We start from the raw sequence: 128,637 nt of genomic DNA on the forward strand, positions 1-128,637 counted from the left end.
GGGACATTATAGGCTCCCTGCCCTGCACCTGGGCGATCGCCAACTGCACCCCTGGGATGCCCATCTCTTTGAGTCCTAAGAGTGCCCTTGAAGCCCCAGGACACCCTAACCCCATCTGAGAACCCTCTCTTAATCTGGGTCCCCAGGGACTCCTATCACCTGGGGTCCTAAGAGTCACCCCTGTCCCCATGGGCTACCCCCAACTAGCCCAGCAGTTCCCAAAAGCCCCCTGGGACATCCTAAGCCCTCCAGAAACATCTAGCCCCTCTCCAAGGGACCTGTCCCATGACTCATTAGTCCTTTGTGTTCCTCCCTCCTGACCTCCAATTCCACCCTCTGTGCCCCTGTCCCAGAGGGGTTCTATGTCCAGCAAGGGTGACTTGACACAGAGGTCTCTGCCCTTACCTGTGGCATCTGTTGGTCCTCCCCAGAAGCCCAGGCTTCCCATGCTGCCCATTCCACCTTCTGTTCTCTCCAGTGGGAGTTCCCATGCTCCCATCCTGCATACAGCTGCCAGACCTCCTGGAGGTGTCAGGCATGATTAGGCTCAGCTTTTGAGGGGCTTCCTTCAGGTCTGATCCATTTGGCACATACCTGCAGTGCTCTCTGGCAGTTCTCAGAAGCCAGGAGTGTGATGTCAGGCCTGGCTGAAGGAGCTAACTCCTGCCCACCTGCCTCCCTCATCCTCGGAGAGCTGGCTGGGCATGGGGTGAGCACACTGCAGAAATACCAGCAGTCATCAGCATGAGTGTGGGGCAGATAGGAAACCTCTTTCCCTCAGGGCCAAAACTCCACAGGTGTTCAGGAGAAGTCAGGAGCTAGGGCTGTTCCCATGGACCTTCCCGACTTGCTACACAGTCCAAGTGTCTGAGGGGGATTTCACCCAGGGTGCAAGGATCCCTCCAAACCGTTCCCACAAGAGTTTCACCTGGCAGGTGGCTTTGACCTTGGCTCTTGCTGCCTTGTGCTTGGCATGAGGGAAGACTTTCCAGGATGCTCTTGTTCCTCTGAGAAAGGAGGAAGCTCTTGTGAGCAGTCTGTGAGGTTGTGTGGTCACAGCTGTGATCACCTCATGTGGGACAGAGCAGCAGGAACCCATTCCATACCTGTTCTGACACTGTGTTTCTCTGCAGCCTTTGTATGTTGGGTGGGAAAAGCATCAGACACAACGAGCTGAAACCTGGAATCACAGAATTACAATATCCTGAATTGGAAGGGAACCACAAGAATAAGTGAGCCAACTCCAGAAGCAAATGATGCCACAGGCTTGAGGAATGGCAGATGCCCCACTCTGCAGGCAATGAAGGAACCAGAAAATCAACAAGGAAATGCACTCACCTGGGGAACATGTGGGCCTGTGCAGCCTGCACACCCTGAGCAGTGGTCACTCCATTGTTGACACCTGAACCTGGCATACTTAGCCTCTGCAGAGTGACAGGGAGCTGTCAGGAGATTTCCATGGAGAAAGCAGACCGGTCTCCTGCTCCTATAGGAGCCACTTCTCCAAACTCCTCTTCCCAAATCTCATTCGTGAACATCATGGAATCAAAGAACCAATCAGAAGAACCCTTGGAGGGCAACAACCCAACAGTGGTCACATCCACATGTCTCTTAAATCCCTCCAGGGCTGATGAGTCCACCATTGCCCTGAGCAGGCTGTGTCAGGGGTGGACAGCCTCTTACATGAAGAAATTTTCCCCAAAATCCCACCTAAACCTCTCCTGGTACAATTTGTCTTCTGTTATCTGGGAGAACAGGCTGACCCCACCTGGCTTCACCCTCCTTTCATGCAGATGCAGAGAGCAGAAATGGTCCCCTCTGAGCCTCCTTTTCTTCAGGCTCAGCCCCCAGAGCTGCTCCTCATGAGACCTGTGCTTCAGACCTTTTCCCAGCCTCTCTGCCCTTCTCTGGGCACTCTCCAGCACTTCAATGCCCCCAGATTCCGGCTCACCGTGAGCAGCAGAGCTACCCAGGTGTCCCGACTCTCCAGTCCTGCAATGCAGCTGCAGTGGAATTGCATGCACAGGACATTGTCCTGGCAGGACAGGATGCCAATATTCTCAAAGCTGAATGCAGGGCGCTGTCTCTCCCTCAGCTGGAAGGAGTACAAGAGAATGGTCTCCTCCACGCAGCCCCTCACCACGTCAGGCGGGAGGGAGTTGGTCTGGGACAGCCACCAGTAATCCAGTGGCATGATCACAACGTCACCTGCAAAGAGGAGGGTATTGTCACTACCAAGCTGAGCAAATTTTCACATGAGATTAATGGCAAAATGTCAGAAAGACAGGTTTGGTCTGGGGGCAACTCAAGCTGTCCTCCAACTTTGGAGGCAATTCCTCCCTCCCCCAAAGAGCAGAGTGCACACAGTGTCCCCATATGTGGAGCTAGATCCCTTCTCACCAGGGATCATCACTGTTGGGAACACCAGCTCCTGTAGACAGGACATGTCCATGTCCAGCTGGAACACGGGTCTCCGAACCACAAACACCTCTTCTGTGCTGTGGATTTGCTCAGGGACCACAGCAAAGGTCCCAAGACCTGGGACAAGAACACCCTGCCCAGGAAGAAAACAAAACAGTTGAGATAGCTGTCACATCCCAGACCTTTGAATCCAGGGGTTAAACTCAAGGTTCCTTTACTCTAGCTGGTGCAAAGGAGAAATCCCCACCAGCTATTCTCAAGAGGTGAAAAATCACACAAAAGGCAAAAATGTAGAAAACTAAGGAAATTTTGGCAAAGGAATAAAAAACCTAACAAATTCAACATAAACCCACTTATCAATGATCCCATTACTTAGCATTTACCCAAAAAGGTTCCATGAAAAGAGGATTAGAAGGAGAGACAGAAAAGGTACAGCAAAACACACATATAGCTACCAGCTTCTGGGTTCCCCCAGAGTCCCAGACAAGGCACAGTCCACATGCTGGCTACCTTGTGGTCAGCCTGTTTTAAGTCCTTGGGCCTTTGTGGGCCTGTGCCCCAGGTGGGACTGCTGATAGGTGCTATGATTGACAGCCCAGCTGGGGGCTGAGGGTCGGGACAGAGCTCTGCCTCACTTTGCAAAGTCTGGCCTGCCCCTCCCATCAGACACAGACACTGGCATTACAAGCGCAAGACGTCTCGAGATGTTGTTCTAATCCAGACTCTGACAAAAGGAAATGTGAAAACTGTGGGAAAAACTGATGTTCACCATTTTTTTTACTTTCCCTCTTCAAAATATTCACAAAAATTCCTCAGCTAAAGAAGAACCCAAGCCATTCCAACCCAGGGAAAGATTCCCAGGGATGATCTTTGGCATAGACCCAGCAGGATCCTCTTGTATCTCCCTGCTAGGTCTCTCCACCCCTGGCCGATCAGGGCACACTGAGTTCTCCAGGGTGGTGCCATGATGATTGAGGAGGGGAACCACAGGGGTCCAAGACACCAGCCAACCTTGTCCAGCTTCATCTGTCCTAGGATGTAGGCAGACACAACATCCCAGATGGCCACCACCTCTGGAAAATACCAGAAAGAGGCATCAGGTTGCACTCGTGGCATTTTGAGGAGCTCTGTGGAGTGATAGATGGGGCTGACAAAGAGCCTGGACTGGACTGTGCCCCTGGCTCTACTCCCCAAGGGAGTTGGGTTCTCTCTACTCCCCAAGCAAGGCTGGGGCAGAAATGGGGGAATTGGGGGTGTGAAAAGGCCTCAGAACCAGGGCTGTGGTCATCTAACCCCCAAAAGGAGATGGCAACCCAAGATCCAGCTGGCTCCTGAGAGCTGTCAGACCTCCAATAACAGCCAGAACCTCAAGAGGTCAGAGCTCCCACAGCTCAGAAGCTGGCCCTGGTAGGGGAACGTGCTGTGCCCGTGAGACGCTCAGAGCAGCCCCAGCCCTGTCCAACCCTCCTTCTGGCCCCCAGGGGCTCCCAAAACCCTTACCTTTGGTGGAGAGACGCAGGAGTGTGGGGAACAAGTATCTCTGCTTCTTCCTGATGGTGATGGTGCAGCACCCCTCCATCGTGCTCCCCAAATTCCTCTCTGACAAGCCCCTGCCCTGCCTGTCCCTGAGGGCCCTCCCATTAAAGCTCCCACACCCACCAGAACAACCCCCCAACCCTGCCTGAGGCTACAGGCAGTTCCCAGCAGCCCCCAGTGGTCACCATGGGGGTGCCACCTTGTGATGTCATTGTTAGACTGGGGAGGTGCATTGTGATGTCAGCAGAAAGATGGCACCTTGGAGATGGGGGAAGGGGGTTGTGGAAGGAAGGGCCTGTCCTGGTGCACCTCAGGTGTCACCAGGTGTCAAGAGGTGTCACTGCTGCTGAGCTGGACTGCCTTCCTAGAGAAAATCATAGCTAATAACCAAAATAAACATATAAAAATAGGAATTAATCAATAATATCTATTAAAAAATTATGAGGAATCTGTTTTATGGGCTTTTTTTTTTTTTTTTGCTATGAAATATGACAGATTAAGGGGTTTTATCCTGGTTCACACATTTCCAGGGGTCCTCTAGGAAGTGGCACCTCTGGTTTGCTGAGGGTGTTTCTGTCACTATTGAGTTAGGGACGGCTGATAGAAAGCAACATTTGACTCTATGCTCAAGAAGACGGAAGAGCAAACCTTATTAGAACTTTGTGGTAGTCACATTCTCTGAACAGAGAGAGACGTAATTCTCTCTCCAAGGATTTTCCCTGGGGAAGGCAGTGAGAAGCTCAGAGAAGAGAAATCAATTTTTATCTCTATTCGCTGTTCCTGTTGTTTGGCACATGTGGAATGTGTTATGGAGATTGTTTACCAAAGGTGATGGTTGATTGGATTGATTGGCCAGGGCGGTCAAAGCTGTGTCGTGGCCGTCTCCAGACAGTCACGGGGTTTACTTGAGTAACTCTTTAGTATAGTTATAGTATAGTATCAGTGTAATATAGAATAGCTTAATAAAGCATTTCTTTCAGCCTTCTGAAATCATGGAGTCAGAGCACATTATTCCCGTGTCGGGGGCTGCCCTGCATCAATAGAACTTCACATTTTTATAGGCAAAATCGTTCACCCAGAACTGAGTTTTACATCACCTGAGAGATGCAATGTGTTGCCATACACCATTAGATCCTGGATCCAAGATAGGGATACAGCAGCTAATAAATTTATTTTTAGGGCAATCTAGGAAGATATCAGGAGAAAACGTCAGAAGCTCCAGGGATCAGAGGGAAGGAATTTGGAGGCCTTGCTAGATGACGCATGGAGGGTTTTCAGCAATCAAGAAGGATATAAGCAAGGGATGAGAAAGTTAATGGCAGTAGTAAAAGAGGAAGGCAAAGGAAGGCAGAGACAAGGACCACCCAGGCAAGGACCACCCCAGCTGGGCAAAGATCAGTGTGCAAATTGCAGAAAATTAGGACACTGGAAAAACAAGTGCCCTGAACAAAAAAGAAATGGAAAAGGAAACCAGGGAAAGGAGGTGGTGGTTGCTTGTATAAAAAACGACTGCAAGGGACTGGGGGACCTTACCCCAGGGGATCCACTGGTTACAACAATGAAACTGGGGAAGGAGGGAAAAGAGGTGGAACTTATAGTGGACACAGGGGCAACATTTTCAGTTTTAAATAAAACTTTGGTGCCAGTGGGGAATGAATATGTTAGGGTAAGGGGAGCAACTGGCCAATCTGAAATAGCATTTTTTGCAAATACAAATATGGAAAACAGTGGGGCATCCATAAATTCTTATACATGCCCAATTCCCCAGATTCGCTCCTAGGAAGAGATTTATTTGAGAAGTTGGAGGCAACTATTTCATTTAAAAATTGAGAGGTTACTCTGGAAGTGAATGAGCAAAAATATGTAGAAGTGCTGAGTTTAATATTGACAGCCATTAAAGCTAAAGAGGAAATTAGTGAGGAGATCCTGAATAAAGTGTTTCTGGGAGTATGAGCCTCCAATGTACCAGGGAAGGTGAAAAATGCACCACCAATATAAATTAAGCTTAAGGGAGGAAAACAACCAGTTAGAATGAAACAGTATCCTTTGAGGAAGGAAGATAGAGAAGGAATTAGCCCGATAATTGAAATTTTTTTCAGCTGGGGTTATTGAAGGAGTGCCAATCTGACTTCAACTTCTATACTGTCCACAAACGTATGTGTCATACTCGGGCGTGCAGGAGTTATGGGCTGTTAACAAGATAACTGAGGATCTCTACCCTGTGGTAGCTAACCTGTACACCTTGTTAATATGTTTAACACCTGAGCTAACTTGGTTTACTGCTTTAGACTTGAAGGATGCCTTCTTTTGCCTCCCTCTCCATGAAGCCAGCCAGAAAATTTTTTCATTTGAGTGGCAAAATTTCAAAAGTGGACGAAAAACTCAGCTCACATGGACAGTCTTACCCCAAGGACACAAGAACTCACCCACCCTGCTTGGATAGCAACTTGGGAAGGATTTGGAATCCTGGGAAGCTCCACCAGGAGAAGGGAAAATATTGCAGTATGTAGATGACATCCTAATAGCTACCCCTACAGAGGAAGGGTGCATGGCCGGGACAATAAGCCTTCTAAACGTTTTGGGGCTTCAGGGGTATAGAGTATCAAAGAAAAAGGCTCTGGTAGTAAAACAAAAGGTGATCTACCTGGGTTATGAGGTCAGTGCTGGACAACGGACTTTGGGGAAAGCATGCATAGAATTATTATGCCAAATCCCGAAACCTCAAACAATAAAAGAGCTGAGAACCTTCCTGGGAATGACAGGATGGTGCAGAGTATGGATTTACAACTACAGAGTACTCATGAAAACTCTGTATTCGCTCATTGCAAATGGAAGAAGAGGTCTCCAGTGGACAAAGAAAGCCACACAGGCCTTTGGTCAACTGAAAAAGGCCCTCACGTCAGCTCCAGCTTTAGGACTTTCAGACGTGAATAAACCATTCTTTCTCTTCTCTCATGAGAAATAGGGAATTGCCCTGGGAATACTGGCAGAGGACCTGGGCCCATACAGGAGGGAAGTTGCTTATCTTTCTAAACAGCTGGATGCAGCAGCCAAAGGATGGCCAGGTTGCCTCAGAGCAGAGGCTGCAGTTGTACTGAACATTCAGGAAGTCTGTAAGTTCACCCTGGGCCAGAAAATGACTGTGCTAATGTCTCATACAGTATCCTCAGTACTGGAAACAAAGGGTGGCCACTGCCTCTCCCCACAGTGGCTTGTGAAATATCAAGCTATCATGGTAGAACAGGATGATGTAGAGATAGTGGTAACTAACATTGTCAACACAGCCTCTTTTCTTAGTGGGAACCAAGGAGAGCCAATTCATCATGACTGCCTGGAGACTATTGAAGCCACTTATTCGAGTTGCTCAGACCTGGAAGATACTCCTTTGGATGATGCAGAAACCTGGTTCACAGATGGAAGCAGCTATGTTAGCATTAGAAAACGACATGCTGGGTATGCAGTTACCACATCACGAGACCTAATCAAATTAGGACCATTATCAGCAGGTACTTCTGCACAGAAGGCAGAAACAATTGCCCTGGCCTGTGCATTAGAGTTATCAAAAGGAAAGGAAATAACCATTTATACAGATCCAAGATATACTGTGGGAATCCATAAAATCAGAGAGTTTTAGGAAGGTGGTAAAAAGACAGGCCTCAGATACAGCAGAATTGTGAAGTGCTAAAACAGCAGAAAAAATATCTAAGCAGCGGCAAAGACATGGGAGATAGAACAATAGAGCTGTGTAGTTTGGCTTTCTAAGTTGCAAAGAGTTTAAGTAAATATTTAGAAGGTTAAGTATGAATAGTGCTCTGTGCTTTGTCTCTTATAAACGGGCCATTGTCTGCAAGAATAGGCCACCATTGTTTTAACCAAAGCTACATGTGCTTAAGGTGATTGGATAGAACTACTGTCACTATACTTTTGCTCTATGTAATTGGCTAAGACGGCTTTATGATATGTTGTAATATTAAGTTTCTTTGGCCTGCTGCCTGAACAGCGAGCTGTTAGCATCTCTCCATTGTCATAATCATGTAATGAGACTGATGCTGAAAAATAAATAGCTCAAGACGCTTGTCACGGTAGCCCCATCCCGTTCGTGTCTGTATATAAACTGCCGGCGATAATATACATTTGGAGTAGTGGATGCCCATGGGGCTATCTAGAAAGAAAGGGATCTGTTAAATTTGCAAGAGAAGAAGATTAAACATGCACAAGAAATAATACAACTATTGGAAGCAGTCCAAATGCCTGAGAAGGTGACAATCATGCACATTAAGGCACATCAGAAAGTGAGCTCAGATTTGCAATAGGGAAACGAGCTGGTAGACAGAGAGGCAAAAGAGGAGGCAAAAGGTGAGGTAACAGTAGAAGAAGCCTTAATTCCCAATGGCCAAATCTCCCTAGAAGGTAAGCCAATGTATAATTAGAAGGATAGAAAGCTAATTGAGGATCAAAAGGGAACATATAACCAGGAAGGATGGGCTGTTACAGAAGAAAGGAAACTAATTATACCCTCCCATTTACTATGGCCATTAGTAAGAGAGGAACAGTGGAACATTGAGGAGAGGAACACTGGAGAATTGATGCTTTGTATAATTATTTGATCAAAAGCATCACTGCCAGAAACTTATATGCCACTGTTACTCAAGTTGGACAGTGTAGCCACAGCTCTCTTCATACAGAGCAGGCAGGCACAACTTCCCAAGAATATTTCCTGGGAATCGCAGCAAGGATCCTCAGAGAAAGAGAAAACAATTCTTATCTCTATTCTCTGCTCCTGCTGTTTTGCACATGTGGAATGTGTTGGGAAGATTGTTTACCTGAAGGGATTTGGTAATTGGATTCTGGTGATGGTTGTCTATATTAATTAACCAATCACTCGAAGCTGTGTCCTGGCTGTGGCAGACAGTCACAGGTTTTTCCTTAGTGTTCTTTAGTGTCTCTTTGTAGTATAGTATCTCTTTAATAAAGTATAGTATAATGTAATATAGTATAGTTTAATAAAGCAATTGTTCAGCATTCTGAATCAATGGAGTCAGATGCCAATTATTCCCTGCGACAGGGGCACCCTACATTCAACAGCCCAGCAATGTGAACTTTGCCTCCAAACTAACCCAAGAATACTCCTAAACCAAACCTGGGTCAAATTATAAAGGGCCATGGACCTGGTCAACAGTGGCAAATTGATTTTTCAGAATTACCAAGAAAAGGGGAGTTATCAATATTTATTGGTACTAACAGATACCTTTTCAGAATGGCCAGAGGCTTTCCCTACCAGGACTGCCAAAGCCCTGGAGGTAAACCAAGGTGCTGTTGAAAGAAATAATACCATGCTTTAGAGTTCCAGCCACAATATCCTCAGATAGGGGACCACATTTTATTTCAAAAATAGTACAGCAGGTCAGTCAACTTCTGGGCATAGGCTGGGAATTTCACATGCCAAACCATACCGAGTCAAGCGGCCAAGTTGAGAAAATGAGTTGCTTGATCAAACAACAAATTGTGAGATTAGGACAGGAGGTTAATTTGCCTTAGCCACAGTCCCTACCACTAGCATTGCTGTGACTCCTGACTAAGCCCAGAACTAAAGAAAAGCTGAGCCCCTCCGGAATACTTTACAGGAGAACATATGGTGGGCAGAAAGGGATATCCACCCAAATGGGGAAGAAAGACTGACTGCTTATATGGTAGCCCCAGAGAAGCAACTCAGAGAAATTGAAAAATCTGGCTGGAACTCAAAGCAAAGGGCTAGATGGACCAGTGCATGACATACAGCGTGGGGATTATGTGTATGTCAAGTGTCTTACAGAAAAGAGTTTGGAACCGCAGTGGGAAGGACCATTCCAAGTGCTTCTCACCACTTTTACTGCAATTAAGACCCAAGAGCAGAATGCCTGGGTTCATCACTCTTGCGTAAAGAAGACTCCTGAGGCTCCTTGGAGAGTAACACCGGGTGATGAACTAAGATTCACTCAAACAAAATTAGTATATTGCAGTTGAAAATGTTTAGCAATCTAGATTGCAGGAATTTAATCAAGAAAATTGTTTTGTTAGTGTCCTACGGTGACATTATGATGCTTGTATCCCCAGTCGGGTGTTCTGTTTATGCTGGATGTTATATTCTGTGCCTTCAAGGCTGGCTCTCACAGTGCAGGCAGGGAGAAGAAGAAGCATGGAGTTTATCAGCTGCACTCTCCCCCACAGTCTGCTGGAACACAGAACTCCTCTGTTGTTGTTTGGGCACAGACAGGGCAGAACACAGCACTCCTTTTGCTTTTTTAGTTAGTTTAGCTAGCTGAGGCAGTCTGAGTTTTCTCTGGACTGTTTTTCTTTCCCTTTTCTTGGAACTGTTCAAACCTGCTCCGCACTGGGACCTGGGGAGCACTGAGAGCTTGCACTTTGCGACCTACTGGAGTCTAGTCTGGGCAGCACCAGAGGGACTGATAACAGAGGGACCACTCCCAGGAGAGACTTTTCTGAATTCGTCATCTCTTCAAAGTAGCGAATGAATTTTGTCATCTGGTATTGTTCATTTCTTGTGCTGGGGAGTGCTTTGCCTGTTTAATAAACAGGTTTTTTCCGCTTCTCTCCGAGGAAATTCTTGCCTAACTGGCTGGGGGGAGGGACCATGTGAGCTTGCTTTCTGGGGGGGCCCTTTTGGAGGCTTTCTCCCAAATTTGCCTTAAACCAGTTAGTAACCATAATTACAATCCTAGAACTAGAAAATACCGCTAGCCAGGATAATGCTGAGCAGCCTTGGTCCCAGGCTTTTACTGGATACACTGGATTCATGGGACAATATTCTGATATAAAAAATCTAAACCTCTCAACTGTAGTCATGCACAAAAACCAAGTATATGGAAGGCAAGAGTGGCAAAGACAAAGGTTATGGTCACTTCAAGGGACTATAGGAGAGGAAATCAGGATAGGATGTCAAATGATGATTGGAACAGATCATAGGAGAGCAATACAAATTAGTGTTTCAAGCTCTCCCACAGGCAAACTGCCGTCTGTAGTCATTCAAGAGAATTAGACTGTTGGTGTAACTTTACGTTAGTACAGACCCTTGAGGTGGTTTGTCTCTGGGCCCATGATATTATTGGGCTCACCTTGAAATTTAAAATAAATGCCACAGCTGAGCCCATTACCCCAGCCCAAACCCAAATCGCGCACCTAGGCCTGAACCCAAAATTTATAAAATCGGCCAATATATAATAAGGAAGACAGGCCAACAGCAGTTGTTGTTTAATCCAGAATCATCTCTTAAGCATGCTGAATTACTAATGCAAACTAACATCCCTGAAATTCAACCAGCCTGCTCTTCTTTCCTAAAGACATCCTTTGAGGGTTGCCCAACATGGTTGCAAAAGCAGGCATATACTAGAGGCAGAATGTGAAAGAGATCTGACTGGAATATTAGGGACAGGACTGGGAATTCTAAATGGAATTGCTTCAGAAATATTAGTGAATAAATTGGCCACTGCAACAAGTGATCTAACAAAATTAAAACAACCCGTACAGTCGTCTTTGTTAGCATTGGGAACCAGTTAGTGGAAGGTTTCGAAAATATTACCAAGTTTGAAAAAAGCAGAAGACCAAGACCATGGATTAATTAAAGATGCACTTGCTATGGTTCAAGATGATGTGTCTCTGGCTTTTAGTTGTATACAGGCACAATTATGGTTGCAATCAACAGCTTCAATTATAAGAGAAAGAAATTTAGGAGCTTTTCCGATTGAGATTTGAAAAGCCGTTTGGGACAATGCTTTGGATTTTGAAAAGAAATTTCAGTCTTGGTGGACTTTACTAAACTTCACCTATGACTCAAGTGATAACATAGCTAATGCTTTTGTGCTCACCGTACACAACGCCACAGTTTATGTTATTCATCCCATTATAGCATTAAGAGTAAATCAGTGCTCTACCCTTCAGAACACAGGACATGGGCACGAAGAGTAAATGAAAAATGGCAAACTGTGAATCTAGAATCTTGCATTACCTGGGAACAACAGGGGTTCATTTGTGAGAGTAACACAATCAATGCTCAAGTTATATGTCTTGATACTGAACAGGGTGTTTGTCTTTTTGAAATTCATCTGAATACTAGTCAAAGGACTGTGCTTGTATATACTGGTCAAGGATGTGTGTGTTTGAGAACTGCATGCACTTTTGTATAAATAGACAAGAACAATGAACTTTGCTTAGTGAGAGTCGTTTAAACCTTTGTAACTTTGTTAAAATTTTAGGGTGTGACTTTCTGTATTTGGCACCAGTTGTATCTCATCAGCTAATTAAGTCAAACAATAAGATGTATCACAGGTTGTCACCCACACCTATTGGAACGAAACCTCTCTCTAATTAGAAAATTAATTAAGCATCAGGACCTTGTCAAAACTCTATAGGATATTCAGAAAACTGGAGAGAAAACTTTAATTACTGTCCATTGTGATGCAAAGGAAATAAACAAGGTTCTGCAAAGAGTTAAACAAGATGCAAGTCACAATTAGTGGGATTCATTTTTCGGATGGTCGCCCACTGCAACTGGGATCCTAAATACATTATGTCACCCCATCATTGTTTTACTAATTGGTAAAGTTTCACTAATTGGTATAAGTTTAACACTGTCTTTTGTAATACTTATTTGGAATTGGAGACTCTTAAATAGCAGTATTAACCTCTTTATCCCAAGTACATGGTAAAGCATTAGAAGACACATACCATAAGGACTGGAATTTATACTAAGTAAAAGAATTTACTACTTTATTAAAAAGGGGGGGACTGAAGCATGGGGTCAGAAACTAGAGCATATATATTAATCACAGAAATTAGAAGGTATTGATTAAGAATAGGCACATAGATGATGGACATTGCTTAATATTTGCTGCACCCTTAGTTGTGTGAGAAAGAAAAGGAATACAGGAAAGGAATATGTGCAAAACAGCAAGAAAGAATGCAAGGATGCCTGATAAGGAGAAGGATGTTTATCAAGAACAGGATACAGTATGCAAGGATACTGAGATAACAAAGCTCCTTGGGCCCCTGAAACCAGATGAATCTGGACTCCTGGCTTGGACAGTGGCCAAAAAATCAGTAAGCATGTGCAAGGCAGCAGGGTCAAAAAGTCAGTCCTGAGGAAGACAACTTTACTTCATCCCCTACAACCCCTGAGACCCCCCCCAAGATGACCACCAGAGACAACTGTGCACCTGCAAAAGACTGATAAGATGATTAGCGTATGAAGCAGAGAGGGAGGGGAGCCAGGAAATGATCTATTGTGAAACTTGATGCACATGTAACATTCTAGGGGATAAAAGAAAACCATGTCTACAAGGGGTAAGCATGTATTTGTAGAGATATCCCCATGCATCTGGCCAAATAAAAACATACCTACTTTAAAACTCATTTTGTCTTTGAGTTTTAGAGTCCCTTTCCACATGTCAATTGAAGCCCGCTCTTTAGAGCAAAACAGTAATTTTAGAGTATTTTTCTCCCAGAATTTGTGTCCAAACTGAGACCGGTACTCACAGGAGCTGCTCCGTGTGATGGCAATTGCTCATGTCTTTAATGGGGAAGTGTTTGGGTTTAGTATTTTTTCCTTTTGTTTCTTTCTCTCATGGAATTTTGTCCTATCTGTCCCTAAGAAAATATGATTGGTACTTAATAGAGACAAAAGAAGTTGCCAAGCTCAGGGGGGGAGAGCACCTGGCTGCACTTCTCTTATCCTCTACTCCGAGAGGGTTTCTCTCAGAGGGCCAGAGATAATTGGGAAAGAGGCTGCAGTTGCTGTGGGAAGAATTTGCGACCACCACAGGGTTCAGTCTCCTGCTCCCTCCTACCATGAGTGGAGCTCTGCTCATAAGAGTGGCTGTTGCACTGGGACCTTATTAGCACCCTTCCTCAGCAAACACAAGACCCTTCACCATCTGCTGAGGTGCCTCAGGGGAACCCCAGGATCCCTGAGCCCCTTCCTCTTCCAAGGGAGCCTCTCCCAGCCCAGTTTGGAAGCCAGTCTGCTGCTGCTCAGCACCTGCTGTGCCTCCACTACTGCTCCAGGGTTTTGTTGCAAGACTGTCACACACACCCCCCCCGCCGGCCAGGACACACAGCAGCTCCTGCTACAGCTTGCTATCCCAGGTGAGCTTGTGTCACCGACATGTTTCATGAAAAATCCTTTCCTTAGGATTTTCCATAAAACATGTCGGTGACACAAGCTCACCTGGGATCCTTTCCTTAGGATTTTTCCTCTTGAGAAGCTGAGAGGCCTCAGGAACAGTATGTAAACAATTATTATCTGCTGCTGTGGAATGCAACAGGTGGATCTGTGATTGGTCTCATGTGGTTGTTTCTAATTAATGGCCAATCACAGTCCACCTGTCTCGGACTGTTTTGGTCAGTCTGAACCTTTGTTATTCATTCCTTTTCTATTCTTAGCTGAGCCTTCTGATGAAATCCTTCCTTCTATTCTTTTAGTATAGTTTTTCATATATCATAAAATAATAAACCAAGCCTTCTGAAACATGGAGTCAGATGCATCATTCTCTCTCCCGTTCATCAGAGTCATCGTTGATTTACAATGAGCTTGTTCCGGCCATTTCAGCGTGCCACTTCCATGGTTCCTGCTGGAACACTGGGACCAGCTGCCCCTGGAGGTTTGTGGAGCAAGCCCTTTTTCCATCCCTTCGCCGGCATGTCTGCCATTACCATGGGAGAGAGATGACCGAGCCCACGCCACAGCGCCCCCTGCAGGCGGGGCGGAGCCATCGCCCCACCCGGCCCGGAGCCAGCAGCGCCCCTGCCGGCCGTGCCCGGAACTGCACCAAGGGGGAAATGGCTGCGGCGGGCGAGGCTGGCGCTGAGTCTCTGCTCCGGTTGTTGTTCATGGCACAGCTGTTGTCTGTTTGCCTTGGTGTGCATGCTGGTAAAGAGCTGCTGTTCCTTCCCCCAAATCTTTGCCCGAGAGCCCCTTAATTTCAAAGTTAAAGTAATTCCGAGGGAAGGGGGCAATAGTCTCCATTCCAAGGCATTCCAAGGGGTGTTCCTGCCTTCCTTGGCAGACACCAAGGCAGACACCTTGGCAGACACTTGTCTTTCAAACCAAGACAAGGTGAAAACTCTGGTTGAGACACAAAAAGTGTTTCAAGAAGTGCTCCAAAAGGACAGGAACCAGACAGTCCTCCTCATTTCCTTGGTAAGAAGCAACTCTGGGCACTGAGGAACTCTTAGGGACAATGAACACCTCCAAAACTGCATGCACGAAACCCCTCAGCATTCTCCATCTAAAAAAGATCAGTGTTACTTTACACCTCTGCAGAGCTGTGCATGCAGGACATCCTCTCAATTTCCACAGCATTTTAGTCCACAGCAACTATCAAGAATTGGCAAATTTCCCAGACTCACTTCGTTTCTCTCACAAGTGACCCTTGTCTTTACTTTCCTGCAGGCAAGATCAGTCATCTGCTGTACCTGCTGCTCTCAGAAGCAGATGCAAAGGGAATGTGGCAGAGAACTTGAAGGAAAAATGCAGCCTCCCCAGAAGAAGTGAGCTGGCATGAAGTATCCAGCTGACAGCTCTGGGAGAAATTTCAACTATGGAATGTATAAAGAAGAGATTAAGCTGGCCAGACAGAGGGGGAGGGGAATGTTGTGCAAAATGAAACTCATGTCCTTAGTTATTTCTGCTGTAAGAAAAGGCTGGAACTGAAGAGGAAGACTTAGGGGAAAACATCTGAGGCATCAATAGGCTTAAATGCAGGACATAGGTGTCATGACAGGGTTACAGGCAGAGGGCAGGTTTTTGATGGCAGGTGGAACGTCCTTCAAGATGTGATAGGGACATCCCTGAGTGTGATACCAGGGAAGAACACCCATGGGAGTGGTGTGTGGTGCAGAGCTGTGGGGCAGTCTCCACCCCTGATCTCCACCCCTGATTTTAAGAGCTCAACAGGAAATGCCCTGAACCACTTTATAAAGCTTTGGAGTATACCCCACTTGGAGCCAGGAGTTTGGATCCCCTCTGGAGGCATTCTGAGCCTATGGGTTTTAGAGGTGTTACTAAAACCTGTTACACACAGACTTGCTTAACAAATTTACAGAACCAAAACCAAAAAAAAAGAAAAAAGCAGCTGCAGAGCATTGTCCAAAAAGGTTTGAGAATGAAAAACATATTTTACTGGCACTTAAGAGTTCTTGGCATTCTCTTCCTAGCAAAAAATCTTGGTAGAAGATAAAAAAATTTAAATGGATTAAAAAACAAGAGTTAAAATTGGAAATGAGAAGTTCCACAGAACAGAGGGGAAAAAACCAAACCTCTAAACAATTGCACTTTCCTAACATGGGAGAAGTAGGAAATCAAACTGTGCCAGGAAGCTCAAGAACTATGTAAGAACAGTTAGCCCCATACTGCTGCCCTCTGGGTGTCAGAAATTAAAAGCCTGTGTGCAGCAGTAGCTATGAACTGCAATACAACAAAATCCCCTTCTTTAGAATGTCTGCTGTCTCCTGGGAAGGACAAAGACTTCTTTCACCTTACTAAAAAATGCATCTTCTCCAGATTATTTTCATCAGAAACTGCAGTGTATCATCACAACTAATAAACCTCCAGTATGTGTGAGGAAATGGAGACTGGTGGAGCCTGTTCCTTTGCTTAAGGAACGCTGCCCCTTTGTGCAAGAAGGTGTATGAGGAGAGGGGAATACTCCTTACCTTAATTTCTTGTGGGATGTCAGGCCCAGATTCTGGATGGAAGCAGTCTCACCATGTGCTGTGACAAGCACCTGGAATTCAGGTAATAAGCAAAAGCCTTCCCCCTCTTCTGTGTCATGTAGAAACTTGGGAGTTCTTCAGAATTATAAACAATTAGTGCCAAAGATTTTTGGTGCAACACATATTTAATTTGGAAGGGTTTGCTGCAGGACATCTATTACACATTCAGGTGTCAATCCCCAGGGTCCATTCCACCTGACTTCCCTGGTAGTGGGTACCTCTTGCTTTGCACCATATTTACAACCATCTGGCTGCAGGGGACTCCAGTTTCTGAACATGAGTACACAGACACTTTGTCCTAGCAGACATGAGAAGCTGCTGGCCGGGTGACAAACTCTGGTTGAGTCCCCTTGGCCACAAGTGGCCTACCAGGAGTTGGCTGCAGCTGAAGGATAAGGGACAGGTGTTTTCCTTGCTGCAGGCACAGGGCCAGATGCCAGTCAGCGGTGTAAGGCTCTGAAGACTCCAAAGAGCCTCTCTCTAATAATTAGAAATCTCTAATAATAAAATTACCTGGTAGAGCAAATTGATCAAAGCAACACAAAACTGAGGGGGTGAAAATAGAACAGGGGTCACTTTATTGTCAGGTGGACGAGGAGTTCTTCTGATGCTGTAATTATGTCTCAAAGAAACAGCAGCAGAAGCGAGTGATAAAGTGACTGCAAGCAGAGAACCCAAACACCAGCATTCTTTCTCTGATGCTCACAGCCCACTGTGAGCAGTCCAGGAGGTGATCCTCTTCTAGAGGACCTCAGCCTCTTAGCTATTACCACAGCGGCAGTTTCACCCACTTGCAGAAACCTCCTGTTCAGGAAGCTCGCTGCAGGTGCCAGTGCCAAGTTCCACCAACGTTCCATCCCCTCTGCCACACTCATATAAGGACATCTCCTTTCTATAGCTCCAATTCATGGCTTGCCTTTCTCTACCTCAAGTTCAGTATCTTCCACAAAAAAAGCCTGACCCCCTCTGCCACAACTCAAGGCTTATTTTTTAATTGCTGCCAGGTTCTTGCTGGAGCTAAGCAGGGTGCTCTGAGCTCCCAGGTTAAGCATATGAATATACTTGAGTTGCAAAAGGGGTACTCACACCTCTACATCACTAAAACACCCATTGTACCAGGCACAGTTTCCATTTCTTTTAAAATAAATATTTATAAACAAAAGGAAGAGATCAGAGAACTACAAAGTTAAAAATTTTCCTGCCAACAGCACAAATGTTTCTCATGTACAGTCACAGGAACAAGTTGTACACCAACATGAGCACTGTCTAAAAATCTCTCTCCTCATCAGCTGCCTCAGTCCACCCGCACAGAGATCCACATCTCCCTTGGCAGCAGCCAGCTCTTCTGCACTTCTCCACGACTTGTACCGGAGATGCTCAGTCTCCTTTCATGATCAAGTCCTCAATATATGCATCCAGTTCATCATCTGTATTAATATCAATGTCCTGAAACCAAAGCAACAAGGAATACCAGTGAGAAGTGAATACTGAGGAACAGCACAAGAAAGGAGGAGCCAGAGCAGCTTAGCACTCTCTGTTACATCTGCCCTGCTCAACCTCTATGCCCCAACCTCCAGCACCTCCAGCTGCTGACAGCTTGCAGTGACAGCACCCCTAGATTTCCCTGTCAGCATCTGAAACACAACACAGGAAACCTATCAGCACCTGACGCTCCAACAACACACTCAAGTGATGGATTTACTGTACTGATTTTGGTCAAGGCACATTTGTTGGGGTTCTGTTAATATGTTTTCCTAACAGGGTGAAACTGCTTCCAGATGCTTTCGGTAGCCTTTCCAGGTTGATCCTGATTTTATTAAAGTAGTTTTTTGGTTTAGAGTTAGTTTATTTATTTAAATGTTTTAATGATATATTTTCTGTTTTAATTTAATAGTATAACTAATATATCAATTTCACCACAATACTTTTTTATGTTGTTTGTTTAAAGGTTTGTATTTCTATATGTGGAGTTCAGAATCTGCCCAAGAATGTGGCAAAAATTCCCTGATGAGCACTGCCTATGCCTGGGGAAATTCTCAAGCAGCCTCATGGCAGAGAACAAACAGAACCTGTGCATTACATACACACTGTGAGAAATCATTCTGTGAGAATTAACACACATCAGACTCTCAGGGCCTGGATCCCAAGTGTGGGCAGTGACAGCCAAGCTGTTCCCAACTGAGGAAGTAGGAGCCCAGTGAGACACTGGAGTGAATCACTTGTAATGCCTGGAGAGGATGAGCCAGGGGGCTACTCTGAGACAGCTCAGGGTTTGCTGCTACTCCTCACCCACCTCCTGCACTTTCTGCAGAAGGGCCATGATATTAGTCCTCAACTTCTGCAGTTTCTCCTCTGTTTCTCTCAGCTTCCTTTCTAAGTTCCGGAGGTTTTCCTCACAGGCTTTGGCCCGGGCATCGGCACGTGTCTGATATGAATTGCACAGGTTCTGCAGACCCACCTCATACTGCTTAAAATATTCTTTCTGTAGTAGACAAAACACAACAGATATCATGTTAAGAGAAAGCATCAAGCATCACAAAAACATGAGCACTCACAGGCTGTAGAAGATCCAAACTCCTGGCCCCCATGATCAAATCCTCCCTGCAGTGTGCCCCTGCACACTCTGCCCACGCTCGTATTTACATCTGATTTGCCTACACAAGCCAGCACAGAATGTAGACAGTTTTTCACATTGTTCCAATACCAGAACTGCCCCCAAAGCTGCCTGTATTTGGATTAAGGGTGCAGTGTACTTTAAAAAGCATGAACCCACAGGTATGCTGCAGGCCTGATATCTCCGGTAAACTGTCATTATCCTTTGTACAGATCACCCAGACATCACAGCCTCTCACTGCAAGGTAGGGACAGCTACACTAACCAAAAGCCCCTGACACAACTGAGGTGTCCTATGGAAGAAGCAGGAATAGTAACTCCAGCAAATGCCAGCAGATGCCTGAGTTAACAGAAGGGTAAGAGACGAGACTGCCAATACACACACTGCAAGTCTGGGAGTGCAAAACAGAACTGGCTTTGGTCATCTGCAGGGGGCTTTTTACATGTGCCTCCTTGGAAAGGTCTCTCTTGGTGGTATGTTGGAGAAGGAAAAATAAGAGAGGCCAGTTCCCTTGCCCTGCATTCCAGCCAGCACTGGTACCAGGTAACATTCCTCCCAGTACCAGGCTGCTGGTGGAAGCTCAGTCCCACCTGTCCTGTGCTCAGATAAAACAGAGGTAAAAAGTCTTATGGTGTGCAGTTGACTTACTGCCAGTCAACCTGCTCTCCCGGGGAAGTGGGAAGGGGTTTACTTCCATGTTCTGTCACACTAAAGTAAATGGCCTATAAAGGGATTGAATCCACACTAACGTTGTGGGCTCAAACCCTGTATGGGCCATTTACCTAAGAGCTGGACTCAGTGATCCTTGTGGCTTCCTTCCAACTCAGAATATTCTGTGAATCTGGGGATAATTATTTGTTATTATTTATAATTTTTAAGATTGTCTCCAGAAAGTTATAAGGCTGGGAGCAAAACAAGCAGATATGTCTACCTCTTGCTTCTACAAACCTGTAACCTGGTCTCTCTTTTTTAGAAGTTTAATAACAATGGTTAAGAATTTAAGATAGTAGCAGCCAACAGCATTCCCACACACATGCATGGCAATTGGAAAAATCCTCAGACAACTCTTACAAGACTCAGTGCATCTCTCAGAGCTCTCATTCTTTTCCTCAGCCATGTTAGTCTGTCAAGGATCCAAATTATTTTTTCAAGAGTGCGCTACTGCATTAGCAAGACGCACATTTGCCATAGGAATGGAATATGTGTGGGGAAAACACATAAACTTACTTTTCTAGAAGTACTGAACTCACCAAGGGAAATGCCAACAATCCTTCTGAGCTCATAGAACTCAGCTCATTCTTGGAGATTGGAAAACTTGGAGGCAAGAAGTATCGCAAACAATTCCTGTGCAGGAAAACAAAATGCAAAGCCGGAGCTGAGAGTTTAACAGACTGAAGCAATCAGACTGCAGAGTTCACAAGATCTGCAGTGAACCTACCGAAGCATCTGGACTAATAAGTCAACTGTTTCTTGGCTGCTGCTGGGACCAGTGGTGTCAGGCTCGATTCTGATGCAATCCGAGGTAGAAGGTTCAGCCATGACCACCTCCTCTTCCTGCTGTGTGTCTGGAGCCTGGTACTCAGGAGAGGGAGGCTTCATAAGCCTTACATCCTCACTGCCCTTCTCTACCCTGAGAAAAAGTATTAAGGGAATGTCAGGAATCTTTTTTTACATTGGACATACCTGAAACACAGTTAACAGTTTCATCAGAACCTGCACCCAAGTGTCACACAGTACCTCTAGAAAGACAACAGCTGCCTCCAGGGCAGGCATCAGAGTGACAGACTGAAGGAGTCTGTCATACCCATTCCTTATGAAGCCCTGGACAGTCTTGACCTCACATGTTTCCTGACATGACAGCAGCATATTTGTCTTCAGGATCTATGGCAATAAAACAGGCCCTTCTTGCCCTCACAAAAAAAACCAAGCCTCCAAAATTCAGTAGCTCAAGATAGTTACCAGCGATCCCTTGGTGTGGTGTCTGTAGGGACATAATCAAACTTCACCTTCCACCGGATTGCATGCCTGACCCTTTCCACAGCTGTGACACGGCCTGTGAACCACTCTTTGTTCACACGCACTTCCACATGCAGCCCCTTATCTGTAAGAGGGAAGCAAACGTGTTTGTAAACATTCAGCTGCTGGAAAGCACACTCTACAGGAGCTCTAGAGATTAAGGCACCTCAGCAGGGAGCACACCTGAACCTGTGACAATGCCCTCAAACAGTACGGACACCATCAAAACACAACGGGCACACAGGTCAGTTCCTGCTAAGAAACATGAAGATGCAAGGAAATAAGCTGGCAATTCCAGATGGAAGGTTTCTCCTGTACTCCAAGCTGTTTGACATTGGCTTTATAGTCTCATGATGTGCTCTAGGACAATTTGCCACATATCCCTAGTGGGCCACTTTCCAGACAGCTCCCTGGAAGCATGCTGAAAAGATGCCCTGCTCTGGCAGATGGTGCAGTACCACCCCAGCTATTACCTTTCCTGGGATCTCCCTGTCACTCTTCTCTCACAGCAGTGCAGATCTGGATACAGTCCTGAGCATTTTCCAGCTGGCATGGCCACATAATCCACTCAGGATGGGTGAACATGCCATCAGCTACACCCTGCAGCCCAGCCCCACCCTTGACAACATGACACAACCATCGATCACAGACCTTGCCATGCCACAATTGCCACTGGTCTAATCAAAGGGTTCTCAGCCAAAATTTTTCATGCAAGTTAGAGTAATCTTGGGGTTTGGAATTGAAATCTACACTATTTTTTATTTTAAAATCTCATTAATGAAAGCACACGTTTAACTGGTATGACAGCTCTTTTCTACATCAGATACTGGCAGCCCAAGGGCTAATTTCTCACCTTTCTGTGCTTTCTTCAGTTCCAACAACTCTTCCTCTCCAGCACTGTCTGTGAGCTGGGAGAAGAGAGAGCTCAAATTGGTCACCTCCCATCAAGATTATAAACACCTGACAAATACCTTCTGCTGGGGAAATCAGCACTCTTACCTCCACCACCACCTCATTGGAATCCTTCTCTTCTTTCACTGCCAAAAATTTTCCTCGTTTTGTCCTTTCCTTTTTGGGCTCACCCTCCTCCTCAGACCCATCCTCTGGGATGTTCAAGGCCCTCTTTCGAGTGCTAGAGGCCTGAAGGAAGCAAACAGGCTCTAGCTATTAATTTCAGCCTGCTTCCAACCAAACCCCCCCCCCAAAAAAAACCCCAAAAAAAACCCCAAACCAACATCCAGTATTTAATTTGGTAATTAATGAGCTTTTCTTGAAGGTTTTAGAGGTGCTACATCATCATGCAAACACTCACCCCACCACTCCATGCACTTTTTTTTCCCTGGGGAAACAATCTGGTCTAACAGGAAAAAGATGAGACCAGTCTTCCCAAGGGGTGTAAATGGCACCCAAACCCAAGAGTAAAGTAGAAGTTCTCTTGTTGTCCTGTGCAGTGCCCACAGTGCACATATCACAATACAGAACAGACAGGCTTACAGGACAGTGGGTGAGGAGCTGAGGGGTTTCATCCCATTGATTCTTACCTGTGAACATCTGCCAGAGGCAGATTTCCTTACTGCTGGCACCTTGGCTGCTTTTGGATTGGGTGTCTCACGTGAGCTTTTTGGGCTCTGTTGGCCAGAGAGTGACTTCATGCTTGTACCCGGTTTGGCAAGAGTTTTTAAAGTGCTGTTAGACTTCCCAGCTGTCACAGTGTGCTGGTGTGTCCTGGAAGTGCTGGCCTCCTCCTCGAAGAGCATGCTGGCTAGCTTGGGGGAGCTGGTATTTAGACGATCTGAAGAGCTCTTTTTCAGCTGAGTGCAGGACTTGTGAGGAGGTGAAGATCCTGGTGGCCTGCTTGGAGCATTCTTGATTACATCAGGCAGAGGAGGAGATCGTGGGCGCTGAGTTCGGGTGTGCTGAAACAAAGGAGGGTAGAGAGAGAGGAAGGGTAGAAGAGTGGGGAACTGCTGTTCAGAACAGCTAAGGAAGCACAAAAGAGTAAAAAGCCTACAGCAGGATCCCATTTACCTCCCTTGAAGGCCGTGTAGTCACTTCCAGAGGCAGTTTCTTTAAGTCAGCCTGAGATAGAATTGGAGTGGTTTTCTACAAAAAAATAAATAAAAAAGAACAAAAACCCAAACACAAAACCAAACAAAACCAAAAATCCAAAAACAAACAAAACAACAACAACAACAACAAAAAAATCATAAAGTTCATGTTTACAAGCTGCCAGGGGCTGCCTGAACCCATCCCAAGCAGTTTTCCAGGCTAAATCCAACAATTATATGGTGTGTTTTGTGTTCTTCAAGAGACATCCCTTCAGCTGTCATTTCCATTTTCCCAACAGAAAATTAAATGCAAGTTGAGATGGTCAATTTCTGTTATTACAACATCCCCAGCCCTATGAAGGAGCATAGATGGTTTCAGATTCAGCAGCAGCTCTTTGCACAGGGAAGTCCACCACACCTGCTCTGCTTAGCTGGAGACCTCCAGACTCACCTGCAGAGATTCCAGCTTTTTCTGCTGCTGGCGGATTTTCTCTGTCAGTTGTTTCTGCTTTTCCTCATTTGATTTCAAGTCTTTTTTTAGAGTTCCCAGTGGTACCTTCTGCTTCTGCTCTGCAGCCTCACATCTAGAATGGAGGGAATGCAAGACGACCTCAGCAAGGACAGCAGAACCTGTATCATCTCACGCAGGATTATCCCAACGTCCCATTCCAAATGCAGCAGGAAAGCCACTTGCCTTTCTGCAGTAGTCACAATCTCAAAGGCAGTGGTTTTCATCTTGGAAAAGAGATATGAATTAAGGATCAAAAGGATAGTTGCTAATAAAAAGGCATTTATGCTGGAAATCACCAATTCAGAGCCCAGGAACTGTGACAATTGTGACAGCCTCTGTACTGCATCTGTACTCCAGACTTTTTCAGCAATTTTCCTTCCTATCAGCTTATTTCTTCATATCAGCTCTTCTTTCTACAGGCTTCCTTCCCTTCATAAAGGAAAGCACAGTACCAGAAACCCATGACTAAGATGTTACCACAAGCCTTTCAGTCTCAGATACCTTCTGCCTTGCCATTCAAGGCCAGGCAGTGTCCTTTGCAATATCCTGTAGCTATTTGCTTTGTACTTTGCTTTCCTGTAGCTTTTCAGCCCATGGCCTACAACAGTGGTGAGTATCCTACTCTTCCAGGTCCTCTCAGGTGCAGAATCCTGGAAGAGTCCTTGAGAGAGAAGGAAAACAGAGGTAGGAAGTACTCTCTCAAATGGACTGGCATCACCTGGCATCACCTTTGAAGTGATGGATGAGCAGCTGGCCCTCAGGAGCACTGCCAGAGGTAGAAGAGGGGACTGAGCTCAGGCTCATCCCCTATCACCAGAGTCAGACGAGGATCAGTACTGCTGGGGTAAAGTCATGGAAGAATTATTTGAACCAGGAAAGCAGCAGACAGCCCTTTTACAACACCAGAGATCCAGCAGATCTCACTGGGCACTGGAACCAAGATGATAACCTGCAGATGTAAGTCTTACTAGTAAAGGGAGAACCCTGCTCTCACTGTAGAACACTCAAAGCTCCAAGAAGCTGGGGAGAGATTATTCTATCAAGATCTCTGCCTACCAGATACACTCTGATCAGCTTTGTGAGTGAGAAGGAGCACAAGCAGCAGTTCCTCCATCAGCCTCTTCCCTGTTGAAGCACTTTCCAGAGCGGTTACTTCCCTGGCTAAGGCAGTCTATGTCATCACTGCAAAATGACTGCCTATGACACGAAACCTGTAGTTCCCAAAGATAAAGTTGAACAAGTGGCACCATAAACAGGTTTCCCAGCATAGAAATGCATCTTTCAGCTCATGGCAAGGCTGGAAGCATTGCCAAGCTGTGTCTTACAGCACAGTAAAGAACAAAAGCACCTTGAGTTCTGTGACAAGAAAAATTCAGACTACTCATGGCATCCAAACCCAGAGAATGCATCACTGGAGGCAGCAAATCAGAACAAACATATTATCTTGGTAGTCAGGATGGACTAAAACCAAGACTCTGACAGTGCTCAAGGAGCTTTGAGACACACAATCATCTACAGCTGGTGCTTCAGCCACCCATCCAAACGACATTTGGGATCCAATTGGATGTCAGACAGGAGAACAGAGGCAAGCAAGCCTAACATTATTTCACAGTGTGAAACAGGGACACTGCCTTCTCTGTAACAAAGTGAGCGAGAGTGGCACCTGGTGCTGACCTCAACAGAGACAGTGGCACTGGAGGGAGTGACTGCTTCTCATGACACAGACTGAGAAGGGCATTCAGCTCCCATGATTGGAACACTGTGCCACGAGCAGCCACTGAAGTGTAGGTGGACAAAGCAGAAGGGCAGGGAACAGCTCAGCGCCAACAGACACTGTGCTGAGGTACCCAAAACTACCACATGACCTCAGATGCCAGAAGAGTCTCAACACCTGACATTGCTCTGACATTGCTTCATTTCCAATTTGGCTGGATGAGACCCTGCACAGAGCCTCACAGTACACAAGCTCGAGGATGCCACCCATGTGCTTCTGAAACCCTGTCATCCATCAGACACTACAAATACCTGTAATGGTCAGGACACAGATATGAAGGTTTCCAAACTCTGCACAAGGACTCAACAATGCAGCACCTGGAATGTGCCCCAGCCAAACGCCAGGAGTGCTGGAGAAACTTCTACTTCATGTAAAGGACTGGAAAGCACATGTAAGCCTACTTAATCAAGAAATGTACTGGAGTTATTTATTCTCCCAGAGTAAGACTCCTGAGATCCCTTTCGAAGCTAAAATGACCAGAAGTTCGGCTCACCAGTGCCAAGTGCCCCACCTGCCCTTTCCCAGCTTCCTACATGGGGGATGTAGGATGACACAGCATGTGCACTGCAGAGGTACTCGGACTCACTCCAAACACCTCAATGTGAAAAGCAGCCACCCACACCCAATTTTCAAGGTATTGCAAATAAAAAATCTGAATTCTTTCATCAGTAAATCAAGTTCCTGGTAGATGATACAATAAAGACCCCTACTTCTGCAGACAGAAGTGCACAAATATAATGGCAAGTGAGGGGACCTGAATAACACTCTTCCATGGCTACCCTCAGGCCATCCCAGAAACTGCCATCCCAGAAGCTACCAGCCCACCTAGGGTCCATTTCCACAAGCCCAGAGGCTCAAAGGCAGCTCAGGGGATGTGAACTGGGCTTGCTGAGAATTGTGGAATGCAAATACGATCAGAGAAACAGAAACCCCTTTTGGGGTCCTGCCAAGACTGTCCTACGACTGCCTCAGCTCCGGTGTCTGTCAATGGGGGCAGCCCTCTGAAACATCTTTTGGACCAACACAAGGAACCAAAAGCAAGTAAAGGAAAGGACTGAGATTATTTGGGAAGAACAAATATGGGAAAAATACACTATAACAAGGGCCAGTTGTACATAAATCTTTGGCTGCTCAGTACACCTCTGTGTACTAACCTCCACATCTCCCCCTTTCCTAGGCAAGGGCCTCTGTTCTGCATGTGTACCTGTGTACTGGGGTGCAAGTGTCAGCAGCTAGAGAGGGACCACTGGTCCCAGTGACTCATATGCCACTAGCTGCTGTGACTACAGGCAAGTGAATGAACATGAGCCACAGGAACGTCAGGCCAGAGGAGCCAACCAGAAGGCTACCTGGGAGCGGGGGAGGGGATGTCAAAGGGTGACCCACAGGAGCTGATCACTGGAGACATGGGTGAGTCTCCCAGCTGATGGAGATGGGTATAGGGGTGTAGGCAGAACTGTGGGTGTCTCCAGGCAGAAAGCACATGGGGAAGAGCAAGGATCCCAATCCAGTCAAGACAGAGAGATCCTCAGTGTGAGAGGCTGGGAGGTCTGGAGTGTGTGTGTGCTATGTGTAACCACAGGAGGAGGTCTGTACACCTCCCCCCTGGGACTGCAGGCCTCAGGGCCTATCTATCCCAGTGGAAGTAACCAGAGGCACGGGATCTGAAGACCAGGTACAGACATGAGTATTTCCACTAGTGCTCCTTCATCCTGACGAGCCAAGAGGGAAAAGGATTAAGCTGCTGGTGCGGTCTGTGGGAGCACTGCACATGCCCACTTGTGCTATCTGTGGGGCTGGATGTGTGTACATACATGGTCTGTCTTGTGTTTGTGTGTGTCTACAAGCAACATCTTCCGAACCTCGCTACTCCTTCCACCTGAAGGGCTGGGGATGTGCCAGCCCCTTAGGTTCAGGCTCAACCCTGCCCCAGCATTTTGTCCAGGAACATCCTCAGCACTCCCACACTCCTCAGAGCTCTAGAGCAGGAGCTCTACATACACATGGAGCAAACAGAGTAGTCAGCACAGGCATTCTTCCACTGGGAGGTACCAAAAGGAAAAACCCAGAGAGTCAATACTTCAAAATAGCATCAATATTCTGTAAAATTTTTGGCCATAGATGTTAATTTTTTTACTCCAATCAAAAGTTACTCCCTGGATTCATCCCCTTTGTCTTTAAGCCCTGAGCCAAGGGACCTGAGTTACAGAGGAGCAGCTTCCCTTCCTTACACAATACAGACAAGAACTGGCTTCCAGCAGTGCTGCTTTCCACAGAGAAGCAACCTAGAGCAATCATTTTCCTCACTCAAATAAATTACTACATTCCACCTACATTTTGTGACTGTAACACACATCACTGGAAAGTGAACCATTGTGCTGCTTCCTCAAGCATGCAAAATGTCCCCCCTGGGTTCATCCCAACCAAGTGGAATTGCTGTAGCTTGGTGTCTGATGGGTGGGAGCACTAGGAGCAATAAAGACAATTGCAAAGCCCCCCTGAACTCACCTAACTCCCAGCCTGCACCATGACAGTTCTCCAACTGCCATCTATCCTGCCCATGGCAAAATTAATATAATCTAAACCTCTAATAGTATTTCCGCTGCCAGTGCAGAAAAACAACCAATGATCCAAATTTCACCATATCACTTGATTGCTAGGCTAGAGGCAGCTGTGGGGTCTATCTGGTTCCCCCCTGCTCAGGCAGGCCCACCCAGGACCAGGAGCCCAGGACCACATCCTGGAATGTCTCCAAGGATGGAGACCACATAATCTCCCTGAGACACCTGGGCCAGGATTTGGTCACCCTCACAGGGAAAAGTGTTTCTGGTGCGCAGAGGGACCCTCCACCATTCCAGTTTGTGCTCCCGGTGTCTGGTCCTGCCACTGGGCACCACTGGGAAGAGCCAGGCTCTGTCCTCTTTGCAGCTTGCCTTTTTATGTTTCTATACATTGATGAGAATGCCCTGAGCCTGATCAGCTCCAGGATGGACAGCACACACCAGTGGTGGGGCTGTCCTCCCCAAGGACAGGACTTTGCATTTTCCTAGTTGAATGTCAGGATAGGTTTCTGCTGGCCCATTTCTGCAACCTGCGGGTCCCTCTGGAGGGATCTGTGACTGCCTGGTTTGTCAGCTGCTCCTCCCAGTTTAGTGTCACTTGCTGAGGATGTCCTCTGCAATCTGCACATTGCAAATGCCCACCCAGCACTCAGCTCCCTATACAATTGCCATTGCTGCCTTTTCACAGACTGTGAGCACAACTTCAAGGTACAGAATCCCTCCAACTGTTTTCAAAGAACAGACAACAGAGGAAAGTTCCAAATGTGCAGATAAAGCACCTTGCAGAAAAGCCTTAATATTAACTGATTCTTACCTGTCTTGTTCAGGATCAGGGTTCATGGAGCACACCCAGCTGTCAGGGTAGTTCTTCTCCACTGAGTTCAGCTGGAACGGGAGAGTCCGCCACTTCAGACAGACATCTGTCAGACAGATGCTTTGCAAGTCAGAAATACACAACCTGAGACACATCATTTTTTCCCATAGCCCATTTAATGTCCAAGGACCACACCAAAGTGTATCCAACAACAGTAAGACTAGTGGCCAAAAAAAAAAAGTGAGACAGTCATAGACTATATTGAGTCAATTATTTCTTTGTGCTCACAAAACGCTTGAATGAAACCCTCAAAGACAATCCTAACAAGAATGCAATGAAGCCTGGCACCAACCAACACCAGAGGACCTCACACTCCTGCTGCAACTATGACATATACAAACTGAATTGAACAGCCACTCAGCCCAGCAGTCAGGCTGTCTCTCAATGATACCAAAGTAACACAAATCACAGACATATCCTCTTAAAACACTTTAAAAAAATTCTACTAAATTTTTGATGAACCAGGAACACAAATTTGTCTTCCAGAGTATTGCTAGCCTACCAGGAAGCCAATAGCTTCACAAAATCAAGTTCTGCCAAGAATATCCAAATGTCCTTAAATCAGGCTCTGGAAGGATATCAACAAAGGAAGACCAGAAGAAGGAGAGCAAAGCCCCTCCTCCTTCGGAAGAACCTTGAAAAGGGAGAAGGGCCTACCAAATAATTCCACAAGAATGGCTTCACATTCCTTCCTACAACCACATCCTCAAGTCCTGGGAAGAAAAAAAGGGAGTTTGATGTCCCTCGACCAAGTGACAAAGTGATGGTGTGGAGCTTCCCATTACTCTAGCAATGGCTTAGCCAGAGCTGTTTAGAGGTGCACAGAAGAGAACTTGCATTAAATTCCAAGGTAACTGTAAAAGGTTCCCTCTGTGCTGACACAGTGCAGGCCAGTGCATCAGGGTACAAATTACCTGGCCACCTCCCATTGCCTGTGAGGATGTTTCAGATCTTATATTGGTGCTGGGATGCATGCCTTTGGTAAGTTCCAGTTCATATGACATTTCTAAGCCTGCTCTCAACACTGCTACTGGCCATACATGCCCTGCTCTGTCAGAAGATCAGTTGCGAAGATCACTTAGTGAACTGTGCAGGAAAGGAACTTTATGCCTGGATGTCACAGAATACCACTGAGTGCAGACAAAGGCAAACTGCAGAGGAGACGGGCCCTAGGAAGGGATGACAGTCCATCCCAAATCTCCTATGCATTTAACTGTCCCCATCTGCAGCCAGGAGTGTCCCCCCTCTTCCCCAGAGAAAAGCAGCTGGATCAGACGCACCGCACTGAATTGTGGTGGGGATCTCCATGGCTCTCCTGCGCTTGTAGCGCAGCTCACTAGACGGAGGCTGGTTCCAGTTTGCTGATAAATAACCAAATTCATCCCAGAACTTGATGATACCTCTCTGGGCTGGAAAACAAACCACATCCTGCTCAATATGGAGCCATTATCACAAAATCACCATCTGCACTTTTGGCTGACCTCCAGCCACCCAAATTTCTCCTTCCAGACTCTGATAATTGTGAAGCTTCATTACCTATTGCAACATCCTTCCAATACTGAGCCAAATGCTCTCCCATGGCCTTCAGCAAGTGTCGATACTCCTTGGCATCAGCAAAGTCTTGTTTATTATGGGTTGGCTCCAGAACCAAATAGGGCACATCCACCACGCCTACCACTCCTCCACATGCCCTGGAAGAGGGACACAGAGTGACACAAAGGGGCACAGATTACACTGACAGGCTGGCAACCTGAACTGTCATGCAAAATGTAAGATGGGCTCAAATACTTGTACTTGCAATCAAGACCTATTTTGTCTGTCTCTGGAATGAGGCACTAGTACTACCAGCACTCATCAGCACCAAATGCCAAGCACCTCATACTGCTGCAGGGATGACTGAAATTTGTGTAAAGAACTCTCTATCAAGAAACCAGGGAAATATGAGGCAGTATTAAATATAATTTATTTGTCAGAATGCAAATTGAAGGCTGACAAAATGAGCAGGTCTCAGGCTCATGAAGAATGATTGGTTATTGCACAGCCTAAGTCAGATATAGAAATGCACCAAGCTTAAGCAAAGATTGCAGAAAATTCTGCAGGACTCACATGCCACCCTCCAGCTGTGGGCCCACCTTCTCATACATCTTGATCAGCCGACTGCAGTTATAAATGAACATGCCATCCAGCTCGCGCTGCTCAATGTTCACCCCAAAGATAAAATTCAGCTCCTTGGGTTCCTTCAGCGCCCTGTAGGAGACAAAACAGAGCCTCTAGGGGTGCTGGAAATAAAGCATACTATTTGCTGGTGTCAGAGAGAGGGCATGGAAATCCAGCACCCTTGAGCATTAAACTGCTACTTCTGAAAAATACAAATAATTTGCTGAAAGAGCATTACAACCGAATATGAACAAAATACAAAAACTTTGCAATACAAATACTAATTTAGGCTGGACAGATAATTTTTCATTTTAACACATTTCCTCCTTCAGATCAGATTCTGTTTTTTACTTCAGATGTGGTTTTTTTCAATGAATTAGTTTTATGAGAGCACTGTTGCATCCAGACTCGTCCTTCCCAAGATATTTTGGTTAGTATTTTCCAGCTATATATCTCTTTCTAGTTAAAGCATGGAAATTCAGATTTCAATACAAAACTACAGCCCTGATGTTCTGATTCTAGAAAGTTATCCTAATTCCAAATTTCACAAGGCTGCTCCTTAAGTTCAAAAGCTGGAGGATACAACATACAGCCCAAGCAGAGCTTTTTTTCTGGAATGTCAGGATATCAATTTGCATGATTTCTCCCTTATCTATGCAGCAGATTACTCCAAAGGAAGTTGGCCTTGAGTATGTTTGTGAGCACATAGGGATTTATCAATCTCAGTCTTTGGTTACCAGGAATCCTATCTCCATTAAGGCCAAAAGCCTTGAGATTTTGATCTCTTTGTGCTATAAATCAAACAAAATCCCTGTGTCTCACAAACAAGTCCTACTCTTCATCATACTAAATTAATCAGGTTCCACAGCTTCCCTGATACCCATACTGAGGATTTTTCATAAGAAGGATCCTCAGCCTCAGGATGAAAGTATCCTCAAATATGAGGTCCAAACCAGTAACTACTGCAAGGCAGAGCCTATACCATGGTCCTGCCCACCCCTCTCAATTTTGACCTGATGCACCCATCAAGTCCTTTGCAGTTAGGTACCTTATCTTAATGAGGAATTTGACTTCTGCTTAAATGGTTAGCTGAAGATAGTGGAATTCTTTAAAATGTTCTGTTGACTGTCTACTAATATCAACTATTAGGAAGACCTGAACCATGCACGCATGAACGCTACACAATGATCACCTGCAGATATGAGATCTGAGCCTGTCTTAACGGTGAAACTTTTCAAAATAAATACAAAAAATAAATAAAATTCATATTCATTTTTTGTTTAAGGCCATCATCCCTCGCACAGATGCAATGGTAGCCTGTGACACCACTTCATTTAAAACAGGTGACTGTAGTACATTCCTAGGAGAACACCTGAAATAGCAGCTTTCAGTAATTTCAAATCTAAACCTTTGCCAAGAGGAGTTTTGAACACTGCCAACTGCTGGGCTGGAATGTGACCCTTTGGTCTCAGCTCACTGAGGTAGAAAACTATGATTTAAGAGCATGAGCAAGTGTGGCAAAACACCCATCTCAGAGATTAATTTTCTTTTTCTAACTTCTGGAAAAGAATGTAGAGCCTTATGCTTCAAGAAATAGCATGTACTCACCTACAAAACAAAAAGGACATCTCATTTTTATCAGAGAGGACAGGAAGTAAAATTATCATCCAAACCATGGAGAATGAAGTGGTGGGTCAAAAGCCAGGGATTTAATTACTAGAAATTTAGTACCCGTTCTACTGTCTGGATTCAGAGCCAACCTGATCTTACACAGCCTTTGGAAACCAGAAAGCACTTCTTTAATTGATGCACCCAGCATCAGGGAAACAGCACAAAGCTGTCCTAGGACATCCTCTGTAACTCAAGAATTTTCCAAAAGACAAAAGAGATTGGTTAGTACAGAAGCTATCCTATTATACACATCTTTCAGGATTTTTTTTTTTTTGGTTTTCTGAATGAAGTACAATGCTGTGGAAAAATATAATCCTCTGAACTGCTTCTGATCACCAGTGATGAATGCAGGGACATAGGGAAAGCCATGCACCTGCCCAGAGTGGCTTTTTGCTGGTCAGCTTAGTAACAGGAAGAAGTATTTTGCCCATGGGCAGGAAGGGCAGAAGACTACTCACAAAATTTTTCATTGCACACTAATGTCACCAAACCCAAGAATTATAGAACAAAGGTGTAGATGGAAAATATGTGGAAGTGAAGGAAACAGGCTCTCTCACAAGCTTTCTGTATCATTCAGATCCTAGCTCTAGCACTTTTCAATTAAAGCTGTATTTATTTATTTATTTTCAGCATCTTACGATGAATTAGATCTATCTCTGACAACAAGTCTGGGATAGTTCTGACCTAGGCAGCCATGTAAATGGGCATGCATACACACAGGTAGGAATGTAGACGTTCTGAATCCAAATCTCCAACTTCCTCAAACTCAGCATTTGTTTTAAGAGCATGCGCTTCTGGTTTTAACTTAATTTGAGAAATGCAAAACAAACATATATGAAGAGTGAAATATTCCTGTGAGTACATAAAAAACCAAAGTTAATTGCCACCAGAGCTAAGCTAGAAGAATGCCTTGGGATTTCACAGCACTGACTACACCAAAACGCAGCCTTTTTTAGAAAGCATCCCTAAAATTCCCAAAGCTGTTTCATTGTAACTTGCAAACATTTATTCATCAGCTTGAATCTTATCTGCAAGTGAAAAAGCAAGAGTGAAAAAATCTGAAGTGAAAACCAGGTAAATATTTACAGCAAACAACCCAATTCAGAGACCCACACGTCTTTCAGCAGGTAAGAGGGGAATACCAGAGGTAACCAGAATAGTGGCCCAGCTGCTCAGTTTAATAGCCCAGGCATATAAGATGTCCATGGATACTCAAGCTTTGAGATGAACTGAAAATACATGCAAAACAGGAGAGCTATATGAGCACCTGAAGCAAACAGCCTAGGTACTCCAGAGTTTGGAAGCCCCTGCACTCACCGCTGCTTTGCATCCTTAATCCTTTTCTTGACATCAGCCTCCCGCCGCATGGTAATGGCCGAGTTCTGGACCTGACGCAACGTCACCTGAAAACAGGCATTGCATAGTCAAGCTGGGAAATTCATAAAATTCACTCCATTTATGATTTTCTGCTCTTTGAGGAAGAGCTCCAAAATGTTTTAAATGTAAAGAAGTCACAACTGACTGTAGACACTGACAACGAGTGTAACTCCACATGTAGAGCAAACTTATGCTATGTTGTCTAAGCAGCTACACAGTTGCTTGGAGGAAAATGTATCCGTGTAAAAAAAGGATTAAGGAAATTGAAAACAGTGGCAATGGAGCACAAGGAAGCATCCAGGGCACTTGGATACTATTGCTTCCATGACATACCAATAGGAAGCTCAGTGATTTTCAACTGGTGTTACTTGCTAATCTTCCTGGTGTCCCTGCCAGCCCTCCTCCCAACTAACTCCTGGCACCAGGGCTCAGCCTTGCCCCTCAAAGCCACAGTCCCAATGGAAGGAAGCAAAGAGGCCCTCTCCAAAAGCCCCTGCCCAAATGCTGCAGACAGCTGCACAGGCAGCAGGGAACAGCCAAAAAGCCCATAGCCCTGGTTCTGTTCCCCGGGCCACTTAAACAGAGGCTGTCAGCAAACAGCACCTGGAGTCTGGAGGTCACCTTCCCATGCAGGATATATTGGGTGTGTAGGCAGGGGAATGCCAGCAGACTTCTCACTTGGGCTGCAGACCATGTGAAGATGTGAAACACATCCAGTGGTGATGAAACCATGGAGATGCCTAAATGTTGCTGGAAGTTCACTGCTGACTGAAGCCACCACCTGCTTAACCAGCACACCGAATGCTGCCATGGGGTGCTGCCCAGTCAGCATCACTCCACCACCAGTGCTCCGAAGATCCATTGGTGCTCAAAACACGACATGCTGCCAAAAGCACAAGGCTCACCCTGGACTCCCGCGTGAGATCCCCTCCAAGGCGTAGCTCGAGGGCACGGGCTTTGCTCTCCGCCTCACGAGCCTTCTCTTCCGCTGAAACATACAGGGACAAGGATGCTGTCAGCCTTTGGTAGAGACAGACATCATCAGGCATTCACCCAAAGAGAGCAATTCCAGAGAGCCTTTGCTGCACTGATGTGTACAAAGGTACAAAGGAAACACAAAAACGTACAAAAAATCAAACCTTACATGAAAGGGTCCCACTGACACGTTTAGAGGTCACAGTCAACACTGGCACAATAGCAGGGATAAACTGTGCAAAAGCACATTTGAAGGAAGAATCTGTGAGGAAGACAACAAGGAACTGGAAAGTCTAAGGATGCCTGTGGCCCTGCCTGCTCTGCTTGGTAATGTGATTCAGAAAAAGGTTCTCACAAAACCAAGACTAAGTTCAGGCTTGAAAAGGAGTTCCAAAGAGGTAATTTCCTTGCAAAAATTATGGAAAAGGACTACTCTCAGAAACACTTTTATCTCTAATAACTGCTAAATTTTGCCTGGAAAAAAGAAAAATCTCTGCTACACATTACATAGGACCCAGCATTCAGAAAACCTACCCTGCACGTGATCCTGGGATGCAAGAAACTTACCACGTAAAAGGAACTCCCCTTTTTGCCTCTTTCCTAGACAAACAGGAATGCTGACAATAGGCACATACCACCTTTGTATTACTTAAGAATAATTTAATAAACCTCATTTTCTGCAAGGAGAATGGATTGAGAGCAGTCCTGAGTAAGAAGGAATTGGGGGTGCTGGTAGATGAGAGCTGGACCTGTCCCAACTGTTTGCTCTGGCCCCTAGAAACTTTCCATGCCCTGGGCTGATGCCACAGCATGTGCAGCAAGGGAGGGGGAGATTCTGTCCTGTGCCCCATCCAGGTGAGACCCCACTTGCAGAGCTGCCTCTAGCCCTGGGGCTCAGCACAGGAAGGACCCGGAGCTGCTAGAGAGCGTCTAGAGGAGGCCATGGAGATGCTCCAAGGGTTGCAGCACCTCTGCTCTGGAGACAGGCTGGGAAAGCTGGGAGTGTTCAGCCTGGAGAAGGCTTCAGGGAAACTTTAGACAAAATGAGCTTTAAGATCCCTTCCAATACAAGTGATCCTGTAATTTGGCAATACAAAGGGTGCATGCTGAGGCATGGCATAGCTCACGCCGAGTAAACAATGCCTGCATCCCCACACGTTCGGGTGCAGCAGCCTGGTTACAGCACACCCAAAAGCCATCTCCTTCCCTGCTCTCCTCACAGGGAGATAAACTGTGAGACAGTCAAAACAAGGAAACACACCAGTGGAGGAACAACCTTGCCTAAGATTTACATAGGATGAGGTAAGCAAGAAGATGACAGGCTAGCAATTGGCTCCTAGGGATTACCAGTATCTCTCCAAGAAGCAGCACTTGGTTGCCAGCCATAAGGAAACTGGAGTCTGTAGCCAGTCAGTTCACTTAGACAAATCCCTTTTCCTTTCTATGCATTGTCCCATTGGAGTTTTTCCGCCTCATTCCCACAGCAGCATGCTCTGGGGTTCACAGCTGCTTACCAAAGACTGTGCTGTGTGACTAGCCATCATCAAGAGACAGTCTGGTTAAACCAAGCCAACAGGAGGCTGGAGGCTGCTTAAAGCACTTGGTCCACTTCTATCAGAGCTTGTAGGGAAGTTGCTGGTGGGCTAAACATATTTGTGGCTAGTGGAAAGAACACAGTGGTAACTCAGAAGGGCACAGGTCAAACCTGCTCCACTAATGCAGTGACAAGTGAGACAGCTGACAGGGACCAATACAGTTACAGGGCTGAGGCCCCAAGGCATAAAGATGGGTGTCCTATGCAAGACAGTGAGCATATAGCAGCTGAAACCCATATACACATCTTCCCAGGGGACAACAGGCATGGTGTACCCATGGCCCTACCAAGCACGTCACTGAACACATCAAAATAATCTGAAATAATACCCAGAGCAGCACAGAGCTGTTAGCTTCCAGTACTTGACACCTCCATGACTCCTCACCTCTTCCAGTTGTTTGCCTTCCCAACTTTGGAAGGGGATTTCCAGCAGCGAGGCAATAGCAATGCCAAGGTGCCTCAGTGCAGTACTCAGACTCAGTTCAAAAGAAAACAGAAAGCAGGTGATGGTTTTTCACAGTCACCTTGCCCAGGAATGGTAGTTTCCTCCTAGGTCTACCCACTCAGGAATCTGGATACTACAGCTTTTTGCGTGAGTCAGGAAGTTAGTTCCTGGGGAATGAAAAGTGGCTTTTCCTCATCCGAAATATATGTATGTCCTCACTCCTGACCCATAGCTCTTTTTAGATATGCCAAAGCCATGCTGCTCATACATCTTGCCCATCCAGCTATTTTTTGGTTATCCTGTTTTGATTCCACAAGCTCATAAGCTACTTCCAGAGACTCAGCAGTCTCTCAGTCTGACTGATTCCAACACATTCCTTGTAGGCAAGTATCTCTGGCATTCTGGAACTGCTGTTTGCTCAGCTGAGACCCACCATTTGTCACAAAGTACTCTTGGGTTTAAAAGAGCAAACTGCAAATAATTCCTGGGTAATGATCCCTCTGGAGCACTGGAGACCATGAGAAATTAATCATTTCTACCAGCAGGAGAACAAAAAAGCTTCGTGATACAGATTAAATCTATTTTCCTGCAAGTAAAGCAAAGTAAAGACATAGGCCCCATAAGATAATAACCCGAGCATGTTTTAGTCCTGGAGGCTCCATGTGAGGCTCCGTGTGTGCTCCAATCTTGCAGTAACAGTCTGAGGTCAGGTGGGAGTTTTCACCAGTGCCCTAAGCCCTTTGCTCAGCACCCTCTTTTTCCCAGAGGCACCAGGCCCATTCAGTGATCCCTGCACTCCCTGAAGCACTGGGCTGGTTTGGTGATCCCTGCACACCAAAAGCACTGGGCCAGTTCACAGAATCACAGAATCAATTAGGCTGGAAAAGACCTCTGAGATCATGGAGTCCAACCTGCGACCAACACCACCATGCCAACTGGACCACAGCACTAAGTGCTACATCCAGTCCTTCCTTAAACACCTCCAGGGATGGTGACTCCACCACCTTTCTGGGCAGTCCATTCCAATATCCTATGACCCCTTCTGTGAAGAAATTAATCCTAATGTCCAACTTAAACCTCTCCTGGGGCACCTTCAGACTATGTCTTCTCATCCTGTGACTACTTGCCTGGGAGTAGAGACTTACCCCCACCTGGCTACAGCATCCTTTCAGGTAGTTTTACTTGAGCCTCCTTCTCTCTAAGCTAAACCACCCCTGCTCTCCTCATAGGACATGCACTCCAGAGCCTTCACCAGCTCTGTTGCCCTTCTCTGGACTCACTCTTAACACATCAACGTCCTTCTTGAAATGAGGGGCCCAGAACTGGACACAGTACTTGAGGTGTTACTGCCTCACCAGTGCTGAGTACCAGGCCGGGGGAAAGAATCACTTCCCTGGTCCTACTGGCCACACTATTTCTAGCAGAAGCCAGGATGTCACTGGCCTTCTTGGCCCCCTGGGCACACTGCAGGTTCAGTGATCACCACACACCCAAAGGCACCAAGCTGGTTCAGTGATGGAAATGTGTGACATTTTGGGGCCAATGGGACCTGTTCTCAGCACTGGGACAACAATTTTTCATTTTCATCAACAAAAATGTCATTTTTCAGTGACATACACTGAACTCTACTTTTAAGTGTCATTAAAGTCTCATAGACTGCTTCAGGGAAGAAGCTTCTCCAAATCCTGCTCTTTGCATCTTCTTGAAAAGCAGTGGGAGACCTGCCCTGGCTATAGCACGCAATGTAAAAATAAATTCACTGAGGCACACCTTAAAATCTGTTTAAGCTTCATCTTACCAAGTCTATCTTGCCAGGCTGTACTTCCTAAAGGAGGAACAGGGAACATGGCAATTCACACCATTTCACAGCACTCTGCTGCTTTTCTTTGGGGAAGGGTCACAATCACACTGCCCTCTGTGATGCTGTACAGGCTGAATGCAGCACCATCCCTTGTGTATATGACCTGCAGCCACATGCAGACATGCCTAAAGCACCTCTGACACAGGGACAGGGGACACATGTCTCCAAGTGATTTATGTAGCTGATTTATGAAACCTACCAGAAGATACAGGTCACATATAAATCCCTAACAATTTCCAAGATTCTTCCTTCATTACAGTATTTTTGCATCAAGGGTTAGGGAGGGACACTGCTTTTTGTGTTAAATTTCTGGAGATTTAATGCAGTTATAATACAGCTTAATGCTGCATTTATATGCTTGTGTGATTTCTATATGCTGAATATCCAATTATGACATATTAAGTTTTCCCTGAGGATTACATGACTTAACAGGAAAGGAGGATTAGATGGGCAAAAGGTATGCCTGAAAGGGTTAAAACCAAACAAACCAGGGTTCCCTTGTACACCCAGACCAAACCCCACATTAACTACTTTTTTAACTGCCTTAACAGGAAAGGTGCAGAATGAAAACACAACCAAAACCTCATAATATCTTAAAAGTGAGAGAAAAACTGTAGGATGACCAGGCTCAGCCAGGCTTCTGCTGGAGTTGGGGCAAACTGCTGGGACTCCAAGGGTTATCCTGTAGTTTGTACGGGGAATACAGTATGGGTAAATGAAGGCAGTATAAAAGGTAATCTTATCCCCCAGTGAGTTGCAGCTGGACCAATTACTAAAGATTAGAAGCAGGCCTGATTTTAACAGGCCACACCTGTAGCCAGTAAGAACAAGTGGTATAAAAGAGTGTATTGGAGGGATCTGGAGTAAGAGGAGTCAGGTGACTGCTACAAGGATGAGGAACAGTAAGTGGATAGAGGAGCTGCTTGTGAGAAACATCAAGGAGGTGTGAAGCTCTGGCGATACAAAATCCTTGCACTATAATGATGTTAGAACTCATGATTTCTAAGATGACATTACTTCTGCTACTCAGATGATGAAACATCTGGGAACAATGTACGTTCCTTCCATTGCATGAATGTAAGTCTGTGAAATCTGTAGTTGTTGCAATAATTCCATTCCTGAGCAATTCCAGGCAGCCAAACCCAGGTCACATCAATCGAGGGTTTAGTCCTCCCCTTAGCAATAGATGAATGCATACCCTGGTGACTCACCTATCCTTGCCATGTGCTCTGCTTTCTTCACCTCTTGCTCTGCACGGGTCTTGAAACGGTTTGAAGTGTATTTGTACATCCTGTGATGATCAAAATTTATTAATCAGCAAACTCAGCAGTAAGGTCAAACCAAAATTTCATCACTGCACGAGAGAACATGCTACTCTACTCCTCCCAACAGATTCAATAAATGGAGGAGGTTTACATTATCATGAACTGGACATTTTTGGATGAAGCGAAGCAAAATCTTTCTAAGTCAGAGATATTTTAGTAGTAGCTCCAACCACAATATATCCTCTCTTCTTCTGCATTAACCAGTGGGGGTGAAATATATCCATATTCTTGTAGCAAATCTCTAGACGTGAAGAAATAATTTCTTCAGAAGTGAAAAGGAGGAGTGAATATATATGGAAAGCTTCTCAAAACCCTCCCACCACAGCTAAATAACCTTTCCTGTGAACAGCTGTCCACAGGTGCAGTCTGGCAAGTCTATCTCACACAGATATCTCAAAGTAGAACAAAAATTTGATAAGAACTTCAAGTTTCAGGACACTTCTGTGTGTTTTGTATCTGACTCACAACCCTATAAATTGGGCTGGAGATGAAGCAGCTTGTTTCACTTTCCCAATGCTATGGTATGCTAACATGCCAAATACAGACCCAAATTCACAGACTGCTGCAGAGTGAGAGATTGGTGTTCGTGAGGCAGAAGCTCATGAATGTGTATCACCTCCAAGCACGTCACTAGGAAAGATGACACCTAGGACAAGCAGAGCCTGCAGATCGCCTTAAGACGTGAGGGTTTGGATATACCAAGAGGAAAATCCCATCTCAAATGGATGGGATTAACTTTTCCAGTATTTAGCTAAAGCAAAAGCCAATAGAAATGCTGTCTTTACAGAGAGGCAAAAAAACACATGGGGATGTAACACTTGACTGACCAACTGACTGGAGTCACACTTAGATCCTAATGAGAGACAAAATTCCCCCCAAAGGGCAGATAAACTGTCAGGATTCATGAGAAACAACCTTGTACTTATGAAAAGTTTTTTTTAGGTTTGTTTCTGTGGGTGAGCACATGTGGTACTGACATCAGACATAATCTCACCAACAGGAATCCCTTGCTCCCAAATCTAGGTAATTAATACCACAAGCACAGTTCCCGGAAATACATTTTGCTAAAATCATCTTCTGCTATTTTTAAGGATTTCCTCCCTGGGGAAAAAGCAGGCAGGGGCTAAGACTTCCAGAAATCCCAGTTGGTGATTTCATCACGTCAGGAGCTAAAGAGTCGGGATTTTGGTGGCGTCATCTCTAACCTATGAAAGGTTGATGAAAGTTATCTGGGGCCAGGAGACAGCACACTCTGAAAGTCAGGTGGCTTTCAACATGTTGGCATAACTACATTACTTCACCCACGCTTGTCTGACTTCTAAGGGGAAAATAAAAAGACAAAGAAGCAGAGTGAAGCTGATTCATCCCCCCATGCCCAGCTCAGCAGGCAGGGCAGCACTTGGGGGGACCGTAGGGACAGCACTCCTTTGCTGTAGAGAACACTGTAAGCAACTGTCGGATGTCCTAGATGATGGCACCATGAACCATAATGACCTTCAAGACACTCATTCCAACTGCCTTGGAGTGGAGGCACAGGCCTTGCATGTGGCCTTGTTATTTCTACCTGCACAGCCCATAATTGCTATAAAAGCTCCAACAGGTACCAGGAAGAGATGGAAGCAATCCTTCAGGAGACACAGGCCACTCCCAGGGAAGCTGGGAATGTGGCAACACAACCGCAAAGGCTGGCAAAGGATCTGCACAAAACCAGCCAGCCCCTGCCACCCGGATGTTATCAGATCCAGAAAAGTGAGGAGAAGCCTCTCCCAAAGAAACATGGGTGGTAATGAACAGAAAATAAGTGTCCTGCTCAAGAGATGCACTGTTACTCCCGAAAAACAGTGCACGGGCTGCAAAACCTTTTTTCAGTAAAGGTACTTACATACCCTAAATCCACAGTGGACTTCCATTCATTGTCCACTAACACCAACACCAGAACCTGCAGACATGCTGCTGTGCAGGCTTTTCTTTCAGATAAAGGCAACCTGACAGACAGCAGGAAGGAGCCCCCTCTGAAAGAAAAGAGCCCTTCAGATGTCCCAGACAAGCACATCAGCTACTCAGGCTGTAAGGCAGCAGCACCTCCACAGTCTGTTCCCCATCCCTTTGCTTGACCAGGAAGGTTCAGGATTTACCTGGCCCAGGCTACTGAGCCAGAAACACAGCCATGCTAAAGAGCTGAGCATCACAGCTACATCAGCTGACCCCAAAGGAGCACCATAATGGAGGTCTCTTCCTCCTTGCACTCACACACAAAACAGTGCCAGCACAAATGAAAGGGATTAACCCAGTATTACCCTGCAGAGCACTCAAAGCCTAGTAGATAAATGGAGATGCTGAGCTCTGGCTTCAGCTCTAAAGGGAAAGTAAGGGCATAAGTGACCCTTTTCAGCAGGTTCAGGGAGAAAAATGTAAAAAACCACACACCTATGGCAGTAAAAGCAAGGTAATCACTTTTAGAATGGACTGATTTACTGGTTTTCATTTTAGAGCCACCCAAGGCAGACTTGAGCTCTCCTGAGGAAAAAGACAGCATCCCCAACATGCCCAGGGCACAGCATGGCATCTACCCCAAGAGCAGTGCTGGCCCTCAGAACCCACAGTAAAGGCTTTCATAGCTTGTCCCGATGGCCATGCAGCTTCTAGAGCTCAAACCCGGCATTGGGAAGTCCAGCCAGAAGGGAGCAGTCTGGACACTCTCCAGAGAGGCCCAGTAAAGCCACTATGACGGCCACAAGACTGAGAAGATTTAAACTGTGCTCTGCAGGAAAGCCTTGCAGTCTTTACTGCTCTGTTGCAGGAATGGGGATTTTAAATGTAAACGTCTTTACCATGCTCAGGAATTTGTACTGGCCTATCCCTATAAGCAGATCTACAGGAGTCTGCTCAGATGTGGCACAAGCAGATCTGTGACATACACCTGCCACCAGCACACATCAGCTTGGGGCTCCTTAGAATAGACTACTGACCACTTGAAGAAGAAGACACTGGGGTAGATGAATATCCGGGGTGACCTGGGACACCTAATATTGTCATGATACTGGCAGCATCACCCACAATGATAGCATCCTATCTATGAGTCTCACAAGAAGCTTGTCTCTGACGAGATAAAAATCTGTGTCCTCCCCTGGTTTCTCTCCCTAGTACTTTTGATGGACTACAGCACAAGCAGAAGCAGCACAAAGCCCTCACATGTAGATAAAACACAGTCAAAGATACAGAAATCCAGAGATTCTCTATCCAACAAATCAGGATTTACAGTGGCAAGTTCCCTGCCTTCCACAGAGAAACAACTGGCCTGGCCAGCATGAGGAGCAGCGGGTGTGTAACATTCTTTTATTTTGGTCAGCTTTCTGATACCGTTTCACACCATCTTATGTAAAGAGCTGAGAAAGCCTAAGTTAAAAACTAGCCAGGCTCTTCAGGCACTGTCAGTGGCATGACACTGACCTATGGCTACTAACAGTGCCTAGCAGGCTGAGAGTGATCCCAAAATGCTATACTAAAAAATTCACAAATACTCTACAAAATTACTACTATTTGATTCAAATAAATTATGCCAGGGTATCTAGAATGCGGACTGTGTGCTTCCAGAGAGAGTCTGCCTCAAGCAGACTGAAATACAGGTTTCCCTTTCCCCTCCCATCCCAGTAACCCTTTTCAGTCTCTCTGACTGACCGCCAACTGACAGCACACCCCAGCTCACGGTCACATATTTTGTTTAAGGAAATCTAAAAGGAATATAGGGAAAGCTTTTTCTCAATCTCTATTCAAACCTGGATTAGTTACATATAAAAGCAACTGTTTCAAAGTACTCTGTCTAGTTTCTTTTTGGAAATAATCCTAACACCCACCATATATGTTTCCTTCTTCTGCTCAACAACAACCACATAGTTACCCAACAGTTTTGTATGAATATGGTATTTCATACAAACAGGATCTTAATTTCTTTGTTTGCTCTGAAAGGGAGCCAAATTGCACCAATGACTCATGCAATTTTCAAAGGCATTTGATTTTCTACTACGTATCTCTCTTGCCATGATGTCAGCAGCACATGCCATTCTCTTGATTCTGCGGCGTTAGGGTTAGGAATGGAATTATGCAAGATACACCTGGAGAGCAAAACACTACACCTCTTCTCTAACTCCAAATGGTCCCACACACCCACAGATCTTGGATCCAACATTTACCTTGGCTTGTAGAGGCAGCATGAGAGTCGTTTGGTTCGTACTTTGTGTCCATTGATGAAGATCCTCATCCTGGGATCAATATAAAGTACAGCAGCATAGGCACGGAAGGAGCGGCGCTCTGGCTTGCTGCAAGAGAGCCACCTACTTCAGAATATGCCCAAGAGATATCCTTAGCAAAACACACAGGTGAAAAAAGAGATCTTTCTGTTTTAATTACCATGAAGCTACATAAAGTAAAGCTTTTCTTTAACTTTTTTCCCCTATGTCTTCTCCAGACTCTTTGTTGAGCTGCACATCATAACTACTGCTACAAGACACTGATACTCATATTACTGCAACCTGAAGAGGCAGTTTGCATACATCTGGAAAATAATGGCCAAAGCTAGAAATTGGCCTCTTTAACACTAAAAGTGTGCCCACCTACCAGAGCGTTTCCACCCTTCAGTGAGTCAGTGGTACACTGCCTCAGAACCTGCACTACTCACTGACACACATGGTACCACAATATCAGAAAGAAGAGGCAGTGATCAGTGGTAATCACACCTGCCTTACAAACAGGCATTAAAGATGCTGAGATCCTTGGAGGGCCCGAAGGAATTTGCTCAGTAACATCACTCTAATACATTGACAATATAGAGATGCTTTACAGGGTCTGAAACTGCCCATGGAAAATTAAAGCACTACAGAGAAGAAGCATGTAATCTCATCAAAAAAGGTAAAGCTTGCTAGGTGTGCCCATGGAGCTCTGGGACTTAACCAATCATTTGGTTCATTTCAGCTCAGTTTTTTTTTTTTTCAGGCCTACAGGTAATCAACTCAGCAAACACTCAGCTCTCTCTAAACAGGGGCCTGTGCTCTTCCAGTTGTCCTCTGAGCACATCCTTCTTGCCCCTCTGCAGGAAGAAGTGCCCCCTGCTCCCTGACAGACGTGATGATACACCCCACCTGTCTTCCATACTATCCACCCCCAGAGGCTGACCTGTGAAGCACCTCATGTTTTGCCCCAAAACTGAACAGCAATTTGGGAGCAGCACTGACTCACAACCAGCTCTCATTCTGATGAAAACATCTTTGATAGGTGTAAAACATTAAACATAAAGCTTAGGGCTCCGTTTTTTATGGTGCCTAAAGGACACTGAGTCTTCTGCTTTGGCTATGCTGAGATCAGCCATTGCAGGCATTCACCCCAAACACAGCCACAACACCCGTGGATTGGCATACACATGAACGCCAAACAGCTTAAGAACAAACTACAGATCTTCTAAATTCTCTAATTCACTACAAAAAGACAATCTTAAAAAAACCCCATGCACACAGTATATAGCCAAACCCTACACCAAATTTGACCAGGGCCTGCTACACCAGTCACACTCACGTTCCCTCTGGGGGTGTTTCTGCCATCTGAATATCCTGAGGGTCAGAAGTCACATCCAGCTCTGGCTCTCCATTATCCATTAGTTTGAGGTTAAAGATGATCACCAGAGTGCCTGAGAAAGTAACAAGTCACCAAGGTGAATCCCAACCAAACCCCAAATACCTCACTTGTGACCTGCACCATCCACATGTACCTTTCTCACCACGTATCTTATTGAACTGGTCCATCACTTCCCATTCTGATTTGAAAGGGGAATATTTGTAAATGAGCTCCGTCTCGATAGCAAATTTCTCCATGTTGTCCGTCATGGGTTCACGGCTCCGTGCGTTCCAGGTGGGTAGGGGAACGATGACCTGCAAATCCCATTGTATTGAGAGTGACTCAGGCTCTCCCACTCCAGTCAGCCCCTCCTGTAGGTCATGGTCCAGTGACTTACCCCTCCTGACAGCCCCCTAAGTCACCGTGAGAGCCCTCTCCAGCTCTTCAGTAGTTTGCATGTCTGTCAAATGCTCAGACCCTCTGCCAGCCTGTGAGTTGCCTTCTTAACATACCAGTAACAAAGTGAACCATTCCCAATCACATGCATGGTACTGGCTACTCACACGCTCAATGGCTTTTTTCCCCTTGTCATGTAGCAACGTTCATAATACTAAAAAAACCACTCTGGCTTAATTCCTCTCTTGAACTCAGATATCCTTCACTCATATTTATTCTGATCTCAGTCTTTGATTTTTTAAAGGATGCTAGCAAGGTGATTTCTGCCATTTAGAGTAAAAATATAGATAGAATTATAAACTGCAGCTGCACATCAAGGACACAAATCCCATTCCAGAATTGTGGTCAAGCCAAAAAAGTAGACAGAACTGCTATGGGAATTAGACTTACTTTACTCTTCCCAACCTGCTTCAGTCATGGGCTGGCTACCAGCATGCACTGCCCCTCCCCAGCTTCTCTGCACAGGTCCCTTCAATCCCTCCCTCATAATAGAAGATGCTTTCTGAGATACCACCCCAGTGCAAATTTAAATTATCGACCTTGCCTGAAACAACAATGCCTGAGTTATCTATTAAAATATACAAGTTCTTCATAGGAAGAACTACACGGACTTTTTATTAAAAATCAAAAATATCTGTAAGAAGACACACCTGCAGTTAATGACCTATGGGTAGCAACTTCAAATACCTTTAATTCTCTACATAAAACCAAATCAGCACAGTAAAATTAAATACATCTCAAACTCAAATTTTGTGGGAAAAGGAAAATGCAAGGTGTCTGGGCATGTCCTGAACCTAGCATAAGAACACCTTTAAGTGACTGAAATAAGCCCTTCAAACTTGCTCTACTCTAGAGAGACTTCTGAATTAGAATTAAAACCAAAAGGAAAAAAAAATTCTTGACTTTGCAGAAGCCCTACAGCATAATGCCAAAAGAAAACCATACACTGATCCCACCACAGTCACAAACAGCACTGACACAGACTCTTCTGTGAGAGCTGGGCAAGTTCAGATGAGGCAGCATTCACTATATTAGTTCATTACAAGAAGCATGTGCAAACCTCATCGATGCCTTCTTCCTCATGGAACGTCCGTGATAAGAGGAGGCAAGTCATGGTGTTATCTTTCTTTGTAAACAGGATAAAATCCTTCCCAATCCGCATGGAACCCCTGTAGGCAGAGGTCAAACTGTGTGTTACACCTGATGCGCCATACTGTTCAGAATGCAGGCCACATTACTGAGCTTTCTTCCATTATGTTCAGTTATGAGATGCCAAAACCAGGTTAGGCAGGAGGGCTGAAACAGCAATCATTATTTCTCTCTAAACATCTCATTCCTTTCAGAAGGCATATCAATCTGGCATTTTCACCATGTTTCAAAACATTTAACATCAGTCACAATTAAAAGGTCCACAGCATTGCAGACTCATACTATGTAGAAAGTTTAAACAAAAAATTAAAAAAAAATTAAAAGGCAACTGAAGTGAGATGTGACAATAACCTTCAAATCTCTGAGCAGAAATGTCAGTGAGAAAGCAAGCACATTCCTCATTTCACTGCACCCAGAATCAAGTGCAACAGTCTGGAGACAGAAAATTCATTTCCTAAGCTAATAAAAGCCTTACTGACACTTCAGCTAAGGCAGCTTAGTAGCTTGTTGTCACAAAAAGGGACAGTCCTTTCTTTTTCCACACTCTCCTAAGTTATCCTGTTACCAAGTTGATCCAAAACACCTTAAAAGGGAACAATTAACATTGCATCAAAAGAAGCATTGGTGTTATGTCAACACATTTCTCTTCAGACTGCCTTAAGTCCATACCACAGCAATTCCACAACCTACCTTTATGCTGGGGCTTCAGGCAGCATTTCTTTGATGTAATAAAGTACACTTCTTGCTCAAGGTTAAGAAAGGACAGAGATCTGCCCTGGAAGCATACAGTCAGGATCTGGGATCTGTCCTGCACTGCAGCTGAACCAACAGTGTCTCAAGATCCCTTAATTTTTCCCCCCAAAAAAGTCCCACTGATTTCCCAGTAGGATGCATATAATCAATCCACATGGGTGAGCACAAAGCAGAACAGCTGGAGTAAGTCACAAAGCCCTGTAACTTTTCCAAAGACACAGCAAACTTCTCCCTCTTTCCTAGCAAATCCACTCCAACCGGTAGGATTCCTTTCCCATATGTGCTCCTCTGCACTTAATCCTACCCCTCCTCTCATTGCTTCCATCATTTGCCTTCTCCCTGCATTTGTTTGGTTTAAGAACAAAAAGAAACGGTTTAAGTCCATCTGCCTTGCACCAGATAACTTTCCTGTTGGGAGACTGAAGTACTATTTTGCTCAAATTTTACTGCCTGACTCTAACTGGGAGAGGACCATTTTATTTCTAGCTCTTCTATTATTTTCCCTGAGCTCTTCCATTATTTCCCCCAAGCTCTTACCTGTACCATCTGCCTTATGTAAACATAGTCCCAAATCACTGATGTCAGCTGTACAGAGCCTTCTTGGCCACTGGAAAACTACAGCAGATGTTGAGAGAGCTCCTGTCTACCAAACCAGGGGATCTTAGAGTTCATCTACTTTTTTTTTTTTTTTTCTGGGAAAAAAGCTATACACCTCTGAGCAAAAAGTACATCGATCACCTGGACTATGACCTCCCCAACCTCAGGAGGCTGGCTCTTGTTGTACCTACGATTTCAAGCCGTTCCCATACTGCCCGATTTGAGTGGACTCAGGTGATCGCTTGGCTGATTTACCAAACTGGATAACACTGGCAGCTTCATCTGCAACAAGAGACAGGGAACAGAAAAGACTCATTTCAGTGTACAGACACACATAGACACATCTTTTAGATAAAGAAGGAAGGTAACTCCTTCACCACTGGAAACAGGCCAGAAAAGAAGCCAGAAGCCCAAGCTGAAGCTGCATTCTGAAACTGTACCACAGAGTCCTGTAAGATACATGCTACTTGAGGGCACTGATGTTACCAGAAGATCTGTACAGGTACCATGATGCTGACAGAAAGAGTTTTAGGTTTCAGTCTAGTTCACTGTCCCATCTGAACTGCATGAATACCTTTCTTTTTGAAAAAATAAATCCACAAAAATTATCTATTGTGTCCATCACAGTTGTCAATTCTTATAAACTAAGACCCTAGGATTCAGTGGGTCTATTGTATCCCATGTCCCACTCATACCACACACATGAGAGCACTGGCACTAGAGCATAAGTCAGTACTATTAAAAAGGTCAGGAATCTAGAATAAACACTGCTATTTCTTCACAGTAATGAATTGAACACTCTGGTTAATTAAAGCACTAGTAGGACACAAGCTAACTTTGACAGCAGATTGCTGGACTGCTGGCAGCAGGACAGCTGGGCAGAAAGTCAACACAAGCAGGTCCTACAGCAATTAGCAGAGGATTTCATTAGCATAGCAGAAAATGAAAGGACACAATGGCTTTACAGCTGAGAGGGTCTGTCATTTTTAGTTCCAGCCTTTCTATTGTTCAAGGGATAAGACTTTTAACATTATCCCTAGGACAGAATGATTCCTTTCCCTTCCCCCAAGAGAGAGTAATTATTTCACCAGAATTTACTGGGAGAAATAAAGTTTCATTCCAGAGACAAGGAACATAAAGTGCCTTACTGTGAGGGTTAAAAACAAATACACACACAAGCTATAAGGGAGCACAAGACATCACTCACCCCACCAGGCAACTATGGGGAGGCTGAGACCATGGACAAGCTAGATTTCAGCATGCAGGAGATACACAGGCCTATCAGTGTTGACCAGTTCTACAGTAAATATTCAGTACTAACACCATTGGTCTGACATGACGTCACTGAGCTGGTGTCAGAACACCATTTTCAGTTGAAACTATATTCAGATTTAAAGACACAAATACGCAAGAACAACTGTGCAAACACCTTGCTGCCTCAAATGCAGTTGTTCTCAATGGAACTCCACAGCCATTCCAGAAACAGCTTTGGACTGGATAAGGGAACCTCTGCCTTCCCTTCAGCCTACTGTAATATTTTCTAGCCAAAGAAAGAAAACACTGGAATGTCTTGTATTTGAGATCTGGGTAAGGATGTTGGTGATGATGATGATGATCATCATCCAATTATTATTACTCTAACTACTATTACTGTGTTATTTTTAAAGCCTGGTAAGGAAAGCAGGTACAGGATAATAAAAAGAGGAGGACAATTGGAACCTTTTTGCTCCACAAACATTTTTCAGTAACTATTTTTAAGAAACTTTTAGAAAGCCTAAAAAGGGTAAAGAGTAATTATCCAAAGCACTTCCCCTCTCAGGAAAGGTGACCAGATGGTTTATCACTCAATGTTGAATGTCTGAAACCACCCTGTTATGACTCCTCTTTCAGGCCAGAGGGATGAAGGTGATGCTGAGCAGAGGGGAATGTGAGGTAGCACCTCTCTCCAGGCTGGCTTTAGGAGAGATTTAATATTTATATCCTCCCAAGAATCAAGACACAACTTTTTTTTTTTCTAGCTCTTTACAGGCTCTGGTGTTTCCACTTAAGGCTATTTTAGTCACACTATTTTTGTTTTGTTGTGCCTCAGAGTTACTAGATTTAAAAGAGCCAAACTCCCCAGCAAGAACAATAGAGAAGGGAGATCTATGCAAAACAAAGACGAGAAAAAACAAGCTGAAAAAATTCACTCAAGATGGTCAAGATGGCAGGATTTAATTCGTTACCTGGAGAAATTAGCCTAAAGCCAAGTTGAACTTTCCTGAGGATAGGGGAACAAGGGAAAAGCTGTGAGGCCCTTTATCACTGTAACAAACACAGGACACCAACCCCACATGGGGCAATGACTGGAAACAGACAGAGACTGACAAACCACTTTGATATATGTTCCAGTAATTTGTTTCAAAAATCTGTTAACTTTAGAGGAAACATCAATGTTTAGGTTAAAGATTTAACCTTAAACAATGTTAAAGAGACATTTTCTCCTAAGAATTGTGTAGACTGCTCCCCTGAAAGTGGAGCAGTCTACACAACAGTCACTGTCCACACACACAAGTGTGTACACACTCTAAAGTAGGAGTTGGAGTTCCAGTTAAACATTGTTCCTCACCATTGTGAGCCTTGGATAAACACTGTTTTTTAAATACAAATAAAGCAACTACTAAAATACTAATAAAGCAACCAACATACTACTACTTAATTAACTGCTTCCATTAAAACAAAAGCTGTTTTGAGCTTGCAAACTTCAAAAATACAGTTGAAAAAAAAAAAAAGACCTGATGTATTTGCTTCAATCTCTCAAAAAGCAATGGAACAAGACCTCTTAAAAAGTATTAGAAGCCAGACAAGGCAGGTAACTGGGCTAAGTCTGCAGAGATTTACAAAGGCAAGTCACACCTGACTGACTGGGTCACCTTCTACAAGGCAGCACTTTCTGTTCTTATAGAGAGAGCAGTGGGTGTTGTTTGGCTGCACTTCAACGAAGTGTTTTACACAGTTTAACACAGCCTGCTCCTGGACAAACTGGGGAGACACAGACCAGGCAAGTGGTATACTAAACAAGTAGGGAACTGGCTCATGGGTCATGCTCAGAAGTGATCATCAATGGTTTTCACTCCAGCTGGCAGGCTGTCCCAAGCAGAGACCCCAGGGACTGGCGCTGTGCCTCACGTTGCTCAACATCTCCATACAGGATCTGGACAGTGGGGTGCTTTTGAATCCTCACCAACTTCGTTGATGGGGGTAAATTGGAATGCTTTCTAGACATCTGGGCTGGCTGAAATAGTGGGCAAGCAAGATTGTGTCTGAAGTTCGAGGGAACTGTAGTCCTGCACCCGGGATTAAATAACCCAAGAGCCCAGCATAGACTGGAATCTGCAGGTTGGGAGGAACAGTCTTGCTGGAAGCATCCTGGTGGACAACAAGTTGAGTATGATCCAGCAGTGTCCCATAATAGCAACTGAGGCAAACAGGATCCTGGACTGTATCCACAGGGACATTGCCAAAGAGATGGAAATGTGATTAGCCCACTCAACTTTGTGTTTGTCAGGCCTCACCTGCTGTACTGTGTCCAGTTCTGTCTCCTCAATTCAGGAAAGATGCAGACACACTGAACAGGGTGCAAAGGAGATGAAGAGAGGGCTGCAGAAACTGCCCTATGAGAAAAACTAGGTCTCCTTCCTTGAGAAGAGAGGGCCCAGGTATCACTTGACTATCTCATCATAGTATTACAGTACTTGAAGGGTAGCTACAAAGCCTACCTACCCTTCCCGAGGAGCCACGTGAAAAAGAGGCAATAGATACAAGTTGCACTGGGAGAGGTTTCTTCTTAAAATAAGTAAGAAATTTTTTAGAGACCAATCAGTCATTTAATCAATCACTAAAACAACCTCCCCAGGTGTATGATGGAGTCCCCCATCACTGAAGAGACAGGGTGCTAAATCATCTATTCCCTTTCCCATGAAAGGCTGGAACAAATGACCCTCGAGGTACTTTCCAACCTGAGCATTTCTGTGATGAAAATGCCAGGTAGAGATTTATTTTCTTCAATTGCTTAAGAATAAAACTACAGTCACTTCCTAAACGAGTTGTTATACTTTCTCAGCCTACAAGTTGATTCATTGAATCATTCAACCTGTATTTTGATTCCTTAAATTCACGCAGCACTTCCAGAGCCAGGCATTAGGTAAAATTTCAAGCCTGACTAGTGATTTCACTGATAGTATGAGAAATGTGATGTGCTGCATGAGATCTATTGTTTGGTTTTCTATCGACTCCTATGTAGTTCCTTACAAAACAGCCAAAGTTTTGGACCAGTACTATTATTCTGTGTTAGGGGCAGAGGGTATTTACTGGATAATAATATATTTATTAATATTGGAAATTAGAAAAACGTTCTTCACCAAAAGGGTGGTCAGGCACTGGAACAGACTTCTCAAGGCAGTGGTCATGGTCTCAAGCCTGACAGAGCCCCAGGAGCATTTGGACAACTCTCTCAGGCACAGGACACACCAAAATCCCATCCTTCCAACTCTATAATTCTGATACCTCTCTGCAAGACATGATTGTTCCTTTGAAAAGAGCTGTCCTGTAACACCACTGAATCCTTGGACCTTATGATAACTCATGACTACAATGTGAGATGTTTCCAGCTTGAGCACAAATGTATTTTGATCTTGAGACCACAAAACGCAGTGATCACTAAGAGAGCCAATACAGCGAGTACTGAATGCAACTGCAGCAGTAATCACTTGACAAACACCCCTAATTTTTAGAAATGAGGAGTTTTCATTTGGCTTGCTAATCAGAAGCCATCAGATAGAGCACTCAAATCTGACCAACTGCCTCACTATACCCTTCCATTTTCAGAGCCTGCCAGAAAAATCTAGAATTGCCCAAGACAGAACAAGACCAAAGAGAACAGCAACAAGACAGAGTAACACAAACTGTTACTGGAACAGTTAACTTGAGCCCTTCAGCTCTTCCCTCCATTTAGAAATGCCCAGACACAACTGGGTTTATTCATTCATCATTCCCAGATGGTACCCCATCCAGCCTTCCAAGCCATCAGTTGACTTGGGAAGATCCCATGCGAGCATGGGCTACAACAGCACTACTGCAAGTCATGGAGGTATTCTTTTTAACATGTCAGCTTTATGTACAATAAAAACAATTTTTAATTGAAGTTATCATGAACAAAAATAAAACACTCCCAAGATCCAAGATTTCTGTTGAAGCAAAGCCTGTATTGAGGGAGAAAAGTCCAATAAAAAGTTTTCTGCTGGCATCTCTTAAAGTCAGATAGGAGATCTTCAGGATATCTTTAGAACTGGTAGACCCTGCATTATGAGAAATTAAAGTTCATATCCCTACAGCCAGGGATGAAAACAGAGAGCCCCATGCAGCGAGTGTGAATGAAGACTCTCCTTAGCTGCTTCTGTCCATGCTGACAGGCAAATGGTGCAGCACACAGAGCTTCCACCTGGCTGCCCTTGGTCAAGCATCAGGACAGTCAAAGGACCTGAATTACATGGCATTTTCTACATTCAATGCATAGCGCTGTGAAACACCCCTGCAATGCACAGCACCTGCCAATCTTCTTTACTGAACATTTCAGGCTATCAGGATAAAATTCTTCAACATTTAGCTGAAAGATTAGTCAAAAGAAGCCACTTAATAGCTGTCCTAGACAACCCAAATATTATTGTATTTCATATCCATCTGTGCTCAAAATTGAAAGTCTCTTTAAAACCCAGCAGTGCAACCAGAATCAGAACCACAGGATTGGGGATAGGTGCAGGAGAGTGTCAAGCTCTTTAAAGTCAAGGCATTCAGGCAGACCTTCGTCTCTCCCCTCATAGCTTTTGCTCAAGGCAGAGGCTCTGCTTTGGGTTTTTTTTTTCCTCTGTTTCTCTCTGACCTCCAGAGGGGGTTGTTTCAGGTAGGTTTTCTGTGCTCACAACAGTAGCAACTGTTGCTACAAAATGGGACCCCGCATGTCATAATCAAAAACTGTTTCAGAGTGAATTTTGCAACATCTGCCTGGAGCTGTAGCAAGGTGCTAGGAGGAGTGAAGAGGCCCCAGTCCCTACAGCTGCTGCAGCTGACAGCAGCAGCCAGCTGACATGAGAAGTCACAGAGTCTGAGCCACCTTAGCTGGCTGCCCTCCCATCCTCTGCCAAGACGAAGGTGAAGTCCTTCCACAGGTTGTAGTCCTTGACCGAGTACCAGCTGCCAGAGCGTGTCAGTTGCATACACCAATGGAGTGCTGCCACCAGAGAGATAAGAGGGAGGGCTGCCCTCCCTTTGTCTTCCCCACACGGTTGCCCATGGCAAGCATCTTCTTGGGGAAAGATGTCATTGCCATTTTGAGTTTCTCTTTGTTCCCAGGGACTCCATGACATTTAGCAATTTTGTATCTAGTGATTATTTACTGTTGGTTTGTGCCTGTTGCTGTTTTGCTTGTTAGTAAATGGTTATTTTTTCACTTATTTTTACACATTTATTTCCTGTGGAAAGGGACTGGTTAAAACTAAGGGGATATAACTCATTTCAGAGCATCCTCTTTAAATTGTCTTAAACCAAGACAATAGCCAATACTTAAATCCCATTTTGTCACAAAACCAGCACTACAGAAGCAATGACTGTATAAAAGCTGCCATAAAATTCTGTGGCATTAGAAAAGACATATGGCACCTTCCAGAGTAACACGCAGTTTTCAACACAGGCAGACAAGGTTGTATTTTCCTCTTCCTGATCCTAAGGACTATCAGAAGGCCACACTTCAACCTCAGAGCTTTTTTTTTGTGGATGGGGCTTTACTGTTTCCTTCAGCTAAACTGATGGCAGAAAAGTATTCTTGGGAGACTCGTTTAGCATCCTTAATTGTATTCCAAAGAATATACAGAAGGTATCTAGAGTTCAAACCAAATTCCTTTATGGAAGTCACAAATCTGTGTATCAAAGCACAAATTAAATGGAATTAAATGCTTCGTATCTATAGGGGTTTCGGCTGGGATAGAGTTCAATCTCTCCATGCTAACTTGCAAGGGACTGTCTTTTAAAGAAGTTGCTAATACACAGTTTTCATTAGTCCCCAACGCAGCTTACACAGCATCAAGGTTCTTTCTGCTTCTCAAATTGCACCACCAGCAAGCAGGCTGGGTTGCACAAGGACTTGGGAGGGGACAAGTCTGGGATGGCTGATCCCAACTGACCCAAGGAATTCCAGACAGTATCATAAAATCCCTGAATGGTTTGGATTAGAACAGGCCTTGAAGACCATGTGGTTCCACTCCCTGCCATAGGCAAGGACGCCTGCCACTAGACCAGGTTGCTCCAAGCTTCATGCATCTTGGTGTAGTGCTCACCAGATAAAGGTGGGGAAGCAGGAGAAAGAGGGGCACATGTGGCCTTGCAGCATTCGCCTTCCCAGGTCACTGTTTTACATGATGGAGGCCTGATCTCCTGGGGGTGGCAGAACAATTTCCTGCCCACAGGAACTGGAGAATGAATTCCTTGATAGCTTTTGTTTTCCCTACTGCACAGTCTTTATTTCAACCCATTAAGTTTTCACATTTTATCCTTCCGATTCTCTCCACCATCCCAGTGGAGATGCAGTAAGCAGCTGTGTAGGACTGCGTTGCCAGCTGGGACTGAACTATGAAAACATCACAAGAGGAACTTAAAGTACTGAGGAATCAGTGCAAAAATGTTAGTTGTTGCTAATTTACCCATTTCCTTTATCTTCTCCAAATTCACCTCCCAGTTTCACCCAATTTTTCTGCCCTGTATGGAACTCCTCACAGGATGACGTACCAGTCCTCAGGACTCAAAGGTGGGTTGACAGTGCTGCACATTGGTGCAAAAGTACAGCAGAAAAGCTTTCAGCTTTCTCCTGCTAGATACAACACCAATCTACAGCAATTCTTACAAGGCAGAAATACACTTGCTATATTCTCATATTACTAAGGTTTTATATTGTCCAGTACTGATCTCAAACACAACGTCCATGATGAACAATGGCAAACTGTTTTCAAAGCAGAACCTTAATTTTTGCCATGGCACACCTTCTGGTTAGAGCTGAGATACACTGATCATTTGGCAGCCAGACAGGCAAAAGGCTTATGCCATCAAACCTTGTGTTTGTATCCCTTCTTGTTCCACTAGTCTCCCTTCAGCCCCAAGGCCAACTTCAGTGTACTGGGAAACTTCAAGCCAAGCTGACCCAACTCTATAATGCAGCAAAACAATTTTCTTTTGACCAGATTAGTTTTCTGCAATGGAAGAGGTAAATGGTTTGATATGTAATATGGTGTGAAAGAGCAGGTGGAGAGGCAGAAACATGTATACAGGCATGGAACATATCCTTTTCAATGGAACTAAGCTTTTAATTCAACTTAAACTATAACATGAAACTTCAGTTTGCAAACGCAGGTGTAACTTTCTGTCACTTACTTGGATCCATTCCTGTTCCGTCATCCAAAAAACATAGCATGAATCCACCTCGCAGGTCCTCTCGTCTCTCTGCAAGAGAAGAGTTATTCACTGCTCTCATAAGCAGAAGTTAAAAGTTCCAAAAAATGGGATCAGTGTTAACAACAAAAGTAACACAACAAATAGGTCTTTTAAACCTGCAATATGGCTAAGCTGTAAGAAAGAGCACCAAATTTTTTTCCAGAATGACTAAGAACTTCTTCACTACAAAACTGTATTTTGTCAGTGGAGTTTTTTAGCATTCACTACAAAGAGCAACTCACTTCACCTGACCCCAGGTGAAGGCTGACTTAATTGCTTCCCCAAGATATTTGTAAACATACTCCATTTTGAAAGACAACAGGCACTATGGCACAGAAGAAATGGCAGAACAATAGAATTATTCAGGTTGGAAAACACCCTTAAGATTATCAAGTCCAACCACAAATCTAACACAGCTGAGTTCACTAAACCATGTACCTAAACACCAGATCTACACATTTTTTATATATGGATAGATAGTGACTTTCCCACTGCCCTGGGCAGCCTGTTCCAGTGTCTGACTACACCTTCAGTGAAGAAATTTTCCCTAATATCCAATCTAAACTTCTCCTGGCACAACTAGAGGCCGTTTTCTCCTGTTCCTGTCACTTGTTACCTGGGAGAAGAGCCCAACCCCCACCTGGTTGCACTCTCCTGTCAGGGAGTTGTAGGAGCAAGAAGGCCCCCCACAAACCTCCTTTTGTCCAGGTTGAGCTCCCCAGCTTCCTTAGCCACTTCTCATCAGACTTGTGCTTCAGCCCCTTCTTCAGCTTCCTTACCCTTCTCTGGACATGCTCCAGCCCCTCAATATCTTTCTTGTCTTGAGGGGCCCAGTACTGACCCCAGGATTGGGCATAAGTACTCTCGCTCTTATTCAATCAAGGACAACATTTGCAGCCTAAATCCAAGTTAACTACTGGCTTAATTGCTGACATGCAAGGAAGCAGCATGACTGACTTACCAGTATAAATGTCTATTCTTGTGGCATCTGCATCTCTACAAAGAAATAAAACCACAATTGATATCCAAACATTAAACAGAAATGAAGCTAAAAATCTAGGCATACACAAGCATTTCCAAAATAACTAGCGGTATAGATCAAAGTCCACAGAGGCCCCACAGTCATCAGTGACAGAAAACATTGTCTTGCATTTTGTCTATTTGAACCTAAACTCCAGCATAAGATATTGCTAGCACAAACAGTTCTGGTGACAGGAAGTACCACTGGCATTCTAACAAAAGTCATTCTGGGGCTGGCAATCAAATGAGTACACACTTCTAAGCTGCCTCCTGTACAAAACAAACAACACCTATAGTATTTTTATTGAGCTGCCAACAAAAGGTTTAGTAACTTCACATAAAGCTTCATTCAAATACATTCAAGATTGTTGCAGGAAACTGTCATTACAAGATCACTGAAGTGAGGCCCTTCACACACTGCATCTTCCTCTGTATTTGAAAGTACAGCATGTACAGCACTACTGCTCTCTTCCCAAACCAACCTTGGTTTGCTGACTAGAGGTTGTGGCACAATAGAGCTGTAACAAAACCCCACTTGAAAAATGCCACAGACACTTTGTTTCAATTTTGTACTTCCAACCCAGCGTAGGTATTTCTTCCCAGAAGACAACCTCTCTTCAGACAGAGGGGAACCAAGAGGTGAAAGGAAAACCACCCCTACTTTTTCTTACCTGTTGCAACCATGAACACAGTGCCAGCTCACATGCGCGTGCACACATACACACACACACAGCTGATTCCCCAAACAGAAGCTTTCCAACTCAAAAATGCCCCAGTTTCAGCTCCTTACATCACAAAATGCATGCTGTGACAAATCACATTTGAGAGAAAATAATCCCAAAAATATTTCCATAGTGCTTCATGACACTACTTCCTTTAGCTCAAGACAAAAGCATGCAAGGCTTGGGAGGCTCCTATAGCAGGGATTCCCTCCACACACAGGTGAGACAGGCAGCCCAACACCTGGAATTTCCAAAGACCATATCCCCTGAAATGTCAAAATTCCTTTAGCAGTTCTTGCTCTATTTTTCAGCATCCCACTACTGATTTGATTTTCAATCTCATGTTTGATACTATGATATTTTAGATTTCAGAAGAGTCACAGCTCCTGTAGTATTTATTTTAGCAATTTCTTTGCACAAAAAGGCAGACTAGTTTTTTTCTTTAAATCTCTCGTGTCTGCTATGAATTTCCTTTCCAATATGAGTTGCTCCAGGATTCATTCAAACCTGTCTTTCCAGGAATAATTATTTTCTTTTAGGGGGCTGATGTGGCAATGTAAGAGGAGCAAGTGAAATACTCATACTAAATTAAAATTCTATTTTCTTGTAAAATCTACTAGAAGTGAAAATTGCTTAAGATCAACTAATACATAGTGAATGAAATCTTAACCAAAGTTACCTTGGGAATTATGCAGTCTCAGGTACATACCTGGCGTTATCTACAAGTTCAGCAAGGGCACCAAACAAGAACTCATGGGTAGTTCTGCAATGAAATAGAAATCAGCAGAGTTACACCAACACTTAAAAAAAGAAGTGACTTTTAAATAAATGAGAATCTCAACTACATTTTAAACAAATCCAGTCAAATGGGTACAACACTACAGTATGGCTGACAGACTGGGAACAAATGATTTACTGTCTGCCAGAGGCAGCCATGCAGCAGCCAGTCTGCCCCAAATTGCAGCTCACTGTGGTCTAAAACATATCGCAGCTACACAGACATGATAGAGAACATGATGATCCAATGAACCAGCCTACATGATAGAGAACATGATGATCCAATGAACCAGCCTATGACCCAGTCAACAGTTCATGGAAATCCTTATACAGCACAGTGACAGGTCTTTTCACAGCACCTAAATACTGCCTGTAAGTAAATATGGCCAGATAAGGATTATCACAGAATCACAGAACAGTTTGAGTTGGAAGGGACCTTAAAGCTAATTACATTCCAGTCGTCCTGCCATGGGTAGGGACACCTTGCTCCAAGCCCTGTCCAACCCAGCCTTGAACACTTCTGGGGATGTGGTAGCCACAGCCACTCTGGGCAACAAGACATGAACATTATGAACGAGGTGAGTGTCCCCCGTGCATGCTGTCCCATTGCAGAAGTTATTTGTGACAGAAAAATGCTTCCAGATCCTGGCTAACATCCAGCAGATGCAACTGCTACAAATCTAGAGGAAGTCTTCTGACACTATGGTACCCCGCCACCTTCCTAAATTAACACTAAAATATTGAACCCAGCTACCACTTCAGCACAATCTCAAGAGACATGTTTAGTTTCCAGCCTCTTCACTGCCCCCTCTTTTAAGCAGCTCCCATTTGGAAGCCATTAGTTATATGCCTCAACATTGAAACATATGGTGAGAAAAATTTAAGCAGCTAATAAAAATCATTATAATACATTGTCTGTTGACATAAATGCCATATCTCCACTTCATGCCCAAGCTGGCAACCTAACTTCAAAATCTAACAATTTTTTCAAACATAGATGAACCACATCCACCATAAGGTTAACAGCAAAGATGTGGAGAAACAGTTGATGGAATTTGTTACTCCTCTAGGTTGTTCAATGAAGAGACTAAGACTTCAGAAACCAGTTTTATCAAGATGTTTCAGTTTGCACAAAACCCTCACATACAGCCAACAGGTGACCAAAAAGAAGGTATTTCTTCATATTTTCAGCCTTCCTAGAACAGACACATAGGTACTTCCCACACATAAAATATATAGCTGTCCACACTGTAAATAACAACAAAACACACTTTCATAGCCATCTTCAGGGTGATCACACAACCCATCAACACAGCTCCAGTCAGAGGAAAACACATCAGGCTTAAAAGTTACCTCTAAAACCATGGGAACAGAGATTTCTGTATCTCCACTCTCCCGCAGAGACAAGACCAATGGGAACAGTGTTTGAAAGACTACCCAATCAGAAAGCTTCCATAGAAACACAATCTTGGTATTCCTTCATTTGAACAGGATTTCCTGCTGTCCTGGTTTCAACAGGGATAGAGTTAATTTTCTTCTCAGTAGGTGTTAAGAGTTGTGTTTTGGATTTAGTGTGAGCATAATGTTGATAACACACCAGTGTCCGGTGCCAAGCCATGCATACCCTAAGTCAAGGACTTTTCAGCGTCCTGCACTAGTCAGCTATATAAGAAGCTGGAGGGGAGCATGGTCAGAGCAGCTGACCCAAACCAGCCAGAGGAATATTCCATACCACAGAATGTTCTTCTCAGTCTACAAACTGGGGGAGGTGGCCAAGAGGGGCCAATCACTCTTGGGGGACAGGCGGGGCATGGGTCAGTGGGTGCTGAGCAATTGTACTGAGCATCACTTGACTTTTGGGGTTTATTCCTCTCTCTCTTTTTCCTATTATTATCTTATGTTTCTTCACTCCAATATTTGAAATGTTCGTATCTCAGCCCATGGGTTTTAACCTTATACCATTCACCTCCCCATTCCACTGGGGAGGTGAGTGAGCAGATATGTAAGATGATTACACATTTCAAGTGTTCTCTTGAGTTTACAAGTGTCTACTCAACTCCACAGCTCACTATCACCAAAGTCTATTTAGGAAGTAACCCATAAGCAGATGCATGCTTTAACACTAGTAACAATGCTTTATGAGCACTTTTTACTCCACAATTTTAGGAATACTTCAAAGAAAAGATGCAAATAAGATACAAATAAGGATTTTCAAAGAAAGATGCTGGAACGAAACAAGTGATAGCACAGCTATAGATGACAAGAAAGGCAAAACAAAACATCTCCACATAGCCCAACACTACTGATCTTGACCAGGTCCCAAAACTGCAACCTCTTGTGCTGACACAAGCAAAGGGAAACCTGCTACAAGCCAATGAAATTCACTCCAGCTATTTATTACTAACAAAAATGAATATATACTATAAAAGTCTTCTATTCAATTTATGAATTTGAACATACTTGTCAATATCTAACTTAAGTCAGATGAAGTGCTTTGGCCTGATTTAATCAGCTAATCTCAAACAAAGTCATTGGTCTTGCCTTACAGTCAAAAGTGCCTGAAATATTTCATACCCATCATAATCAATCAGTGACCATTTCTCACATCTCAAAAAAGTTTGGGATTATTTTACTTGCAGCACAACTTTAAAAAAAACAGGACAAACTGTTGGCAAAATTAAGCCTATCAGAGCTTGCTAGTAACCTGCAAACAAGGTGAGCTTATTTTAGATAGGCGTCATTAGAGGCCACAACAACCTGCATCCGAGTACCCAAAATACAACTACTACTGCCATACAATGGGTGAAACAACAAATAGAAGGGAAGAAACTAGTATCAAAATCCATAGTGTCAACAACAGCTCATCTGGGGAGACAAAGACTGGCCTGGATCATCCCACAATGTGCACTTCTATTTGAGCCAGCTCCACACAGAACTGGAGGCTTGACAAGGAATCTAGAAGGTGAGTCCAACATTGGCAATTTATGGAAACATAGGTGACAAAAGATGGCTCTGAAACATGTCTAACTTCAAACACCTCTACAAAGAATCATTTGGAGTAATGTCCCATGGGAAGAAGAACTTGTTTTGTGAGAAGTTCCTACAGGTACCTCCTGCTTGAACTTAGGTGGACTCCAGACCTTGCAGACAAGTACCTAATTACTAATGAGAGACTTAAGACTTCACTTTTCTTCTGAAGGAGGGCACATCTGGGAAAATGCTTTATTTTGACACATGCCTCAGGAAAAACAGCCATTCTCTAAATAATGCACTCTGTTTCAGGCCAAAATAGACAAAAAGCACAAGAAGAAGAGGGAATTTTGGCAGGGGAGGAGGGAAATATTGTTCTGCAATTACTAGTTTTCCTCAAGTCCCTCATTTAGTCATCTTGAAGTCTATTTGAGTGATCTTCCACTCCAGCTGTATTCACTAGGGCAATTCCAGTTACACAACAACACACAAGCTGCAAGCTAAAGGCTACCTACTGCTAGAAGACAATTACAGGTCCTCAACTTTTAACAAAATAATTAATTTTTTTATTACAAATATTCAAAATATGCAAATACAAATTGGCTGGTCTCTGTTTTATTTTTGGCACCATCTCAATGAATAACTTTGGAAGTATCTTAATGTAACAGCATTTAATTGTTAAGGAAAATACCAAGGCAAAGGCAAGAAGGTGACGCTGCAAAGTCATAAAACAATGCACATGTCATTTTCATGTGTGCTTATGCAGACTGATTTTCATTCTAGGATTTAAAAGAACTTTAACATAGAAACGTAAGAGTTGAAAAACATCTTTAAAGGTCATCTAGTCCAACTCCCAGCCATGGGCAGGCACATCTTCCATTAGACCAGGTTGCTCCAAGCCCCATCCAACCTGGCCTTGGACACTTGGAGAGATGGGGCAGCCACAGCTTCTCTGGGCACCCTGTTCCAGGGCCTCCCCACCCACACAGGGAAGAATGTCTTCCTTCTATCCAGTGTGAATCTCCATTGCCCTCTGTCTCATCACTACAGAACTTACTAAAAAGTCTGTCTCTACTCAACTATTCATCAAGTAAAGCAGATGGAAAAGCACAGCAATATTTTTACTTTTAAAAAATATGGCAACTGAATGTATTCACATAGATGCTGGAGACTCAACTCCATGTGCCATCAGACATGTAAGCATTAAGCTGCTATTGGAAAGATCTGCTGCAGGTCCTCAAGCTCAGGGACCTGATCAACTGTGTCCTGTAGAGCACTTCAGACTGAGTGCTGAGTCAGACATATGGAAACTTTCCCAAAAGAAGATCTTAAAAAGGAAGGAGGAAAAAAAAAAAAAAAAAGCATGGTTTTCTTCTGCACTCTAGCAGCCAGATGGTTGCTCTTTCACTGCAATTTAAAGAATTTAAAGAATTTCTACCTTCTTGATTATGAGAACACACTTAGCACTGAACTAGAATATATCTAAGATAGGATGGTCTTCCTCAGCAAGAGAGCAGTCCAGAGGAGACCAGTCTCCTCTATCAAAATCTCTATACTGGCCTTGGGTTGATTTGGGGATTAGCTCATTTTCGTTTTTGCTCATTTTTTTTCTGGAAGAGCAGGAAAAGTTGTTATAGGTCAATTTGCTGCTTTCTTTGTTTTTACAATGACTTCCATTACTCCCATTGCCATTCTTAGGGAAGCATTTCACTTATGCACTGATTCCCATAACCTCAAAAGGCTCTTTGCTCACGATGGGCAAGGAGCTCTGGCCTTGGCGTATCCAAGCATTGGCTTCCAGCTCTTTCCAAGAATATGGTAGTGCAGATATCACTGCAGACACGCAGCACACCACAAGCAGACAGCAGCGTAAGCACAATGGCAACATGAAGTAGCTTCAATATACTTGAGAGCAGCATCACCAACTCAGTCTTTAGCACAGACTTTATCTTCTTACGAAGATGGGCAGAGTTCTGGAGCTTTGCAGGCAAACACAAGCTGCTGAAAGAACACTGCCATCATCTGCACAGTCTTCTTATCCATAAAAAAAGATTGTCTTCTGGAGCTGGACATGAGAATTTCACAAATCAACAACAGCACCACAACATGACTCAGTATTGTCCATCTTCAGGTACCAGATTGTTCACTCCACATGCAACCGTCACCAGCCAAGCTAAAGAGCAGACCCAAATGTGACATGGAGCCATTACTAGGTTTATCTCCCTGTTCAAAGCCCATTACTTTCCTGATTCTGAAAACAAATGGATTGTAATGGTCTTCGCATATGTGAGATTAGTCTTAGCTGCTCTTGCATTGCTCTTGTAGATGTATCTCATTACCAACAGAACCAGACAAAAATCTTTTGAAACCAAGCCGCCCATGTTTCTGTGCCTTCTCCAGACTGCTGTAGACCACTGTGATCCTTCACATGTTGAAAAGGGAAACAAAAAGATAAAGCTGCACTTTATTTATTCTTCAATTGATGGATAACAGTAAGTCAACTCTTCCACAGAACATCAGCAGACAATCTTACACCGGTGACCGGCTGATCAAAATGAAGCAATGCCAAATGGTTCCACAGTGTTCTTCCAGTTCGGGCAGAATGAGTTCTTCCATCTCCTCCATACATGCCATTACGAGGCTCAGGAGCAGCAGGCAGGTGTTGATGGGTGCCTAACCCCATTTAAGTGCTGCTCCCTGATGGTGCTCCTCATTTTCTGCGCCCACAAGAAACTCATCTTAAACAATGTCTTTGCCTCTTCTCAAGAGGTGTTATTTTGGGGAATTCAGTGGAGACATGCAAAAATCTGACTGGAAAAAGAGTATCATAATACTGTTAAAAATAAACCTGCAAAACACTCAGTCATACACAAAGCCAGATGCTGCAGAGGGATGGTGGCCGGCACGACAGCGCACACACACTGTTCCGCAGAGATACGACGGAGCGGGTTTGGTTGCCTGAGGGGACTACCCGTTCCTCCTGGGGCCTCTTGTCCCCACGCACCGGCTCTCCGTGACCCGCGGACCTGCCCGCGGTACAAAAGCCGGTCCCCAGAAGGACCACGAAGCGCCCGGGCCGGGGGCAGGGAGCCGCCCAGCCGCACCGGCCCGCGTGCTTCGGCCAGGCCAGGCCCATCGCACTGAGCCGGGGTCCCGAGCAGGCCGGATGCCGAGGGCCCGCCCCACCCCAGCCGGTACTCACGAGTTGGTGTGCAGGTATTCGAAGGTAAGCTGGGCCCGGTTCAGGCTGCTGTAATTACCCAGGGACATGGCGGCAGCGGCCGCCATCGGGCCTGGGCCTGTGCCCGCACCGCATGCACGAGCGGCCGCGCGCGCCTCGAGCCCAGCCCAGCCCAGCCCAGCCCGCCCCGCCCCGCCCCGCCCCCTGCCGGTTAGCGCTGCGCTACGCTGCGCTACGCTGCACTGCACTGCACTGCACCGCACTGCACTTCGTTATGCCGCGCCCCGCCGGTGCGGTGCGGTGCGGTGCGGTGCGGTGCGGTGCGGTGCGGTGCGGTGCGGTGCGGTGCGGTGCGGTGCGGTGCGGTGCGGTGCGGTGCGGTGCGGTGCGGGCCTACTTTGTCTTCACTGCTGTGGGATCGCGCCCGGCACCGCAACTGCCCCCGCGGGGCGGAGCCACACGGCTGTCCCCCATTGGTCAAGAAGAGGCACATGATGCAAGTGCCTCGGCGCGGCCAATGTGTGCTCTGCGCCGCCGCGTGAGGGGCGCGCGCGGCCGGGTGGGAGCGGCGGAGGTGGGTGAGTGCGGCGCACGGGCCGCTTCGGGACCCTTCGCGGGATCCTCCTTTTCCCTCAGGCTCCGTCCCGGCGGCAACTGGGGGAGCGGCCGCCGCGGCCTCCTAGGGCGGGGTAGCGGCTGTGGTGGGGCCGGGCTGCGCGGTGAGGTGGCCTGGGAACGGGAGCCCCCTCCGACCTTTGCCGAGCTCGCCCGAGCCGAAGGGGGGGGCGGGCGAGGGCCGATCGCCGCGGTGCCGGCGGCGTGAGCGGAGGGCACCAGCTGGCGGTGACTGCTGGGTGCCAGCTCGGAGTGGGTGAGGCCCGCCGGTCCCGAACGGCGGGAGTGGCTCCAGGACCCATCTGGATGAAAGGATCCCGCCGCTGATCTCTTATGGAGGTTCCGCGCGGATTTCGGCGGGTGCCGGTCCTGCTGCGCTGGTGAAGGCTCTGCGAGGTCACCGAGAAGAAGCTTCTGAAAGTGCCCGTACTTACCAAAAAACATTAATGTACAGGGCATATAAAATCATAAATGTTCTTACTTCAGTTATGTGCTTTTGGTTCATCTTGAAATGTGAAAGTATTCAGCTCAGGGGCTGTTCTATCTCTCTCCTGCCCCCATCATTCCCCCTCCTTTCTACCCCCGCGAGATGCAGCCTGAACGCGGGAGCCCTGAAGACTAGGAATACTTGTCTGAGCATTTGACTTGTCCGATGGAAAAACAACTCCAATCGTTCTTCTAAAATGGACCCTGAAGCAGCATGGCTGTGTCTTGGATCAAAGGAATCTGAACTTAATATCCAAAATCTGAAGGAATTCATTCTGTGCAGAAATTATTGTGGTATATTTCTTCTTGAAGAATGTCCAGCAAGAGTGAAACATGTAAGATTGCAGATTTTAAAAGGATAAATATTATTTGATACTTTATTTATAGGGCACCAAAGGGAAAAGGTAAAGGTTTTGTTAAAAAAAAGAGAAGCACTTTAAGTTTGTCTGATAATTTTCCAACAATAGAATCTAATTCATTAGAGGAAAAAAAAAGAAGGCTATGGGAGTTGGGATTATTCAGCCTGGAGAAGAGACGCATCCATGGTGACCTTACTGCAGTCTTTCAGTACCTCAGGGTGCTCCGGGGGAGCTGGAGAGGGACCTTGGACAAGGGGTAATGGCTTCCCACTGCCAGAGGGCAGGGTTATTGGAATAATGAGAAGAATTTCCATGGGAGAGTGGCAAGGCCCTGGCACACACAGGTGCCCATAGAAGCTGTTGCTGCTCGATCCCTCAAAGTGTGCAAGGCCAGGTTGGACAGGGCTTTTGAAGCAACATGGCCTAGTAGGAGATGTCCCTGCCCATAGCAGGGGGTATAACAAGATGAGTTTTAAGATCCTTTCCATCCCAAACCATTCCATGATTTTGTGGAATCCAAGATATGTGGCAAAAAGTTAAATTTAAATCTGTTACTCATTTGTAAATGGCTAAAACCTGAGTTTCATATTTGAGTTGTTTGACCCCCATCCCCAGTTGCGTATGAGCCTGAGCTAACAAGCCTGCAGCTTTGGCCTGAGAACTTCACTTCCCAGAATAGCATTTAGTTCTGTTTATCCTCAGTTTGGCCTGTTCAGGCTAGCAAGTTGTATCATTCCTCCTGGTAGGGGATTTCTCTGTGTGTTAGAGAAAACGCCTTGTGAAGGCATCAAAAAATCACTGTGCATGTGTGGCTTTTTTAGGCCTTATCTCTGAAAAGCTGTGCACAGCAGGATGTTGAACTGCATGAAAGAATTAGGAAAATTACTGTCGAGAACTGTGTTTAGGTGTATTAGGTTTATTACAATCAATGAGTCTGTTACAGACTGTACCATCATCTGTTGTGCTCAGCTTTTATTTTGTTACATTGTAGTCAATGTCAGCAGCAGATGTTCAAAAGCAATATAAATCCTATCAGTATAAGGGCAAGGTAATTACCCAAATATGTGTTTCTGAGGAACAGGAGCCTGAACTTTTGCATCATATCAACCTTGTCCTCTTAGGTAATCAGACTGTCTCTGTGCCTACCAGGAACTTTGTCTTCTCATCTTACCTTCAGGGAGGAACCAGTGTTTCTTTCCTGGTATTGGAGAGATTAACAACATTGTCTGAGTACTGCAGCACTGTGGACAGAGCAGTTGAACACCTTTCTGCTGCTCCTATGGGAACTGACCTGTTCTGTGCATGGGCTGGCTGAATGCCAGTCCTTTCCATCTGGCCCTTGGTAGAAGACCAGTACAATGCAGTTCTATTTTATTTGGCCAGCCCAGGGAGGAAATTGCTTATTACCATCTCACCATTTGGTGGTGATCAATTTGACAAAAGTGAAGTGAGCATTTTATTCTTACACTTTCCCTAGCTGTTCTGCAGTAGGTTTCAGACATATTCCTGACTTCTGCTCTCTGGTCTCTCTTGCCCAAGTCTTGAAAGATTTATACCTTCATTTGCTGGCTCTCTCAGCTGCCAGACTTTGGCCCGAGGTGTAATGAAATGAATTTACCTTTTGCAAAGCAGCATTTAGATTACATCAGAGCTCTGCCTTGGCCACGGCAGAGCCATGCTTTGATAGAAACCTCTCTGTCCATGAATGGAGACACAACAGGCTTGTTTAGCCTGTGTCCCACTGCTGCAAACTGCTGAATTTCTCAGTACTTTAGAAATTAAAGTCTTCCCACTGGAAATTCACCTTTGTCCTCTTGGGGGGGCAGCTGTTTTTCCTTGGAAATTCTCTCCCTAAACTTTGTTTAAATAGTTCTAGATCTTTCAGTTATACTGGCTGTGACAGGCAACCTCCCTTTTGTGGTTTTTTTTTTCTTCTGCTACCAGCACCATTTCCCTGAGTTTCTGTTCCCAGCGTCCCAGGATCTCTGCATCTTACAGTAATGAGCAAAACAAGTCTGGCTGCTCAGGTGTCACAGGCAGTACCCCCTCATTTTTGAAGTCTGCAGTGCAGTAGAAGGCAGCAGTTTGCTCTGGTGCACTTAGCTTTCCTCATAAATGACCTGTGGGTTGTTGGTTTGTGCAGCCTGTACAAGTGGAGCTTGGGGCAAACTGTACTGCTCTTCTTTAACCCTAAAGCTAAGTTTCTTACTCTGAAATAATCCCCAAGTCCCCTTGTAAAACTAGTCTTTTGATTCCACACTGTTCAAAATCTATGTTTCTAGGCTGTGGTGTGAGTTCCTCTGCAGTCGCATGTAATGTTTGCTGGGCCTTACCCTGTGGCACAGCATTTTGTTAAGCCTCTTTCCACTGGAGTCCAGCCCATAGCCTGAGGTCATTGAAGAGTTTATTTATGTGGCCACTGTTTGCAAGTTGAAAGTAACTGCTTCTACATCTGTGTGGGCCTTGAGTCAACAATTGTTTTTTTTCTCCCTATTTTTCAAGAAGCTAGCCTGCTAAGCCAATACTTAATGCAGGAGTCATCATAGTGGTAAGTACTAGATTCTGCACCAGACAAGTGCCATGAGTGCAGCAAAGTGTCTTTTTCACACACCTGTGAGGTCTCCCAAGTGAACTGTTTGTAGCTTTATTCTGTGTTTATGTACATGAAGAAATGTAAAACTTTGCATTGTAGAAATGAGGTTTTTGGTGTCGGAGTGAAATAAGCAGGCAGTGAAAAATAAATCTGAGACGTCACCAGTAATCCTCAGGTGTTTACTGGTCCTGCCTTTATCCTTTGTTCTTCTGGAAGAAAAAAATGGCATTGCCTTTGGATGCAAATTCCTCTGTCTACCTCATGATGGAAGCTGCTGAAGTTCTAGGTCAGTGCTGTTCTACTGAGCATTCTCCTTGGTGCTTCTAAGAAGACTGGGTGCAGTTGCAAGCCCCAGTAACCAGATTGGCATGGACCTCTTTTCCATTGCCCTGAGTTTGTAGAAAAAATTTCAAAGCAGCTTCCTTTAATGAGCCTGAAGTCATGTTGCCTCACAGCTTTTTGGTTCATTCTTTCATGTCATGCCGTATGCTGCCTCTGCTGTGTGATGAGTTCTCATTGTCTTCCAGTACAGAATGGGAACTTCTGCCATGAGAACAGAATGCTGCTGCCTCCAACATGGGGTGTTCTCCTTTAGACAGAGCGTGCCAGTCTCACTCACAGAGAAGAGCTATGTCAAAAAGCATCAGAAGCATTCCTTTTCTTGGGCATGAGTTGTATCTCCATGTCAATTCAATTCAATCCAAGAACACAACCCTGAAGTCAAACATTTAGAAGGAAGTGTTTTCCTCCTGGCTTCTCCTAGTAAGGACTTATTCCCTGTATGACCTGGGGCAGCCCTGTTTCTTGTGTTCATAGGCACATCTGCCCAGCTTCTCCATCGTTTGCATCAAGTAACAAAGCAATTTGCTGACATGTAAGTATCATGAAGTTGGACCTCTCATCATGGAAGTGTCTTTTTCTCCTGTTGGGAAGCCTAAATCCTGCAGTTCTTCTCTGGAACAGTAGTTTTATGAACGGTCTGTGTATCAGTCCTTACAAGACATGCAGAGCAAGATGTTCAAAGATGAGCACCTAAACATGTACCGGCATAGCAGTTCAGAGACCTTTTCTGTAGTGCCAGGTGTCACTCTCTCAATGCTTTGTTTTCAGGGAATGTCACATCCTGGATTTAAATTTGTTTTTCACTCTAGGTACCATTTTCAGTGAGACACTGGTTGTCAGGAATTACTTTGTTAATGAGTTTGCTGAAGAGTGGAAGGGGTGATTGAGAGCAGGGAGACATCTTGGAGTGAATTGTCAGCAGAATGGTGAACAGAGAGGATCTTCTACTGCCAGTCAGGCTCCCAGTATCCTGAGCCCAGGTTTGATTAATGAATTAATAACATGAAAAAAATGTCACAGCTGTTACAGCATCACGTCACCACCTCAGTCCTACTGCAGAAAACACTATGTGCCTTGGCAGGAAAGACAGGCAGAAGAGCCTGTGAGAAGATGGTAGAAAAGGAGCGATCGTGGTGTCTTACAAGACTTTTCCTCACAAACTTGAAAGAGTTATGGATGGCATGAACTCATTGTCAGAAATTAATCGTTTGGTCGAGGTTGGTCTGCAGGGATGCTGCAAAAGACCCAAGCCCAGAGGCTTTCTGCTCTGAGCTGTAACTTTGATGTTTTTAGTGGCTTCGACCAATGTAAGAAGGTGTGCAGGCTTCTTAACAAGGTAACAAGCTAGTACAATTCTTTTTATGAATAAATAGTTTTTCCTCTCTCATTATTTGAAATATGTGGACTGTGTTTCTTGTGGGTTTGGTCCAACTCAGAGTGTCTGTTTAACCCAGGCTGATGGATGTGTGCCTGACATGGGTAGTTCAGGTAATTTCAGTCTGGCAACTTGAAAGCAACCAAAAGCATACTCTTATAATGAAAAGCTTATGGAAATCTCTTGCGAATCTCATGGAAGCAGCATCCATGTAGATTGAGGTGTGGTACCAATGAAGAGATAAACAGATGTATCACCATATCTGGTACAGAACACACATGGTGAGTGCTGCAGAGAGGGCTTTGCCAGTCATTCCCAACAAAGCATCTCTGAGTGGTGACTAGATAACTGCTCCTCTAGCATTTGCCAGGAATGTCACCATGGATCAAATGTCTTTTGTCATCTCTGAAGGCATTCATCTCTCCTAGCTTTAGCTCTAGACAACTACTAGGTGCACGAGAACCGCAGGCTGCTCTTCTGCCTTATAGGAATCTGACATCAACGTGAAGAGCTCACTGCCTTTGTGGGAGAGAATGAGGGGAGCCTCACAGATGTGTAATATATTCCCTGAAATGTCATGATTTGCAGGAAGCTGGTCAGTCTGGCAGTCAAGAGATGGTGTGAGGAGCAGAAGTACTGTAGGAAAAAGCTGTCAGCACTGTCGGGAGACAGCTCTGGAAACTGTCCCTAGCCTGAGCTAGGACTATCAGGAAGCTGGGAAGTTCTTGGGAGGCGAAAAAAAGAATCTGTGAGGCAGTGTCATTTTTTCAGCAATTTCACCCTGAAGTTATTTCTTGTCACTCAGATCTTCCATCCAAACCTAGGTATTTTCTTTAAGAGAAACAGACTCAGGAAATGTTTTATCTGCACAGTAGGATCATCTCATGATGGTTTGACCGGTCCTCATCAATCCTATAATCCCATCCATTTGGAGGGTGTGTGATATCATCTTGCTTGTTCAATACATCCTAAGCTTCGCTTCTTTGTCCTGCATTGGTGATCAGTATAATACATAATTGCATAATATTTAGAAAAAACAAAGGATTTTGTTTTCTGAAAGTGATTTTGCCTGTGTACCTCTCCCAAGCTCCTTCCCTCACCATGCCGTGCCTAATGTAAGGAAGAGCAGAGTATCCATAGGCTCCCAGGAGTGTCGGGGTGACTTGTTTCCTACTGGCATGTGGGATAATGGGTATATGAAAGCCAATGAAGAGACTCCAGCCTCTATTGAAAGTCAGATTTGGTGTTGCATCAGGTGGCACTGGATGAAATGTAGGAAAATACCAGCATTAATGACAGTAGTGCAAACTTTAAAGGAGATGTCTGGCTCTGGGCTGAGGTTAAATGGAGAGGTGACTGCTAGGCCAAAGAGATACCTGCCCTGTCCAAAGGCTGAGCAAAACACAAGACAAAGGGGTGAGTATCAGCAGTGCTGCCTGACTGGGATCACTCACCAAGGCTACAATCACTGAACAAGGGTGCAAAATCAGCAGAAATTGAACCTGAGAGAGAAAGAACTGGGCTAGGTTGTTCATATGGAAGGGGGAAATGGGGGCAAAGTAGAAGGCAAAGCATGTGATGGGAGCTGTTTGGGACCAGGGTGGGCATCAGCTTGGGAGCATGACACCAAATCTGCTAGGGTTCTGTGGGTGGGTTTGCCTTGCTTCTGCAGCCATGGTAATGGGACGTGACCCCCAGTATCATTGAACAATTTCCTGACATGGCAGCTGTGACTTAAATTAGCAGCTCAGTTCATCAGAATCTCAGAAAAGGCCATTTAAGGAATCTCATTTGTGTCCACATCCCTCTGCAGCTCTCCAGACAGGACTGAAAGACGGAGGAAGGTGATAAACTGCCCTCCCACTTCCCAGGAAGAGTTCTGCAGGCCCTTTCCCAGGCTGCTGCCGGCAGGGTCTTTGAAGTTGATAGCAACGTCTCACACTCCAGCACACCCAACCATTTGGTTTGAACTGGGAGATGACCCTTGCCAGGAGGGATTCAGCATTTCCAGGCCACAGGAATACATGCCACCAGACCTGTCAGTGCAACTCAGTCCCACCTGAAGTCATCCCAACTCCAAACAGTAAATGGGGAAGCTGCCTGAAAAATGAGGGAATGCTTTTGCATCAGGAATTACTCAAGGCTTTGGTAGTGTTCTCAAATATTTCTTTCAGTGTTCTTATAAATGTTCTTTTTGAAGAAAAATATTGTAATTAGCCAGTATTCTACAGAATCTAAATATTTTGCTCTAAGACAGTACTTCTTTTCCCCGACTCATAGAGATTTAATCCTTTGCTGATTATGTGGCTCAGGTTCTGGCCATGATGAGGGCTTCTCTCCACTGTTCGCATATAGCTAAGGTCTTAATCCAGCCACTGTCATAGCAAGGGGGAGAAAAGAATTTATCCTTAGTTAATCCTGGGAAGAGTTTTCCATCTGACTTATGCACTTCGAATGTGGAGTATGAAAGAATGCACATCAGAAGAGGATGGGAGAATTAGGGGGCAGAAACCAAGCCTCCCCAAGCCTCCCTGCCCCCCTGCATCAGCTGGGCAGGGAAGGGTTCACTTGCCAGGAATGGGGAGCCCTTGAAAGAGAGGCCATGGGATCTCAGAGCATATGAGATCCCTGGAGTCACAGCATGGTGAAAAGCAGGCAGTGTGGGTCAAGTGCCACAGCTGGGATTTGTCCCTGCCTGCTCCTCCCTGAGGTTCTCCAAAGCCTTTACTTGTTGAGGGACTTGCCTTCCCACTGGATGGCAAAGGTGCTGCCCAGTTTCATACTGTGGAGAGGGTTTTAGGCACACCATATGGTCCCTGCTGTGAAGAAACATCCTGCCCTGCACCCAGGGCTCTGCAGTGTTCACAAGTGTCTGCTGGATTCATGGTCTGGAGATACACCAGGCAGAGAGGAGTGTGAGCATGCAGTGGGGGATGCACCTTGGCATGACTGCCATTGGAGCACACAAGTGGTTGGCCATGCTCTCCCCCCTCCCAGGTTTTTAGCCGAGCTGAGGTCAGGCTGCTGGGCTGTAGCTGTTGCAACGAGCAGCTTCCAGGTATGCAGATGTGTGAAGCCCAACCTCCTTTTGGGATGCCAGTAACTGATAGGAGCTGGGTGTCACTTGAGCAAGTGCTTCCCTGAAACATGGAGAAAAATGAGACAACTGGAGGCCAAAGGATTCAAGAGAAGAAGTAACAGCATGCAGCATGTTGGTGCAAGTTCTGCCCAACACAGGGAAGCACATTCAGCTGGGAGCCCACCACCCCAGCCTCGTGTTGAGGTGTAGCTGATGGTTTTGGACCAGCTGGATGCTCCTGCTGCCACTGAGGCTGAGCCACAAGACTAGGCATAGGATGTGGGTTCAAGGGAACCTGGAGCAATGCTGTCACACATGGTAGTTGGTGGGACAAGCTGCCTGCTCTTTTTGCTTTTGGTGGGAAGTTTGGCAGTTACAGTGTGTGTTCTGTGGTGTTTCCTCAGTGACCAGTCTGGCAGTACCTGCTGTGTTTCCATGGGGTGGTTTGAGAAGTCTGCTGTAGGAGCATCTTAAAGAATTATGTGAGGAATTTTTGTAACATCAGATGGAGACTTTGATCCATTTTATGATTTTGGTGGATGTTGATGATATCCTTCATTATTCTGCTGGTTCACTTTACCATGTGTACCTGGGGCCAGGAACATCTTAACAGGTACTGGGAGAAGAGAAGGAGCCTTGTAACAACACCTGCTGATATGCAGGATGTTAAAGGTGTGTGGCATTAAGAATAAAACATAAATGCTGTGAGGTGATTGGGAGAAGCTTTGCTTTGTGACAGCTGGTTTTTGTGTCCTGCATCACAGCTGCTGGAGGGGGGACAGGAAGGGGGCATGGTTTGGGTGGCAGGCAGAGCAGCTTCTTGAGGGATCAAACACAGCAAAAGAGACATTAAAATGCGGGCACAACTTGTGAGGAGTGACAGATTCTTTGTGAAAGGTTAGTTTAAGATTTCTCCTTGTGCCATCATACCGCTGAGGAGGGAGAAGGAATATAATGGAAGGAGATAGCTGGATTGTGATGCACCTGACAGCTGTAAATTAGTCAAAAGGAGCAAAGTGCTGGTTTGTAACCACCATAAATGATGGAGCTGCAGTTAACCATAGTTCAGTGACTGACTGAAGTTGGGACTTAAGAGAATGACCTCCAGGAAAGGGAAGGGTGGGAAAGCACTTCATGGGGAGCCAGCAGAGCATCATGGGATGCTGGTGGGAGTTTTTGCTGCATACTTGCTTATACTGGTTTTGCAGTGGACAAATTAATCTTCTATCTCCAAAGTTAATTGGAGACAACATATCAAATGCTGAAAGGAGTACTAGCAATCTCAGTTGGTCATGGTTACCAGCATGGTGCTAGTAACTCCAAGGCTGTGGGTTTGAACCTCCTATGGGCCATTCACTTAAGAGTTGGACTTGATGATCCTTCTGGGTCCCTTCCATCTCAGACTATTCTGTGATTCTGTGAAAAGCTCTGTGAATCTCATTGTGTATAGATAGGGCATTTTAATGCAACAGGTCAGCCTGTCTGCTGTATATTAGGCATAGCAGCAAGGATTAGAAGTCCAATGCAAGTGTGGGCAGAATCATAGCTAGGCAGGGAAGACTCCCAACCAGGTGGCTGTTCGGTTCTTTCTTACATAAGCCACCTAGACAAGAAGACAAGAAGAAGCAATGCCCTGGCATGACACTATTGCTCCCAACACACATGGTCTCCAGTCTACAGCTTTCACATCTGAGCTTGTGCAAAGCAGGGAGAGAACGGGAAAAGGATGTTGGTAGTGCAGCCAGCTATGCATCAGAGAAAAGTCTGCAAACCACTATAAAAATAATGGAAAATAACAGTAACTAGTGAGATTTATTACAGCTAGGAAAACATCTGATGTTTTGCACGCAGAAGGTGCAGCATTGCCAAGAAACATCTCCTCATGGTGAGCCCACAAAACTCGGGTAGTGCAAGAGGACACAGCATGGAGCTACAGGAAAGGAGAAGGATGGTCCTGGAGAGGAGCAGCCCTGAAGAATATACTCAGAAATATTTTTCCAAGTCTTCTTAATTCCTTGTGATTGTTCTGGAGAGAATCAAGCATCTATAAGAAGAAAATATGTTCAGAAAAGAGTTTGGTCTTGAAATAGTTTGCATGGTAAATGGGCCCATGCCTGAGACAGGTGCAGAGGCAAATAGACCGGTCACCAGAGAATAACAGATGAGACCTCGTCCTCTTGATCCATAAGGACATGGTAGTCCTGGAGCATGGAGCAGCCATCACTCACCATAGGCACCAGAAAGCCCAGAAAGAGTGACACACAGCCAGGCCCTCCACCTGTTGGTAGGAACATGACCCATTGGGAGCAGCACACCCAATTGTCTTGTGTCAGCATGTGATGTGGCTCATTAGCAAATAGCAGGTCTGATCATGTACAGGTGCTCCAGAACATTACACCTTTCCAAGCTGTTGATATACAGCTTGTAAATAAAGCCATTTTTTAGGGCAATCATTAGGGCAACCGGAAAACAATTCCTTGGTTGCCTCCCAGTGTATTGGTCATCAAAACTCCTAATTCCTAACTGACAGGCAGGATTCTTGGAGATGCAGATGGCTGCTCAGGTCTTCTGAGAAAGCCCGGAAAGGGTTGGTGTGTTTCACAAAATAGTTCTGGCTGGAAGGGACCTCAAAGCTCATTTCATTTCATTCCCCTGCCATGGGCAGGGACACCTTCCATTATCCCAGGTTGCTCCAAGACCAGTCCAGCCTGGCCCAGAACTACAGAGATGTAGCAGCCACAGCTTCTCTGGGCAATGTGCCAGTGCTTTACCACCCTCACAGGGAAAAATTTCTTCCTAATATCTTATCTAAATCTTTCCTCTGTCAGTTTTAAACCATTCCCCCTTATCCTATCACTACCTGCCCACACTAGGTACTGGGGCAGCCTTCTCTTCTTCAGGCTGAGCAGTATATGGAGATGCCTAGAGCCTGGGTTTTAGGGATAAGTGACCAGGAGTGGCATCTTTCCTGAGCCCCTGTTCTTTTTCCAAATCCTTCCTTTCTTGGCCACAGCAGATCTCAACATTTGATTTATGGGCTTTTGAGGTGTCTCAAAAAGGGAAAAAAGAGCTGCGTTCATTCAGTATGACAGAGAAATTGGAAAGGCAGGAGGGAAGATTGCTGTCAGGTCACCTCTCAGGAATGCCTTGTCAGTGAAAATACTGAAGCAGCCTCCCCCATTGTAACGCACAGCCAGGGCTTCATGTGAGATCCCAGAGCTGCAGCTGAGCTGGAGCCTCTCTTGGTTCTGATAACACAAAGATATTTCTCTCCAGAGTCAGGTGGAGCTTCTGGCGTGGCCAGGAGCTGAGGTCCCCCTGGGACCCTGTTTCTTACCACTGCTCAAGGCGCAGAGAAAAGCAACATGAGAGTCCTAAGGGTCAGCACAGTGGGAGGGATACAACCCCTTGGAGGAAGGACAGTCAGACAAGGGACATTTGGAGGTCTGGGCAGGCTGGAGGGGAAATTCTGCAGCCTACCAGTGCGATCTAAGCAGGGGCACAGCTCCGTGGGAAGTTCAGATGACACTGAGCACCTCTGCAGGCCCTGGCAGCAGCGGCTGTGCAGCAGGAGAGGGACCATGCACTCAGCCTGGGTACACATGTTGCCATGCACAGATCCATCTGGAAATGCCAGCATACAGCAGGGAAGGGAGGTTCCCACTCTTCTTTGCAAGCTGGCAGCCCTGTGGTTGCTGGAGATGCTGACACCAAGGCCCTGACAGTTTTCAAGCACTCTAGTCGTCTGGGCCCACTGCCAGGGAACAGGCTGCAGCCTGGGGAGTCATGTCCTGAGCAGATGCTAGTTCCCTGTGAGCTCCCTCTGCTCCTGGTGGACATGGCTTGTGGCTGCATCCTGCACTGTGGGGTGCTATGCAGTGCCCTGGGCTCTTGCAGTGCTGGGTACTGAGAGTGTTTCCCTCTCCCCTCCTTCCTGGGGCACAGGCAAGGCAGACTCATGGCCAAGAGGTGCCCAGGTAGGAGCAGGCTGTGTCAGAGGCACTGCAGCAGAAGCAGATCCAGGCTCCTGTGGCGGTTGTGGTGCTGAAGGATAGACACGCTGACTCCTGTGGCAGGGCAGGGAATGGTACAGACTGTGCTCGCTTCTCAGGATCCTTGGGGGATTCTGTGCAGGACAGAGGCCAAAGGTCAGTGGAGGGAAATGGATTCATTTATCTGGGCTTTAACTCCTACAAACCAAGGCTCTGGTGGGGCAGGAGCTCAGTGCCCCAGTGCTGCAACCCCCATGGCACAAATTTAGCTGGACTGGGGTGGGCATGGACAGGAAGGGCGCTAACCCAGCACCTTGTGTGTGGACCTACCCTCTGGAGAGGCTCCACCAGGAGCACAGGTGCATGTCCTGAGCAGACTGAGCCCCTGAATACTCACCAGCATTACTCCTATACCAGCACAGGCAACAGACAAGAGCCTGCAGACAGAGAGATAGACCTGCCCATTCTCTTCCTCTATGCCAGTAAAGAGGCAGAACAGAGATCCAGCCCCCTGAAACCCACACTGGGGGCAAATTGCTTCTAGCTCATGGGGAAGTGGTGTGTGCTTTCCGCATGCTGGTCCCCATACCAGCCAGCCAAGTGGGACAACTGGAACCCTCTGTATGCAGCAGCACGGATCCTCCTGTGGCAATGTAGCACCCCAAAAGTGGGACCTTCCTTGTCACATGGCTCCTTCCTATCCCAGATGAAACAGCACCTCTGGGCAGGTAGGAGGCTGCCCAGTGCCCCTGCCAGCAGCAGGATGTGAGGGATCCATCACACCTGATCCTGCCCTGGCTCCTAGCAGGATGTGAATCATGCCTGAGAAATGGGGACGTGTTTAGGCATGAGTACCCTGTCCTAAGTAAGTGGTACCAGTTCTGTGAAGGCAGGTGGTCTCTCTGGCTGGTCTGGCTGCAGCAGAGCTGCCATACTGCTCTCCTCCTGCTGCTGCCCTCCAGCTGCACTGTGTGTCCCAGGACACCTTCCTGTGCATCACCCTAGCCACTCTGTGCTGCCCAGCCTCCATCCACACCCAAGAGCAGCCCTTAACCCATCCCTTGTCCTGACCCATCTCTGGGTTGTGCCCATGCACAGGTTCTGCCATCTCTAAGAGGGCACAGCACTAAATCCACCCCAGGTCCTGCTGCTCTGGCCTCTCTTCACGCCAGCCTCTGAATTAAACAAGCTGCATGGTTCCCAAGGACTTAATGTCAAGGAGGATCTTGGCACATCATCACACCCAAGGCTGCAATTCTCAGGAGTGAGAGGAGGAAGAGAAGGCAGGGAGAGCCCAATTTCTTCTGCAGCCCCAGGCAGATGGAGCAGCTTTTCTCCTGCCCAGAGGAGCTGGGAACCACAGGGGTGCTCTGCCATGGGAGGCCCTTGGGAAGTAGTTCTGAGAGCTCCAAAACTCAGCCACCATGATGTCACTGTTGATAATAGCATGGTGTCCTGTGGGAGGTGCCCTGTTTTCAGCATACAGAGGAGTGGCAGCATCAGGGTTCACATGTGCATGCCATGGGCAAACAGCACAGTGCAGTGAAGCCAAGAACTATCCTTTTCCTCCCTTTTTTCCTCCTCCTCCTCCCAGCCCCCCTCTCCTCCCCCCTTCCTTAGCTCATCCTGCTGCTTTGGTCAGCCAGGAGTGGGTGCCTGGCCCAAACATCCACCTGGGGTGACAGGTGTCCCCTCCCTGGCTTCCTCTGGGACTGAAGCCAGCCAGGTCAAGCCAATTTGTGATTTTGGGAGCAGTCACAAAATATTGAGTGTGTGGACAGTGGGATGGACAAAAGTCTGTGCATTTCAGAAGTTCTCAGGAGAGGAGGTATGAAACCAGGAAAGCTTCAGGAGGAAGAAGAGATGGATTCCAGGACCCTCCTCTGCCCACTGCAGCCTGTGTGGCCCTGCACTGCCAGAGGGTCTGTGCAGCAGGGTAATGCTGGCCCCACACTGTGCTCCTGTGCCCAGAGGAAGGGCTATGTCCCAAAGGAGAAATTGAACTGAATTGAATTGAATTGAATTGAATTGAATTGAATTGAATTGAATTGAATTGAATTGAACTGAATTGAATTGAATCAAATCAAATTGAATTGAATCGATTGAATTCTCCCTGCCTGGCACTATAGTCACATCCCTGCCCTTGTCTGCATTGTCCCATCCCTGAGTCAGGCAGGTGCCCAGACCAGTTCCAGACATGTGCTTGCACAATAAAATTCCATCACTGCTATTTAACATTGTGTTTAGTATCCCCAAAGGGAACCCAAAGGATTCTTGCCCCTCTTCCCTTTGCTGCACTTGTCCCCTGGCTGAGGGAGCCCCCAGGACCTGTGCACCCACGCAGGCATCTGTCCCCGATGCAGGTTCATCCCATCTATTGGGTAATATGACCCCCTTTGTCAGCACAGAACACACAAAACATGCTGTGATTGCTGCAAACTGATGAGATCAGTCCCTCACCTGCCCTGCACCAATGCACAGGGCAGCCTCCGCACAGCCCTCCCAAGCCAGGCCTGGAGCTGGAGCCCTAGCCTCTCCAAGGAGTTTGTAAATATCTCCTTGCTCCATTTCATGGAATAAGGAGGTCTGCTTGGGGTCTGTGCTTGGCTGGCTGCACGTCCACTTCACACCCAGGGAGCCCTGCATATGCTGTATGGTGGGTGGTGATCCTGGGGATGTGGCAGTGGGTCAGTGAGGATGTGACAGGATCACTACCTGGGGGATGGAGCCAGGAGTGGTGCAGACCTGTGGGAGCACAAGCAGGATAAGTGCTGCTGCACATGCTGAGAGCTGTGCACCCAAGGCTACTTTATCCACAAAACTCAGCATGCTTCTGCTTCCAGGTGCTCCATATGGGAACACCACACACAGACTCATCGGGAAATGCCAGCATACAGCAGGGAAGGGAGGTTCCCATCCGTGCTACCAGCCACACATCAGTATCCATTGCCCTGCCCAGTGCTGCTGCTGGCAGAGGGGCTGGGGAACAAACCTGATGTAACTTCAGCAGTTTAAGATTGGCAGTGGGGTCCCCCCCCATACTTCAAGGGCAGATGAGCTGCCGCCAGCTGTGCTGCATGAAGGCCAGGAGCTGGGTATGTGGCAGTGCCTGCTCCCAGGTGACAGCAGAGCTGCAAGTGATGCAGACCCTTGAGTGTGCTGGTGCCTGGTCCCTTAGGAGCTGTGTGACAGCAGAAATGGAGGGCACAGCAGACCCCAGATCCCAGTGTGGCAGCTCTGTGGCAGACATGGCAGGGATCATCCAGCAAGTGAAGATGATGTTGCTGCTGAGACTGGCAGAAGGTGATGTTATGTTAGATGGCACAGTGCTTGGAGGGGTTGGCTTTAGCGCAGCTGCTCGGGCAGGGGCTGTCATGCTCCAGTGAGCCCAATGCTGCTCAGGCCTGGAGAGTGGAGAGCTGCTGAGAAACCTAGGGCAGCAGAGGGCTCTGGGATGCCAGTGCAGCTGGAGACCCACCCTGGCAAACAGGCCTGAAGTGAGACATCTGAACCAACACTCCCAGTATGGAAACTGCTGGGCCTTCTAGGTACCTCTACCACACCCCATTTTTCTGGCCTACCATGGTGGGTTCTTCCCTGTGTCAGATGATGCTGTGGTCCTGCTCCATTCCATCCATCTTCCGAGTTCACTGGGAATTCCCAGAAAAGCAGTGAACTTAATCTCTATGACCTTCTCTGGAGAAGCCCCTTAGTCTCTGGGTTGCTGGACAAGGCAGGGAGCAGCACCTCTCCCCCTCATATAGGAGCTGGAGGCAGATGACAGCTGCCTGCTTTGCAGAGCCCACAACATCTCTGGGTTATGTCAGGCACTTAGTCCTCTCCAGGGAATACTTCTGGCCTTTGCCCAGAAACAAGATTGAGCCCCAACAAGTTTGTCCTCTACAGAGCAGGGCTGAACTTCAACTGCAGGTAAGGAGCTTGGGGTCTCCAGGGGAACCTCTCAACAGCGAGACACCAGGGCTTGTCTGTCCCAGCACTGCCTTCTAGGACCTGGAACAGGATGTAGGGACAAGGACACCACAAGCAGCTTCTGAGTTGGAGCAAGCAATAGGACCATGTGGGGGGCACAACATATCCTCAGGGAGCCCTCACAAGTTTTTGGGGGTGCCCTGGGCATTAATCCTGCAGCAGTGTCAGGGAGCAGCTCAAACAGCTCCCTAGATCATGCAGCGGCATCCCACGGTGTGATCACCCGGGCCCGGTGGGAAGGGCCTCTGGGCAGGAGGTGCTGGTGGCTCTCTGTCCCGCATCCCGCAAGCCGAGGGGTGCAGCAGCTCCTGAGGGTGGAGAGTCCCCGCGGCCCGGCTGGGCTCGGGGACACTCTGCGGGCAGCGATACACCCTGGGGCGCTACCCCAAGGAGGCCAGGCCCGAGTTCTGCCACACCGGCACCGGCGTGGGGTCCGGGACGGGAGTGAGTGCGCAGCATCACGGCACGGCACGGCACAGCACGGCTGCTGTTGCAGGGTGCTGGGACAGGCTTGGGCACCGGGATACAAGAGCCGCAGGTCCGGCGGGGCGGCGCCGGGCCGGGCTGGCGGCGGCAGGGCGAGGCGGGGCGGTGGGAAGCGGCGGGGCGGTGGGAAGCGGTGGCCCTGCGGCGCTATTGGGAACGGGAGCGGAGCGGAGCAGGGGAAGGGGGGGAGCGGGGCGGGGCGGGAGCGCGGTCGAACCCAGCGCAGGGCCGCGCCGCCCCGGCCGCGCTTTGTTGTCTCGGCCGCCACCGGGTTCCGGCCGCAGCAGCGCGGGCCCAACGGGCAGGATGTCTCAGGAAAGTCTCCTCGGGATGGACGAGGGAGCGCTGCGGAAGCTGGTAAGTCCCCAGGCTGCTCGGGTCTCGGGGTACGGTGCGCGCCCGCGGCGGTTCCGGGGATGGATCGTGCCTGGAGGTTCCTTGAACCCCCCGCCCCGGGTCGGGGGCTGCTGTCCCAGGCGCGGGCAGAATGGTACCGGGCGGGCCTCGGGTCTGCTGCTCGGCCGAGGGATTCTGGAGCCATGTCTGGGAGCGGATGTTGCACTGGAGACCCAGCACTGGTTCCAGGCGGCAGCACCTGGAGGGACCCGCACTGGCCCGGGCCGGGGTGAGCTCTAGCACGAGCTCTGGTGATTCCGAAGGCTCTAGCCCCACTGCTCTGGCCGCTTTTGGCCCTTTGCTCGCAATCGCGCCTAGCCCCACCGCCTGTCCTGGCTCCATCTTCTCGGCCGGCGGATCCCGGGGAATGGTTCCCCGATGAGGGCACAGTTCCCTGCTCCCCGCTCTCTCCTTGCGGGCTCCCGCGCTGCCGAGGGCTGGCGCGGTTCCAGGCGCACTTCCCGGGCTCTGCCTGAATGGCTTTGCATCCCATCCCCTCCTGCGCGGCGGCTTCTGGGGCACCGGCCGGAGCGCTGCCCCAGGGGCGAGAGCTGCAGTCGTTCGCTGCCGCGGCCAGTGGGCTCTGGAGGACGAGGGCCTCCGTGTCCCGAAGACGGGTCTCAGGATACTCAGCCGGGTCTGGTGTCCCGGGAAGCCCCTACAAGTGCCCGGCTTTGGGCAACCCCCGGGACCCCCGGCCCGGGGCTAGGGCTGTGCTGGCTGCCCCGGCGGTTGAGCCGAGGTGGCCCGGGCCAGAAATGGGGAATAGTCACAGCAGGAAGCTGAGTCAGCCGGGAAGGCAGGTCTGCTGGAACAGGAAAGAGTTGGGATGCCGGCGGGAAGTGAAGGCTGTGCAGTGGGTCCGCACTAGGGCGGCCCCCGTCTGAGCCTTCTGTCCTGCAGCCCTCAGCCAGCTCTGAGTGACGACACGCAGACCTGCCCGTGGTTCGCGCTGAGGAGCCCCCTTTCTTCTCGTGGGGTGATGTCGGGGCCAATGGACCTTCCATCCAGAGGCATGGGGATGGGTGGTCAGGGTGTCTTCCCATCTTGCCAGTGCTCCAGCTCTGCCATGTCCCAGCCAAGGTCTCTGATCTGAGGTGGAGCCCCAGGAGCAGTGGGTTCCTGGTGTCTGGCCAGCCCAGGGAGGTGGATCTCATCCTGCAGCAAGCACTGCTTCTTTGGATGCTTTTTCTTTGACATGCTGAGGCTTCGACTCCCCAGAACACTGTGCTTGTGACCCACATTTCCCTGTGCTTTGTGGCACAAGCTGGGGAAAGCCTCATCTGAGCTGGCGTGAGGCAGGGAAGGAATTATTTTTCTTCTGGTTAGGTTTTTGGCTCCACTCAGCTGGAAGAGGATTAGTCCATATAAGGAAAAACTGCCTCTCCCACTGCTTCCTCCCTTCTTCTCTGCTCTCCCCAGCTCTCCACTCTGCCTTGCTTCTCCTCATTTCTCTCAAGTGACACCTAGGCAGCAGCATCTGATGTCCCCAGGGAAACTGAAAGAAGGAGGCTGGGGGACTTAATGAGGTCCCTGCAGCCCCCTCAGTCCTGTGCTGGCAGGGCTGGGAGCTGCCAGGAAGCCTCTGCCCTGCAATTCTCACCATAGGCATCTGTATGATTCCCTCCCCAGCTGCCCACTGGCATCCCAGTCCCAGGGAGGCCGGTTGTGATGGACCAAGGGCTTGGAGAAGCTGGAGGAGGAAACTGTGGGGGATGGGGTGGGTGCTACTGCAGGGTGGCCCTTAGGTGGATGTCCAGAAACAAGAGTTTGAGTGCTCACAGCTGTACTGAGCTCCAGGCTGAGGTCTGCCAGCTTTGGGCTGGGGAATGCTTCCCTCTCCCAGCCCCTCCAACTCTTAGTCTGGTTGACTGAGAAGGATATAAATACCTTTGGAGACAGAGGCAGGGCAGGCTTGAGCTAGGAAAGTTGCTGCCGTGAGATCCCCTTCTTCTTATACCCAGTAGCCTTTGGCAAATCTTCAGTGGCCCTGAGAAGCACTGCATCCCTGCCATATCCCTGTCATCCAGCATCCTTCCTGCTTTCCTGTGCCCAGGGAGCAGCCATGCTCCCCCTGGCTCTTTCCAAAGGTGACAGTGAAGCTTCGGGCTGTAGGAGGTGCTCAATGTGCCAGGCTCATCAGATTTCCCAAAGCGGTTTCCCTGTGGCCAGGCTCCAGCCTCCAAATTGCTGTGTGCTGCAGCACTCCAAAGAGCCGGATGGATGCCAGGCTGATTGCAGCCCTCCTGGAGGAGCTGCCCACTGCGCCAGGGCTCCGAGCACTGCTGTGTCGGGCACCAGTGGGGAAGCAGCCTATGGGTGCTGTGCCAGTGCCCTTTCACAAAGGCACTCTGTGTGCCGAGGAGGGTGTTTTCTTGGAACCATTGATTTGCTGGCAGCTGGGCAGGGCCCATGGGGCCCCGGCATGTGCCGATCCCTGAGTCTTCCTGTGCTGGCAGGGTTGGGCCTCTTGGTCTTTCGCAGCTGTTGTGGTTTCCATCATGCTTTCCCTTGCTACTGGCTACGGAACTTTCAAAGCTGCTCATTTGCCTCATCGCAGCTCTCTGCTGACGTGGGCTTGGAATAAGGCATTTTCTCCTGCCCTGCCATTTCTCCTGTGAGAGAAATGGCAGGGCAGGGTGCATGTCAGTTCCCAGCTGGAGCCTCCTGGGTAGCGCAGATCCCAGAGCTGGCAGGTGGGTGTCACAGAGCACACACTGGTGCCAGCATGTTTCCTGCCCTTCTCCTCTCTCTCCCCACCTTCCCCACTGCCCTGACCCAGCTGCTGGGGCCAAGCCACTCACTGCCAGTAGCTTATTTAGGGAAGGGCCAAGGCCTTGGCCACCCAATATGCAGTTGAGGATTGTTTTCCTGTCATCAAAGCCTTTGGATGGCTGCAGGGAGAGCTGTCCTTACCACAAAGCTCTGCCTCCAGCCCCTCATTTTGAGCTGAGCCAAATTCCACCACTTCCCAGCCCATTGATGCTGCCCTGCTTGCAGGGAGCCAGGCTTCCTGGCTGGCTGCCATTGCTGCTGGAGCATGCCTTTGTCCTGGTGGTAGTTGTCCCCACAGTAGTGGCATCCTTGGGATGCCGGCAGCCATCTAGGGGAGATGGGAGATGAGAGGCTCATGAGGATGGAGGTGCTGATTTTCTCTCCAGCAATCTCCACTGCTCTGGCCGTGGATCCTGCTCTTCCCAGCTGCTTCCCTGGCCTTGTGGTGGCAGAGGTGCCTGCTCTGGATAAAAGCCCAGAGTGGGTTGCAGACCTCAGGTCTGGCCAGGTTGCTGGAAGGGATGGTACTGCCTGCTGGTATGGTGGGAGCTGCTGAGGTGGGAAGGAAAGAGCACCCTGGCTCCAGGCAGCTCCTCCAAAGGTTATGTGTGTTTTTAGAGTTGGTTTGCCCTAGGGGTTGGTAGTCCTGGCCACTAGTATCTTCCCAGTTGGGGAAGGATAATGCTCCCTATTGGGCTTTGTGGCTGGCAAGGGTTGGAGGACAACAGTTTTGGCTGCTGCTGGGATGGCACATGGCATCTCTGTGCCTGCTCTGTGCTTGCTGGCTTCACTAAGATGGGAATACCCTCCCATATCACCAAACTCCAAGCAGAAAGGGCAAAGAGCGATAGCTTCTCCAGAGAGGTAGCTTCTCTGCAGAGAAGTCTGCATACAGGTAGTGATGGAGGGCTCAATTCACGTCTAGTCAAGGGACTAACCCTGGATCCCTGCTGCAGTGGAACCCAGAGAGCCTGGATGGGTGGCCTGTCACTGGTCCATGGAATAGGAAGAGAAGGGACTGATGCGCTTGTCCTGTGGCACAGCCATGGCTTCTCCCAGCGTGATGGGGCTTGATGCTGACAGGAGCTGCTGTTGGTCACTGGGTTTATTTTTAATGAGCTCCATGGGAAATCACCTTCCGGGTTCCTGATGTCAGGGCAGTGTGGATGTCCCACAGCAGGACAATGTGAGGATAGTGGGGCCATGATTGCCCTGACTGGCCTTTCACTGCACATCTGGCTGCCTTCTGCCCCTTGAACATCAGGAGGTGTGTTCATAGCACTCTGGAAAAACTGGAGCTGGTAGTGTTGCTGACCTGATCTGGAAGAGGGGAAGCAGCTGTGCATGCCCATGCCAGGTGCTGGTCTTGGGTGGGCTGAGGTGCACCTGGAGTGCCTGTGAGATCTTCATGAGGGGCATTTGTGGGGGAGTTGTGGCTGTGCTTCCCACACATAAAGAGTTGGACTTGGATTTAGGACAGATCCCACTCATGGATTTGGTTCCAAGAGCCACCTGCCATCTGCTAGCAGTGAATGAGCGTGGGGAGGGCCGCAGGGTGGACAAGATGACTCCTTGGTGGGATGCTGGGGTCCTTTCAACCAGCACCTCCTGGGGAACAGGGGATGAGAAGAGAATGGGCTCTCCTGTCTCTTTGCTGCTGGAGGGGCTGGCGTGGGTAGGAGGACTCATTCCAGAGCTGGTGGTGCTGGGAGGGGCAGAGCTGCAGGGCACCAACCCTTGCAGGCAGCAGGACCACTGGTGGGTGTTCATTTCCCATGCTTGTCTCTTTGACCTTTACATGCCCGGAGGTCTCAGTGCCATCATGACAGCCCCTCTTCACTATGGCTGGTTCCAGCATCCTGTCTCGGAGGGGGCGGGGGGCTGTGCCCACTTCCTGCAGGGTCTGGCAGTGCCGGGCAGCGTGCACTGGGCACGTGGTTGCCGCACACAGACAGTGCCTTTGTCCAGAGCGTGGGCAGCTCTTGGCAGTGTAGGAGAGGGTGGCACCAGGGCTGAGATGGGGACGCAGTGGCTAGAGGCAGTGCTGAGCCCTGCCCTGTGCACCCAGCTGGAGGCCACACTGGACCTGGCTGAGAGGCGCCGCATCCGCTCGGCTATCCGGGAGCTACAGCGGCAGGAGTTGGAGCGGGATGAGGAGATGTTGGCATCCAAGCGTTTCCGCCCAGAACGTAGCAGCCACCGACAGGACAACAAGGAGAATTGGCCACAGTGAGTCCTGTTGTGAGCTGGGATCATTTCCTGCCTCTGCCCTGGGAGATGGGGGCTGAGGTACCTGGCCCCACTATGGCTGGGACAGATTTGAGTGAACGTGAGGGTGGGAGCAGCGTGGCACAGAGAGCTTGGCGCATGGTGGGGCCTGTTGCCTGGATCTGCCAGGTGCCCACCAGGGGACTTTGCTCGCAAGTGCCCATGACAGCTCCCAGATGGCCACCCCTCTCACCCTGCTCAGGTCCCGGCGCCTGGAAGAGGAGCAGCAGGCAGCCTTGGCTGCCTTGTCTGAGCAGCTCGAAGCCATCACCAGCGTGGAGGAACTGACAAAACTGGTGAGCGACCGTGAGCCGGGGCAGACTGTTTGCTGGGATGGAACTTGTGCTGGGGCTGACCATGGGTCACCCTGTGCCGGGGCTTTCCCGGGTCCTTCCCTCTTGCAGCTCCGGGCAGCAGGTGAGTATGAGGAGCGCAAGCTGATCCGAGCTGCCATCCGTAAGCTGCGGGCTGAGGAGATTGAAGGTGAGGCACCATTCCCATGTTCTGGGGGGGAAGCCCTGGAAAGTGTGAGATGTGGGCTGCTCCTTCCTGAGCACCATTTTTGCTCCCACCCAGCTGCGACCCTGGCTGGGAATGTGCAGAGCAGCCAAAGGGATGGCAGCAAGCCCCCCACTGTGCCTGGCGAAATGAAAATTTTCCGGAGGGACAATGCTGAAACTCCAGCCCTCACTGAGAGTGAAGAAAGCTGTTGTGAGGGCAGCACCAAGCCTCCAGGCACAGACAAGAGTGGGGAGAGCAGCCAGCAGGACGATGCAGAGCCTCCACTGTCTGGGCCAGAGGAGAGTGGGTCCGGGGAGGCTGTAAAGCAGGCCCCTACCCAGGAGCCCAAAGGCTCAGCGGTGAGTGTGTAGAGCACTGCAGGGGGTGGGACTGTTCAAGATTTCACCTTTTACTGGGATTCCTGTGCCAGCCTGTCTGGAGCACAGAGCCCTGGGCAAGCTGTGGTTGCCTGCCTGAAGGGATTGAGACAAGTGGGGCTGGGGTCTTTGGGGACAGGGAAAACACGGATGGGCTGTGCCAATGTGGCCCCCAGCAGTGGTGAGCTGGGGCTGGGTCCTCAGGCCAGGGTGCCCCTTGGGCTTCTCCCAGGGATGCTACCTGATGGGGATCTGGGAGCCCCTTGGTGTGTGTGGTGCACCCATCTCTGCTCCAGTTCTTGGGGATGGGGCTCTTTGGAGGCAACTGCTATTCATTTCTCCTGCAGCAGTTCCCCTGCATGGGTAGAAACATCGATTCCCTGTCCCCCTTCTCATCATGGCTGCTCCTGCTAGCCTTTGAGGGGCCAGGGCTCATTCTGGACTAAAGCTGCTGGGAGCTTTCTGCATGGGGGAGTGATAAACTGGTGGGCAGAGCTGCAAGGAATGAGCAGAAACTGGGGTTTTCAGGGCAGCAGGGATGACGCTGCAGAGACTCTGTGGTGGTAGGAGTTTTCTGCATCCAACCCTGTGGGGTTGCCCTGTGAGGGTGGGAAGAGGAGAAGCAGTGGGTGTACCTGTAGCCAGGTAAGAAGGCGTGGGTTCTCCCATCTGAGTCTGTCCAGCCCTGCTTCTTCCTCTGCCTGCCCCAGGGCTGTAGCAGGAGACTGCCAAGGGCATGTAGCCTTTTGCCACCTTTCAGCACTGTCTGCCTCCTCATCTGGATGTGCTGGCATGCTGCCCCCAAGCCCTGGCTGGGCTGGGACATCCCTGAGCAGCTGAGAGGGCTATTCCTCTCCATCTGGCTGATTTCGATCTGCCCATTTCCACTCTTGGGTTTGGGGCCTGGCTTTTCTGTGCCCCCTCAGGGTACGGGCCCCTCTTCATCTCCCCCTGCCCTAGAGTTATGGTGCTGCTAGAGGCACTGGCACAGCCAGGATTGGCGCCTTGTTCCCTAGCTGACACCAGGACACCCTACCCCTACTCAGACTTATGTCAGAGACAGATCTGTCACCTGTGTGTGGTCCTATGTTCGGAATATTTCATCATTTGCCAAGCAGAGCTGCAGGTGCTATGGACAGGGACAGGGTATTGTAAAACTGGATTTTCCCTGCATCACGGAGCCCTGGTGTGCCTGGGCTGGAGGCATGGGGCAGGTCTGGAGCCCCCTTCCCTAGACAATGTCTCTCTCCCTGCCCCCAGGATGCAGCAGGGTGTGGGGACACTTGTCCCCCTGTGAGCCTCTTGTTGTGACCCCTGGGCAGGGACTGGCTTGACAATTCCCAGCAGCATGCAGGCAGGGACCTGGATAGCATGGGAAGAGTCCACAACCTATGCATCCCTGGCTGGAATGGGCCATAGTGGCCCAGTGAGAGACTGGAGCGGGGCTGGTTCTACTCCCCCCAGGCCCACAAGCAAGAGGATGTGGTGGAGCAGGAGCATGTCCCAGCCAGGATGCAGGAGCTGTGCAGCCAGCAAGCGGGAGACCCCCAGAAACCTGGTGCTCAGGGTGAGTCCCCACAAATGTCGGTGGCAAAATCCTGTCTGGCCCCCAGGCACAGCGTGCCTGGGGCCAGAGCTGTGCCTGGCCAGCTGCAGGACGATGGAGAGCATACTATCTCACAATGGTGGGCAGGACAGCCAGGTGCCCAGAGGGGCTGCAAGACGCATCACAGGCAGCTGCAGGCCACCTGAGCAGAGTCTCTTCTCACCCGCAGCTGTGGTTTCAGAGACCCTTGTCCTCCTGGAGCTGCAGCCAGCCCCAGAGCCCAGTCCAGAGCCTGAGGATGGTGGTGAGGACCTGCAGCAGGGTCAGCCCCAGGCAGCCTGGAAGGAAGGGAACCTGGGCAGCCCTGCCAACACCCCAGAGCCCACTGTGGCACAAAGCTCCAGAGGGGAGCAACTCATTCCGGGCCAGCCCAGTGCTGGCAGCCAGGTACAAAACTGGTGGCAGCTGCCGCTGCCCTCCTTGCCCAGGGCTGGCAGTCTGTGGGTGAAGCCAGCTTGATGGGTAGATTGCATGTAACTCCCAGCTGAGTGCTCTCCCCCTCTACTCCCACAGCTTCATGTTGGGGTACACTGCCAGGTGCTGGGGCCAGGTGGGAGACCCGAGAGGCCATCAGTGGGTAAGTGTAGCCTTGAAGGGGGTGACATGAGAGCTGTGGCCCCTGCCAGCTGGGCAGTGCCACCCCAAGGCCCCCCCGCTCCCCTGTTCTGCAGCATGTACATCCCAGGCAGCCCTGGGGACATGACTCCAGCCCATGTGTGCTGGGCCAGGAATGTGAGTGCAGGACACAGCCAGGCGAAAGGCCACCCCTAGCTGGGGGCCGATTGCTGCCTAGCCAAGTGGTGGCAATGCCCACCCCAGCCAGGGAACTGGGTGCCAGGCAGGCTGTTTACTGGGGCTCCCACTCTGTCCGGGTTACTGCAGAGCCATGAAAGGGAATCGGTGCCAGTAGCAAACCCTGGCCTTTTGCATTCTTTGTCCCAATAAGGCTGGGAGCTGTGCCTGGTTGGCTCTGACCACCCCCACCCTGGGCCCAGCACCCTGCAGGGCCTCCCCACAGCCCTGAGGGATTCCAGTGACCAGCAGTTGCCCTCTTCCTACTGCTGGGAAAACCATCCCCATGGCTGTGCCAAGAGGAAATGGGGAAAAACCAAAAAGCAGCTCTCTGCTTCCAGGGTCAGGGGTGCCGCCCTGACAGTTGGAGGTCGCTGTCCTTCTGAGGAGCCCCTGGAGGCTGCTGGATCCTGGGAAGGAAGAAGCCCTGGGAAGATGCTAGGGGTGATGGGTTGCAGCATGGCACAGCCCTGGGGTAGAGGCAGGTGTGCAGGATCCGACTCCCCCCCCTTGCGTCACAGGGGGCTCAAACCTGGATTCTGAGGAGAACCTGAGCCCCTTCCTTCCATGGGCATCAATGACTCCAGCCGAAGGGCAGGGCTCTGCCTGCACCCTTGAAGGCTGAGCCACCTGGCCCCTTCAACTTCTCTCCAGAGGCGATGGTATGCCAGGGCCTGGTGAGGACAGGGGCGATCCCAGCCTTTCAGCACAGATCCCAGGGACCCCCACTGCACTGCTGGGCGCAGAGCCTACCCTCCTCAGTGTGGTTTTGCATTGCAGGACAGCGCCCATGCCTGGGGTGCAGGGCAGCCCACAAGTGCTGATGGATTTTGGCACTAAGCTCTGGGGAGTGTGGAGTGATGGGGAGGGAGACTGCAGGGTGCTGTGCTGGGGTGGGGGAATGCCAGTAGCACCTGTGCCATGCTCACCCTCTGCCCCTTTTGTGTCATTCTTTCCCTGGCCTGTCTCTTTCCAAGCATCAGTGCCCACCCAGGAGGTCATGGGGACCCCGGCTCGCCTGAATACTCACCGGTGGGAGCTGGTGCCCTCCTCCCTTTCCCTGGCTGGCCCCACGGGTAAGGTCCTAGTGGTGGCTGCCTCCATTCTCTGCTTCTCGGTGGCGGGATGTCCCTGGTGGAGCCTGGGCAGGTGTGGAGCTTCGCAGTGCCAGGATGCCGCAGGATGCTGCTGGCTCCCCACCTGCCCCTTTTGCTTCCTGCCCAGAATCCCTCCCTCCCTCCCTCCCTCGTATCCATGTGCAGCGGGGGGAGGGAGCAGAGGCTTTGAGGGGCTGCAGCCACCCTGGGAAATGCTGGCTGTATGATGGGATTTCTGGGGGACAGCAGTACCTCCCGTGAGCACGTGAGGGATTGCATGCACGGTCAGGCACTCCGGGGGCATTGTGCGTCGTGTGGGCAACCAAGGGGGGGCTGCATGCGCAGTGTGGCATCCCGGGGCGGGGCCAGCATGCATCGCAGGGGGCACCGCAGGATGCGGGGCAGCGTGTATCGCAGGGGACACCGCGGGGCGCTGCATGCACGGTGCGGGGCCAGGCCGGCGGGGACACGCGCGGGCAGCGGCAGTCCGGTGACCCCGCGCCCATCCCCGCAGCGCCGCGCCCCGTGGGACCCCTGCCTTCCCCCGCCGCCGGCTCGGTGCGGGAGCGCGCGCAGCGGTTCGGGCCGGCGGGGGCGGGCGGCGCGGGGGGGCGGGCCGGGGCCGGGGCCGGGGCCGGGGCCGCCCAATGGCAGCGGGGGCCCCGCACGGCCCCGCCGGCGCCCGCTCAAAACGCGCGGGGCAGCGGCGGCGCAGAGCAGCGCCCGGCCCCGCGCCCCGCCGGCTCCCGCCTCGACGCCATGAAGACCTTCTTCACCATCGAGATCAAGGATGGGCGCGTCCAGCCCCTGGCGCCCCGCATCACGGCCGCCCCCGGCAGCCAGCGGGCAGGTGGGCACTGATGGGGTACGGGGTGGGCAGGACGGTGGGCAGATGGCATCTGTCATAAGGCTTGACACTATAGGGGTGGTGGGCGTGGGTGTCATGCAGGGAGGTGGGACTGGAAAAGGTGCGGATCTCTCAGGAAGGTGGGCACCGCAGGGGAAGGGACGGCCACCTGGCTGTAAGCACTACGGACTGGGCTCCTAGTACGACAGTCTGCACAGCTGGGCAGTGGAGCAAGTGGGTGCCGGTGGGCCGTCGGGCACTGACATTTGGTGGGCACAAATGGGCAGGTGGAGGTGGGCAGGCTGGGCCAGGCCGGGTGGGTGCTGATCAGCAGCAGGGTGGCAGCAGGGGTATTTGAGTGCTGCCAGAAGAACAAAGCATGCCTGGTAGCCCTCATCCTTTGACATGTACTCTCATTGTGCTTGGAGCATCTCAGTTTGGGGAGACCATCTGACCCTCCAGCCTGTCCCCAGCCCCACCATCTTACCATGTTTATGTTTGGGGTCATTCCCCAATCCCTGCCCTTCCCCTGCAGCCCTGCCCTGTCTTCTCCCCACTGACCTGCTGGTTCAGGGGAGCCCACACGATCTTGCTCTGTCCCATCCCACGGCTGCACCATGTCTGTTCCAGCCCTGCCCCATCCCTGCTTGCCTGCAGATGTGGCTGGCTCGGGATGCTCCTGTGGCCATCCCTCTCACTGGGGGATCTTGGCTTCAGCTGAAACACTGCAGAAAGTGCCCTTCCTTGGGGAGGATGATAAGCCAAGGCAGTGAGGGGTCTCAAATGCCCCATCTCTTGCTTGCCCCCAAAACCCTTGTGCCAGAGCTCAGTGCTCACTGCTAGGGCAGGATGTGTGGGGCAGGCAGACAGCCCAGCCAGAGCCACTCCCCAGCTGTGGGGCTGAGCCCGTGGGCTGGGTCAGACCCCACATGCCTCTTGCTCCCCTTGCAGAGGTGACTCTGGATCTGCGGGGCGCCCCCATCCGTATCACCACCATCCCCAGCAGCGTCTGCAACATCAGCAGTGTCAGCAGCAATGTCACCAAGGTGAGTGCCCGGGGGTCTGTGGGGCTGTGTCCCACCTGGCCATTGCCTGGCAGCTCCAGGCCTTGGGATGGGGACTGGGGACCAAGAAGTTAGTGTAGGCAGCATGCCCCAGAGGCTGTCTGGTTTTGGTTGGTGCTTTTGTTTTGATAGGGTTTTTTTCATCAAGACACCCTGGACTTTGTGTGTGGTTGCACAGCCCTAAATGAGCCCCCTGCACTCTGGACTGTGCCATCATGTACTCAGACACTTGGGGAGGTGGGCAGAGGGGAACAAGGAATCTTTTGTGGGTCTTGCTTTGTTTTAAACACCTTTAAGGGTGGCAGCAGCACAGGGAAAAACCCATTTCCAACCACCCCTCTGTTTTTCCTTGTGGAGATGCACCTTGGCCATGTGTCTGGGGAGCCTGCCTTGGAGGGGGGCTACTCCTCAAAGGTCTCTAAAGCACCCTGGAGCTGTGGGTTGGATCTTTCATGTTTCTATGCCATCCTGAGTGGAGAGTGCCCAAAGTCCCAGCCTGCTGAGGAGGGATTCTTGGGTGCAACTGGAGGGAAAAAACCTGAAAAAACAACCCCTCTGCAGTGTCTTTACAGGGAGAGCAGGCTGTGGCCATCCTGGGGCTGGGTGCACACAGGAGACAGCCCTTCAAGTGCTTTAATCTGCTCCTGCCCATCTAGGGTAATGCAAGGCGTCCGTGTGCCGCCTTGGCAGGAGCCAGGATGTCAAACGTGGCTCTGTTTCACTCATGGCCCTGCGTACGCCTGGCTGCCTCTGCAGGAACAGCACTGTGGGTGGCCTCTGTCACTGCCAGTGGCTGTGGTACCACCCGTGACCTGGTTCATACTGGTGGCTGTGGTACCACTGGCTTCACCCCATCCTCAGCCCAGCCCTTGCCAGCATGAGGCAGGCAGTGCCCACAGGTGCTGCCCACACCTGCCAGCAGGTCCTGCCTGTGGGCAGCTGGCTGCAGTGGGGTGACTTCCCTGTGCTAATGCGCTTGGGCATGCTTAGCCCGAGCACTTGTCAGCTCTCATTAAGGTATTAGTGGGTCTGTCAGGTGAGGTGGGGGTCCTGAGACCCATCGACTGCCTGGCAGGAGATGCAGCCTCCAGGTATGCTCCTGGTGGGCAGTGAGGAGGAGGATGAGGCAGTGGTGCTGGCAGCCCTGCCACATAGGGCTTGGTTGGAGGACCAGCAGGCTGTAGGGACCTGGGGGCAGTAGCCACGGTGGCATGTCTTCTCGTTGGTGGGGTGCTGTCTGTACCTGTGCAGGGACCTGCTCCCCCTGGGGCAGGCATTGGGGAGCACAGGGGTATGAAGACCTAAAATCCATGCTGTGACCAAGGCCCTTGCACCAATGCCAGCCTGGGGCTGGAGATGTTATGCTGTGGTTGATGTTCGCCCAGAGTGGGAAGGCGCTTGGACAGAAGAACACAACAGTGGTTGCTTTTTTCATTCACTCAGCACTGCCGTAGTCAGGGCTGGTCCCCACCAGCCCCTAGGCTGGTATCTGGCCCTGGAAGCCTCCAGGGGCGGGGGGGCCACTTGCAGGGCTCCTCTTGCTGAGCCACCTGGTCCCACAGCTGAATGTGCTGCCAAGTGTGGCGCCTGGCTCAGCACCCCTGCACGGGACCCCCGGCTGCTGGGACTAGAATAGCCCACAGGCAGGGAGCGGGCCAGCCTCCAGCTGGGGGGGGTGCCTGGGCCCCTATAAAGGGCAGCAGGACAGCTGAGCGGGGTTCGCCGCAGCACCTGCACCGCCACCATGCCAGGGCTCAGCTTGGAGGGGCTGGCGCAGGCTGGGGTGGCGGAGCTGGCAGAGCTGCGGCAGGAGCTGGTGGCGTTCCGGGGGGCAGCAGAGGGGCAACTGGAGTGGGCTCTGCAGCAAGTGCAGGAGCTGGCGCAGGCACTGCAGACACTGGAACGGGAGCACCTGGAGTTACGGGCAGAGCTGGGGCGCCTGGGCCGCCGCCTCGATCTGCTGGCACCAGGGTTGCAGGTGCCCCCCGGGGAGGACATCAGCACCCTCTTTCTGGAAGCACAGGACCCTTGCGCTCACTTTGAGGGCACTGAGGAGCCCAGTGGCCCTGTGGCCCATCCACCCACTTTCTCCAGTATGCGCCAGCAATCGACCCTGCATCTCTCCCGAAGCAACAGCAGCGTGAGTGTGGGCAGCCCTGCCCTATGACAGGGGGAAGGGAGGGGGTCACCAGCCCCCAGGGCTCTTGGGGATATCTGTAGTCCTGGCACGAGGCGTGACTGTGGCAGTGGTGCACGGGGACACGGCACCATGGGGATCTGCCACTCCTTGGGCTCACTGTGGTGGGGCTGTGCACCCACATGTTTCGCACTCCTAGTGGGCCAGGTGGAAGGCCCCAGGCAGCAGTCTTGCCTCCACCACAGCACCAGGCACAGGTGGTGGCATGGGTGCATGTGGCCAGTGTTAACTCCAGCTGATGGCTTTGCCACAGATCAGTTTACCAGGTCACAGGATGCAGGATGGGACCAGGTGTGTGCATGGCTGGCCCCACTCTGTCATCTCTGGTGCCCTGTGCCCTATTCCCTATTCTGGGCCTGGCCCACTGCCTGCTATGCATTGCTGGGGGGTTGTGCTGAAAGGGACTTGGCGTCCTGTGCCCGGGCAGGGGCCAAACTGGCCTAGATCCTGGCAGGGATGCAGAGGAAGGCTCTTGACCTGCTGCACAAGCTCTTCTCTACACTAAGTCCCTTAATTCTATGGAAATCCCTGTGCTGCTAATGGTGTACACTGGCCTTGCCAACACCTTGCCCACTGCTGGGTAACAGCCGCTGCCTAGCCCAGAGCCATGGGCAACTCCTGCCTGCTGGGGGACCCAGCCACCTCCTACCAGGGACCAGAGAGGCTTTGGAGATATTTTGGCAGTCAGAGTGTAAGAAAGAGAGGGACTGCTGGGCCTTCCTGGGGCATGGGATGCTGCAGATTGTCATGTTCCCCTGCCTGCCTTGGGCACTGCAGATTCTTGCAGCACCCACCAGCTGAGAGCACTTAGGCCCCATGTGGCACATCCTCTCTGTAGCACTGGGCAGGTGTCAGGGTGATTAGCACCTGGACCCTGAGAAGAGGTGGGGGTGTGACCAAGCTGGCAAGGGGCTCAGCTGCATGGTGATGTTCTTGCAGATGGAGCCAGAGGTGGTGGAGCAGCAGCAGGCACCAAGGCAAGAACCAGAGTTGCCCAACGGCATGGAGAAGGTGCAAGTGAGGGAGGTGGAGAGAAGGAGCAAGCTCAGTGTCGAGGAACTGAGCAAGATTGAGGATGAAGATGTTCTGGATAAGATGGTACTTCTTCCTCTGGTTTGGGCTTCTGCAAGAAGGTAAAGGGACCTCAAGCTGATGGCAGAAGACTAACGATGATTTCCCCCTCCTGCAGTTGGATCGGACAACAGACTTTGAGGAACGACGGCTGATTCGAAATGCCATGCGGGAGCTGCGCCAGCGCAAGCGAGGTACTTGGGGATGGTGATCCCTGCTGGGGTCAGAGTGGTGGTGGTGACAATACAGGCCACTGAAGTGTGGGAAGCAGTAGGAACCAGTGTGTGGTGGTTCCTCTGTTGCCCCCTTGGCTTTGCGATGCCAAGGACATCATCCTTCCCACAAACCAGTTGTGGGCCAGCAGCAGCTGCAGGACTCCTCGTGTGGCAGGAACCCTGCCCACCACCCTACTTCCCTGCTGATGCCATCTTCCACTCGTGTTTGCAGACCAGCGGGAGAAGGAGCGGGACCAGCGGCTGCAGGAGGCTAGGAGCCAATCTGTGACAGGAAGGGCTGGCCATGCCACAGAGACCACCACCACGCAGAGCACTCAGTCAGCCGATGGCTCGGCATGCAGCACCGTCACCAAGACTGAGCGTCTCATCCAGTCTAGTACGGGCTGGGCCAGGAGGGGGTGTGCCAGCCCTTTAAGGGTCCTGCAGAATCCTTCCCAGTGCTCTGCCACCACAGCTCCTTTGCCATTCACTGCCTGTCCTGAGTCCGGCTAGACCGTCCTGGGAGCAGTGTTTCAGAGCTGAGTCTCTGGCTTGCCCAGAGCCTGCCTGGGGATAATTAAGAGTTTTGCTCTGGTGACTTCCCTTTGAATCCCCAACCCTGTCAGGATGGCAGGGCCTCATCTGCACCTTTGGCCTGTGTCTTGTCTCCTATATCCCTGCTGTCCCAGTCCCTGGATGGCTCAAGCTGAGTGGCTGCAGGGGCTGAGGGATGCCCCAGCTCCCTGCTGCTTTGCGCTTGCCTCTGTTCTCTGCCTGGGGGGCACATGCCCTCTGTCCTCCCTCTGCCTGCCATGCCCATGGCTCTACCACCTGGGACTCCTCTCTGTTGCAGTGAGGGGTGTGAATGCTTGGCAGCAGCAGGTGTCTGTGGGTGCTGCTCCTCCCAGCCCAGCAGTTTCCGTTGCTTTGTCCCTGCAGGTGATGGCAGCAAGACCTCCCGTACTACAACCATGGAGTCAAGTTATGTGAAGAGATCAGACAGTAAGAGTTTTTCTTGCCCTTTCCCCATAGCATCCTTAGGCTGTAACCCTGGGGAATCGCTGCTGCTGACCCGCCAGTGCCCTGGTGCAGGCATAGTCCTGCCTTCCTGGCACAGTTGCCCTCAGCTCCTGCCCAGGGCCTCTTTCCTTCCTTTCTCTCTGCAGATGGCAACAGCACTTTCGTTCAAACTAAATCATCCTACAGCTCCTCGTCCAAAAAGACAGGCAGGTGAGTGGAGGCGCCTGTGGGGACAGCTCCACATGGTCCCTGTCACTTACCTGCTTGCACAAGCCCTCTGCCCAGCTTGCAATGTCCCCACGCAAATGTGACTCCAAAGCCTCCTGGTCCTTGAGATACATCCACTGTGTTCAGAGGTTTTCATGGGTCCTTCCTTGGGCACAGAGATAGGTCTGCCAGCTGAGGACCTTAAGCCACATCTTTTCTATCCCAGGGACATGGAGGTCTCCAGAGTTCCAGGGCTGGCCATGGGCTGAGACCACTGCTTGCCCTCCTCTGGGCTGCCCACAGCCCCTTTAGCATTGCCTGTCTCTCTCCCAGCATTTTTGACCGTGAAGATGAGAGTGCTTCTCGGCAGAGCAGCCTGGCCGCGCTGGAGCGGCGTCAGGCAGAGAAGAAGAAGGAACTGATGAAGGTTCAGAGCCTGCCCAAGACATCGGCCTCTCAGGCACGCAAGGCCATGATGGAGAAACTACAGAAGGAGGGTGGGAGGTGAGGCTGGGCCTGGGGCAGGCTGGCCAGGGCAGTAACTGCTGCACAAATAACAACACCCTGCAGCTATGGATAACACCCCATGTCTCCTGCCACAGTTCAAACCCTGCAGCATCACAGACCACCGTGCAGCGCTCCTCCAGCTTTGGTGTGCCTAATGCCAACAGTATCAAGCAGATGTTGCTGGACTGGTGCAGAGCCAAGACCCGGGGCTATGAGGTGGGTGCCACCTCCTCTTCCTGTCCCAAGGCCAGTCACTCTGTCCCTTGGTAACTTTATTGCTCTCTCAGCACGTGGACATCCAGAACTTCTCATCCAGCTGGAGTGATGGCATGGCCTTCTGTGCCTTGGTCCACAATTTCTTTCCTGATGCATTTGACTACAGTAAGCTGACACCCCAGAACCGCCGCCAAAACTTCGAGGTGGCCTTCTCTTCTGCAGAGTACGTACCTCTCTTGCCATCATATGGACTTGGGATGGCTTGGAGCAGCTTGGGGTGGCTCTCCTGCTCGCTGCTGGGGCGAGGGGGGACACATGGAGTTGATGGTGCTGGAGGTGGGTGCCTGTAGGTGTCACTCCCCCCATGCAATGCAACAAGGTTAGGTGCTGTGGGGGCAAACAGCAGCTGGTATGGGCAGAGTCACAGGAGGCCAGTGCAGCCCAATCTGGTGTGGCAAGGGTGGGTATATGGGTCTGGTTTCCTGAATGTGGGGCAGAGCACCCAAAGGCAGTGCAGCAGCCCCATGGGCCCACCTGGCTTCAGGCAGTACTTTCCATCCTGGGGTACCAGGTGTGGGACTGCAGCCTGTGGGGGGGAGCAGGGTTGGCCTGTGCCAGGTTCCTCCTTTCACAGTTATAGGGGCTCAAACACCATTGCACCTTCCCCAGTCTCTTCCTTTCCCCTTTTGCTTCTGGTTTTCTTGGGTGCTGAGAGATGGGAATGCACCTAGCTGGAGGGCTGGCAGCCAGCCCCTCTCTCCTTCCTTCTGTCTTTATCCCACCCACCCACTCTTCTCCGCCAGCACCCTGCCAGGGGGCAGGGCTGGGGGTGGGGGTCCCATCCTGCTGATGTCCAAGGTGGCAGGGTGAGATGGGGATTCCCACAAGCTCCCAGGGTGCTGTGGTGCTGTTTGGTGGAGCGAGAAGAGGGCTGTGGGCCTGGCTCTTGGCGCTCCTGTTAATGGATTTTTTGCCTTAATTGGGAAACTGGTGCGCGGACTTGAGAGAGCCATCGATCTCTCCGGCCTGGAAGCCAGGTGGCCTCTCGTCCTTCCTCCTCCTCCAGCTCTTGTGAGCGTCCTTTCCTGAGCTTCCTGCACCAGGGCTGTGCCGCGTGGTTCCAAGTGGAGCTGGGCAGGAGGGCTGGGCTTGCCCCCCGCCATCCTCCCAGCGGTTCTATATAGGAGCTATATAGAGCGCCGCTCCACTCTGGAACCCGCACCCTGAGCACCTGGCGCGCCAGAACACCTCACTTGTCCTCCTACTCCTCCTCCTCTTCTGTCTGTCTTTCCCTCTGGACTCCACGCCTCTCCACGCCACTCACCTGCCCCTCTCCCCCTTGCTTGTGCCCCCCCCAATATCACTGAATGGCCTTGGCATGGGGTGCCTGGAGCCCTCCTGCCCCTGCATTGTGCATCCCCAGAGCATGCCAGAGCGGAGCAGCTGCCAGTGGGATGGGAACTGCACTGATCTGTGTCTCTTGTTTTCTCTTCCTCCCCTCCCTGACTGGGCTGCGGTCACTGGCTTGCCCCTCTCTCTCCCTGCACCCAGGAAGCACGCGGACTGTCCACAGTTGCTGGACGTGGAGGACATGGTCCGGATGCGCGAGCCAGATTGGAAGTGTGTGTACACATACATTCAGGAATTCTATCGCTGCCTGGTCCAGAAGGGGCTGGTAAAAACCAAAAAGTCGTAGCCCATTGTCAGCCCCCCCAGGACTGATGGTGAGAACCTTCCCCTCCAAGTACCTGCCCATGTGCCCACCACCACCAGGGCTCGGCAGGGAACTGACTGCCTCAGCTGTGGATGAGGCTGGGGGATGCTGATGGGTGAGGGGCAAGTCCTGGCGGTGCCTGACAGGGCCCAGCAGGAGATTGGCAGAAACAGATGGCTGGGCTCCAGCTTTCTGCAATAACACCTGTAGGGGTTTGGGCAGGGGGGATTGTTTCACCCTGGAGTGCTGTTTGCTCTCCAGCTGTGGAGAGGGCGGTAGTTAGAACAGAGCCGTGCCCCCATGGCTGAGCCTGACCCAGGGATCAGCTGCTGGGGATGCCACTCAAGGTGTTCTGAATGGTGCTGTCTGAGTGTGGGTGGCCCCTCAGGATGCTGCAGCATCACTGCTTCCACTTGCTGCCTCATTCCCCTTCCCCAGGGTGCATGCCCAGCTCCAAGAGGCTGCCTGGTCATATATGGGCAGAAGCAGGAGCCTGGAAAGTGTGACTCAAGGCTCAGGTCCTGCAGTGTTTGTGCCTGTCTCAGGGCATCCTGGCTGGTGCTAGAGCTGTGGCTCCCCTGGCTCTGCACAGTGCTGGCACACCAGGGTCCAAACAATGGCTTTATAAGGGCAGAGTCACTCTCTGTGCGCTGCCATTGCTCCACCACTACCCCCCGAGCCAGGCTGGCAGTGGCAAGGGCTTTCCCAAGGCCCCAACCATCATCCCCCCCATCCTCACAGTGGCCAAATCATGAGGTGGGGCTGGTGCCAGCCGGGCTGTGGGCTTGGAGCCCCCTGAGCAGGCAGCAGAGACCTAATGCAATGCCTGCGGCCATGGGACCCAGGGTCCGGGGCTCTCCTGGGCCCTGGTGCTCCCCAGGGGCTGGCACTGGCTGGGGTCACTCCCTGGGGTGGGGCTCTTCTAGGGGGGTAATGTGTGCAGTGGGGCTACTGCAGGAGGGGAGAGGGGAGGTTCAGGGCTTGGGGGTTGAGGGTGTTATAGTGGGTGGCAAGCACAGGGTTCAGACCTTCCTTTTGTACCCTGTCTTTGGGGGCAGAGCCCTGCCTTGGGAGATTCTCCTTGTGCACCCAGAGCCTTGGGGCAGAACCTTGAGCAGCCCAGGCCGAAGCAGCTGAACTGGCCATGGCAGCAGCAGGTGCTGCCAGTTTGTGTCAGCACCGCCCCCAGTGCCAATGCAGCCCTTGCTCCAGTAGCAGCCTGAAGGGGAAACTGCCTGGTAGGGGCGTGGGGCCTGCGCAGGGCCAGGAGGGTTGGTATCAGTGGTGGGATTACTTCTGTGCCCCCCACCCCTTCTCTCCCTGTAGAAAGGAGAGGACAAGAGGTGGCCAGATCCCCTCCAGGCCCTTCCTGGTTGTGATCATGACTCCTAATTGTGTTGTCAGTCCCTTTAAGCTCCCAGGGAGACTTGGGCAGAGACATAGCCCAGGGAACAGGATGGATGGCAAGGCAGAATGGGCCACCCCACCAAAAAGGCAGCAGCAGAGCCCCATGGCTACTATGGGGATGGGGACACAATGACATCTGATCTTCCAGGGCGCCACAAGACTGGTATCTCCTGGAGCCAGGTCCTGCATGGACCCCTGCACTGTGGTGGAGCAGGAAGAGGAGGAGATAGGCCAGGGTGGAGTGAGATAAGGCAGGGCAGTGCCCACTCCACAGTAGGGTGTGATGGGCCTGGTGCAGGTAGCCCCTGGGCTCCAGGGCAAGGGAGGGAGCCAGGTTGGCAGGGCTTAGGGGAAGGCAAAAGAGTAGGGCTGGAGTTGAGGCAGGAGTAAGGGGCAGCACATAAGCAAGACCCACCCCTGCTTTCCCTGAACCACTTGGTAGGGTTTGAGGCAAGGGCACAGCAGACACCTGCAGCAAGGCTGGGCTCCCCCAAGAGGACATCAGCATCAGCTGGAGGAGCAAGAGGAGGAGGGTGGGCATGGCTTTAGCAGGGGATGATTGTCAGCACCAAGAAGTGGGGTGGAAACATCTGGGGAGCCATGGGTGCAATTGGGCAGGCACCTCCCAGGGCAGATAGGACATGATTTTCCCAGTGTCAGGAGCAGGACTGTGGTACCAGGGTGGGGTGGGGGGTGTGTGAAAGGAGCTCAGCAGGTCTGAGGGCAGCAGTGCCCACACCAGCAGGCCCTGGGCAGTGTGGGGGGCCTATCCCAGCCCCCCACATGGGGCAGCCTGCTTGAGGCCATGCTGAAGGCTTCATCTCTGCAGGACGCTGGTGGACTGCGTGCCGCTGGTGGAGGTTGAAGACATGATGATCATGGGGAAGAAGCCTGACGCCAAGTGCGTCTTCACCTACGTGCAGTCCCTCTATAACCACCTGCGTCGCCACGAGCTACGCACGCGGCAGAAAGAGTGCTAGAGCCTGCCCCTTCCACCCCCACTGCTGCCCTCACCCCAGAGCTGCCTGCAGGCAAGGGAGCTGCTTGCCTGGGAGGGTCTGGGGGGCCATGGGTCTGGCACTGGGGACAGGAGAACTCTTCTACCAGGGCATCTCCACACCTCTGCCTTGGCAGAGCTGCTTCTGTCTCGGCCACCTGTGGGCTGACCCTGTGGGCAGAGCCAGGTGGGCACTGCTGAGGCTACTCCCACTTTGGCTTGCTTCCCACCCACCCCACCCCCCCCTCCACTCCACCCCATTCTAGCCTTTTAAGTTATTTGTTCTTCAGGAATTATAGGAATTATTTGCCCTGCAGGTACCATCCCTATGTCCCTGGGGTGGTGCAGGCACAACTGTGCCCCCAGACTCAGGCCACCTAATGGGTCTGTGGCTGAGCAGGGCTGTGCAGTTTAGCCAGGGTCACAGTACAGCCTGCAGGCAGCACCTGTTGGTGGTTCCCTTGGCCCCCTGCAAGGAAGTCTCTCTGCCCACTGCAGGCCCTGTTTGGTGTCACCTCCCTGGGGACAGCTCCACAACCGTGCCAACTCCCTGCTTCCCACCTCCACGTGCACCTGAGGCACTTCCACATTAGGGGCACCTGTGGGCTGGGGTGGGGGTAGCAGCAAGGGGTCCTGGGGGAGTGCAAGGTGAACGGTGCAAGCTGGGACAACTGCCCCCACTCTCCTCTCCAGCTCAGGCCACCCATGTGCTCAGCGCTGCTCGCCCCTCTGTCACATCTCTACACCCGCGCTGACACGTGTACCAACACCAGCCAGATAATAAAGGTTTATCTAGGGCAATGCCTCTGGCTCAGGTCCTTCTGCCAGTGGCATACTGCACACCACAGTGCCTGGGGAATGCTGGCAGTCCAGCTGCTGCAGGCCCCTCTACCTGCAACTCAACTGCTTACCCAGCCCAGAGGGACAATGGGGCATGTACTGCTCCTCACCTCATTGATGATGTCCATAGCTGAGCCACCCTGCCCTCTATTGCCCCAGGCCTGGCACAGGGAAGAACACAGGGCCAGCAAGACCACGGTCAAGTGCAGCTGTGCCCCACTGCCTTCCCTGCCTGAGGGCCAGATGTCCCCACTGGGCCAATGCAGCCACGGGGCTTTGGTTCAACACTGCAGCACTCACTCAGGGGCTCATGCCCATCCCCCTGCACCCTGTGAGAAGAGCTCATCCCATGCCATGGTGCCTACCACCCCTCTATCATGCTGGGGAGGGGTGGCACAGGAACAGCAGAGTTGGTCTGTAGGTTGGTATGCAGCTCACCAGCAGCAACTATGACTGTGCCATCTTCTTCTACCTCTGTGAGAAGCTCTGGGGCACCCAGCTGTCCTTGGAACAGAGCAGTTTGGGATACACATGACCCAGCTCCCTCTGAAAAGAGGACACAGTGCAGATGACTGCAAATAAAAGCTTTACTAGGAGCTGGATATGACATAAACCCTGCGGGGGGGTAAAACCCCCTTCTTGGGACAGCTCTCCCACCTCTGGGACTCAGCACATCTACCCTTAGCACCTGGCGCTTTCTGCTGAGGGTTTCATCCTGTCCCATGCAGGCAGGATACTGCTGCCCAGTGCTGGGAGCAGCTAAACATCTGGGCACAGCAAGAGTGCAAGAAATGCTGCTCCTCCTGACTGGCAAAGGATAATGGGCTCCAAGGACAGGAGGGCATCAACCAGCACACAAGGAGGAGTGGGGGGGAAAAACCTTTGCCACCCTGTGACACCATGTCCAGTTGCCATAATGCCCTCATTCCCTGCACTGGGGACTGGCTGCAGGACCTTGTCCTAAGGCAGGCACTCCTTGCTAGAGGTCTGGGTGTTCTTCCTTGTCATGTTTGGGTGGGGTCTTGCCGTCAGCAGTGCGTGCTTGGTGGGGCAGCAGTACTGGCAGAGACTTGGCAGGGGCAAACTGGAACTCCTCTGGCACAGGGGCATCAGGCGTCTCCTTGCGGTAGAAGCCCAACTCCTGCACCAGCTGGTTGATCTCTTCCCGGGTCATGTCGCTCAAGGGAATTCTCTGCACCCAGACAGGGGCTGAAGCCTAGCACCTGTGGGGCACTGAGCACCCCAGGCCCTGTGGCAGCAGGTGCCGCACTCCCCACTCACCTCTAGCTCCTCATACCGGAGGCTGAGGAGCACAAGCTCAGGGTCAGCACCAGGCAGGTGTTTCATCTCCAGGTTATGGCTGGGCAATGTGTCAAGGAGTGGGCAGCACTAATCAGGCCTATGCAACCCTTATCCCATCCCATCCTTCATCACATCCCCTTCTGTCCTCTGTCACATCCCATTCCTCTCTATCCTGTACCATCCTCCATCCCAACCCATCTTCTCTCATATCCTACTGCCTTCCATCCCATCTGTTCTGTCCGCCATCCCATCCTTCACTGCATACCATCCTATCCTGTTTCCCATGTAATAGCATCGTAATTCCCCAATTACCCATTCTCCACTCCTCACCAAACCCTGTCCTTCATTCCTCACAAAACCCCATCCTGTCCCCCAGCCCATCCCCCCTCCCATACTTCATTCCCTCGCATCCTGTTCCTCACCCATCCCATCCCCCACCCATCCCGTCCCGTCCCACCCCATCCCATCGCGACCCCAGCGCTGCAGCCGCTGCCGGCAGGTACTAGAACGGGATGTCCTGGGTGACGAACGCCTTCACCTGCGGAGAGTAGCCAGTCGGGCCCGGCTCAGCGGCCGCAAGCCCTGACTCCCCGTCCCGGCCCCAGTACGTACCTCCCTGAGGCGGTTCAGCCGTCACCCGCCGCAGGTCTGCGGGAGAGGACACCCGGTCAGGCACCCGGCGGGCATCGGTTCGCCCCCGGCGCGTCGCGCGGTCCCCACCCGCACTCACCTCCACCTTGCCGCGGGCCAGGTCCCGCAAAACGGTCTCGCGAAGCCGGGGGTGGTTCGAGCCGCTGGCCGCCGCCAGCGCCGCCGCCAGCAGCCACAGCCCCAGCCCGAGCCCCGGCCCCGGCCCCGACAGCCGAGCCCGCATCGCTCCCGCCGCTGCCACGTCCGGAGCAGCACGGGCACGCGCACAGCACTGCGCATGCGCGGCGGCTCGCGCGCAAAACGCGTGCGCGCCGTGTCAATGGCCCGTAAGATGCGACCGATCAACGGGCACAGACGGAGAGTGACACACAGCAACACACACAGCGACACACACAGCAACACACAGCGACACACAGCGACACACACAACGACACACACAGCGACACACAGCGACACACAGCGACACACACAACGACACACACAGCGACACACACAGCGACAGACACAGCGACACACAGCAACACACACAGCGACACACACAGCAACACACAGCGACACACAGCGACACACAGCGACACACAGCGACACACAGCGACACACACAGCGACACACACAGCGACACACAGCGACACACACAGCGACACACACAGCGACACACACAGCGACACACACAGCGACACACAGCGACAAACACAGCGACACACACAGCGACACACAGCAACACACACAGCGACACACACAGCGACACACACAGCAAGACACACACAGCGACACACAGCGACACACACAGCGACACACACAGCGACAGACACAACGACACACACAGCGACACACAGCAACACACACAGCAACACACACAGCGACACACACAGCAATACACACAGCAATACACACAGCGACACACACAGCGACACACAGCGACACACAGCGACACACACAGCGACACACACAGCGACACACAGTGACACACAGCGACACACAGCGACACACACAGCGACACACACAGCGACACACAGCGACACACACAGCGACACACAGCGACACACACAGCGACACACACAGCAACACACACAGCAATACACACAGCGACACACACAGCGACACACAGCGACACACAGCGACACACACAGCGACACACACAGCGACACACACAGCAATACACACAGCAATACACACAGCGACACACACAGCGACACACAGCGACACACAGCGACACACACAGCGACACACACAGCGACACACACAGCAATACACACAGCAATACACACAGCGACACACACAGCAATACACACAGCGACACACACAGCGACACACACAGCAATACGCACAGCAATACACACAGCGACACACACAGCGACACACACAGCGACACACACAGTGACACACAGCGACACACAGCGACACACACAGCGACACACAGAGCGACACACAGCGACACACACAGCGACACACACAGCGACACACACAGTGATACACACAGTGACACACAGCGACACACAGCGACACACACAGCGACACACACAGCGACACACACAGCGACACACAGCGACACACAGCGACACACACAGCGACACACAGCAACACACACAGCGACACACACAGCGACACACACAGCAAGACACACACAGCGACACACAGCGACACACACAGCGACACACACAGCGACAGACACAACGACACACACAGCGACACACAGCAACACACACAGCAACACACACAGCGACACACAGCGACAGACAGCGACACACACAGTGACACACACAGCGACACACACAGCGACACACACAGCGACACACAGCAACACACAGCGACACACACAGCGACACACAGCAACAAACACAGCGACACACACAGCGACACACACACAGCGACACACAGACAGCGACACACAGCGACACACACTGCGACACACACAGCGACACACAGCGACACACAGCGACACACACTGCGACACACACACAGCAACACACACACAGCGACACACGCACGGTGACACACACAGAGAGACACACATACAGCGACACACACTGTGACACACAGCAACACACACACAGCAACACACACACAGCAACACACACAGCGACACACACACAGCAACACACGCACAGTGACACACGCACGGTGACACACACAGAGAGACACACATACAGCGACACACACTGCAACACACACAGCGACAGACACACAGCGACCGTGCACAGGTCCGCACCACACAGACCGACAGCAGCATCAACAGCACCACACACAGCAACAGGCAGACCAACTGTCATGGTTTTATATTGGAGTCAGTCACAGAAGCGACTTTCTAAAAGAGGCTGTTAGCAGGTTCTCCTGTGTCTGACAAAAAGATCAATTAGTAATTAGTTTTGAGAATTGACAATTTGTTAAACTACTAAGGAAACTGGACACGCCTCTGTGAAGATGCCTGTTAAAGACAAAAAATCCCGGGAGTTCTCTGTTTCTCTTGTGGCTGGCAAAGAGGTACCGAGGCCGGCCCCGCGCCAGGCAGGCCAGGCCGGGCAGCCCCTGCCGCGGGGCCGGGCCCCTTCCCAGGGCGCCCACCGGGCCCCATCGGCTGCGGGGCAGGGACGGGGAGGCCGCGGGGCTGCGCCTGCTGACATCTTGCTGCTGCTGAGCCCTGCCACTGTTCTGAACAAGTTCACAGGCCAATACTACTGGAGTTGTTAAGGTCAGTTTGAAACTGTAACAAGTTGTGTTATTCAAATTGTTGTTAAACCTTTAAGTTACCCCTTTCTGTCTTACCCTGTGTTTGTATCCTTCTTCCGTCATACTCTGTATTTGTACCCCTTTCCGTCTCACCCCGGAGTTGTTTCCCTTTCCCTCGGGAACCACTTCCCCTGCTCCTAGAAGGACTTGCACCCAGGCTGAATTTAATGAGAGGCTGACGGAACTATATGAACACTCTGAAAAGCTATGAGCCAACATTCTCTTCCTAAAGACTCCCGTGAGGACAGAAGCCCCAGCTCTGCCGAGAGAGACAAAGGTGCACTCCTCCTCCTCCTAAAGCTGCACTCCTCCTCCTCCTCAGCTCCTGTGGGAGCACTGGTGGTGTGCACAACTCCTCAGGTTCCCCACCCAGAGCTGTTTTTAATAAAGGCCTTCTTAAAGGAGCTGGCCTCCAGGCCCTGCTTTCTACACCTCCAGGCCAGGCCGAGCTGGGTCCGCTGGGCCCCAGGAGCAGCCGGGTCTGGGCTGGCTCGGCCGAGATTCTGCTGCTCTTGAGGTTCACCTGCACCCACCGGGCAGGGGGAGGAGAAGCCATCAGCCCCCGGTGTGCTGCTGCTGCCTTCTGGCCTGGCTGCCGAGATCCGAACTGCTTTTTGCCGCCCAGCCACAGTTCCGCAGCTCTGGCTGCTGCGAGCTGCACAGCCTGGTCAGGGCCACATAACCATCTGCAGGCCCCAGGTGAGATATTACCTCTTTCAGTGCTTCAATCCTCTCTCGAGTGAGAGAAAAGGACAAAGTGCAAACACATAGCAGAACAGCATGAAGACACTGAGGTCAGTGAAGAAGAAGTCACAGATGGGAGGGATGAAGAGATGCCTTTAGTTTTAGGCTGAAAATACTCCTATAAAGATATGGAGAAGAATGTAATTGATACATCAGGCTCTTTTTCCCTGTAATGGATTGACAGATGTGGGGAAATAAATTGTTCAAATGGTAGATATCTAGCAAAGGCCTCTGTGCTAAAGTAAGCAGATGTTAAAGTAGCTGTGATCCCATAAAAAGTTTATACAGAGAGAGAGAAAAGAGTGATGAAGACCCTGTGGGCCCAGGTAGAGAAGAAGACCTCTATTCCCAGAAATTATGATTTCAAAGATAGATTAAGAGAACATTTGCTCTTACACAGCTCATATTTAAAACAGTACCCCATAAGTTGACATGGCCCATAAACACAGCTGTGGGAAAAGCTATGAAAAATGGGAAGAACTTCACAATGGCAGATTTTCCTGGTGGCTACTATTCACAGAAATTCAAAGCCAGGAGAGAACTGTTTTCTTATAGAGCAGTCTTCATAAATTAAGAGAGACTTCTCTCCCTAAGTAAACTGAAGAAAGACTATTCTAAAAGTAATAAACTGACTGAATTGTTTCTGTACATTTTTAGAGAGAAAAAAAAAAATTAGGGGGGAGAAGTGTTCTAAAAGTTTTTTTATAATTCTTATTTTTCTTTCTTTTAGTTACTATCAATAACTTTTCTTTATACCATTTTTAAGTTTAAGCCTGTTTTGCCTTCCTCCTAATCCTATGTCACAGCAGGAAATAAATCAGTATATTCTAATAAGTGCCCTGGCATTTAGCCAGCACTGAAACCCACTACACCAGCCATGCACAGATGGGTACCACACAGACCAACACCACACACACACACAGCAACACACACCAGCTGTGCACAGACCGACACACAGAGACCAACAGCACCACCAACATCACCACACACACACAGCAACACCAAGTGTGCACAGATTGACACATGGAGACCAACACAACACCAACACACACACATACTCTGCACAGACCAGCACCACACAGACCAACGGCACCACACACACAGAGCAACACACGGAGCAATACTCACCAACAGCACCAACACACAGAGCAACACACACAAACAACAACTACACATACACACAGAACACACCATTGCACTGACTGACACAGAAACAACACACACCAATGACAGCAACACACACCACAGCACCACACACCAACACACACCAACATCACACACCAACACACACACACAACCCTGCACACCCTGACCCTCACTGACCATGAGCTCACCATCTCCTCAGGGCAAAGCAGGTGAGTGACATCCTGAGCTGCATTGGGGGGTGTTGTCAGCAGGCCACAGGAGGTCATGAAGGCTCCTATGAGGCCACCCCTGGAGTGCTGTGTCCAGTGCAGAGCAGTGACATCAACTCTCCTCAGTCCTTTTCCAGTTGCCACCGCTGATCACAAATTATTGCAAGCGTCCCTCCACGATGGCAGGGACTTTCCACAGTTCCTTTGGCTCCTGACTGAATCCCATGGGGATCCTCAGATCTTATACATTCTGACCAGTGTCCTCCTCTGCCTCACTCCAGGGTCTTCCTCCTCCTCAAGCTCCAGCCTTCCCCAGGCACTGTAGCAGGCAAAGGATGATGGACCTGTCGCCCAGACTCCTGTGTACGTGTGCACCCCAAGTGCAGGTTCAGACCTGCCTGTACAAAGTGCTTCACTGGAGCACATGGGCACTGCCACACACAGGTACAGCAACACCTACACACAAAGGCACATACACACAACTGCACACACAGACACACCACCAGCTACACACACAGCTGCACACACAGACCAGTACACACACAGAGATGCACATGCAGCACACACAGCCAGCCACAACCGCACACACACACACACAAAAACACACTCACATGTTCACACACAGCTGCACGAGGGTGGTGAGCTCACCAACAATGCAAACACTCTGCAGCAGACATATCTGGCACAAGCTGACACAACAGCTGCAGTGGTGAACAGTCATATCACAGCAAGGCACCAGAGCAGGCACTCATTTGCAGGGGCAGATGTGCATGAGCAAGGACAGATGTGCACTTGCAAGGACAGGTGTGCAAGGACAGGTGTTCATACACAAGAACAGGTGTGTACATGCAAGGACAGGTGTGAAGGGGCAGGTACACGCCAGGAAAGGCTTTCGGGCGGCGGACGGGGCGAGGCACGGCCCGCCACGTGAGCAGGGCGGGACGGCAGGTGAGCGAGGGGCGGGGCCGCTCCTGCGCCTTTAAGGCGCCGCGCAGGTGGCGGGCGTTGATGTCACTGTGTGGATACGTCACGGGGCGGGGCCGCAAGGTGCGCGGGGCCGCGCCGGGGCCGGGCCGGTCTCCTCCCGCCGATGGACCCGGTCCGGCGCGGCAGCGCCGACCGGGGTTTGTCCTCCGGCGCGGGGTCTCGACCCGGCCCCCCGCGCGGCCCCGGGAGCGCGGCTCGGCTCCCGCCCGACGCTGGGGTTTCGGCGGCGCCTTTCCTCGGCGGGAGCGTCCCGGGCGGCCGTAGGAGCTCCCGACCGGACGGGCACGGCTTCGGGCACGGCTGCCCGCGGCGCGCAGGAACCGAGGAGCGGCCACAGGCCCAGACCCCGTCCGAGGGTCTCCCGCTGCCGGCCTTGCTGTCCCCCGGCCCCGGCGGCCCCCCGTCCCCTGCAGCGCCCGGCCAGGTCACCTTCCCCGCGCCGGCCCCGCCGGAGCGGCGGGAGATGCTGCCCAAAGCGGAGTCCAGCGACCACATCGCGGCCTGGGCGGCCCCCGCCGTGCCTCGTGCCCCCACGTTGCCCAAGGCCGTGTCCAGCGAGTTCCTCGCCGGCGGGTGGGCGGGCCTGACCCCCCGAACGGAGCCGGGCGAGCTGCCCGTCCTCGCCCGGCCCCTCGGTCGTCTCGGCCCCAGCGACGTCTGCGATCTGCTGCCGGACTGCCCGGGACGAGCCCCGGAGGACGGCGCGTTCCGGTGAGTGGGGCCGCGGGGACGGGGCTCGCGGTGCCGTGGGCGCAGTATCCAATGCGCCCCTTCTTCCCGCTGTGGCGGGTTCAGCAGGATTGGGATGCGGGGCTGCAGGCAAGCTCCCGGCGGGAAGGACGTCTGACGCACACTGTTCGTGCGGGATACCGTGATAGGGACACCGACTATGGAGCGAGTGCTACCTGCCCCGGCTGTCGCCGAGCACTGGGGCTAGCGTGGCGCTGCTCTCCTTCCCTATTGAATCGTCTCCCCTGTGACTGAGGCTCCTGTCACTTCCAAAAGAGCCTGCGGGCCCTTTGCTGGTGCCCGTTGCGCAGTGGCATTAATGTGTTGTGACAGATGTGGCTTTGCATTGGTGAAGGACACCGCTGGGGGGTTGCAGCACTGCTGTCACGTGCGCTGCCCTGGCCTTTGTGGCTGGCAGGGGCTGGGAATGGAGATCCGGGTCCTTTTCCCAAGGAGCCTGAGCCTTCCTGGGGAAGGGGGGGAAGCAGTTTTCCAGAGACACCCTGTCTCACAGTCTGCCTGTGTCAGCTGGTGGTGATGAAGTCGAGGGCTCTTTGTGTTGGTTTCTAGAATTTCAGGTGCAGATCCTGGGGGGTCTTGAAGGCAAGGATCTGTCTTTCTCATATAAGAGTTAAGGACTTGGTGTATATGCCATGACTAAGCTTCAGCCTTGGCTACTTCTGTTGCCAGCAAAAAGCTTCCTTGGTGGATCTGGGGGTGAACAGGGTTTCAAGGAACCCCTCCGAGCTTTCATGTTAGCCTGTTCTTCCTTTGTCCTCCCAAGCATCACAGTGGTCACTTGGAACGTAGGTACAGCTATGCCCCCAAATGATGTGACGTCCCTGCTGCACCTCAACACGGGCGAGACAAACGATGTGGACATGATCGCCATTGGGTAAGAAGATGAGGTGCAGCTCCTCTTTTTCCTTCCCCTCCCCCCTCTGACAATTCCCCTTTTCGGGAATCCCCAAAGCCCTGAGGGACAAGGAATGGAAGAGCTGCAGCCCCAGCCTCCCCTGGGGCATGGGGATCAGGGAGGGGTGTGTGTCACAAATGATAGCATGTCAAAAAAGGTGATGGAGAATCAGCTCCTGGTAAAATGGGAGTGCTGAGAGAAACTGAAACCCTTGAGTACTGATTAGACTTGAATACTCATCGAGCCTGAGGTTGGCTATTCTGGACCAAGTTAGCTCTGCTCTTGCTGTGAGCTGTGGCAGTCCTTGGGTCACGTCTGTCAAGGCATTTGACTCACCTGGCCAAGTCCTCTGGGAGCATTTTCCTCCTCTGTGCTTTTGCATGTGGTATGCAGGTGTCAAGGGCATAGATCTCTTGTTCTTCCGAACCTGGATTGGCTCCATGCCCCTGGTACACAGACCTGCTGACAGGGCAGTACCACAGCACTGTGGTGCGGCTGGTGAGGTGAGGGTGGCTGTCCCTTGAGGACTGCAGTGGTGTATGAATTCATGCTAAGGCCAGGGATGTGCTGTCTTTGCACAGGGAGCAGGAAGCAGTCTCTGCCTATAGGTATGAGGTGGAAAAGCTGGATCTGCCTCCAGGACTGCCCCCAAACTCCCAGCTGCAGGGGCATAGTGGTGTCAAGGCTGACACTGCTGGAGCTATGTTGGAGCCACCCCTCAGTCCCCTCAACCTTACAGGCCAGTGGAATGGGTCTGTGTGGGTGGCAGAGGTCAACCTGAGCTGGATGGATGGGGTGAGGGGTGTAGCTGATAGTAAGGGACCTGCTGGGACCATGTTCTGGCCAGGGTGGGGTGTCCTGCTACTGCTCACTTCCTGGCATCTCTGCCTAGCTGTGTCCTTCCTCTGACCTGTGTCTTTGTGCTCTAAGTGCTCGATATTTTTGGACAAGACATTTCCTGATTGTTCTGTTCTCTGCGGACATTTTTCCTTCTCTTCATTAATTGCCAAGCTGGGACTATTAGCTTTCTGGTTGTTGCTGCTCTGAGCTACACAGCTCAAATAAATCCGGACACCTTGTGCTGTTGGGACATGACTTCTCTGTAGAGACTGAAAGGCCCCATAAAGCCCCTCTTGCACACCGAGATGGGCTTTAGGCTTCTGCTCAACCCTGTGCAGCTTAACTGCTTCTGCTTTAGAAAGGGCTAAAGCTTCCTGGATTCAGAGCCACTTGTGCCTCCTGCCACCACATGGTGCAGAATCACTGGAGCAAGGACATGGCTGGTTTGTGCTCCAAAATCAGTGTCTTCCCTTGAACTGTCCTTCCCACCCTGTCCTGCTGCCCAGCATTGTACTTTGACAATGTTCTCCCAAGTTCTCACTAACTGGGATGCAGATGGTTTCTTGGTGTGGCTGAAGGAGCTGTACGTTTCCTCTCAGGCTGCAGGAGGTAAACTCCAAGATAAACAAACGCTTGAAGGATGCCCTCTTCACAGATCAGTGGAGTGAACTCTTCATGGATGTGCTGAGCCCCTTCCACTTCATCCTGGTAAGGAGTCGTGAAGGAGTTGGCTGCTGGTGTTCTCTCTGCCTGCCAGGCAGGTGGGACACAGGAATAGAAAGCTGGGAGGGAGGTGCAGTGGGAGAGCTGGCTGGAGGGACAGCCTGCAGCCCCCCAGGCCGCAGGGACCGCTTCTACATCTCACCCAGCAAGTTGTTTGGCTTGTGCCACCCAGCTGCCTTTCCTGCACTCATGCTTCCCCTCTGGTGCTTTGGGGGGACTTTATGTTGTCCCCTGCATTGAACCAGGGTGAGGACTGGTAAGTGTGGGAACTGGCGAGACTCAGGGCAGGCTCAGCTTCCCCAGACAGGTTCAGCTCCCCCAGGCATTTGCCTCGGAGCATATGTACACCCAGCATCACTGAGGTTCAGGTTTGGCTGTCAGTGCTCAGGAGGGTATGCACAGATCCTTGAACCAAATTGCTGTTAATCACCTGCAGGATGGAGGGGCACACAAAGGGTAAAGGTGATGCCTCATGGCCTGGAGTGGGGGGAGTTGTCCCCTTGTCACCAGGCTCTCTACCATCCTACTCCCAATTCCAGGTCAGCACAGTGCGGATGCAAGGTGTGATCCTGCTGGTGTTTGCCAAGTACTACCACCTACCCTTCCTTCAGGACATCCAGACAGACTGCACCAGGACAGGGCTGGGGGGATACTGGGTGAGTGTGGCCCTGGGGGGAGATTGCAAGGGGCTGGCTTCCCAAGGAGTCATAGGATCCTCTTGGTGCAGGGCAACAAGGGTGGGGTGAGTGTTCGTCTCTCCATCTTCGGCCACATGGTCTGCTTCCTGAACTGCCACCTGCCAGCGCACCTGGAAAAGGCGGAGCAGCGCAAGGAGGACTTTGCCACCATACTGCACATGCAGCAGTTTGAGGGGCCCGTGGCCAACGGCATCCTGGACCATGAGTGCGTACCCCACCACTTTGCTTCCTAGTCTGGGCTCTAGTGCCAGTCCCAGTCCTTGACCACCTCCATGTAGGGTCTGGGGTCTCCCCTGAATCTCAGCACAGCTTGGAGATTAGGTCTTGCCTGCAGAGCTGGCCCAGCATGGACTCAGCATGGTGGGGTAGGTGTTTATAGAGGGATCTTGGTCTCACCACATCCAGGGCTGGTACAATTACTGCTTTACTAGTACTGTTGGGGTTTGGGACCAGTCAGAGGGCCCAGCTCTGTTTCTGTGTCCTGGCTTTGTGATCTGAATTCAATGGGTGTCTCACTGTGGAAATTTCCACCCTTGGTTTCAGCTTGGGGAAGTCTGGCTCATTTGGCTAATGGTGCTTGGTCCTACCTACAGAATCCTGGCAGCTAGCCAGGCTGCTGGCTGAGCAGTGACTTGTGCCAGTGTTCCCAAGAGCACCTGTGCTGTGGGCTAAGGCTACCCCCAGGCTGGGGACATCTTGCCCCTGCTGTCCCTGGCTCTGGTAGCCTCAGCCCTTTCAGCCCGTTGCCCTTGCTACCATCCACAGCCTCGTGTTCTGGTTTGGGGACCTCAATTTCCGCATTGAGAGCCTGGACATCTGTTTTGTGAAGTATGCCATTGACAGCAATGTCCTGAGCCAGCTCTGGGAGAAGGATCAGGTGAGGGATGGGTGTGCTGCCAGCCTACACTGGACCCCTAGCAGTGATCGACTCTCCCCAGAACTGCCCATGCAGCTGTGGGACAGGGATGTCCTCTTGCAACCCGTAGGACACAAAGGGCCCTGGCTCTCATGTCTCTGGGGGAGAAAGGGACAGCAGAATCCCAGGTCAGTCTGGATGGAGCTGGGCGCACTTCCCTCATGAGTGTATGAAGAAGAGCTGAGGCATTTGAGTCTACAGACTAGCTGCTGGCATAGATGGACAAACCCTGAGAGCTGTGGGAGCTGGCAGGAATGGGACTGGGATGTCACTGTGTGAGGGTGGGGAGATTTTGGCAGGATTTGCAGAGGGGTCTGGCTATGGGGGTTGCTGTGCTCCTTGATGCGCTCTCTTCTTCACAGCTGAACATTGCCAAAAGCACGTGGCCTGTTCTCAGAGGCTTCCAGGAGGGACCCCTGAACTTCCCACCCACTTTCAAGTTTGATGTGGGCACCAACAAGTATGACAGCAGGTAGGAGAGCAGAGCTGGGCATGAGGTGGGGCTGAGAGATGCAGGAGCTGTGGGGCTCAGAGCCAGTGTAGGTGCTGGTGTGGATGGGTGGAGAGAGCAGCCATGCTGGTGGGGCAGAGGCTGGACTGTGATGTGATGGCAGTGCTGCTGCCAGCACAGGTCTGTCCCTGCAGCTGTGCTGAGTGACAGGATGAGCTGCATCCTCTGCCCACATGTGCCATAGTGCCGGGGGGAGGCAGTTTGGGTCAGAGCCCACTGTGCCTGCCAGGCAAGAGATGCCCCTCTGTGCCCTGCAGTGCCAAGAAGCGAAAACCTGCCTGGACTGACCGCATCCTGTGGAAGATAAAACCTCCCAGCAAGGGGTTGGGCACAGGTGGGCACCGGCCCAGCCAGGGTGTGCTGTCAGTGAGCCAACTGTGCTACTGCAGTCACATGGAATACACTGTCAGCGACCACAAGCCAGTAGCTGCCATCTTTGCTGTGCAGGTGAGCACTGTCCAGAGCTGCTGGGAACACAGGCAGGAGGTGCAGCAGTGGAATGTCCAGCCTTGTGTGTGGGGAAGTTACTTCGGTTTGGCGAGTTCAGCTGCCTTGCCTCTTACTGGGGGCTGCTGTGGGTATATGCATGGGGTCCCTGGGCAGCAGAGGCAGCTCTTTGCCATGCCCTTTCTCTGGCAGTTTGCTTCCAAGGTGGACAAGCCTCTGGTTGAGATTTATGTGGCTGACGAGTGGAGCAGGCCTGAGCAAGCAGTTGTCAGGTACAAGATGGCTGTTGGCTTCCACCGGAGCTCCTGGGACTGGATAGGACTCTACCGGGTAGGGGCTTGGGGGCTGCTGGGGCTGGAGGGAGTGGGGAGCACTGCACAGCACTGCGGGGTCCCTTCTGAGCTACCCCCCACCAGTGAACATGGTGAGGGCACGGAGCTGTGCCCTCCCTTCCCCTGGCGTCATGATGTGGTCCTGCTTCAGGAGGCTCTGGTCCAGCAGTTCCTCCTTCCCCTGCTCTGTGGGCTCCACAGGGCCCCAGGGCATACCTGCAGGGGGGTGCAAGGCAGCTTTGGGTCACCCTGTGTGAGCAGAGCGGGCTGAGCAACAGGAGACTGAAGAGCGACTGTGTCGAGCGGGGCACACATTGTCCCATTCACTTGTATTGTCCTATGTATTGTGCTCAGGTGGGGTTTCGGCACCCTAAAGACTATGTATCCTATGTCTGGGCCAGGAGTGATGATGGGGAGCGCTGCCTGGAGAAGCAGCTGTGTGCACAGGTGAGCTGGGGTCAGCCCTGCTGTCTTGCTGGCACTTCTGCCCCACAGTGGGGGTAAAATCACCCCTTTGTGCCCCTGGATGGGGGAGGCAGGCACCTCATAATTGCTTTTTGCTGAGTATGGGGCAGGCTCATGGTATTGGCAGCAGAGATTTGTGCTTTTGGCTGGGGTTGGAGGTGGCAGGGGGGACACACCCCTGTGCCAACCCCAGTGCCCATCAGGTGTCTCTGGGCTGCAGGTGATGTTCTCTGAGGAAGCACTGCCCAAGGGGAATGGAGAGTACATCCTTGGATACTACAGCAACACCTCCAGTAGCATTGCTGGTGTGACTGAGCCCTTCCAGGTGAGCACAGCCAAGAGGTGAGGGGGGATGGATATGGGGGGGGTGTCTCTGGGTGGGGGAGGTCAGCTGGTGTGGTACCCAACAGTCCCCTGTGCGGGTCAGCTAGCAGTGCTGATGCAGGGGTGCAGATTTCCCTACCCAGGTCAGAGGAGGGCAGCAGCTCTACAGACAGCTCAGGCAGCAGCTCAGAAGAGGATGACAGTACGCTTGTCCTCCTGGCTCCCAAATCCCGTAGTCCCAGCCCAGGCAAGATGAAACGTCACCGGAGCCGAAGCCCCAGCCTGGCCAAGTTCCAGGGCCTCATCCTGCGGCCATCAAGCCGGGACAGGGGTACAAGCCGCAGTCCCTCACCCCAGAGCCGCTGCAGCCTCCCCAGGAATATCCCCACCATCCACCTGCCCCATGAGGAGTTGGGGCACCATGAAGTCAAAAGCAAGGATCTGGGGCAGGCAGCTGAGAGCCCAGAGAGGAGCTCATTCTACCAGACTCTGCAGGAGCAAAGTGGCCTCCGGCGTGTCTCTGCTGACAGCTCCCTGACCAGGGCTGACCCCCGGAACCTGGGCCTGCTGCCTGCACTGCGCCTGGAGACGATCGACCAGGCCCTGGGCCGGCGGCAGGAGAGCGCAGATCAGGGCTATTATCCCTGCCGGAGAATGAGCCCCACCAGCCCCCCAGGCTGTGGCCCTTCCCCAAAGGAGGGGCACAGCCCCCAGGAACTGGACAGACATAGCTGTGCCATGGGCCGCTGATGCAGTGGCTCCCTTCTTCCTCCCCATAGCGCGTTTGCTGTGTGCTTTCCTCTGCCACTTCCCTGCTGAGACACTCCCTCTCTTATTTATTGCAGTGACTCCTCACCCCTGTTGTGTGCCTGGCAGGTAGAAGCCCCTCCTTGCTGCCCCCAGCCCAAGCTCCTGCCCTGGGCTGTGAGGTGACCACAAAGGGGAGGGTGGGCAAAGTTGGTCTTATGCGGTTTGGGGAACCTCTCATGAACTTCCAAGTGCAGGACTCTTGTCCCATGGGAGGAATGCTGGCCTCACACCTGAGGTGGCACAAAAGGCCAGGGCAGGGCTCTGGCAGGAATGGTGATAGGCACAGAGCAAGGACCACCATAGGGTACCCTGGAAATCGGAGACCAAAGCTTGCTCCTTCCCTGCTCTACTACTGTGCCTCAGCCTGATCATAGTGCAAGTGACAAAATAAATGATCCTGCCCACCCCAGCTGTACTGTGCTCACTGCTGGGGGCAGGATCAGCCCTGGGGTGGGGGCCACAGTGGCAAGAGGGGGCAGCAGGCTCAACTCTTGTACCATACACCATACTCTGACCACCCACCCTTTATTTTTTCTGTTGCATTCAGGTACTGACCTCAACCCTCCTACCCTGCCTGGGCAAGAGGGTTGGGATTACACCTCACTGCTCAGGCCCCCCAGTTGAAGGGTCACCAATCTAGGGGTGGGGTGCCCTGCCATCCCCCCTGCCCCAGAGCACACCAGGGAAGGACAATGAGTTTCCTCTTTCCTGAGCCCTATTTCTTTCCCCTTGCTTTTGATACTCATGGATGGCAGCCACAGCTCCTTGAGAGGCTTCTCAGCCCCTCTGCCTGCTCTGGCTGTGGTCCCCAGCTCTATGCTGTCATGCCAACAGCCATGCTCAGAGCCATCCTTTGACTTGAGGACCTGACCCCAAGCAGATCCCAGCTGCTGCACAGCACATCTTCCTCCCCTTCATCTCCAAGACAGCGCTGCTAGGGTGTTATCAAAGCACTGTGTGGGGCCAAGCTGGTGTCTGCTCTACATCCAGATGCTGGCAGTGCTCACAAAGGGTGCCTCCCTTGGCATGTGTCTTCCAGTGTAGATGCTTGGCCTTGGAGCTCACACGCAGAGGGCCCCAGCGTCTTAGAGTCTTTTTGAGCTGCTGTGCAGGTACAAGCACCGCCCTGGTCACCATGGTGCAGCTGCTGGAAAAGCAAAGCTGTGAGCATCACTGTAACCCTGCAGCACCAACATCCACTGCCCCTACCCTGCAGCCTGGTTGTGGCACAGCAGAACAGGCACCAACGCTTGCACTACTGGTTTCCTGCCACACCCAGCTCCTGGCCTCTTGACTTCCCCACTTACCTGTGTTGTGAACCCCTGCCTGGGCTGCAGGCAGCAGGCAGCTCTAGCACAAAGCAGTCCATGGTGAGGCGGTCAGCCAGGATAGCCACGTCCATGTCACTGCAGTCCCTTGCCCTGTGGAGGCACCGTGCCAGCCTGGAGGCACAGGAGAGCACATATCAGGTGCTAGCAAGGGCAAGCATCCCACCTCCTCTGATCCCCAACTCTATGGGCACAGTGGCCTTTTCCTCCTGGACTCACACCTGCGCATGCAGTTGCAGTGGAAGAGTGTCTGGCTGTCCACGTTGTGCAGCTGGTACCTCACCTCATGGGGTGCAATCTGGTGCTCACACTTCTTACCCAGGTGCTTGTTGCACCTGCACCCCCTGCCTGGGCCTGAGGAGAGTGGGGAGGTAATGGGCACCCCCCAGCACATGACCCCACTAGCCTGAGGCCTCGGGCCATCCCAGCTGCAGCGTGCACATGCTGCCCACAGTATCAGCTCACCCTGCTGCCAGCGCCCCTTCACAGCTGGTACGGGGGTAGCTCCACACTGTGCTGTGGCTGGGCTGGGTCCAAGGCTGCCATATCGAGGACGTGCTGAGATTCCAGCTCCTTGTTCTGCTCCAACCAAATCCTGTCCTGACACTGTCGATGCTGTTGCACGGCCAGGCTCTAGCCCCCACTGCACTACTGGCTGCCTGGTTGTGAGTTCAGCCTTGTCTCTGGCCAGTGCAGGGGTACCTGGGCCCTGTGGCTGCTGGGCTGTCTTAGGTCTCCGTGCCTGGTGGCGCCCAGATTTTGCCCTCGGTTCCTGTCGAAACCGCTTACGCCCTGTTCTAGAGAAATTCCTTCCCTTGCCCGAGGGCTGCACAGTGGGGCTGCCCCTCTCATCTGCTGGTAGGCTGGGGTGGTACTGATTCTGCTGCACCATCCTGGCCAGAGGCACTACTCCGTAACGCTCACACCTGGGGACACCACGTGCTGTGAGGTCCTGCACATCAACCAAAGCAGTGGCCGAGGAGACAGCTCGGCAGGAAACGCTTCGGGCCGGGGCACCCCCGGGAACTCACCCGCCCCACCAGTGCCACTGGACGCACTCCTCGCTCTCTTCCAGCACAAAGCACGGGACCTCCAACAGGTTGAAGAATGTGACGCCGATAATGTTGGAGACGGTGTCGTTAATGGCGAGCAGGCACCGCCGGAACCTGCGGGCAGGGGACCGGTGAGAAGGGCGGGCTCCCCAAGCCTCCCGTTTCCTCACGCCCCGGGCTCACCTGGCGTCGCAATCACAGTGGGACACGGTGTGCAGGCGATAGTTGCGGATGCCGTAATTGAACTGCAGCGCCGTGATCTGCGCCCAGCACTGGTCATGCTCCCGACAGCACCAGTCGGGGCCGTGGAAGAGCCCTGCGGAGGCGCCGATGAGCGCGGCCCTGCGGAGGGAGACCGGGTGCTCCCACCGCCCCCCGCCGCTCCGTACCCAGCTCGCTCCAGTTCCCCGCCGAGTTCCCCGCGCCGCACCACAGCGTTCCTGGCAGCGTCCAGCCCCGGCGGCGGCGGCGCTGCGGTCCCGGCGGCACGGGGTCGGTGCAGGCGGCACGACGCCGCCACAGCGCCGACAGGGTCCGGCGCAGCGCGGCCCCGGGCGCGGCAGGCGGGCGTTGCGCGCAGGCGGCACGGAAGGCGCGGGCGAGGCGCGGATCGTGGCGGGCCCAGCAGGCGCGAAGGCGGCCGGGGCCAGCCCAGACGCTCTCGACCAGCGCGGGGCCGGTGGCGGTGCCGGCGCTCAGGAACGCCACGTACCGCGCGCCGCCCGCGCCCGCCGCCTCTCGCGCGCACACAGACCCGCCGAGCCAAGCGCGCGCGCATGCGCACAGCCCCACACACGCCAGAACCGCGCGCACCCACATCCCGCGCACGGCCCCGCCCGCACCCGGCTTTAACCCCGCGCCCGACGGCGAGCACAGCGCTGATTGGCCCGCGCCGCGCAGGCCCCGCCCCGCCCCGCCCCGCCCCGGGGTAGAGCGGCGGGATGCAGCCGGGGTTCCCGAGCCTGGCTCCTCATCCCGGCTACCGCCCCCGTCCAGGGCACCCGCCATTTCCGGGCACCCCCTGCTACATGCCCCCCACCGCACCCGCGCTCTCCCTGGGCACTCACGAGTGTGCTGTCACGTGCACGACCCTGGATGCAGGTGTGTGTGTAGGTGTGCACAGGTGCCTGCACACTCATCTTGAGCACACGTGTACACACGTGTGTGAGTGTATGCCCATGTGCCGTGCGTACCCAGCCATGTGTGTGCCCCACACAGGCTGTAGCCATGTCCCTGCTCAGGTGTCAACTGTGTGCAGTCAGGACACAGCACTGTCCTGTCCAGCCCCTGCAGAAGCTGGCCATGGCCCAGGATCACACCTGTTTGAGAGCTGAGGATCCCTGAGTATGGAGCCACCACAGCCCCCCAGGACAACTCCTCCTGTGACCTGTACTGAGGTCTGACTCTCACAGTGCAAAGGTGTTTCTTGATATTCAAAGGAACCTGACATGTCCCAGTTTGTGCTTATTGCATTTTGTTCCAGTACTGGACATCACTGGGAAGAGATGACCTCTCATCTCCTTGCGCCTTCCTTGCCTGTGTATTAGCAGGATCCCTCAAAATTCCTCTGCTCCAGCCTCAGCAGACCTTGCTCCTGCAGCCACTCCACACAGTCAGTACAGGTGCTCCAGTTGCTCCACCACCATCACGGCACTTTGCTGGACTCACCCCAGCATGTCTGAGCCTTGCCCAGGTGATCCCAGCTAGAGCAGCATGGCCTCCCCATTGGTGCTCCCTGCCCAGCTTTGCCTGGTGCCATGAGGACACATCCCTGGCTTCTGCTCAGCCGGTGCCCAGCAGCATCCCAAGGATCCCTGCAGAGCTGCTTTCCAGCTGGTGGCACAACTTATGCTAGTACAATATCCCCCTGGGAATCAGGATCTCTCTACCCTGGAAATACCTTGGGAGGGTAGCTGGGCTGTGGGGCAGAGCTTACCCCTCCATCTATCCCAGAGCCCCAGTGCTCCAGGGAAGTGTTGTTTAGGGTGGCCTGTGTGTCTGGGAATCCTGCTGCATCACTGCTGCATCCCAAAAGGATGCTGGCCTGCTCTGGAGAATTGGCCCACTGAAGTCCAGATGCACCTCTGTGCCAGAAGGGAAGGGAAGGGAAGGGAAGGGAAGGGAAGGGAAGGGAAGGGAAGGGAAGGGAAGGGAAGGGAAGGGAAGGGAAGGGAAGGGAAGGGAAGGGAAGGGAAGGGAAGGGAAGGGAAGGGAAGGGAAGGGAAGGGAAGGGAAGGGAAGGGAAGGGAAGGGAAGGGAAGGGAAGGGAAGGGAAGGGAAGGGAAGGGAAGGGAAGGGAAGGGAAGGGAAGGGAAGGGAAGGGAAGGGAAGGGAAGGGAAGGGAAGGGAAGGGAAGGGAAAGTTCCTCTGGTGTGTTTTTTTCTTCCAGGGCTAATCTGGAGTCATGTCTGTGTCCAGGCTGCTGCTCTGCCCCACTGGGGTTCTGGGGGGGTGGGGCAAGGGAGGTGGTCTGTGGATCCCCATGTGCCCTAACCCTAACCAGGAGACACTGGGGCCTGATGGATGGCGCTTGGCAGTGTAGGCTTAACTCACCTTATCAGGATTTCCCTGACAGCAATGCACTGCAGACAGGGCAGAGTCCACCCTATGGCTATGATAGGGCTGCCATGTGTTACCCGTGACATCACCCCACATGTCACAAAGGTTTCTCCTGTCCTGGGAGCTGTGTTCATGAAGCTGGATGAGGGCTGGCAGGACTGGCATGCCAAGGCTGGGGAAAGGCTCTGCTCGGGGGTGTCCCAGAGAACCAGCTTCCCACCCATAGGGATCCATAGAGCCCTCCTGCCATGGGCTCTGACACACTGTGCTGTGTTCCTGTCCCAGTGACCCTGGGGTTGCCCTGGGCATACTTTGTGCCCCCTCATGCCCAGTACCCTGGGGCTGCCCTGTGCCTGGGCTGTGTTGGCAGCCCTGTGGGGCCCCACAGGGAGGGATTCATGGGGCAGCACAGGACAGCCTTGGCTGACAAGTGAATGACTGTGTGAGAGACAGAAAACCCAGTTTGGGTTTATCTGGAAGATAACAGGGGATAAGGAGGCACGCCTAATGCTCTGGCCTTCACCGCCCAAGCAGCTAGTGGCTTACAGGGCTAGCCCTGCAGCAGATCTTCCCACTGTGTAATCACGCAGCTAACTGCCCTGCTGCCAGCTGCTGGCACAAGGTTGGTGTCTGGCTGGACAGTGGGGGCATGGGGCTGAGCCCTGGGCTACCCAACTCAACAGGCAGCACTGCCAACCCTGCACCCAGCTCCGCTGACGTGGCTCAAGGCTGTAGACAAGGCCAGCGTGCGGCTAAGCTCCCAAGGACTCAGGGCTGAGCCTGCAGTGGGGGAGCACTGATCTCTGGTGAAGATGCCAGCAGTCATGGTCCATGCAGGGAGTGGGTCCCAGCCTGGGTCAGCAAGAGTGCAGAAATGGGCTGGTGAAGCAATTCTTTCCCCCCCTTCTTCTGCGTGCCATGTTCCATTGGGGGCTCCCCAGTACAAGAAAGTCCCATACTGGAGTGAGGTTGGTAAAGGCTGCTGAGCTGGTCAGGACTGGAGCTAGGCTTACTTGGGCTGAAGAAGAGGAGAAATCAGACTTTATCTACCCTGAACTGAGTCATGGCAGGACTAATTTCTTCTCCTTTTGCACTCCCCAGGCCAGCATGGGCATTGGGGTGATGCCTCTTATGGAGACATCCTGCAGGCAGCAGCTGGATGAACAGACTGTGTGAGTGGCTGCCAGACGTGGAGCCTCATCCATGTCTCAGTGCTGACACAGCCCCAGATATCCCCATGTCCAGCCTTGCCCTTCACCGCATCCAGCAGCAGCACTGGCTCCCCATTGTATGTGTATCATGCATGCTGCTGGCCTGCTCATGTCACCTGGGGACAGGCACCCTTGGAGGAGATGCACAGTTCTGCCTTCTGGAAAAGGAATTGCTGCAGCACTGGATACAAGCCTCACTGCTTTTTACTGATCTAAGCTGGAACTTACAGCTTAGTGGAAGGGAGCAGTAGAGCATGCAGGGCATCCATGGCTCTGAACATGAAAGGCAGAACAGGGAAACAACTTCATGAGAGAAAATGTCTTGTGAAGGTGGGAAGACAAAATTCAAGTTGGAATGAGCAAAGGAATGGTGCAGTTATTTCACACCTGAGTTGTGATTATCAGTTCAAGTACTTTGCAGACCCAGAGAGACCTTTGAGGGCTCCTGTGGACTCTGGCATGCATCCACATGTCCCTCTACCCCATACTAGTTGGTGGGCACTCCCCAGACTGGCAGCCAACACAGCCACCACCTGTCTGCCTAGGAGAGCCTGGGTCAAGCTGTGGCCCCATGTGACATCTTTGTCCCATCGGGATCCCATCCTTTGGCACCAAGACTCCACACTAGTGCTACCCTATCACACTTGTGTGACTTGGGACCCTTATCACACAGCAGCCAGAAGTGCCCCAGCCTGCTGCATCAGGCTACTCAGGCTTTCCATCAGCCTGGTGGAGAAGGGAACACTGGGATGTGGAGAGAGTAAGGCTCTTTTGCTGCTTTCATGGCATTTGCCTGCTCCCTGGCTACCCTGTGGGGCCAGCGGCCAGGGTGGTGGGCTAACTCACCTGCACCAAACAGTCCTGGCTCTAGGGAGAGAACTGGTTCAGGTTGGGGTGGCACTGGTGCCCATGGGTGCACAGGCCATCATGGCCTGGTCCCAGGCTCTGGGAAGGCTGTGCTGGTTGTCATCATGTAGCATCTGCCCAGACTTCTTCAAGGAAAGAGTCATCCCTCTAGGATATATTGTCAAATTTTATAAGGGGAAGGGACTACAGGGGCAGACTTTTCTTCTCTCTTGCCAGATTCCCATTGCAGAAGCAGAGCTGGCTCCATTAGCTATTTTCAGTGTGAGGCTGGGCTGTAGGGATGACAAAGGTTGTCAGGCTCTGCACATCTGCAGGTCCTGCAGCTCACAGGAGCCATCTCCTGCTCTGGGTCCTCAGCCACAGCTGCAGCCTCCTCAAGGTCTTTTCCAAGAGTCACAGAGCACTCTGAAGGTCCTGGGCAGCCTTGTCTGGGTGACCCTGCTT

General features: G+C 50.5%; 5 protein-coding genes across 13 annotated transcripts; 2 read left to right on the plus strand and 3 right to left on the minus strand.

Moving 5' to 3' along the window:
- Window positions 1-17,303: 17,303 nt before the first annotated feature.
- On the minus strand, window positions 17,304-66,419 carry MORC2 (MORC family CW-type zinc finger 2). 4 transcript variants are annotated; one of them, XM_084217030.1, is made up of 26 exons: window positions 66,290-66,419; window positions 60,050-60,103; window positions 58,560-58,594; window positions 57,539-57,607; window positions 49,276-49,366; window positions 47,646-47,754; window positions 46,284-46,443; window positions 46,091-46,202; window positions 44,716-44,841; window positions 40,412-40,491; window positions 35,231-35,313; window positions 34,266-34,351; window positions 31,227-31,367; window positions 30,657-30,811; window positions 30,401-30,529; window positions 29,061-29,166; window positions 23,852-23,984; window positions 23,381-23,455; window positions 22,894-23,268; window positions 22,352-22,492; window positions 22,206-22,260; window positions 21,296-21,437; window positions 20,775-20,966; window positions 20,587-20,680; window positions 19,016-19,204; window positions 17,304-18,168 (listed from the first exon to the last, which is right to left on the minus strand). In XM_084217030.1, the coding sequence occupies exons 1-26, from the start codon at window positions 66,373-66,375 to the stop codon at window positions 18,100-18,102; spliced, it is 3,087 nt and encodes a 1,028-aa protein (XP_084073156.1). In that variant the 5' UTR covers window positions 66,376-66,419; the 3' UTR covers window positions 17,304-18,099. The 4 variants fall into 4 exon arrangements, with proteins under 4 accessions (XP_084073156.1, XP_084073157.1, XP_084073158.1 ...); XM_084217031.1 differs by lacking the exon at window positions 19,016-19,204; XM_084217032.1 differs by lacking the exons at window positions 17,304-18,168; window positions 19,016-19,204; window positions 20,587-20,680; window positions 20,775-20,966 and adding an exon at window positions 21,108-21,217.
- Window positions 66,420-83,781: 17,362 nt separating this feature from the next.
- Window positions 83,782-105,789, plus strand: SMTN (smoothelin). Of its 6 annotated transcripts, none has more exons than XM_084217507.1 (22): window positions 83,782-83,942; window positions 88,825-88,985; window positions 89,227-89,320; window positions 89,429-89,507; window positions 89,601-89,884; window positions 91,367-91,469; window positions 91,678-91,895; window positions 92,022-92,085; window positions 93,278-93,376; window positions 93,912-94,247; window positions 95,196-95,290; window positions 97,332-97,448; window positions 98,445-98,603; window positions 98,695-98,770; window positions 99,024-99,188; window positions 99,731-99,793; window positions 99,958-100,021; window positions 100,352-100,522; window positions 100,621-100,741; window positions 100,813-100,964; window positions 102,293-102,465; window positions 104,692-104,827. In XM_084217507.1, the coding sequence occupies exons 1-21, from the start codon at window positions 83,892-83,894 to the stop codon at window positions 102,435-102,437; spliced, it is 2,817 nt and encodes a 938-aa protein (XP_084073633.1). In that variant the 5' UTR covers window positions 83,782-83,891; the 3' UTR covers window positions 102,438-102,465; window positions 104,692-104,827. The 6 variants fall into 6 exon arrangements, with proteins under 6 accessions (XP_084073633.1, XP_084073635.1, XP_084073634.1 ...); XM_084217509.1 differs by having other exon boundaries at window positions 102,293-102,363; window positions 104,692-104,812; XM_084217508.1 differs by lacking the exon at window positions 102,293-102,465 and having other exon boundaries at window positions 91,690-91,895; window positions 104,692-105,789.
- A 488-nt stretch (window positions 105,790-106,277) lies between these two features.
- SELENOM (selenoprotein M) lies at window positions 106,278-107,903 on the minus strand. Its single transcript, XM_084216953.1, has 5 exons — window positions 107,732-107,903; window positions 107,614-107,649; window positions 107,505-107,539; window positions 106,981-107,059; window positions 106,278-106,891 (listed from the first exon to the last, which is right to left on the minus strand). Exons 1-5 carry the CDS (start codon window positions 107,873-107,875, stop codon window positions 106,679-106,681), a joined length of 507 nt encoding a protein of 168 aa, XP_084073079.1. The 5' UTR covers window positions 107,876-107,903; the 3' UTR covers window positions 106,278-106,678.
- A 5,619-nt stretch (window positions 107,904-113,522) lies between these two features.
- Window positions 113,523-121,600, plus strand: INPP5J (inositol polyphosphate-5-phosphatase J). The gene is made up of 12 exons (XM_084217200.1): window positions 113,523-114,176; window positions 114,979-115,089; window positions 116,550-116,658; window positions 117,213-117,329; window positions 117,401-117,576; window positions 118,137-118,248; window positions 118,650-118,759; window positions 119,056-119,245; window positions 119,438-119,575; window positions 119,932-120,024; window positions 120,263-120,367; window positions 120,496-121,600. The coding sequence occupies exons 1-12, from the start codon at window positions 113,569-113,571 to the stop codon at window positions 121,114-121,116; spliced, it is 2,490 nt and encodes an 829-aa protein (XP_084073326.1). The 5' UTR covers window positions 113,523-113,568; the 3' UTR covers window positions 121,117-121,600.
- A 95-nt stretch (window positions 121,601-121,695) lies between these two features.
- On the minus strand, window positions 121,696-124,375 carry PLA2G3 (phospholipase A2 group III; the record flags this gene model as incomplete). Its single annotated transcript, XM_084217201.1, has 7 exons — window positions 121,696-122,320; window positions 122,484-122,618; window positions 122,726-122,858; window positions 122,970-123,430; window positions 123,536-123,670; window positions 123,740-123,872; window positions 123,946-124,375. The coding sequence occupies 7 exons, from the start codon at window positions 124,373-124,375 to the stop codon at window positions 122,122-122,124; spliced, it is 1,626 nt and encodes a 541-aa protein (XP_084073327.1). The 3' UTR covers window positions 121,696-122,121.
- Window positions 124,376-128,637: the final 4,262 nt, after the last annotated feature.

Source organism: Fringilla coelebs (genome assembly GCF_963513975.1).
Source record: "Fringilla coelebs genome assembly, chromosome: 17".
NCBI lineage: Eukaryota > Metazoa > Chordata > Aves > Passeriformes > Fringillidae > Fringilla > Fringilla coelebs.

Coding starts and splice junctions, on each gene's coding strand:
- INPP5J (XM_084217200.1), top strand. CDS start 113,569: ATGGACCCGGTCCGGCGCGGCAGCGCCGACCGGGGTTTGTCCTCCGGC. Junction 115,090..116,549: donor GTGGACATGATCGCCATTGG/GTAAGAAGATGA, acceptor GTTTCCTCTCAG/GCTGCAGGAGGTAAACTCCA. Junction 118,249..118,649: donor AGCTCTGGGAGAAGGATCAG/GTGAGGGATGGG, acceptor TCTTCTTCACAG/CTGAACATTGCCAAAAGCAC.
- MORC2 (XM_084217030.1), bottom strand. CDS start 66,375: ATGGCGGCCGCTGCCGCCATGTCCCTGGGTAATTACAGCAGCCTGAAC. Junction 35,314..40,411: donor AGAGCACATGGCAAGGATAG/GTGAGTCACCAG, acceptor TGTATGTTTCAG/CGGAAGAGAAGGCTCGTGAG. Junction 21,438..22,205: donor ACTGAAGAAAGCACAGAAAG/GTGAGAAATTAG, acceptor TCCCTCTTACAG/ATAAGGGGCTGCATGTGGAA.
- SMTN (XM_084217506.1), top strand. CDS start 83,892: ATGTCTCAGGAAAGTCTCCTCGGGATGGACGAGGGAGCGCTGCGGAAG. Junction 91,896..92,021: donor AGCCCAGTGCTGGCAGCCAG/GTACAAAACTGG, acceptor CTACTCCCACAG/CTTCATGTTGGGGTACACTG. Junction 99,189..99,730: donor TGAGCGTCTCATCCAGTCTA/GTACGGGCTGGG, acceptor TTGTCCCTGCAG/GTGATGGCAGCAAGACCTCC.